The sequence below is a fragment of the Musa acuminata genome, chromosome BXJ1-8 (assembly GCF_036884655.1).
Source record: "Musa acuminata AAA Group cultivar baxijiao chromosome BXJ1-8, Cavendish_Baxijiao_AAA, whole genome shotgun sequence".
NCBI lineage: Eukaryota > Viridiplantae > Streptophyta > Magnoliopsida > Zingiberales > Musaceae > Musa > Musa acuminata.
The window spans coordinates 32272037-32416215 of NC_088334.1; the positions used below are offsets into that span (position 1 = coordinate 32272037).

Below are 144179 nucleotides of genomic sequence, written 5' to 3' on the forward strand. Positions count from 1 at the left end.
AGTTCAACTTAAATTAGACATAATAAGAAAGACATAAATCCAACTTATAAGAACTAAAACAAGTGAAAAAATACTTATTTAAAAGAATATTTCTATTCACATCCCAATTTTACTATTTGGAATCCTACTTCAAAAATTTTAATATTTTCAAAATACTCCTTTACAAATGAACATAAACAGTATCTTCTTCGTTCTCCTTTTCTAGTTCTTCTTATCCTTTCTCGTGAGGCCTACCCACAATAGAGAAAGAAAGTGCGAAATATACAAATAAGGAGATCAAAGAGATGGTTTTGCCCATATCGCTCTCTTCTAGAGATCTCGTCCGACCTCATGACCGCATCATGTCTCTCTCCAAGTGTTGAGCGGAGCAAGAAGCGACTAACGTTAGAGATCGTAGAAACAAAAATAGTAAGATTGATAATTGAGAGATTGTAAATAACATAATTATATATATATTTGTCTTTAGAGATTCCCAATAGCTAAAAAAAGGATTCTAAATACTAAACTTCATTTTAAAAGCGTAAATAATCATTTAAAACTTTAGAAACCATTTTTATTTTAAATTAAAATAAAAAAAACACATAATTCTTATTAATTTATTCAATAATATGATTTTTATTTAGAATATACAAAAATAATGTTATTGCCTTACATGCTACTTTAATTCAATATTTTACTACTATCATAATTTTATAGTTTTTATAGTAATTTATTTCAATATTAAATTTAGTTTATATATTTATCATTATAAATAAATGTATTAATATTATTTGAGCTTATAAATTATTATTTATTTAGGATCCATCTGATGTTGATTTAAAATTATCCAACGAAATAGTTCACTTGAACTGGACTCGAAACGGAGTAAAACGAAGAAAGAAAACAAATGAAAACTAAAAAGGACAATTTTGTCTAAAAAAAAATTTAAAAAACAAATTTTTTCTGAGAAACTTGGTTTTTTTTATTGGTCTCGTCTCTTTCTTTTCAGTTGTCCATAGAATTAACTACGAAGGATGATGATGATAAGGGTCAAGGAAATACAACACATGACTACTAACAGATCATTGACAATCTCATAGGCAATTAATAAAAGCACACGAAGCACGAGTTGACTAACAGAAGAAAAGACAGTATTATGTTCTGGCAACCGGCTCGAGAGCTTCAATCATGACCACACTGTTTCCTCGAATAACCTACAAAAGAACATATTAAATATCTTTCGTAAAGAAATGAAAAATAAATAAATAAAAGGAACATCATACAGGATAAATGATGCAAGAACTCACCACCATGCCAATATCATTCTTCTCATTGCCGTTCACCTCCACGGTGTTGTCAACAACGAGGTTCATAAATTGATCAAACCCACGAAGAGTGCCAACCACAACTCGGTTTGCATTCAACTTTACTGTAAATAATGGATTTAACTCGAATTATATCAGCCTATGCTTCAAAGGCAAAGCAAAAGAGTGGGAATACAGGGAAATAATAATCATACATCACGAGAGTTCACGAGTTCCCTAAGCAGTTTCGGGAAAAAATCATTATTTCATGTTTGGGACCATGGACACGATGAGTTCAAAAAAAAAAATTATTAATGAAGTGTATAAATTAGAGAACATGAGACTTCACCAGTTGGCAACTTTGGTCATGTTACACAATGACATAGGTAGACTTAGAATCTGAACCCGGCGATTGCAAAAACTACTGTATCCACTGTTCCCTAAGCAGTTTCAGGAACAAATCATTATTTCATGTTTGGGACCATGGACACGATGAGTTCAAAAAAGAAATCATTAATGAAGTGTATAAATTAGAGAACATGAGACTTCACCAGTTGGCAACTTTGGTCATGTTACACAATGACATAGGTAGACTTAGAATCTGAACCCGGCGATTGCAAAAACTACTGTATCCACTGTTCCCTAAGCAGTTTCGGGAACAAATCATTATTTCATGTTTGGGACCATGGACACGATGAGTTCAAAAAAGAAATCATTAATGAAGTGTATAAATTAGAGAACATGAGACTTCACCAGTTGGCAACTTTGGTCACAATGACATAGGTAGACTTAGAATCTGAACCCGGCGATTGCAAAAACTACTGTATCCACTGTTCCCTAAGCAGTTTCGGGAACAAATCATTATTTCATGTTTGGGACCATGGACACGATGAGTTCAAAAAAGAAATCATTAATGAAGTGTATAAATTAGAGAACATGAGACTTCACCAGTTGACAACTTTGGTCACAATGACATAGGTAGACTTAGAATCTGAACCCGGCGATTGCAAAAACTACTGTATCCACTGTTCCCTAAGCAGTTTCGGGAACAAATCATTATTTCATGTTTGGGACCATGGACACGATGAGTTCAAAAAAGAAATCATTAATGAAGTGTATAAATTAGAGAAATGAGACTTCACCAGTTGGCAACTTTGGTCACAATGACATAGGTAGACTTAGAATCTGAACCCGGCGATTGCAAAAACTACTGTATCCACTGGACCAACACTAAAAGTACATCATTAATTACTAATTTGCCTATGGAATTCAGTTATATTACTAAACAAATAATGATGCTGTTCTCTGAACTCATCCAACGATATCTAATTAAGAGATTCATCTCCCTAGTAACTGTGTACAGGAATATTGGAAGAGGAGTCTAAACTGGTATTCTCTCTAACCCTTAAAAGATTGACCATCATCTACATTTAGATCCATCAAAAAAAGTTGTTTGGCACTTTCCATCATCTACATGATTATGTAAACCACTAACTTTGAATTCTTAAAATATTGCTATACGAGTCCATATGATTGTTAGAACCCTTGCAGATTCTAAACTTGGGGTTGATCTCTTTAGGGGATCGGCCTCCTTGGAACTCTATAGGGGTTCCTCCCTCCAAGTTGCTACTCAAAGGCTGCAGAAAAGATTCATCTATTGCTTATCAAAAGAAGAGAAATACATGGCTATTTATAGGGCTTCTAAACCCTAACTCCTAATAGGACTCCTACTCAAGACTCCTACTTCTAACCAACTCCTAATAGGACTCCTACTCAAGACTCTTATTCCTTTACAACTCCTAATTTTTCTCTAAGAAACAACCTCCTAATCCTAACCGGCCTCTTCACCTCTTTAATAGGGGTCGGCTTAGGTAGGTTTTACATGAATGTCCTTCTCAATTAGGACTCTCCTAGCTAGAGTCCTAGCAGACCCGCCCTCTTTAAATCAACCTTGTCCTCGAGGCTGACGATTCATGAATTTTGGGAATTTGATCTTCAAGTCGTCATAGTTCTCCCAAGTGGCATCTTCTGTTGGTAGGTTCACCCACTGTATTAGCACTTTAATAGTGGGTCGTCGTCGTCGAGTCACGATCCGTCGATCAATAATGACACTTGGCTGGGTCTGGAGTTCTCCTTGGATAGTCATATTTGGTGGGTGGATTTGGGCTGTCTCCAAGCACTTATTTACAACTTTTGTCTGGCCATTGATTTGTGGGTGATATATCGTATTCCTTTTCAATTTAGTACCCTGCATATGGAATAACTTTGTCCAAAATCTGCTCGTAAAGATGCAAGTAGAATTTATCATAAGCACAATGCGTCCCTTATAGTGTAATTCTTTTGAGTCCCAATTGTAATGAGCCACGGAGCTTGGTGCTTCCTCCAATTTTTTTATAATCTTACTAGTCTCTAAATCTTCCTGTCATTCCATCTTAATATCCTCAAGGAAGTCGCTGGTCGGAAGTGAAATGGCCGAAACTTCAGCTTGCTCGGGTAGCTGCGAAAGCGCATCTGCTAGAACATTCTCTTTCCCCTTTTAGTAAGTTATTTCATAATCAAATCCAAGAAGTTTTGTTATCCATTTTTGCTGCTCAGGGGATGATATCTTTCGCTCTAAAAAGTACTTGAGGCTTTTATGGTCGGTTTTAATTTGAAATCGTCGACCAATCAAGTAGGGTCTCCACCTTGTTGCTGTGCGCACAATGGCGAGCATCTCCTTATCATATGTTGACTTATTTTGATGGGAGGGAGATAATGTCTTGCTAGTGTATGCGAGTGGTCGACCATCTTGCATGAGAACGTCTCTCATTCTGTCTCCAGATGCATCGGCCTCAATGATGAAGGGTCGGTTGAAATCTGGTAGCGCTAGCACCCGCATCGTCGTCATGGCTGCCTTAAGTTTGTCGAAGGCAGCGGAGGCTTTGTCCGACCATTGGAAGGTATCATTTTTCAGTAGAGAAGTGAGTGGTGCACTGATCTTTCCATAGTTTTTCACGAACTTACGGTAGTAGCCTATTAAACCCAGAAAGCCATGTAGCAATTTTATGTTCCTCGAGGTAGGCCAGTTTTGCATTGCTCCAATTTTGAAGGGGTCCACCGTCACACCTTTCTCTGATATGATATGCCCAAGATATTCCACCTTTTGTTGAAGAAAGCAAATTCGTAGTGGCTGTTGTGTGTTCGAAAGGCGGTTTTCGATATGACTTCTTCGTACACTCGTATTTGATGATACCCGGATCAAAGGTCTAACTTTGTGAAGATTTGTGCTCCCTTTCATCTAGCAATTCATCTACTACTGGAATAGGGTATTTATCCTTGATGGTTATGCCATTGAGAGCCCGGTAATCAACGTATATTTGCCATGTTCCGTCCTTCTTGCGTACAAGTAGCACCGGTGAAGAGTAGAGGTTGCAACTTAGCCAAATAACTCCTGTTTCGAGCATCTCTTTTATAATCCTTTCTATTTCATCCTTCTGGAGATGTAGATACTGATATGGCCAAGTATTTGCTGGAGGTTTGCCTGAAAGAATCGTTATATAATGATCATACCGACGGGTAAGAGGTAGATTGTGCGGTTCGTCAAATATATCTGAAAATTCAGCAAGCAAAGGAAGTAGGTTTGGATCTTCAAATTCTATTGGCTCTCCCTTAGTTTGCTGCTCAAGTTGTGCCAAAAAGCCGCTGCATGCTTTATACAAAACCTTCTCCATTTGTTGTGTGCAAATCGTCGTTATGTCGCCCCCATGTTTCCCGTTCAGTATCACTTGTTTCTCCTTACTGTAAAATTTCATAATTAGTTGCATAAAATTCCAAGAAATATCAGCTAATGTCGTCAACCATTTAATTTTGAGCATGGCCTCATTATCATCAAGAGGGAGAAGGAAGAAATATGTAATTATCTCTTGGTAAGGCCTCATGATCAGCAACAGTTTCACTTGCAGGAGCCTACGATCATACTTCAAAATCCATCCGTCGACGACCTTAACGTCAAACCTACTGCAATTCTCGATAGGTAAGGCCATCTGGACAGCAACCTTATTGTTTATAATGTTATTAGTACTGCCCGTGTCGATGAGAACAGTGATCGGTTGTTGTTTGAGAAGGTCTCCAGCTTTCGTCGTTTACGGGTTTGAGTAGCCGGCTAGTGCATGTACCGTAACTTCGGTCGGTTGTGGCTCTTCTTCTGCATCTTCTTCTTCATGTTCAAGGCTCTCTTCTGGATGTCCAATGACCTCTTCTTCTATTGGTTCAATCATAAGAAGTCTCCCTTTACTATAACGACGCTCACGGCTCCACGGCTCATCGCAATGCCAACATAACCCCTTCGCATATTGCTCCTGAAGCTCTTCTCTTGTTAACCACTTTGGTGTAGGGACTTGGTCGACAGTAGGGGGGGCTGACGGCTTCAATATTGCTGGTTGAGGAGCGACTCTAGTCCTCCGAGCTTCATGGTTCAATTGCTCCTCTTAATGTCGTGCGAAAGAGATGGCTGCCATAAGCGTGTACGGTTATCGTGCTTTAACTTCTCCTCGGATTTCCAGCTTTAAGCCCTCGATGAAGGTCCTCAATAGATGTTTTTGAGACCAATCACGAGTTTGATTAGATAACCTTCCAAACCTGGTTTGGTACTCCTGAATGGTAGAGGTTTGTCGGATCTTTGCTAGTTATCCGTCAATATTCTCGTAATCGGTTGGTCTGAAGCGGATCAGCAGTCCTTCTTTGAATTATCGCCATGAAAGGACTCCATAAGTATGTTCAAACCAGTCAAACCACTGTATAGCATCCCCTTCAAGATGTATAGCCGCAATTTTCACCATAGATGCATCCGCGGTTTTATAGTACCGAAAATATCGCTCCGCGCGCGAAATCCAACCAATCGGGTCTCCTTCTTCCCATCTAGGGAAGTCCACTCTCATGCATGGATAGTTGGGTTGGTCATAGAGATTCCCCTCTCTTGAAAGTCATATCTTCGGGCTTGGTGCGATTGGGCAAAGCTCTCTCCTTGATGTGATTTCTTCGGGCTTAGTGGTCGGCCCAATCTGAGTTCGGTAAAGAGCGTCCGAATCTTATCCTCCATTCGCGCCTCGAAGGCTTCGAATTTAGCATTGATTACCTCCTCAGATGTCATAGTATATGCCGCCAAATCTGTGATGTTAAGATCTCTCTTTTGTTGTCGGGTTAAAGGCATGTATTGGTTGAGAGAGGTGATGGTCGAAAGGGATGGTAGATTGGTGGATGTAGGCTACGGTTTAGGCTTATTTTGTGGCTATTTTGGGTGCAGTTTGAGGGTGTGGTTTTGTGGAGTTTTAGGGCTGTGGATGAAAGTTTTGGATCTGTGGTAGATGGTAGCAAAGGTTTGATAGAAATCAGTGGAAGTTGCAGCAAGTATGTGCTGCCTTGTAAGAGTAGAATTGTCGTCGAAGAAACAACGGTTTCTCGACGTAATTTCCACCAAAAACTTAAAGAATTGAGGAGGGAATTGATATCAAAATCACAGTTTATATGACAGCAAGTATATCTAATTTAATCAAGAAAATTTCGACAGTATAACAACAAGGAAATTGGTGCAAGTTGCGATTGCAGAATTCTTGTCGAAAAATTTCAGCGGGTTACGACGAAAAGAAATTTCTTAATAGATCAATCTTAGATGGAAGCCAAGATGATCTATGAAGTGTAAGAAATTTCATTCAAAAAAGATTGCAAATAGATGGGTTAAGGCAACAATATGCGGCTGAAATTTTCTGCAACACAGATTTTTAAGTATAGCAAATTGGACGTAAAAGATCAGTGATTTATATTGAGAATTTTTTGATGAAACCAAAGGGAAATCCACTGTTAGGAAGTGTCAAAGCTATCATAAAAATTTCGTAGAGATTTGGATAGAAACAACGTAGTATCAAGATCAAACAAACAGTGCTATGCGGCTGAAATTTTATAGTGCAGATTTTCAAGTATAGCAGATTAGACGTAAAATATCAATGGTTTATATTGAGAATTTTTTAACAAAACCAAAGGAAATCTACTGTTAGGAAATGTCAAAGATTTCATAAAAATTTTGTAGAGATTTGGATAGAAAAAACACAGTAGCAAGATCAAACAGACGGTGCTATACGGTTGGAATTCTGCAATGTATCTTTCGTCGTAGAGATGAAAACTTTATGACGAAAAGTTTATGCAACAATATAGGAATAATTTTTTTGGGATTTTCAAATAAGGATAACTAAATTGCAGCAGCAGTAAGGTAGAAAACCAGAACCTGTTGCAATTCACGGGGAGATCAAAAGATGATCCGTGGTGGTGGAGATGACGGCGGAATTTGGCGACGATCTTTTAAGCAATTGAGGGAATTGCTTTGGGCGGTTGTGGAGGGTTGATGGATGGCTGTGGAAGGGCAGCAAGACGCCAAGAACGCTGCTCTGATACCAGGTGTTAAAACCCTTGCAGATTCTAAACTTGGGGTTGATCTCTTTAGAGGATCGGCCTCCTTGGAACTTTATAGGGGTTCCTCCCTCCAAGTTGCTGCTCAAAGGCTGCAGAAAAGATTCATCTATTGCTTATCAAAAGAGGAGAAATACATGGCTATTTATAGGGCTTCTAAACCCTAACTCCTAATAGGACTCCTACTCAAGACTCCTACTTCTAACCAACTCCTAATAGGACTCCTACTCAAGACTCCTATTCCTTTATAACTCCTAATTCTTCTCTAAGAAACAACCTCCTAACCCTAGCCAGCCTCTTCACCTTTTTAATAGGGGTCGGCTTAGGTAGGTTTTACATGAATATCCCTCTCAATTAGGACTCTCCTAGCTAGAGTCCTAACAATGATTTACCTCAAAAGTGCCCAAAGTAATTCTAAAGCAAATTTTGCTTTTAGACAGATCTAGCAACGAAATTTTTTGTGATTAAAGACCACAACATCCACTTCACTAACCATGTAGTTCGCATTTTCTTGTCAAGAGATACCCACTCTTGTATACTCCCTCTTACACATGTAATAAGATGGTGAAGGCAAGAGATCAAAATTTGATGTATTAAAAATTCTTTCAGAACTCCTATGTGCTCTTCTCTAAAAATGCCAAACTCAACCTAGTCTCAGAATTTGTACCATTTTGTATCCTGACACAATCAAGTCTTCTGTAAATGCATTTTTTTAATTAATGTAATTTTTAATTAATGAAGTTTCCTCAAATAAATTTATCATGCAATCTGCAAATAGTACAAGGACCTAGCAAAGATTTGGAAACTATGATAACAAGCTGAAAAGATCTATAGGACAGTTTTCCTCCCTCTCCCTCTCTGTATCCCTTCCTTGATTCTCAGATAAATAAATACACCTTAATCGCACTTCATGAACTTGTCCTACACCACATTTGTTTAACAAGATCCATAAAAAGTGACACCCACATGAAAATCTTCTATGCAAAGACTGTAATCAGCATTTTCCTCAAAATGAATTTTTCTAATTTAAAAAAAGGAATTTTGAATTTACTTAGAATCGCCAATGCAGCCTGGTGACAGCAGTTGTCATGGTTATATAGTCCATAATGCACATAAATATTTAAAATTTGCTGAAAATTGATGTGTGATAAGCATCCATTAATTACGGCGAAAACAACAGGCAACTTCAATAAATGGATAAAATGCAGCTTCAGAGTTTTGAATGGAGCTAAAATGTATGTAGCATAAGACTAATAATGTATTATGGCAATTCAGTGAGAATCATGCATGAACATGCAAGTTGAAGCAGAAATTGAAGTTATAAAGTTCATGCAACAAAAGAATTTGAGTCACTCCTACTGAGATGAACTTGATAAGATTGGAACCTTTTGTTGCATAGGGGATCTTTCAACCCCAAAAAAATATGAAACCAAGTACTATCAATGAAAGGTTATTATTGATAAGAAAAGAAAAAAGAGATAGAGAGGAAAGCGAAAATTTGAGGTAAACAAAAACTTTTGTTCTTCTCGATCAATCTCTAGATTTTTTTTTTTGACTCACTCTATCTCTCTTTGATCATAAAATTTCTCATCTATTTATAAAAACATAGATGAGAGTTACAATACTCATACTTTATGACTGAATGCATTCATACACTTTTATCAATTGTAACCTATGAAATTTACTATTGACGCTTTAATTCAATTCTCACAGTGTGTTTTTAGAAAGCTCCCGAGTGCTTGCCTAAGCAAGCACTCAGGTGAAGTGAGGTGAGGCCTAAGGGCCTTGCACAACCTCTGGGCAAGGCATTTAGATGAAGCACCACTCAAGCGCTCACTTGAGCCTATGAGTCGAGCACTTTAGTTGGTTTGATTGAACCAACTTGCTTGTGTAATCGAACTTGGCATGAACTTGACCAATTCTTCACTCGGGCGCTTGTTGGGACAAGATGTTGGCGTGCACTCAATTCCTACATTTTCATTGTGTCACACGACGGACGATTCCATAGATAGTTTTATTTTTGTTATTCTTATACCGGATTCCACTGTCTCCTTCCCCACCTTCCTCTATAGCCGTCAGTTACTCTTTTTCTCCTTCTCCTACTTTCCTCCATATATATTTTTTATTTTAATATTCCGGAGTGTCATGCTTTGCTAGAGCAAGCATCTAGCATCTCGAGCATTTTAAAAACATTGAATTCTCATAAACCATATAATCTCCTTCTTCATGATCATTTTTATCATGGTACATAACCTCTATTATCTCTTTAAATTTTAGAGGTTACAATTCTTTTACCAATGTGTTCATGAAAGCAAGATTTCTAATTTTCTCTCTTAATTAAATTTAATTTTTTCCTAACACAAAGACTTGTCAACGAGAAGAAACAAATTTGTCCTAGCATCAAATTTTCACTACTCTATTTCTCTCTTTTCTTTTCATATGAAAGTGATGTTAAAGCTTAAGCTTAAATGATTAATAACATGTAACTCCAAGTTTCTTGCCTCACAAATGAGAACTATGAGAATTAAAGCATCCAGATAAAGGCCCTGTTTAGACATGGATCTGAAAACATATGGGAGGTGACCTTAAGATAATGATAGATACCTTGAAGGAGTTGAGGAAGGACAAAAGAGGAGTTCTTCTTTGTCTACCAAGGGCATGATGAAGGCAACTTTGAAAAGGTCACAGTCACCAACACCTCCATAGAAGCTAGGAAATTCTTGAAAATCGCCAGTAAAGGAATTAAAAGTTAAAAAAATTCAACTTCAATCACTTAAGAGCCAAATTTGAAACTTTGCATATAAATGAGCCAAAGGCTATTTCAGATTATTTTATGATGATTCTCACCATTGTGAAACAACTAAAAAGAAATTGTGAAAAAAAAATTAAAAGATGTTTTTGTGATTGAAAAATTACTTTGATTGTTTCATGAGAAGTTAGTGGTCTCCATCCAAGAATCAAAAGATTTAGATCATATAACCATATGATTATTGATAAGGTAATTTCTTTGCAAAAATATGAGCATTTAGTCATCAAGAAAAAAGTAAATGTCCAAGAGCAAGTGCTCCAAACAAAATTCATCTTAAAAGAAAGAAATAAAGGCTCAAGTGACCATGATCGTTGTCATGGTGAAGGACATAGGCAACTTGACCAAGGTAGAAAAGGAAGAAAAGAGACTATAGTCCAAAACAAGAATAAGAAAAATGAGATACAAGATGTCAAAGGTGTAATCTTTCCAAAATTTAATGATATTATTGCATAAAAATATGAAATTTATTCTTTTGAATAGTATTACAATTGAAACAACCAAGTTGAAGAAAAAACTATGTTAAAAGGAAAGCAAAAGATTTTCTCTTGTTGCTAATGCGTAAAGAAGATATCATGAAACAAAAGATACCTGGATACCCGAACTAGCAAGAAGTATATGTGTGAACATAAAAGTATGTTCATAGAATTGAATAAGAAGATGAAGGGATAAGTCAGATTTCTAAAAAGCAACATTTGTCGTGCTGTGATATATCGCTCAATATGGACGGTACATACCAGTCAAATAGGAGATTGGTACACCAACCACCATATACCGGGTAGTATATACTAAATGACCCTATATCGCATGATATTGGTTCTGTACCAGTCGGAACGATCGAAATCAAACCATTATCGATAGAAAGCTTAGATCTGACCAATTCCAACGGTCAGATACATTTGAAAGGGTTTTTAAACCCTTCCCTCCCCATCTGTCTCCCCCTTTCACACTCTCAAACTCTCCTACTTTCTCAACCTCTTTCTCGTTCACTTTTTTCTTTTATTCTCACATTTGTACTATCTTAAAACTTAACAAAGCTATGATTTCTGATTTGCATTAAGATTAGAAGGCTAATTAGAGAGGCTTAAGACCTAAGTTAGAGGAATAACTCTCTAATCAAAGGTATGTATTTTTTTTCACGATTTTTGATGATTTATGAGATGATTAAGCCTATTATATGCTCTCAATATCTAATATGTTGTTTGAGGTCTTTATGATGGTAGACTTATGTTAACTAGGGAGTAATTATAACCTTTAATGTTGTGATTAGTGTGCTTAATGTTGATTTTTCGAAATTAGTCATTTATTGGGTCAAATCTTTGTATTATGCATATTAAGATGATTTACATGTTTGTGATGGTATAATAGGTTTAATTAGATTTTAATTAAGTTTTTAATGCTGTGATTAGTGATTTTAATGATAATCTAATCAAAATTTTACCCGGTCAATTTAATATCTTTAATGCTTATTAGAGTGTTTGACATGTTTATAATGATGAAAGATGAATAATTATGGATTAATTAACTATATTAATGGTGTGATTATTGTATTTAATGATGATTTTATCGATTAAAATCAAATATACATATTTAATGCTTCTTAGACTGTTTGGCATATTTATAATGGTAAAATAAGACTAATTATGGTTTAATTAAGTTTTTTAATATTAGTGTATTTACTGATAAATTTATTGTTATTTGAGCATTTATTAGGTCAATTTTATGTATTTAATAATTATTAAAGTATTTTACACATTTATTATGGTAAAAGAGAGCTAATTAGGGAGTAATTAATGCTTTTAATATTGTAATTAGTGTATTTAATTATAAATTCATTATAATTTGACCTATATCGAGTCAATTCTATGTATTAAATGCCTAATCGATTAATTGATATATTTATAGTGGCAGCTTCCGCATTTGACTCAAATTTAATAAGAATATGGCATCAAAGGATTGGTAGCATGAAATGGGGTGAAATCCATAGTTTTATCGAAGGACTGGGCAAGAGGTCAGCACCAGATATTATTGATATTGATCGACAAACCTATCCTTCACAAACAACGAAGCAGATACAGATTGACGATGCATATACAAAAGAAAAGAAGTGGGATATTAGAAAGGCAATAGCTAAATGGTTCAACTTCCATAGGATTCCAGCAAACGCAACCCAATGTCCATATTATCATAACATGATCTCCTCTATCTAAAAGGTTGGCACAGGAATCCAACTTCCAATACCAAAGGAGATCCATGGCATATATTTAGATGAGAAGGTTGTATAACTAAAGGATTGGAAAATCTTTCAAGAGGTAGTGAAACAAAGATGGGGTGACACTAATATATGACAGTCGATTAAGGCCAACAAAAATGAATATCATCAATTTTCTTATGTATTGCAATAGATGGGTGATTTTTCATAAGTTAATTAATGCTTTCGACAAGATTCAAATTTCAAATTATATTGAAAACCTAATAGATATCATAACAAAGAAGATCGAAGCATAGCATATTGTCTAGATAATCATCGACAATGGAGCTAATTTCAAAAATACCAATTTATTTTGAACTCCATGTGTAGCTTATTGCATGGATCTAGTGCTGACGAATATTGACAAGCTACCATCAATCGGCATGTGTATAGCTCGAGTACAATCGATCATAAAGTTTATATATAATCATCATTGGGTCCACTCTTTAATGCAAAAGTATACAAATGGTGAGATACTCCAATCCGGAATCACTCGGTTTGCTACAAATTTCATTGCCTTAAAGTCAATACAGCAAAAGAGACAATGTCTCAAAGCAATGGTCACCTCACAAGAATGGTTTGATTTCAAGTATTCGAGATCGAATGATTAAAAATAGATAGAAGAGACTATTCTTTATTCTAGATTTTAGGATACCATAAATGAAATTATAATAGGAGTGGAACCACTTTACATTATCCTCTGTAAAGTCGATATTCCCTAAATGTCTTACCTTAGACATATGCTAATTTTAAGGCCAAGAAATACTTACATATCATCATATTGATTCACACGAAGGTCTACAACATACTATCGTATAGATGGTTGGAGAAATTAGCATATGTCCACTACAACATGCAGCTAAGGTTGTAATGTGCCGAGTCAGACAAAGAGCCAGAGAAACCAAAGATTGATCCCATCGTCCTCCAATACTACAATGAAAATTCACAGCCAACGTTAAAATGGGTTAAAGCAACAGAAAACTAAGAGGATCCTCTACTTGATAAGATGGGAGATCCTCCACGTCCTTCATGTTTTATCATCGAGGTAATAAAAGAAGCAAAAGCATATCCCTAGCAGAAGGGTGATCGCCCATGATTAGAACGTGGCGAAAGGAGTCGAATAACATCAAGTCAGACTATTCGAGGAACTAAGACATTCAACCGTTAGAGTCGTTCGCTTAGTGTGCAAAGGCAACGGGGAAGACAGTAGCATCAATATCACCATTGGAAAGAATCAAGTTGAATGATAGAACACCTTCTCAATTGCATTCAACAACCCACTCGGTTCGGAGACATAACAACAACGTAGACAGCAGTACCTCGACCGATGATGGCGACGACACCAAGGAGTCAATGGTCCCACCTACATAGTTTGAGAGTAGCACATAAATCAAGGAGCAATGTTTTACATATCTCACCCAAGATTCAAATCATGGAGCTCATGAGGTACTGGTTAAGTTTATACACGGAAGGGAAAAGGAAAAGCAATGAATGATTTTGAGAAGATGTGACAGAGCCTGCATGATGTAGACACAGAGCAAAGCTCGTCGTATTATAGAAAATCTTATGGCCAATAGCAGTACGATAATAGTTGGTCATTCTTCTCCGAGCAGTAATACAGTAATCGATCTTATGATATGGAGCAACAAATTAATGGTGAAAGTAAAGGTTCTGACATTCTCCAACCTCCGCACCAATACATGTCACAATCATACTTGCCTCAGAGTCGCCTCGAAACATGTGTTCACGATGATCAAACTATGATCATCACCATATTGATGCACCAATAGCATATGATGTATCAGTATAATATGTCATGGGATCAGTTTCTAGATTGAGTCCGACAAACATATCAAATTGGTATACATATACATAGGATCGAGGACCCCGATCCATAGCCCGTAGAGTCTCATCATTCTTTTTAGTGGTAGAACTAAGTATATCCATCAATCAATTACTTGATTTATTTAAAACTTTAAATTATTTAACTCATAATCTAACAATTCAAATAATTCCTTTATAGATAATTCAATATCAACAAAACGATGGTTTAGAACGTACCACAAAGCTGCTCCTCAAAATTCAAAAAAGATATATGACACTATTATTTTCTAATTTAAATTATTTTTATTAAATTTATACTAAATTTATATTTATTTCTAACTTAAAACCCTTAATCTATGTTTTACTTTTAAGAACTCTTAGAGCTATTATTACCATTTTCTTGTGCTATCGGTACACCCCGCTATTCTAACACACGGTACATTGATACGAGACGATACATACAATATCATCGATCGGCCAGTACATTAGTTCGAGCTAGAAAGGCGAACCCTACTATTAGAAAACAATATTCTTTGTCTTGAAAAACTATTAGAAAAATATTATGAAATTCACATTAAAAAGAACTAACTCTTTCTAAGATGCAATATAAATCGCTTAATTGCTCAAATGAAGATGTCAAAAAACAGATTATTCATCGTAATCATTAACCATGACAAACTATTGAAAGACTTTGTTGTGGCACTAAAAAAGCATTTGAACTTCATGTATGGTCTATCGTGCATACAACAGACAAGTCAAATATGTGAAGGTGTATTTTTTTCCAAAACAACCAAGAAGCTTTCACATGAGGCAAATCTTAGAGCAAAGAAACCACTTCAACTTATTCATCATGTCATTTGTGAGCCTACTGCTCCAACATCTTTTGTTAAGCATCACTATTTTCTAACTTGCATTGACGATTATACACAAAAATTTTAGGTTTATTTTTAAATAAAAAAGAAAGCCTTTAATATATTCAAGAAGTTCAAAACTTTTATAGAGACTGAAAACGGCTACCACATTAAAACTATCGACTCCAATCAAGATGGTGAATTCACCTCCAATGCATTTAAGCATAGCATTCGACATCAACTAATGACACCATATTCTCCCCTGCAAAATGGTATGACTGAAACAAAGAATCGAACAATTCATAATAGGGTGAGAAGCATGCTCAAAGATCAAATACATGGCATATGAGTTTTGAACTAAGCGATGGCCTGTGTCATCTACAACCTAATCTAGTGCCCTACATCAAACTTGGAGAACAAAGACTCCATAAGAGGCATGGACAAAAAGAAAGCTAGGTGTCTCACACTTCAAGATATTTTAGGTGTGTTACTTATGCACATATTCTCAATCAAAGAACCAAATCATTTGATCATTTGATCCTAACAATTCAAAGCCCGTTATATGTAGGGATATGGAGTTCATTGAAAATGGTGCATGGAATTAGAACATCAATAAGTTGCATGAAGAACAAAAGCAAAAGAAGTTTAAAATTTCTTCACCATCATCATCATCGCCAACATCTTCTCCACAATTATAAGTCTCAAAAGACAAGTCTATAGTTCTATATGAAGTAACAGATGAATTGCATCTCATTTGTCGTTTGTCTTATAGTGAGCTACTTCTTGTTTGTCTCATAGTGAACCACTTCTCACTTGTCTCATAGTGAACCAGTTCTCATTTGTCTAAGTGAAGAGATCAACTCCATTGTGAGAAACAATACATGGAAGTTAGCATCACTATCCCAGAGACAAAATAATATTGGTGTGGAGTGAGTTTACAAAATAAAAAAAATACACAAGGACAAGTTGAGAGGTGGCAAAGAGTTACAAACAAAAATATGATGAAAAGGTAGTGACCCTATTATCCAAATGGAAAATTTTAAATCAATTATACCCATTACCATACAAAATAATTGGTTAATTTATCAAATAGATATAAAATTTATATGTTTGAATGGTTTCTTATATTTATAAGAGTACCATTGACATTTAAAAAAGGTATGAAAAAAGTTCTTAAGTTAAAAAAAGCTTTGTATAGACTAAACAAGCACCTAAAGCATGAACTACTAGAATTGATATCTACTTTAAACAAAATGGATATATCCAATGTCCTTATGAAAGTGTCTAGTACTTTTCAAGAAGCAACCCACTTATTGTTTGGAGAATTCAAAGAAAACTTGGTTCAAGAATTTGAAATTATCGACATTGTCCTTGTGTCTTATTTTTATGGTATTAAAGTGAAGAAAAATAAAGAAGACATCTTAATTTCACAAGAAAGGATATCTAACGGAGGTTTTCAAAAGTTTCAAGATGGGAGATTACAAACCGGTTGGCATGCCAGTTGAATGTGACATCAAACTTTCAAAACAAGATAATGGTGAAACAATCGATGAAACCTACATCAAAAGCTTAGTAACTTGAGATACCTAATTTGCATGAGACCAAATATTTTATATAAAATTGGATTAGTGAGTCGATTTATGGAAGAACCAAAACCGATACATGTAAACACCAAAAAAGTTCTTCGCTACATCAAAGGTATCATAACTCATGATCCATTATATCCATTTTCAAATGATTTTCTACTCATTGATTATTCCGATGATGATTAAGGTGGAGCTCTAAAAGACTAAAAAATACCAGTTTTATTTTCTACATGGGCAACACCACTTTTACTTGGTATTCGAAGAAACAATCTACTAAGACACTATCTCCATGTGAAGTGAAATATGTAATGGAACCACCATGTATGCCACACTATATGACTAACTTGAAAGAATTCAATTATGCACAACATCAATCTACAAAGATATATGTTGATACCAAGTCAGTGATATCATTGATCAATAAACTTATCTTACATTAACAAAGCAAACATCTCAATGTTTGGAACCATTTCATTCGAGAACAAATTAAAGAGAAGAAAGTTTCATTGGACCACATCAAATCTGATGATCAAATTGATATTTTCACCAAGCCCCTTAATATGGAGATATTTCTTAAAATGAAGACATCACTTGATTGTGTGAATAAAATGAATGAAGTTTAAGGGGTGTTGAGTGATAAAACCTGATTAAAAGAGAGAAATGAAATCTCTCTTTCATGAACACATGGACAAAACAATATAACCTTTAGAATTTGAAGAGACAGTAGAGGTTACACACCATGATAAAAATAACAATGTAGAAGGAGGTTACATGGGTTACGATAAGTAAAGAATCAATAGGACATTTCATAGGTTATAAATAATAAAAGTGTATGAATTTCGTCATAGAGCATGAGTATTGTAGCTCTTATGTAAGGTTATATATATAGATAAGAAATTTCATGTTTAAAGAGAGATAATAAAATGAATCAAGAAGAAAGTCTAGAGACTTGTCAAGAAGAAAAAAGTTATTGTTTGTCTCTAGCATCAAATTTTCACTACTCTTTTTCTCTATTCCTCTTTTCTTTTCTTGCATCAAATTTCCATTACGCATGGTTATAGTCCATAATGCACATAAATATTTAAGATTTGCAAAAATTGATGTGAGTTGATAATTATCCATGCAATCAACATGAAGGTACATCCACTAACAATAGAGAAACAAATAGGTAACCTCAATAAATGGTTTAAATGTGGCTTCGTAGTGTTTGAATGGAGCTAAAATGTATGTGCCATAAGACAAATGATGCATTACGGCACCTCACTGAGAATCAAGTATGAGCATGCATGATAAGCAGGAATTGAAGATATAAAGTTTATGCAACAAAAGAATTTGAGAGTCACTCCTACTGAGATGGATGATGAACTTGATAAGATTGGAACCTCCGTAGCACAGGAGATATTTCAACCGCGAAAAAAATATTCAACCAAGTATTATCAGTGAAAGATGATTATGATTACAATCGCACAAATGGGCAGATACTGTAAGCCTAGCGGCCAGCCTCCGCGGAAAAGGTCTCAATCTCCGGAAGACTATATTGCAGCAGTAACATGGCCAAATCTAAATGTCTTTATCCTAACCTTTAATAAGACCAAATAAGACCGATTGCATAAAGCCAGCGGACGCGCAATAAAATCAAAACCAAGGGCACGAATTTTACAAGAAAAATGCAAAACTACAAGCAAAATCAAACCGTGATGGCATAAAGGCACTCACTTTGAAGCTTCTTGTCCATGTACCTGAAGAAACAAGGCATCGAGAGGAAACGAGAATCAAAAGGGGAACCCGAACCGTTCAATTAAACCAGAGAGAGAGAGAGAGAGAGAGAAATCTCACTTCTTGAGATCTGGAGGCTGGCCCGATCGGCTCATGTCGTTAAGAAGCGAGAGGAGTTCGATGGGTCTCCAAGTCCCGGGAGTTTCTTCTCTCTGCACACCATAAACCCTCAACCCTCCGCAACGTCGGCCACCGTCGCAAAAGTCGTATAAATAAGCTGGGGGTGACGTCTGCCCATCGAAGGAATGAGAATTCCTATGCGGATCAATCCATAATCTTTTTATGGGGCGCTCGTCATTCACCAATCAAGACACGCAACTAGTCACCAAACCTGCTGAGACGACATAAGTACCTCTTACAGTTAATTATAATTAATATTTTAATTTTCCAAACCTACTGAGACGACACAAGTACCTCTTATAGGTAATTATAATTAATATTTTAATTTTTATATTTTAAAAATTAATATTATATCTTTATATATGAAAGTGAAATATTTAATTCTAATTCTCGTCGTTAACTTTCTCGACCAAAAAAATATGTGTTGTCACATGCAATACATTTTTATTATTTTTAAATTATTAATTTTATATAAATTTTTCTTATCGATTTTCTCTTCTCCTCCTCATTTCAACCTACTCATTCATTGCCCATCGCACCTGTTGATCCTACTCGCCTATCATACCTGTTCACTTATTGTTGGCCTACTAATCCTATTCACCCGTTGAATCTGCTCGCTCGTTACACCCACTCAATCGCTATTCGCCCATCGCACCCGTTTGCCCATCACACCTGTTCATCTGTCACTCATCCACTGCATCTACTCGCTCGCCACTCGTCGATCATACCCACCTTTTTTTTTATGAAATGATGAGAAATTATTTTCCCTTTTCTCTCATTTTCCTGTATGAAATGGAAGTGTTTGTGTTAGATATAAAATCTTATTTCATTTACTGATTACGAAGGTAGCATGATAAAAAAAAAAAAAAATCTATGGCATCATCAACACAATGCTGGAATTGATGTTGTGTTGTTTCCGATCATCTTTGAAACAAAAAAGTAGATCTATCATTTTGTCTCATTTGTCATGGAGCTCATCGAATACTTTTGTATATTTGCTTTCTCCTTGTAACTTTGTTTGCATGAGACTCAGCAAATCGAGATATCACAACAAGTTAAGCAGAGTTACTGCAAGCCAACAAAAATCACACTTAAGTTTGTTCAGTTGCTTACATGAGCTCATACCGATATGAAAGTGATAATGACGACAGAAACTTATATGCTTATTGGTTTATAAACTTTGTCATGCCTCATTGGAGTTTGACTCAAGTTGCAATTTCCTATCAATCTCTTAGTTCTAATGGAAGTTGTCTACCTTTAGAGATGACACCCTTTATTATAGTAAAAATTACAACTAAATACTGATATGAAACATAATAATCACAGCTGGCAAGTTTTACGTAGTAAAAACTGCTAACAAGTTGGAACATGAACAACAGGCAAGTGAGTACGACGAGCAAGTGATGGGTGAGCAGATGAGGAAGGCGAGCGGCGGGTGACGAGTGCAGCGGGCGAGCAAGATCAACGGGTGCAGTGCGCGATGGGTGAGTGGGTTGGAATAAGGAGAGGAAGAGGAAATCGGTTAGGGAAGTTTATATAAAATTAATAATTTAAAAATAATAAAATTATATTTTTAGTTTTTCATACATGTGGTGTGGTGTCACGTGTATTTTTTTTTTAATAAAAAAATTAACGATGTAAAAAAAATTAAAATTAAATATTTTACTTTCATAAGTGTAAAAGAAAGTTAATGATGTAAAAACAATTAAGGTTAAATATTCGAAGATTCATCATCTTCATCTGCTCGAAACTCCATCACAATCTGCGAGTGCCAAAAGCTCCAGAGCCATCTCTTATTGAGAATGGAGTAGGAAGGAAAATAAAAACAGAATTATAATGGAAAGAGAATATTTTTAAATAAAAAATTAAAATAATATTAAATAATAGATAAAATGAAAAATACTTATAAAATATCTCAAGTATATACTTTTTTTGCTTTATGAACCATATGCTTTTTTTATAGAATATAAGAGTAATCATCTCATATCACTTATGATTAGATTAGGTATATGAACTATCTTCTATAATAATAACTTTTTTAATCATGAGTCACTTAATAGAATTATTTAAAACATAATTAAAACTATCTAAAATATAGTAACTACATAAGATAACTATTTATAAATTAATTTTTAATACTTGATGAAGATCTTCGGCTTTTTAAGTCTGCTTGACAAACTAAATAAAGTTGCAACTGCATGCTCTACTTTCCAATTTGACAAAATAGTTAGTTGCTTACTTTTTTTGAACTCGATGATGTAGCTCACGATTATGATTGAAAATATTACCTAAAGTACTCCTATCATCCAAAGCTTATGTCTAATCATTATTAGTAAAACTAAATAATTGATATTCAAAATTATGAGAACATTAAATATCATAATATATACTTCTTGTAATATAATATAATTTTTTTTTAACAACTTCAAGATGGTATTTACTTAAATACTACATAAATAAAGAAAGTTATTAGGAATGACTCGGCACAAAGTTATTAGGAATGAATCGGCACTAAGAGGGGGAGAGGGGGGGGGAGAATTAGTGCAGTAGTAAAATCACGTCGGTTTCAAAAAAATGTTTCATACATTGAAAACCAATTTCATAAACTTGAAAGCGTATGTGAGTGTAGGGGTAGTAAAAGCATAGTAAAGAGGAGAGGCAGTTTGTTATAAAAGTAAATTGCTCAATTTAAAGGTAAACCAGATTTTTATAGTGGTTCGGTCGTCGTGACCTACATCTACTCCATCGAATCATCTTCCGTCGATGCCACCGGCATCCACTATTGGTCTTCCTTCAATAGGAAAAAACCAACCACCTTTTACAACTCAATTCTCCTTTTATCATGTTTAAAAGATAACCCTTACACCCCCACTTACTCTTCTCTCAAACTATTCTAACACTTAAAAGAAAGAAAGGAGTTCATACAAGATTGTAGCAGTGTTTCTTTCCTTTTTTACTCTAAGTCTTATGTATCTTAACCAAAGATGAGAGGGGTATTTATAGGCTTCAAGTTGATTCAAACTTGGAGCCTAAAAATATCTCATCCTGGGTTTCCTGGGTACGGGCGGTAGCACCACCTGGCACCTTGCCACTGGGTGGTACCACCACCCAGAATTCCTGGGGTGCTGTTCCCCAAGCGGGACCATCGCCGACCAGGCTTTCAACATCCTAGTTGGGCCTTGAATCCAGCCCAAATCAGCCCAACTTTGGGCCTAATTGGCCCCTAATACAGTTGATAGGATTACCTCCCAATCCTAACTTCAATTATGTTCTAACTACGATTCTTAACACATATTCTAAATAAAATAAGTCTGGTTTCTTCGGGCGATCTTCGGACAAACTTTCGACGATCTCTCAACAATATTCCGATGGACTCCCGGCAAGCTCGTGGACTTCATGACAATCTTTTTGGTGAGTTCCAACGAGCTTCTTTGGCAAATTCCAGGACTTCTCGGTCAATTCCAACAGAACTTCTAATGAATGTAAGGACTTCCGACGAACTCTCGAACTCCCAACGAAATCATGTTCTTGACTCCGGGACTTTATTTTACTTTATGCCTTGCTATCATAGTTAATCCTGCACACATAAAAACACACTTCGATCTAGACAATTATTACTAAGCATGAATCATGTCGTCCGGCATGTCATTAGTCCATCGACGCATCGTCCTCTCTTGCAGCCTATTGCCCAATTGGCCAGTTGACCTCCGCAACTCTGATATCCTTGGTGCAATATTTGCTCTTATTGGCCCGATGCCCGAAACCATGGTCCGAAGCCTTCTATCGATAAGTCGATCGATCATTCGGCGCGACGTCCAATCTTCTGATATGTTTCTCCGGCCCAACATGATTTTTACTACTTTAAATGTCTCTCCCTGATCGAAGCATCCTGTGTCACTTAAAACGCAGATCAAATCATAAATACCATCAATTAGTTTCATCATCAAAATCTAAGATTAAACAAAAGTAATATATGATCAGTTAAATAGATTAAACCTCTAATCAAACTTTTCTAATATCTTGCATTTGTCAAACCTATAACATCTTCATGTTTTAATTTCTCATTTATATTCGTGGGTGTTATTATAATTAATAATATTAAAATTTTTTAGATGTACTGAATATTTTATCTATGAAATAAAATTTTATTTGATCCTTACTTCATCTCTAACCTAAGAAAATAGTACAATAGACTTAGATATAACATGTCAAACTTATTTATCATGTGTTTCTTAAATTTAGACATGAGAGTTAGATAAACTCATATATGTAATACCATTAATATAAAGGTAAACCACAAGAAGATCATATTTATTTTCTTTCTTCAAATAAAGAATAGATTCTTTATTACTCATCTTAAATATATTTTATTAATTTTATTGTACCTTGGAGGTTATTTAAGCCCATAAAAAACTGTCTTTACTCTATACACTTTTTTTTTTTTTTATGTCTTTTGACTATCAAATCATTTAGGTTGAGGAATAAAAATCTCTTTTTATAAATCTTTATTTAAAAATATAAATTTTATATTAAATTAATAAATAGACTAACTAGAATAAATAATTAAAGATAAGAAAGTTTTCACGATTTCAAATCAAGCAATGAAAGAAAAAGTATTATTAAGATTAATACCTTATTACTGTGAATACTTTTTTACTACAAGTCATACCTTATACTTTTATATGCATTATATTTTGTCTCAAATAGTCATCTTAATCCAGTAGCTTTCTTTCTAGCCCTCTAAGTTTTATTCATCTCAATTTATTTGATTTTCTCCTTTATTCTCTTTCTTTTATTCATATTTTTTAACTAGTTTCTTAAAGCTAGTAGAATTCATTAGTTTCTATTAGTGACATGAATTTTCTTGGATGGATTTTTTACGAAGAATTATCTAATGAATTTAAATTGCTACTAGTTGAGGTTGACTATAAACTTGTTGGAGCTAGATTTATCACTTGATTTTGTGAAGTATCTAATTTTACTGAAATCTGAATTATTTTCCATCTTCACTATTCTCCCAATTCCAACTTGTCCTTTTATTAAATATAATATTTTTTTAATAATAACTTTGTCCCTAATAGGATTATACAATCGAGGATTATTAAAAATAATCAATTAAGATATATTTTTAAACTTTTTTTATTAAAGCTTATCATAGTTTTATGAATTTACCAAAGCATAGATAATACAACTAAAAATTTTTAAATGGGTTACACCTAGTTTCATATAATATCAAGTTTCAAAAGAAATTTGATTCATAATAATTTTTATAGGTGAAATATTCAACAAAGAAATCACTTTTACAACTGCTTCTACCCAAACTAATTTGGAAAATGTTTTTCTCTAAGCAAATTTTATCATTTCAACAATAGCTTGATTTTTACTTTCATAAATATCATTTTACTGCAATATATGTGATGTTATTAATTTCCTATAAACATCATTTTCTTCACGAAAAGTATTAAACATATTAAGTAAAAATTTATCACCCATATTTATCCAAAGTGTCTTTATGTACCAATCATTTTATATTTTCACAAGTGTCTTAAATTTTAAAAAATTATCAAATATTTTAGATTTTAATTTTAGAAAATATACTTAACTGATACAATTATAATCATTAATAAATAATATAAAATATTAACTTTTATCAAATAATTTTATATTCATAGGTTCATATAAATCAAAATCTCTCTGCTTTTCTAATAGAAAATTGTTTCTTATTTTGATTTCCATAAATGTATCCCTCACATGCATCAAGTGTATTAATTTTAGGTAATCTAAAAATTATTATTTATTTACTTAAAACCCTTAAACGATTAACGAGATGCTCATATCTTAAATAACATAAAGTAGACTTATTCTTTTGAGTTATAATAAGAGCATTTTTTTTAATATTTGATAATTCAAGTGAAAACAACTTATTTTATGTTATACAAATATTTACTATAATCAAATCAAACTTTTTATCTTTAATCATGAACTACCATCAAATATATTCGAATATCCATCGTTCCTCAAGTATCCAATACTCAATAAGTTACGTGATAAACTAAGAAAAAAAAAATATTATTCTAAGTGTTTTACATTCCCTTGATTTATCGTGAACTCAATTGTTTCTTTTCTTTCCACTGTTGAATCTCGGATTTTGATGATGAAGTCAATTGATGGGTTAATTGATCTAATCCATATTATTGAATTAAGTGTGCAGGATTAACTATGATAGCATGAAGACACAAAGCAAGTTTACCGGAGCCAAGTTCGATGGGTGTTCAAGAGTCCCACCGAAAGTCCGAAGAATCATCGGAAGTGCTGCCGGAACCAACCGAGAAAGAATCGAGGATTTGTCGAAGTTTTCGAAAGTCCGCTAGAAAGATCGTCGGAGGTTCACGGAGATCACCGAGAAGGTTTGGATACTTGCCAAAGACTCGTTGAACTCGCCACAAGACCAAGAGCCTACTGGGAGTCCGTCGGAAGAAATTCGAGGGTGTATCGGAAGTCCGCAAGAAGTTTGCCAGAAAACTCGTCGGAAGGAAACTCAACATTGCTGGTTAAAAATTTGCTTAGGGCTATATCTTAATTTCATAGTTTGCATATAATTTAGGTTAGGATTAAGGGTTAATCCTATAACTCGGTTAAGGGTCAATTGGGCCCGAGTTTGGACTAGTTTGGGCCAAGTTTAGAGCCCAACTAGTGAGCTGGAACAGTCCAGGTGGTGGCACGTCGGACTGGCGGTAGCACCGCCAGTACAATGTCAGTGTCAGACACTGACAGGCGGTGGCACTGCCAGCACCGGGAAACCCAAAAGTAATTCAAATTTGGAGCTCAAATTTGAATCCTCTTGGGCTTATAAATACCCCTCAATTCTTAGCAGAGATTATACCTTTTTGACAAGTTAGAAAGTGAGAAAAAGCTCTAGCAAAGTCTTGTTTTCAATAGCTTAAATGTTCACCTCCCTCTTTCTCTTTGAAAAAAATATGTAAGAATGTGAACCACTTATAAAAAGGTTGTAAGAGGGGTATTTGGTCCTTCCCCTTCAAAGTGATTTGCTAGTGGAAGTTGGGAGCCTCATTGAAGAAGGCTTCAAAAGTGGATGTAGGTCATTTGATTGAACCACTATACATCGTGGTATTCCTTGAATGTGTGAGTATTTAATTTTCTGAACCATTTTCCTATTTAGTTGCAAATCGTTCGATTTTCATCTCCCTACTCTTGACTACCTTTACTCGAGCTATGTAGCTAAGTCATCCTTCATCGAATCGAAATCTCTACACATTTACGAAATCGATTTCAAACTTACGAGTTTTAATCCGCTGCACTAATTCACCCCCCCCCCCCCCCCCCCCCCTCTTAGTGCCGCTCCGATCCTAACAATTGGTATCAGAGCAAAGCTCACTCTTATATTTGGTTTAATACCCAAGAGAGATAGCTTACTTCGGCATGCAAGAGGGTCACTCCATTACACGTCCGCCTATGTTTAATAGGTCGGATTACACGTATTAGAAGACTCGTATGAGGATCTTCCTTATTTCTATGGATTTTGAGCTTTGGAATATTGTCGAAAATGGATTTCAAAAATCTTTTCTTCAGATGAGCGAATGGGATGAATCGGAGAAGAAGGTTTTTGCTTTAAACACAAAGGCTATGAATGCCTTGTTTTGTGCACTTGACAAAAATGAATTTAATCATGTTTCAATTTGCGATTCAGCTTTTGATATTTGAAGAACTCTTGAGGTCACTCATGAAGGCATTAGTCGAGTGAAAGAGTCCAAAATCAACATTCTTGTGCATTCTTACGAACATGTTGATTCTTACAAAATCAACATGTACACCCGTTTCACGGTTGTCATCAATGGACTCAAAGCTATTGGTAAAGGTTTTTCTAACTTTGAACTAGTAACTAAAATTTTAAGATCTCATCCAAAGAGTTGGGATCTAAAAGTTACGGCCATTCAAGAGGTCAAGGACCTTAAAACAGTTTCTCTTGAAGAACTTATTGGGTCTCTAATGACCTAGGAAATGACGTGCCATGGTCATGAAGAGCTCGAGAACCCCCTTCCAAAGAACAGAAATGATATAGCACTTAAAACACAAGAAAAATACTTGAAAGGAACATATAGTGATGAGGGCAGTGACAATGACATTGCACTTTTAACTCGAAAATTTAAAAAATTTATAAAAAAGAACAAATTTAAAAATGACACCAAAAACAAACTTGAACATAAAAAGGACAAAGTAATATGCTACGAATGCAAGAAGCCGGGACACTTAAAAAATGAATGACCTCAAGCCAAGAAGAAGCAATCGAAGAAGAAGAAAGCTTTAAAAGTGACTTGGGATGACTCAAGTGATTCCGAGAATGAAGAAGCTAGCAACAAAGAGGAGACAAATTTCGCGCTAATGGTTTTAGGAGGAGAGGTATGTGATTTAATTAATAAAGATTTATCTTTCGATAAACTTTCTATCGCTTTTCACGAATTATTTGATGAGTGTAGAACTATTAGTAAGAAGTTTAATCTATTAAAAAAAGAGCATGTCTTACTACAAAATAAGCTTGATAGTCTTCAAACTCCTCCATGCTCTGAATACTTAGAAGTAATAAAAAATGAGAATTTGCTACTTAAGGAGACCTTAAACAAGTTTAAGGTCGATAGCAAAGGCTTGGATAGGATCCTTGCAAACAAGGGTCATATCGCAAATAGAAGTGAAATTGGTTTTATAAGAGGATCTCACCAAAATCCTACCACTTTTATTAAAAGACTCACATTACATGTTTCACCTCATTTGAAATGTAACTTTTGTTGTAAATCCGGACATGTTGTTTACAAATGTCCATTTAAAAAAATTAGTCCACATAAGTTGATATGGGTTCCTAAAGGAACTACAAATAATTCAATGATGAATGATAAAATTAGTAGATCAATTTTTGAGGCATCCAAAATCAAATGGGTACCTAAAAATAATCCTCTTTTATAGATAAACTCACAAGCTAAGATCAAGAGATGGTATCTTGATAGTGGATGCTCAAGGCATATGACTGGAGATCCATCTCATTTCTCTATGCTCATTAGCAAAGAAGAAGGGTATGCCACCTTCAGAGACAACAACAAAGGTAAAATCATTGGCAAGGGAACCATAGGTAACAAATTAAGTTTTTTAATTGATAATGTATTGCTAGTTGATGAATTAAAACATAATCTCTTAAGCATTAGTCAATTATGCGATAAAGGTTATATCGGTAGATTTGAATCTAATGTGTGTATTATTGAAAAACCAAACAATAACATATCAATGATTACCTTAAAACAAAAGAATGTCTACACCATATGAACTTAGTAATGAAATATACTTTTTTGCTTTAAATGATGATGCTTGGCTTTAGCATAAGAGATTAGGTCATGTAAGTATGAAACTAATATCTAAGATTTCATCTAGAGAGTTAGTATGAGGGAATCCCAATATGAAGTTTGTTAAGGACAAAGTGTGTGATGCTTGTCAACTAGGGAAATAAATAAAAACTAGTTTCAAACTAAAAAATCAAATTAGCACCACTAGACTATTGTAATTGATCCATTTGGACTTATTTGGACTAATTGACATAATGAGTCTAGGAGGAAGCAAATATATTTTCGTAATTGTAGATGACTATAGTAGATACACTTGGACCTATTTCTTAGCCCATAAAAGTTATTGTTTCAAATGTTTCTCTAAATTTTGTAAACTTACTCAAAACAAAAAAAGCTTCATGATTTCATCAATTCGGAGTGATCACGGTGGCGAATTTCAAAACTATGACTTCCAAAGTTTTTGTGAATCTAGTGGATATAACCACAACTTCTCCACTCTGAGAAATCCTCAACAAAATGGGGTAGTTGAAAGAAAAAATAAAAAATTTATAAGAAATGGCAAGAACCATGTTAAATGAACATAGTCTACCTAAGTATTTTTGGGCCGAAACCGTTAATACGGCTTACTATGTCATAAATAGGGTTCTAATAAGACTATCTCTATCAAAAACTCCCTATGAATTATGGAATAACAAAAAACCAAATGTTTCTTATTTTAAAGTTTTCAATTGTAAATGCTTTATTTTGAATAAAAATGATGCATTAGGAAAATTTGATGCTAAATCCGATGAAGACATCTTTCTTGGTTACTCTTTCGTTTCTAAGGCTTTTCATGTTTTTAACAAAAGAACCTTAGTTATAGAAGAGTCTATTCATGTAGTTTGTAATGAAATTTTTGAGTTAAAGAAAAATGATTTAGATGACGATCTTAGTTTTGATAATTTGAATTTAAATGAACCCCCTCCTCAAAATAGCAACTTGGATACATCTTCTTCCGAAATTTCCTTACCCAAGGAATAAAAATATGTAGATGCTCATCCAAAGGAGCTAATTATAAGAGATACATCAAAAGGGGTTCAAACTCATTCTTCCTTTAAGAATTTTTGTGCTAACGCCGTCTTTCTTTCTCAAATTGAACCTAAATACATTGATGAAGCCTTGAAAGATGATTCATGGGTTATTATAATATAAGAGGAATTGAACCAATTTGAGAGGAATGAGGTATAGAAACTTGTTCCTAGACCTAGTGACCATTTAGTCATTGGTACTAAATTGATCTTTAGAAACAAGCAAGATAAATACGGAATCGTGGTTAGAAACAAGGCTAGACTAGTGGCTAAAGGTTTCAACTAAGAAGAAGGTATCGACTACGAAGAGACCTTCGCTCTTGTGGCAAGATTAGAAGTCATTAGGATGCTCCTTGCCTATGTTAGTAGTAATGATTTTAAACTATTTCAAATGGATGTCAAAAGTGCTTTCTTGAATGATTTTATTTCTGAAGAAGTGTATGTTGAACAACTTCTCAGATTTGAAAATTCTCTTCTTCCTAATCATGTATTTAAATTGACTAAGGCTCTCTATCGCTTAAAACAAGCTCCTAGAGCTTAGTATGAAAGGCTTAGTTCCTTTCTTATTTTAAATAATTTTACAAAAGACAAGGTTGATACTATATTATTTATCAAATATTTTGAAAATAATTTTCTTATTGTTCAAATTTATGTTGACGATATTATTTTTGGTTCTTCGGATAAATCACTATGTGAATCATTTACCAAGTGTATGAGTCATGAATTTGAAATGAGTCTAATGAGAGAATTAACCTTCTTTTTAAGATTGCAAATTAAACAACTTAGTAATGGTATATTTCTTAATCAATCTAAATATATATTAGAATTGTTAAAACGATTTAACATGGATGGTTCAAAAGCTATAAACACTCCTATGAGTACTTCTACTAAGTTAGACATGGATGAAAGTGGTGAAAACTTTGATAAAAAACATATAGGGGAATGATTGGTAGTTTACTTTACCTCACCGTAACTAGACCGGATATCATGTTTAGTAGAGAACTTTGTGATAGGTTTCAAGCTAATCCTAAATTGTCTCATCATAAAAGTGTTAAAAAATTTCTTAGATATCTTAAAGGAACTTCTAGTTTAGGATTATGATATCCAAAATCCGATAATTTTGGTTTAATAGCTTATGCAGATGCCGATTTTGGCGGATGTAGGATAGATAGAAAAAACACATCCAGAACATGTCAATTTTTAGGATATGCACTTGTTTTTTGGACTTCCAAGAAATAAAATTCAGTTGCACTATCTACGACGGAAGCTGAATACATAGCTGCAAGTGCATGCTGTGCATAAGTTGTTTGGATGAAAAATACGTTGGAAGACTATGAAATTTACTTAATGAATATTCCCATAAAATGTGATAATATAAGAAAGGAATTAGGCATGTTGAATTGTCCTTATGAATGAGCTTATTGTATATATTTTCTAAAAATTTTTACTCCTCTTTTTGGCTTTTGTGGATTTGACTTCTTTCTTTTCGATTTTGAATGATATCTTAAAGAGTGATATAAGACACTATCCTATCTTAAATCAAACACATTAAAACTTCTAAAAAAAAAAAACTCATTTTTTAGCGTGTTAACGGTGACACCGCCAGAACCGACGGTAGCACCGCTTGGGTGCTCGGTCCCCAGGCGGTGTTACCGCTCGAGAACCCCCTTATAAAGAGGGGGGTTAGGGTTGGTGGTGGAATCGCCCCCCAACCTGAGAGCACCCTCCCTAGCACTCTCACAAAGCCCTCTAAATCTCTCTCAACCTCATTATAAGCCTCTAGAAGCCTAAGAGAGGGGTTCTTCTTGGATCAAACTCTTTACCTCCCAAGAAAACTTATATAAGGTAAGATCTAATTTTTTTTTTCTTCCTCTCATTATTTGGCCTATTCTTTAAAGTTCTCTCATTAGATATGGCTCCTAAGAGATCATCAAGAACCAAAGGGAAAAGGGTGGAAGGAGATTCCTGTGACCAAATCCTCTTTAGATCTAATGAAGTAGCTCTTAGGTATCCTAATTTCGAAACAAGAACAATACATAAGGGCAAACATGTTGATCTAGATGAACTTGGAAACCTGGAATCCATTAGATGGTTTGTAAATTTAGATATCTTATCTATCCTATAAATCAATGAATCAATTTACCCTAGGTTGGTTAGGTTATTTTATGCCAACTTAAGTGTGGATAATGATAGCTTAACTACCTACCTCTTAGGAACACAAATTCGAATCTTTGATAGCATTATATATGAGTTAATTGGAATTGCCGAAAAGGATAAGGGTTGTTATTTTAGAAGTAAATGAGATATCAATGCAATCGGAGCAACTTACTCCGACGCCTTAGAAACTATTTTTGCAAATCCAAACCTAGGCATAATTCCCAAAAGTTGCGAACACTTGTTGTCCTTTAACTCTAAATTTCTTCATCACATCATGATAAGCATCCTACTTCCTAAACAATTTCATCATAATGAGATTAGTCAAATAGAGTTAAGTACTATGTATTGGATTATGACTGGCTAAAATAATTATTTTGGATACTTAATCCGGCAACATATGCAAGATATAATAGCCAAAGACTCAATGTTACCATATAGGGGGTTAGTCACTCGATTAATGCTTGCCTATAATATTTGTGTCGCACCCAATGAAGAAATAATCTAGGTCGATCGATTTAACACTATTAACAGAAACCTACTCAAGAGACTAAGGTGTATTTTTGGCAATGGTATATGGATTAGGCAACCTAGAAGGATTGGTCCAGTTCCCCCACCAGTAGAATACACACTGAAACACCCATTTTCAGGGGAAATGAATCTCCTCCTCTTAGTCCCTTTGGTGCAGCACCTTCAGAACCAGCTCCTACTTTATCTTATGAAGATCTCATCATGGCAGAATTAAATCAAATCAAATCACAACAAAAGTAACTCAAATTACAACAAGAGTAAATCCAATTACAGCAAGTTGAAATTTTGAGGGAATTACGACAGATGAACCAGAAGATAGATGTCATGTATAGGAACTTTAGAATTCCTCCTAAGGAATAATTATTGTGTTAAACCTTTCTTATTATTGTAAACATCTATGCTACCTTAATATGCGTTTGACATTATTCTAGTATATGATGTTGGATGTTTCTTTCCAAAATTTTGTCAATATTTTGATGGCACCTTCATGTTATTTTGGATGATTTGATGTTTTCCTTGAATGATCGATCTTAATGCCAAGTTGAAGCTTTATCAATTTTGACATCTCCTTTTCAAGATTTTTTTTCTTATGAGATGAATTTATGAATGACTTTAATGATCACGAGTTATATGCTTGAAAACTCATCTCCTTTTTGTTGATGACAAAGGGGAAGACAAATATACAAAAGATTGATGACTTGTGCAAATATGAAATTAGCATAATTTATATGTATCGTATTGTAATAGCTTATATGTTGTATAATGCAATGAAAAATATCTTATATGTGTTATATTCCTCAAAAGTATCGTAAAACTTTTTTAGCATATCACATATGAAAGTTTTTAGATGGGTTATCGTGTCATATTTATTATTATTTTATATATATATGATAAGCAATCATTTCATAATCATATGAAACATGTCTTGTATTTATATTATGAGATCCATGTTGAAATTTCAAATTATTATTATTTTTTGTCGAAATGATAATTATCTTTTATCATTTGGCTTGAAAATAATTTTCATGCCTTGAAATGATGAGAAATACGAAGTTTCGTATTTGCTCATGCTTATTAAGAATAACGATAAGTTCGACAGATAGAACTTATTGGTTTAGGCTTGAATTCAAAGAGATTGAATTCAAGTGTTTTTATCTTCTCATTGCATATAGATAGGGGGAGTTATGATTAACTCCGTCATCAATTGATTGTCATCGTAAAAAAGGGGGAGATTGTTGAATCTCGAATTTTGATGATGGAGTCAATTGATGGGTTAATTGATCTAATCCATATTATTGAGTTAAGTGTACATGATTAACTATGATAGCATAAAGACATAAAGCAAGTTTACCGGAGCTAAGTTCGATGGGTGTTCGAGAGTCCGTTGAAAGTCTGAAGAATCGTCGGAAGTGCTGCTGGAACCAACCGAGAAAGAATCGGGGACTTGCCGAAGTTTTCGAAAGTCCACCAGAAAGATCATCGGAGGTTCACGGAGATCACCGAGAAGGTTCGGATACTTGTCAAAGACTCGTTGAACTCGCCACAAGATTGGGAGCCTACTGGGAGTCCGTCGGAAGAAATCCGAGGGTGTATCGGAAGTCCGCCGGAAGTTTACCGGAAAGCTCGTTAGAAGGAAACTCAATGTTGCCGGTTAAAAATTTACTTAGGGCTATGTCTTAATTTCATAGTTTACATATAATTTGGGTTAGGATTAAGGGTTAATCCTATAACCCGATTAAGGGCCAATTGGGCCTGAGTTTGGACTAGTTTGGACCAAGTTTGGAGCCCAACCAGTGAGCTGGAATAGTCCAGGTGGTGGCACGCCGAATTGGGCGGTGGCACCACTGGACTGGGTGGTGGCACCGCCAGTACACTGTTAGTGTCAGACACTGACAAGCGATGACACCACCACTGATAGGCGGTGGCACAGCCAGCACCGGGAAACCCAAAAGTAATTCAAATTTGGAGCCCAAATTTGAATCCTCTTGAGGCCTATAAATATCCCTCAATTCTCAGCAGAGAAGACACCTTTTCGATAAGTTAGAAAGTAAGAAAAAGCTCTAGCAAAATCTTGTTTTCAATAGCTTAAGTGTTCACCTCCCTCTTTCTCTTTGAAAAATATGTAAGTGCGTGGACCACTTGTAAGAATGTTGTAAGAGAGGTATTTGGTCCTTCCCCTTCAAAGTGATTTGCTAGTGAAAGTTGGGAGCTTCATCGAAGAAGGCTTCGAAAGTGGATGTAGGTCATTTGACCGAACCACTATACGTCATGGTGTTCTTTGAATGTGTTAGTGTTTAATTTTCTGAACCATTTCTCTACTTAGCTGCAAATCATTCGATTTTCATCTCCCTACTCTTGACTACCTTTACTCGAGTTATTTTAGCTAAGTTATCCTTCGTCGAATCGAAATCTCTATACATTTACGAAATCGATTTCAAACTTACGAGTTTTAATCCTCTATACTAATTCAGCCCCCCCCCCCCCCCCCCCCCCCTTTTAGTGTCGCTCCGTTCCTAACATCCACTTAGATTTACTTGTTATCTCTTAATTTAAATTTTAACTTGTGAGTTTCAATAAGATATTTAAGCATTGATCTTATAATTGATATATGATTAGAATATTCATTATCAAAAAATCAATTGAGATATCAACTTAGAACGAGTGATGAATAATTTACTACTTTCTTCATTTTCCTAAATATAATTTGCTTGCTTTTCCTTTTTCTAATAATCTGCCTTTCATATGGTTAAACTTTTTATAACATTGGCATTGAATTATACTCTTATAATTTTTCAGATTATAATTTGATAATTTTTTTATCATGTCAATTAAAGTATCATCTTCCTTATTATGAAATCCTACCTTGTAATATTCTCTTTCCATTAATTTTTCTATCTCCTCTTTTGAAGTAAAAGAATTCTCTGAAATATATATATTTTTTTTACTTTTGTTATATGACTTATTCAACTTTGCTTTATATGTTTGTAAGGAACCATTACTTAATCAAATAAAAAAAGTAGATAAATTTTTTAACTCCTCAATTCTAATAATAACATGATTGAATTTTAGAGTTAAACTTCCTAAAATTTTTATAATAATAATATAATTATGAAAATATTTACTATAAGATTTTATTTGACTAACAATTTCAATCACTTAAGGAAAAAAAATGATTTTTATAAATAAAATTTCAAACTCACGATAAAAGGTTTAAAGTTTTACTATAATCACCTTCAACAAGTCTTGAAATTTCTTTTTAAATATCAACCAAGCTTGTCTTAAGGTAGTAGTTGTTGTAATTCTTGAAAAAATTATTTTATGTATAGCTTGTTGAATAAAAAATAATATCTTTGAGTCATTTTTTTCTATTCTCCATCAACCTAGTTTTTTCATATGGATCTGCATATTCTTTCTTCATAGAGTCTCAAAGACCTTGAGTGTTGAATAGAGTTTTTATCTTGAAACTTCAAAATTTATAACATTTGTCCGAGAAGATGATAATAAGAGATTAAGACATGAAATTATCATTGGAAGTTAGAATACTTAGTTTAGATTTAACTTGGCTCTAATATCACAAATGTTAAGTATGAAGAAGGAAAAAAAAAATTAAAATTAGAATACCATGCAAATAAAAAAGAATACTTTCAAATATGAAAATCAAAGTAATATTAAATAAGAGATAAAACCATGAAAACTTATAAAATATTACTAAGTACATGTTATTTACTTCATCAACCATAATCCTATTTATAAAACCTAATGATAAAAATTACTCTAAGAATACTTAGAATTAATCTACTCAAAGTCAAATATAGCCGTCTATCACTTGTCCCTAAAAAGTTCACCTCCACCTCTTTGTCTTGGAAAAACGTCTTAAACTCTTTGAAAGCTTTGCGCCTGGGATTCAGGGTTATTGTGGGTAGTGGTCGGACTATTGCTTTTTGAATGATCCACACACCCTTTGCTTTCTAGCCTACTTTTATTAATCTTGAGGACTCTAGAAATATCAAAACGATTGCTAATTTAAAATTTACTGACCAATGAAATGGTGATATCTTATTTCAAATCTTTCTTCCTAGCTTGGCTAAGAAGGTAGCAGCTATCTATGTTCCCTTGTCCCCTAATAATGATGTTTGGTGCTGGTTCCCTCATCCGAAAGAAGTTATGACAGCTAAAAGCACTTAATAGATTTCTCACTAATGAGAAACCTTCAATACTAGGGTTAGTTGGAAAGCGATATGGTGTGGTTATTAAGATTATAATCTTTCCATGGAAGCTGGCTTAGGGAAGACTTTTTACTTCTAAATGGTTTTCATATTGTTCAATTCTCTTGTATTTTTATGACTTGTATGTTGTTAGGATCCTTTTTCTTTTCTAAGCTTTGAATCATGTTCTATTAAGTTTTTCAAGTTCAACAATAGTTGGATAGGGACTTATTTGATATTTATTTATTTTATTAGGAGTCTAAGTCCTAATGGACTCAATGGTTGAACTTTATAAATATGGATATATCTGTTTCTTTTTATCATATATAAAATATTATTTCAGTCTTTCGTAAACCCTTGGAGATTGATCCCCTCAAAGTGATCATCCTCTTTTTTTTTCTCTTATTCTATGATAAAATCCTAGGGGTCTTATCATCTGGTATATAAACAGTGATCCTTGGTGTTCCTACTATAATTCCTTATCTCACCTTCCGTTGCAATAGCCCAAGCCTCATCCCATCTGTCATAGCCATAACTTGTCACACCTTCTGTCATAGTCATGGTTGATGTGGAGAAGTGTTGGTCATAGATGCCCTACAAACCAATCAAGTGAGTGATGACACGTATGATATGACACACACTCTTTTTGCTGATTATTATTTATTAATATTTTCTTACTTTATATTGCCCGTTATATATATTGTGATGTCAATATATCTATGCAATGAGAATCGGATCATGATGAGATTATGATAATGAGACCGATTTACCTTTAAACATAGACCTTAAACAATCTTCGTCATAAGTTACTCGAGAGGGACATCGAGATAACCGGATAGACTAGTGCGCTGTATACCCGTCCATATAATGGAGACGATTGGTCTCATAGCTGCTCATGTGGGGATACTGGGGATATCGTGCAAGTGCTCATTAGAAAATGAGTTTACTGATTAATCCAATTAACGGAATGCTTGATGATACCTCATTGTCAAACAATGATTCTATCATCCTAGTGATGTATCTGGTCCTTAAACTTGAGGCACCAAAGATATCCTATATGAGTAATACACTCTTTTGATACCTAAATTACAGGTTTGGAAGTTCTAGATCTAGCACAACCGACCATCAAAGTGACAACTAACCTTACGAGGACTATTGAGTGTCGATAGAGGATCATACACTCTCGGTATCATTAGAGAAATATTTAATGTGTTTTTACTCAGACAAATCCTTAGCTAAGGTCATTCGGATTGAGAGAGAAAGAGTTCTTCGGGAGAATCCAATTAGAGCAAGACTCGAGGAGAAACTGTATGGGCCTAACAATATTATGCCCACTATATGGTCTTTGAGATATTAAATGGATAAGGGATTATATGTACACAGTAATTGAGGGCAGATAGATTCAAAAGATTGGATTCTCCTATATCGTTTGGGGACTATAGTATAGTAGCCTAGTACGTCCGTAGTCGATGAGTCAAGTGAATTATTATGAAAATAATAAATTACTAAGTCAGAAAGAGTTCTGACAGGTATGACTCATAGCCAGCTTGATATTGGGCCTAGAGGGTTACACACATATGATAGATGTTACGATAAGTAAATGTTCAAATATGAGATATCTGTTGGAGCCCCTATCTTATTGAATATCCAATAAGTGCATGAATTATTGGATCTTATGGATAATATCCAATTGCTAGTCATAGGTGTCATGCAAGCCAATCACGTGAGTGATGACACGTGTGACTTGACACGTAGTCTTTTTGTTTATTATTATATTTTGGTATTTTATCACTTTATAGTGTATATTGCTTGAATATATTGTGATGTCCATGAATATATGCAATGAGAATCGAATCATGATGAGATCATAATAATGAGACCGATTCGCCTTTAAACACAAATCCTAAATAATCATGATTATAGGTTACTCGAGAGGGACATCGAGATAATCGGATAGACTGGTATGTTGTATACTCGTCCATATAATAGATGTAGTTGGTTTTATAGCTATACATGTGGGGACACTAGAGATACAATACCAGTGCTCATTGAAGAACGAGTTCAATGATTGATCTGCTTACGGAATGCTGGATGTTTAATGATGCCTTATTGTTAGACAGTGATTCGGTAGTCCTAGTGATGTATTTGGTTCTTAGACTTGAGATACTAAGAATGTCCTATATGAGTACTTCATTCCTTGATATCAGACTTATAATAGGTCTGAAGATTCTAGACCTATAAGACTGATTTGAAGGGAGAGGAATTATTAAGATCCTTTTTATTTTTCAAAGCTTTGAACCGTATTCTATTAAGTTTTTCTAATCTAGTAAGAATTGATAAGGGCTTATTTGAGATTTATTTATTTTATTAGGAGTCAAGTCCTAATAAACTCAAGCGTGAAACTATATAAATATAGATGTATCTATTTCTTTTCATAATCTATGAAAATATTATTTCTACCTTTAGCAATCCTCTCAAGTTGATTATTCTTTTTTATTTTTTTATTATTTTATGATAAAACTCTAAATGTCTCGTACCTAGAATATAGTGATTTAACTAATCGATTCTTTTTTTGAGTGCTCCAGCCCTTGAGTTCTAGTTTCTGAGAAACTGATTGCTACGAGCTGCTGTTCTGAGAAACTCAGCTCAGTGGAAGTACAGCAATTTTAGATGCTCTCATCTTTGCTTCTTGCCAGGGCCTCAAAAATATCTGGGTGCGATTAGATTGTCTTTAGATGGTAAAAATCCTAAACAACAACGAGCCTTAGTCATGACACTTGAGAAATATTTTGAGTAATTATATCTTCTTCTTTTTTTTATAAGGTCCCGGTTGTTAATTATGATATTCTATATAGAAAATAAACAAGAAGCTCATTCTTTAGCTGGTTGCACATAACTGAGTTCAAGGCACATACTTATCATTGTGCTATTTTACAAGGCTTCTCGATATGGTTGCACATAACTGAGTTCAAGGCACATACTTATCATTGTGTACCATTTTGTATTTGTATACATGCCTTCAAGGATCAAAATTTTGTTCTTGGGCTTTTATCATGTTAGTGGTTTTTCCATCATGTGTCTAAACACATGTCGTGGCTTTTATCTTAATGCCTATTGTTCTAGTTTAATGCGTATTAAACTGGCATAGACCTGCACAAATTAATAAACATCAGATTGTACCGGAACATACTGTCCTAGCGGATCTTGGAATAAAAATTTTACTGTAGTAAGTAAAACTCTGTTGCTTGGAAGCATAGGGCCTTCATACATCATTCTCCATAGTTGACAACTAAATATCATAAACAGAAGATCAAGTTATGTTAAGGATATATTATATATATTATATATATATAGGAGAATTTGGTTCAGTATAGTCATTGATGATGTAGATGTTACCAATTCCTGAATCCTAATCTCTAGTTATGATTCAATTAAGCATATGAGAATGATGTTGCCTTTAGTCCTTCTAGGCTTCATGCAACAGTTGACTCCTGTTAACATTAGATATTCCACCAAGACAACTTTTCTGTTAAAAGTTAGCCCAAAGCATTAAAAAAAAGTGTTATAACCACTTTCAGCTGGAATTCTTGTATGGAAATTGGGAAGGAATCTATCTGGTCAAAATAATTGAATATTTAATTCACGATATATTTAGTTTGTCATCTAAGGCATCTATGTTTAGGTTCAGCATTCCAGTTCAGCTATTAAGATGAAAAGTTGGGGAACAGGAAGTGTAGAGTGGAGAAAAGAAGAAAACAGTTGAACCATTAAATGAACAAAGCTAGATAATATCACTGACCATGAGGAAACAATGGATAGAATTCTCTTTTGGATCCTTTTGTCTTTTTTATAGCATAGGGAGTCGTGATGATTACTCAAGCCCATTTAAATGATGAAAAAAGGACTGCGAACACTCCATTAAAAATGTACTAATTACAATAAGTTGAAGTAAAAAAATGCAAATTCGTTTTTTTTTTTTTACTAAATGCAGTAGGGAAAAGAAAATCTTGGAGCTTTTTTTTTTTTTTTTTGGAAACTTGTTATTTATGTAGATTCTTATTTGACATATGCTCTGACCAACTATCTTTTCTTGGTCTTCATGGTGTCCTTTTCATTTAAAGGGATGAGGGAAAGTAATTTGCGTTTCCTTAATCCTTGGCACTTGATATATCAATATTTTGATATGTGGCTAAGAATTTTTCTTTGGCACATTTCTTTTTGCTTCTTCAAGTTTTCCATTTAGCATGTCTGTAATGTGAATATCTGGAAAATGTAAATGCAGGTCGATCCGTATTTGTTACCTCAAGCTGCATTTCCATCGGGAGGGTTGTCTTTCAAGAATGAGAGTAGGGTCAGGCAGACCAAAGGAATGCATGTCATTGTTCACAATTCTAATGATGGTGGCTTCGGTAATGACAATACGTTGTTCGATACTTCTATATCCTAGTAATCAGCTTTCTTAAATTTCTATTTACTTAACCATTTCAAGGTGCATAATTTCACGCAAGATAGTCAATTGAACTACGAAAACATTTGTGGCATGATTACTTGTACCCAAGACCATAAAACACATCTTAGAACCATAACCAACATTAAGAGTAATAAACCTAAACCATTTATTTTTTGGTTTATCATTTATTTTTAAATTATTATTATTTACCTATTAGATTTTGTAACCTTTATAATTGGATAAGATATATATATAATATAATTAATTAGATTCTGATGAAATATATTGGTCAATACCACTTAAAGTATGATTCCTTATGAGATAATTTTGATGGGAGAAAATCTCCTAATTACTTATCATAGACCTTATAAACAGAGGATTACAGTATCTCTCTCAACTCTTTTCTCTAAACCATCAATCTAGGTGGTTCTATGAAAAAATAGAAAGAGAGAAGAATGATCTAGTTTCTCTTTGTAGATTGACAGCGATTTAAAATCTAAAGACAGTGTCTTTGCATATCAAATAGAGATCTTTTGATATGATATCAAAACGTATCCATCGTTAAATCATATCTAAGTATTTGATTTCAATCCTGACATAAAAGATTATTTTCGTATTTAATTCAGCATATTATAGTTTTTATGTTTATAGTTACAACACGATATTGTCTTTACTAGTTATTTTTAAATTATTATTTACCTGAAAAAAATGAGACATCATATTTCACTTTATTCATGCCTTTACGTACAGTGTCAACTAACTAGGGTGAAAAAAAAAAAAATCAGTTTTAGCTCTTATTTGATTAATTATTATGTGCAACCCAAATTGATACAATATCAAAAAGATTATAATAGTTTATTTATATCAAAATTAGTTGAGCCATTACATTATTTTCATTTGGTTTATTTGTAGTATTTTTTAATAATATTTATAATATTTTTATTGAGATATAAAAATATCATAAACATCATTGAAAAATACTATAAGTGACATTATATTATGTCTCTTTGATTATTACTATTATTATATGCAGATTATTATGATACTATATTTTTAGGCTTATAGTTGGTTTGGTTGAAACTATTTGGATCAAAATAGATTTTATAATAAAAATATTATAATAAGTTAACTTTTTATTTCTATTTAGATGATATTATTCTTAAACTATTATACATATGTATCTGAATCCAGTAAAATATATCAAATAGCTTCTAATATGTTTTGATACCATTTAACTCATTTACAATATTTTTGTTATGGTGATCAAAATAATATAATAAATCAAAACATTGTAATGGACTAGAAAAGTACTGTGCTTTTTTATGAACAGTTTGGTATTTTTTTGAATCAGAATACTATTTGAAAAAAATCAGAGCATTTCGAAAAAAAAATTAAAATAATAATTTGTTTTTAGAAAAATCGTCCAAACTTAGATGTTTTATATATGAAATGAGTTGGCACTTGGGACAGAGATGCCACATACATAGTTTACGTGTGGAAGCCGCTGCGAGACAGATCAACCAAATCTCTTCCCAAACTTGTTGGCGGCTGCAATTAAAACATTCCTCACGCAAAGCGAGTACGTACCCTGGAAGAGCAACACCATATTAAGGCGTACCTGGTTATAGATAACAGGAGCCCGATTAGTGCGCCGAGCATTCCATCAATTCCTTATTCTTCGCCTGATTCGTTGGTGTAGGAGATTATGTAGGTGTTAAAAGTGCATAGATTGATGAGAACCAGGAGCAGGATTAAGAGGAAGAAGCAAAAGATCTGATCAAGCAATCAAGAGGAGGGAGCTCCATTAATGGCGGGAGAAGGCGTCGTCGTAGAAGCGACTATCAGTAGCACCACCGAGTCGCTGTTATCTAGCAGGGTGTCGTATGCACGTTGCCTCTCCCGCGCTGACGATGAGCTTAGGAGCTTCCGGTTCTGCCTCAAGTGGATGTGCGTTGACCAGTCCGACGCTAAGCACGCAGTGGTCTCCTGGTCCATTTTCCTTCTCCTGAGCATATTCGTCCCCATTGCCTCCCACTTCGTCTTTTCCTGTGCCCCCACCCGTCGCGCTTATGATGTGGTGGTTCAACTCTCTCTCATCTCCGCCTCTAGTCTCTCGTATCTTTGTCTCTCCGCCTTCGTCCGTCGCTATGGCCTTCGTCGTTTCCTCTTTCTCGACAAGTTGGTCGGAGCTAGCGAGCGGGTACGGGAGGGCTACATGGATCAGCTCAATCGCTCGTTCCGCTTGCTCTCCGTATTTGTGATGCCGTGCTTTGCTGGAGAAGTGACTTATAAGATATGGTGGTATTCGTCGGGATCGGAACGGGTGCCGTTCGAGGTAGCAGGTAGCGTCGTGGTGGGCGACGTAATGGCGTGCGCCCTAGAGCTAGCGAGCTGGATTTACAGGATGTCACTGTTCCTCTTCGTGTGCGTTCTTTTCCGGCTGATGTGCCACCTGCAGATCCTGAGGCTGCAGGACTTCGCTTCGGTGTTCAGGGAAGGGGGGCCGGAGTCGGATGTGGCGTCGGTGCTCGGGGAACACCTGAGGATCCGGCGGCAGCTCAGGATCATCAGCCACCGGTACCGGTCGTTCATCTTGTCCTGCCTCCTGCTGGTCACCGCCAGCCAGCTCGCGACGCTGCTTCTCACCACCCGTCCCCGGGCGGTGGTCAACCTCAACAACGCCGGCGAGCTCGCTGTAAGTGCCAAGGCTTGTCCTCCTCATCATTGACCGTCGTCGCGTTACCGTCGCAGCTACAACCGCAGTATGTGCTCATAGCAATTCCTTCTGTAGTTGTGCTCCATCGGTCTTGTGACCGGACTACTGATATGCCTTCGTAGCGCTGCCAAGATCACACACAAGGCGCAGGCAATAACCAGCCAAGCTGCGACATGGCACGCTTGCGCCACCGTCGAGTCCTTTGACGCCGAGCCTGAGACGTCATTTCCGCCAAACTGCAGCTCCGGCGACGAGTCTGATGACGACGATGACAAGGATGGGGACGTCTTGGATGTCAGAAAGATGATGCCTTCCAACATTAACACCATCTCCTTTCAAAAAAGACAGGCATTGGGTAAGAATACTCATCTCGATCATATGTCTATATCTCATTCTGATGGTGTTCTTCTTGCTGGATTCAGTGACATACTTGGAGAACAACAGGGCAGGGATCACGGTGTTCGGCTTCGTCGTCGACAGGGCGTGGCTTCATGCCTTGTTCATGATCGAATTCTCTCTAGTAATGTGGTTGCTGGGGAAAACAGTGGGGATCTCCTAGTTCTACTTGCTTAAGAGAGATGCTGCTGCCGTAACACACACACACACATATATACATACAATATATATATATATATATATATATATATATTCCCACTTCCTTGTGCATAAGGGACGATTCATTCAAACATGTTTCTACTACTAGTTTGGGAGAGCAGTGGAGCTCTGCGTCAGACATATGATGAATGTTCCTTCTTCCTCTAGCTATTTTTTTCCCTTTCTATTTAACTCTATAGTAAGCGGCATATTCCCTTAATGTATGTTATTAAATTTTGCAGATATTTACAGTGCTAGCGTTTTACGATCACAAGCTCTTTCTCAAATGGCGATGGATGGAAGGATCACTTGTTCTTTTTGTCTTCCTTGTAGATTAGAATTTGCGCTTATATTCGGCAGAATCTATTTCTTTTCCATGTGTTGATGAACTACTACTTGTTTCAAGCCCAGGAGTAAATCTCATATTATTATGATTTTAATTTATCTTTGTTATTGTTGTGCTTGTATCTGTTGACCGGTTTGACGGAGACTAGAACAATTAAAAGAAGGCACGAGCTCTGTGGGACCCACCTGGGGTCTACCATCAAGCCATTTACGAGGCGGGTAGATATATGGGTGTAAAATACGCGTAGAAGAATTTCTTGAAATAATTTGGCAACGGTGTCCGGCGACCGGCCATATATGTTTTCCTAGCTTCCTTTGGTCCGTACACCACCGCTTTCCGATCATCGCCTCTACCCTTCCTGCTGCTCCCGTTCCCCTGCGATGGGCGGCTCGTCGGCGGGAGTGCTGGTGCCGTCGGTGTCGAAGGCGGACGAGATGGGGGCTTCGGTCACGCCGCTGGCGGTTTCGTCATCGGAGACCACGGACGTGGCCGGGGCTCCGGCCGCAGAGGGGGAGACGGTACCGGACGGATCTCGGGACGGCGCGGCGGTGGAGGCGGATGCCGAGCGCGACAGGGACCTGCTCTGCCCCATCTGCATGGGGGTTTTCAAGGATGCCTTCTTGACGGCCTGCGGCCACTGCTTCTGTTACATGTGCATCGTCACCCACCTCAATAATAAGAGCGATTGCCCCTGCTGCAGAAATTACCTCACCAAGAGTCACCTCTACCCCAATTTCCTCCTCAATAAGGTTACCGTCCCATCTTAATTATATTTAGTTGTCTAGAATCCCGCTTGAAGCTGCCATTTTGTTTCATTGATTGTCACAATTAGTTAATCTATCCCATTGTTTGAGGAACAATCAATTGTTTCCTAGATTTTTATTTGCTTTACCTTCAATCATTTCTATAATAGGGTCGAATTCGTGTCTAGATTTAGCTACAGGGGTCCCTCCACCTTCGGTTTCAATTTGTGTTATGGTTATATGAGCGTCAAATGAAAACCACATATATAAGGATCAATTGTTGGTTGTTTCAACGGTTCATAGACGTGCTCTACGTAGTTATGTTCTTATTAGGTCAGAGTGGGAAAATGAAATGACTCAACCATTCAGCAGCCTTCAGTGTGTAATTTTATAATTTCTTAAAAGTATCGGAAGATGAGCTTGAATGGCATGATAAAATTATATTTTCCACCATTCTGTAAGTAACTGTGGCAAGGAACCAAGCCAAGATCATCTGCACTTTTGATTGGTTGATTTGTAGTCCTACATATCATAACCCCATTTGTGAAGTTGGGTTTATAATTTTCATTACAACACGAAGCTAGTTCTTTGCAAAAGCAAGACAATATTTAATAAATAGGGGTATTTTCTTTTGAAGATAGTGGATGTCGAAAACCTTTTGCTGAAATGTTGGCTGTAATTTTGATAGTTGGAAAAATGTGAGAAGGCTTTACACAATTTCTAACTGTTCAACTGGTGAAATTTCTTGTTGAATTGGTGACAATTTTACAGAAAACTGACCAACACATCTGGTTTAACCAGGTATTCCATTATCCCATGTGTCCTCTAATTAGAGTAACCATTTATCACGACGTTCTGTCTAAACATGCATCGGGTAGATAATTTAACAAGCATACACCCATCCGCTATTATACCATTTCTTTAGAACAGATTAATTAGGAAGAGGATGGAAGGCATAACACCTGTAATTCTAGGATTTATTCCTCTTTTTCTTTCATGGGAAAACAAACGAGCCTTAAAGGCATACTTTGTGTTTGGCTGCTTTTGGTTCATCAATGTACTAAACAGCTAGCTTGTTCGAGAGGTGTAAGGTTGGAGCTGCATAACTGCTACATGTTATTGTTAGTTAAAGCCATTGCATTTCCTACATAATGACCAAGTGACCACTTAGAACCTTATCCAATAATATAATATTTAGCCAAACCAAGATTCAGATGATCAATTACCATGCATGCAGATAATGTCATAATAATTTGCTCCATCTTTATCCATCTATATACACTGGGACTGATTCACAGAAGAAACCTACTATTTAAACAAAAGAACATGATGGATGAATGTATATGGCTATGTTTCTCAATTATCTCTAAGGCACATGCTTAATTAGATAATTTAATCCTTTTTGAAATTTAATTGCTAGAAGAAGCATGTCATGCATATACCATTTTCTAAAAACTAGTCTATTCATCTGATTAGAAAAAACAAAAGGCTACACACTATGTAACCCACAATAAGGAGTATAGGTAATTTCACAATTAGCTGGTTAAAATACTTGAGGTTCTGCTATCTCCAATTAAAAGACTACTTGTTCTTTAGATTCATTTTCTGTAACTAAGAATGTTGATACCAAGGCTACATTGTTTTTGGGATTTTTCACATCATGATCCTGATGGAGACATAAAAAGTATATGAATGTAGTGGTCAAATAACATAGAAGATCCTAGGCAAGGGATCCAACTGATGTAATGTTCTACCTAGGCTAGAAGCCTAGAACTTTGGCAATTTTGCTAACATGAAATGCCTTGACAATTTTGAGTGAGCTATAGATATAAATCTTGTCAAATTACATTATGCTCGGAAAGTTCTCATTACAAAATGCTTTGACTCTATGCAAGGAACATGAACATGGCGAAAATTTGGGAGATGTGCAATGACACAAATGATCATTATATCTGCTCTTAGCAATATATAACTTTATAAAATCACCCAAAAAAATTATTTACTGTTTATAAATTGATAGTTTAGATTTCGACATGCATGAATTCATGCAATTGTATGTCGGTAAATTTGTTGACACGTGGTCATAACCTATGCTTCTGAAGCTCATTTATCAGCTATGCTGTTGCCCAGATTCTTTGGTAGTTGCCAATAACAACTGTGGCTGAAATGACTAAATGGCATCAAATGATCCTTTGTACTTACTTATTGGTTGGCTTAACCATTGGTAAGCTTGGAATGCTGTTATTATAGTATGTGTTTCACACTTAGTAGTTGCTCTGTCATGTTCCTTAGTTTATCATATGCCAGTGTAGACAGCGAGACATGTTCCTCAGTTTATCATATGATAAATTTCATCCGTATTTTTGAGCCACATACAAATCTAATGAATGCATAGAGCAATTTTATTTTAAAATAAATGTCTTGAGTATCTTCATCCAGTATTTATGCTTGCTTTATATCATGTCGTTCAGCTGCCAATATCATGGTAAAGCTTATTATTATATTTGTTCTTTAAACACACAGCTCTTGAAAAAGCAATGTGTCCGTCAAATTGCAAAATCAGCATCACCTATTGAGCATCTTCGTGTGGCATTGAAACAGGTCAATTTTTTTCTCCACTAAATATTACATGTTATGTCAATGCCTACTAAATAGTAACCATCATGCAGATGTTTCCATGCGTAATTTGGTTAGTTATTGAATAATTGCTGATTTATCTATTTGTATTATTTAATATTTGTTTATGTTCATCATCATATATGAATATTTCTTTGTTTTGTTTTTCAGACCTAAAATTTTCTCAGTTATGCTGTATTATTAAGGTTTCAGCATGATATAATTCGCCAAATTTTCTTATAACCTTTTAGTAGAATGAGGTCACTTTACTCTATTTTGGTGATTATTTGTTTTTAGCTTTATAATAACCTTGTTGTTTAATTTCAGATAAACGATCACACATATGTATCAGTGCATGTCTAGGTATCACAGAAAATTATACGATCCAGCTCATATTTTTATATTATTGAAAGGTATATTGTTCAGCAAAATTGATGGATTAAATGAGATTTGATAAATGTTTATTAGTCTGCAAAATTTTGAAACTATTTCTGATGGAGTTTTTGTATCTCATTCTCTCCTACAGCTGAAGTTGTCTATATGTAATAGGGCTGTCCAATATATTTCCTTCATTAGTCAAATAATTGATCTAATTCTCCACTACTTGAAAGTATCATCAATTTTTGAAGGCCCTATATATTATCACTCCTGTCTTTTTGTTGATCAACTCCTTTTTTTGTTGGTTAAATGGTTTTGTATGGCTTTTGAGCAACTCAAGTATTAGTCCTTCTTCATTTGCTATCTTTTCATTGTCTTCTCAATGATGTGTATTGTGTGTGTGTTTGTGTTAACAGGGAGCATCAATTTGCTTCTTGTTCATTTTTCTTCTAAAATCCAAATTAATCTTCAAAATACCATTATAAATTTGAAAATATCTAACTAAAAATCGATGAAGATGTCTTCAACTTCCAGGACATAAAGATTACATCAATGGCTCCTAATAAAGTCTTTGTTAATTTACTAGGATTATGTACCAACTGGATGCAAATGTTTAAGACAAGGATGGCATAAAATGTAACAAAATTTTGTTGGAAATAATCACTTCTAGAAAACTTTTGCTTTTACTAAATTTCAATTCCTCCGTCTTGGCTTATTGTTCTGAAATAATGAGACCATTCCATTATTAGTTCATGTACCTTTACGTCTGCATTTTCACCACACTTGGAGTCTAAGCTGTTGTACACTTGCCTAGCACTCTGTCTTTTCACTTGGTATGTTTTTTTTGTAATTTTTGTCAAGGTAGATCTTGGATATTTACAGAAATGAGACATCATAGGTTTCTATAATTCATTTAGTTAAATTAAGATGTTGATTGATTTAAAAGTGTAAATTATAAGAGATAAGTAGTAGAAACAAGGGGTAATATTCGAAATCAAGTAGTAAAATTTCATGCATTAAAGGATGTTGTCTAGAAAGTCAGGTGGAACACTTGCTGGTCCTCACTTCCATCTGCCACATGTTTTGGTTGATGAGATCAGGAGTCTAGATTGGATACTTTGATCTTGCTTGACATGAATTGGGTCAAGGAATACTCTTTCTTCACTTCGTCAAGTGAAAATATGTTTGCATTTGGCTGATAGTTTTCCCTCTCTGATGAAAAGAAAGTAGAGAATACAGCAGAAGACAGGCAAGGTAAGAAGTCTGTGTTATTGGTGTGCACTATAACCTGAGCAGATAATTGATTTCTAATGCATAAATAACTTACAGGTTCTGTGCCACTGCTTATATTATGATAAAAGGCATTTAAGCACCTTAATGATCCTAGGCACTGCCCTGTGGAGCACTTCTCGAGACATTAATTCTTAGCTTTTATCATCCATAGAACATTCACAATGATACATTTCTTTTTCTTGGCAAGTAATTGCTTGATTATTAAGCTGTCGGAACATATTCCTAATTAACCATATAACAATTTAATATAAATGTCAACTTATTTGAATTGGAATCTTGAGCAGCTGTGAAAATGCAGTTGATCATCCCATCAGTTTAGTAGCATCAGAAACTGTGACTAAATTACCTTTTTACCTATCAAATCTTTCAACATTTTTTTTCCTTCTTTTTGTTAGGTTTGATAACTTTAGGACTTCATATTCTGGTAAGTGATTGCCGAACAAGGTGTGATTTTTTTTTTTTTTTTTTTTCAGATTGACATTGTGCATTAAGCTTCCATGAGAGGCTTCTGAAACCATATTTACTAACATCACAATTTGGTTGGTACTGGTATGCATCAGAACTCATTGTGTGAATTTTGAATAGATATCATATGTTATACATATGCTCATTTTCTGTAGACTCTTACTAATAAGCAACCTGTTTTTTCTTGGAGGATGTTTTGATCATTTTGCAATCCTGTGATGTAGAATTCATAGGTACATCTTGTTAGTTATTGCAATTGTCCTGTTAATATTACAGGAATTTTGCTGCTCATGAAAGTGATATAACATCCTCATAGGCTGTTGTCTTTCTACTTAGATGGTTCTTCTTCTAAACAGGGATGTGAAATGTCAGTTAAGGAGCTAGATGGTCTGTTGTCTCTTCTCAGTGAGAAAAAGCGGAGAATGGAGCAACAAGAGGCTGAGATGAATATGCAAATTTTGCTTGACTTTTTACACAGTCTTAGGAAAAAAAAGCTGGAAGAGCTGAATGAGGTGGATCATATTAACGTGTTTTGTTCTTGTTATGAAGGCTTTTTGTACTTCCATTAGTATAGTTTTTTCTTATAAAAAACTAGCTCAAACAAATTTATTTTGATTGGATGAATTGTCTTTCATGTTTGTATAACAACTAAATTATCTCAATGTGAACAAATCCTTATAGAAGCATGTCGGCATATTTCAGGTTCAAACTGACATGCAATTCATCAAAGATGATATAAATGCAGTAGAGAAACACAGAACAGAACTGTACAGGGTGAGAGAGAGGTACTCTGTCAAATTGCGCATGCTTTTCGATGATCCAATTCCAACAAAATTGTGGTCTCCCACTGCTGACCAGCATAACAGCACACTTATCTCGAATTCTCGAAATTCTCGAAGCTCTCTTGTCAGGACAGGCTCTGATAATTTACAGATTAGGAGTAATGATGTGACAGCTCAACCAAACCATCAAGAGCACCAAAGAAAAGATGCTTTTAGTGGTTCTGAAACAAGTTCCCTTATTCAATCAGGAAGAGTCATAGCAAGAAAGAGAAAAATTCAAGCACAGGTTAGTGTGCTAAGTTGATAATTTTTATTGGAAATTGTCAACATCTTAGACCAGGTTGCTGGTTTTGAATCTCCTTTGAGGGTTCTCGATGATTCTTCTAGTTGGAACTCTCCTTGTGCACATGAATCTACTTCTATGGTGATAATTTCTCAGTAGTTAGAGACTACTACTTTTATATTTATATTGTATTTCATAACTATTTGATAAATGTACTTGTATTTTATGTAGCTTATTGTTGTACCAGTTTATCACTCACAATTATAATTTATTTGATAAGAAGTGAAAATGTGTCTTCATTTGGCATACTTGATCTTTCACTTTTTACCTCAAATTTTTGTGTTTCTTAATTGTTAATGTGTTCTGATTCTTTTTCACACTTACTAGTAGCAGTCCATAGACAGTCATAATCTTGATAAAAGCATTAGCATGACTCATAATTTGTGTTAATCACTGCCATAATAAGACTTTCTATTGACAATGATCCTTTTCAATCCATCTACAAAGGTGCTAACCTTCTCTTTTGTCTCCAAAAACATATAGAACCATTAAGTATCTTTTATGATGCCTTTTTATGACTAATCTTTTTAGCAAATATTATAACTATTACAATGAATGAGGATCCCAGCATCTCCAATCTATTTGATGTTGCATAGGTGAAATCAAGGTTTCTAATACCATCCGGTACAGTGTGGTATGGGTGGTGCAAACTGAATGGTTTGAGCAAGGTATAAGCTGTACCACACTGTATGGGCTTGAATCCGAAAACATAGTTATTCTTTTTAATCTTTCAGTTTTTCTAGGTTTTTTTGAAACTTGATATGTACTGACATACTTACACACGATACAATAGTATAGGTCTGGTTCCAAAATTAAAAAACAATGGGTGAAACTATGGTTTTTCCCATGAGAATTTAATTCGATTAAGGCTGAAACCGAACAAGGATAATGCTTTAATATGAGCTGATCCCATGGATTGAGATTAGTTGTAAATATAAAAGAGCCAAGCATTTGTTCTGAAAAGTTGAGAAAATCATATAGATGACTAATTTGAAGGTGTTATCTAGCTTAACTGTTAAAGACTTTGACAATATATCGCAAGGTCCTAAGCTCAAATCCCGCCTTTGTCACTTACCCTCTGCAAAAAAAAAGAAAAGAAAAAAGTAATTACTAAGAAGAAATAGGACAATGAAGAATTAAGAGAAAGAAATTCTCCAACATACACATAAAGTTTATATCATTGAGATGAGAATGTTCAGGTGGTTGTGTAGAATTTCTAGGAAGGATAGAAAAGCAATTTGAATAATTAAAATGAGGGAAAATTATTTAATATGATATCGACATGTGTTAAAGAGGCGGTCTTGTTGTTTGAAGGTATGAGATAATTTATATTATTGATATGAGGAGATGTAGAGGGAGACATAAGAAGATCTTACTATAAATTATAAATATATATTTAAATATTCTTAATTTAACTAAGGAGGTTACTTTTTACAAAGCTCAATGATGGCAAGAGATACATACAGTCGACTCCTAATAGCCAATATATTACAAATTGTTATTGTTTTTATTGTTCCATAACATCATCTTTAAAAGTTCAATATATTTCTCAAACCTGTAACCAGTAAAACATGTGTAGCTAGAAACAACATCTACATCTTGCAAAATTTGATTCCTAAGGATTTAACAATGGTCCTAGTCCAACTTTTACCTAAACTAGGACACTTGGAGAACAATAGAACTGAGATTGGACTCTTATTTGTCCATTTAGAGTGGCCCCTAAAAATAAGGATAAGCTATGAAAGTCATCCCAACCTATACCCAAGTCTTTTCAAGCTTTTTGCAATCAAATTCCTCTTAAGACCCTACTTGAATCCATCATTTGTTACATATGCTCTTGCATCATTTGTCACTGTAATGAGCGCTTGCTTCAACAAACTGACTCTAAGAGCTTCATATGAAATAAATGATGCTCTACCATTCAGATAATGAAATTGTGAAGAGTGGATTTTGTTTATGGTCTAAATATAAAAAATTCTCTTTTGTGTCAGTGTTGATTGGGCAGAAATATTTTCCTAATACCGGATAAAAAATAATGCTTTTCCTTTAACATAACATTTGTTTTAGTTCCCTGGTTGCTAGGTTAGCATCAAGTATGAATCAAGTTAATCTGGCTCCTGGATTTATTAGCAAAAGGGATCCCTGAACTTAATTGTAATGAGTTCTCTTTTTTGTATGTTTTGGCCAAGGTTATAAATGCCAGTCGGACTGGGTAAGTACCCATTATTTTCTGGCCCAATCAAATACTGGTATAGGATCAGTAAGCTTGATACTGGTACAATGCTTATTTTCATTATTTTATTCAATGATACCAAGCAGTACAAGTTAGCACACTGCTCTGTCTATCTGTACTGTATTAGTCTGATAAATTTTTGAAACAGGAGTTGGATTGGCATTTAAAAGTTAAAACCTCAGTTTTATTTCCTCAACATGTTAGGTCCATAGTTATAACACCTGCATAATATCATTTGCTTTTTTAATGTCACAAAAAGTTTGAAAAGATTATAGTTATGTAAAACTGTTTGTTTCATCTTTCCTATTTACTAAAATCTCTTTGTGAACATTATAACTAAAGTTTTTTCTTTTAATCTGCAGTTTAAAGAGCTTCAAGAATGTTACTTACAAAAGCGGCGTCTTGGAGCTAGTCAATCACATCATCCAAAAGAAAAAGTAAATGCCAAAGTCAGAGAAGGCTATCATGTGGGTCTTGAGGACTTTCAGTCTATACTAACTACATTTACTAAATACAGGTTATAGAAACAATCCTTGGTAAATGATCAATGTTCTATAAGTTAGTACTCATCGCAATGATGAACTTGTTATCAAAATATAACTCTTTATGTTATTATTTTTCTTTTGTGGGTTTTGTTTCGTTTTTGATGCAAATGTTTGTGTTGACTCAGTCGGTTGCGTGTTATTGCGGAACTTAGACATGGAGATCTATTTCATTCAGCAAATATTGTGTCAAGGTATGTAAGGCATAAATGTTGATCTTATTATCTTTTGTTTATTCCTAACATGACTTGATCCATACCATATGATACATGGATGCTTGAACCCTTTGAATGTAGATTTTAATTTCCAAGAAAGAGCTGAACCTTGTTGTCATTGCCGTCTTTGTCATTGTTGTTGCTCTCCTTTTTTTTGTGCTTTCTGTCTGCCCATCTTCTAAAATTAAGTTAATGCAGATGATCTTTGGCAAGTTGGTGAAAATGCTAAAAAATGAATCTTACAACCTATTTATGTCAGAAGTTTTAATTTTACCATACAAATGTATATAGGAGATTGATGTCCTCTCTTTCTAAAGTGGATTACATGCCACCCTTCTTTAATTAAATCTGAAGCAGCAAATTTGATTGCACATATACATAATCCTTCTCTACTCTCATATTTAAGAGACAAAAGGTTGCTAGAACACCCATGAATTACTTAATATATGAAAATATAAAGATCTAGAACTGAATTAATGTCAACAAAAGTGACCAGTCAGCTCTGCTGAAGATGGACTTTCTCATTCTCCCCTTGTACTCGTATGAGGTTGTACTTCTTATACAGTTATTTGATTCATTCTTGATATATGATCTGAAGCATCCCCTTACAAAATTTTTTTGATACAGCATCGAATTTGATTGTGATGATGAGTATTTTGCCACTGCTGGTGTTTCCAAGCGAATTAAAGTATTTGAATTTTCCACTGTAAGTTATATCAAGTACTTCTGCCTTTAAAATGCATTGACCTTGTAAATGCTTAATTTTGATCAATTATAGTTCATTTTGTTATATGCAGGTTTTGAATCAGCCATCAGAGGTAAATTGCCCTGTTGTAGAATTGGCCACTCGGTCCAAACTTAGTTGCTTGAGTTGGAACAAGTATTCAAAAAACGTTATTGCAAGTAGTGATTACGAAGGGATAGTAACTGTTTGGGATGTAACCACTCGCCAGGTGCTACGTCGATTCACTATAGAAAATTTCTGAACTGTGTTACAGTAATAGTAAATGATTTATACCTTGTGGTGGAGCTAGGAAAAAATCTTATGAGTTCTTTTTCTTTTTCTTTTTTCCCAGAGCATAATGGAATATGAAGAACATGAAAAAAGAGCATGGAGTGTTGATTTTTCACGGACAGAACCAATGATGTTAGTTTCTGGTAGTGATGATTGCAAGGTAACTTCTAACCCAGTAAAACTATTTTACCAACAGAATTGCTTCAAAAGAATTACTAATATAAGATTTTTTAGCACTTAATGATTCTCTTTCATTTTCTTTGTTGGCACTCATTCTCAACTAAGTATAGCCTTTCATATGCTGTTTACCATTTCTTAAGATGATCCCTTTATCTGAACCTCTAGTTTAGAATTTTTGTTTTCAGATATGAAGTTGTAATGAACATTCATTGGAAACTGTTTGTGATGTCGATAGATATGGAAAACCGATAATTTACTTAAAGTTTTTGCAATCTTTAAATTCATCATATTACATTGTTGCTCAGCTGTTCGAATTGTCTGTCAGACATTACATTGTCTGAATCAGTTGTCATTTGATATGCCTGAATCTACAGTTGAAACTGGAAAGAACGATTTATCTCCTGTTGATCAATGTTCACAGGACTGGGATTGATTCTAGAATTGGTCAGATTGTTCTGATGGATCAGATTCAGTGAAAATTTAATTTCAAAGTGAAACTAAAAGTTTAAATACCAAATTTGAAGTAAATAATGAGTTAATTGTTTTAATTTCTGTATATATCACAAAAATAAAAAAAAGGTCCTCACATGCAGTAACATGAGCCTGTGATCTCTCTCGCACACCCCTCCTCGCGCTGATCTCTCTCTCTCATAAGTGTAGGCAATGTAGTAGTGGGGATGGACAAGCGTACCCTCCTATCCTCTTTTCTCGTTCTTCCTCCTCACCGCTTCTCTCTTCCACCATCCTTCGATTGTTTCCAGCAAGTGTAGCAAGACACCAAAATCAACGAGCTTTCTCTGTTCTTTTTGTTCTTGTGTCTACCTTTTCCTGCTTTAGTAGTAATAACATATTTGCGAGTCACCAAAATAGTCTGAACTGGCAGATTTTGTTATGCATTGGTCAGCCTATTTTTTGCAGTAAGGCCAAAAAATTAGTCAACATTAGGTGACCTTGGCACATCTTGACACAGATCAGCCAGATTGGATTGTGATAAGATGAATATTCATGGGGTCATTTATTGCATATGCATGAAATGAACTTCCACAGGAAATTTAGACTTTTGCTTTCAAGTTATTGCATTGGCTGGAAATTTTGATCTTCAGATGCTTGGAATGAGTTTTATGCCCTGTTATAACATTATATCAGATCATCCATGTGCCTGTTTTATATAATTGTATTTTGGTTAACCGAATTTGATGAGAAGAGGCATTAAATAGATGACAATGACAATGGTGATCATGATGATAATGATGGTCGTCAGTTTTCACTTGCATTGTGTCAATTGAGCTATAGAACTTTGCATGCTATCCTGCAATATGTGTTTGGATTTACTTAGTAAGCACATGCTAATTAGTTCAACCTGAGTTTATGAGAGAAAATGAATGGGATAGTGGGGTTGCATCATACACATTATCCTTGTCACAAGTGTGTTCTCTCTTTTCTATTATGTTATGTTTGGTTGTTGTTACATTTTGATGTATTGGCACTATGCATCATATTAAAAGTTGTTTCCTGATTTTGATAAATTTATGTTGAGTTTATGGATGTTTTATCTTCATATGCACACCAGTTAATTTGAGCTCATCATGATGATTAATTAACAGAAAATTAATTGGACATCAGGGTAGGGACTTCATTAGGTACTTTATATCAAGATGGTGTTTTGGGTGTATTCACCATATTGTCTTGATGACATCCTTCATGTGTTCCATTTTTCTTGTGACAACTAGGTCAAGGTGTGGTCCACAAAGCAAGAAGCCAGTGTTATCAATATTGACATGAAAGCAAATATATGTTGTGTCAAATATAATCCTGGATCTAGCGTTCATGTTGCAGTATGTTTTCAATCACCCTTGTTTACCTTTTTCAGCTTGTTGTCATTTCATTTTATGAATACTCTTTTCCAGGTTGGTTCTGCTGATCATAAAATTCACTATTTTGATTTGAGAAACACTAGTTCTCCACTCTGTGTCTTCAAGGGGCATTGGAAAGCAGTATCATATGTGAAGTTCTTGTCCACAAATGAGCTTGCATCTGCATCAACAGACAGTACATTGCGATTATGGGATGTAAATGGCACATGTCCAGTATGTTGATATGTTCTACTGTCATTATCCTTTATCTTGTAGCTTATTTAAATTCATAATATTGTATCCAAGGATTTAAATCTTGATATGATACCTGTTTCAGTAATCTACCATACTTGTATAGTATGTCAGAACTCAGAAGGGTATGCTGACTTGTATTGTCTGGTATCACCCAAAAAGAAGAAAAAGAATACCAAGGAGTACCAGATCATATGGCTCGATACCAGTCCTTTGTCGGACAAGTACATACGTACTGATATTTGAAACCAGACTATTAACTTTGATAGTATACTTCTTCAGTTTTTGGTTCATAATTTATTGTTATCTGATAATCATTGGAGTTGCGAGTAGTCTTTTTGATTCTTACATCTCCAAGCCATAAACATTTATAAGAATATTTCTTTTGTATTTATGAACTCCTAGGTTATACACTGTGATGTACGTTAGATAAGATGTTTCCATTACATCAGTCTTCTATCTTTGATGGACTTGTCCCTTTCAGAATTTCATTCAATAGGAATGACATTTCTAAAGACCAAGGACTGCAATTTTGACCGAAATGGTATAGTACAACCAATATTTACTGGTCTGGCTGCTACTCGGTTCACGGACCAGCTACAAACCAGTAGTACAAGGTGTACCACCCAGTACAGCCTTGGTATGGGTGGTAACAGTCGAAGTTGAAATTTGACTCTTATACTGTTCCTTATGATAACCTTGATCATTATGCATGCAATTTGTTGATAATTATCTTTCATATGTTCTATGATCCATCTCTCAAGTAACCGTCATGATTTTATAGGCCTCCTCTAATATGTGTGTATATATTCTTCCATATAAATCTATGAAGCTGCTTTTATGTTGTTTGCTTGGCTGAATGCTTCCTGGTTTCCTGTAATAATGATTTTGAGAGAACATGGATCAGTACCTGCCTAATGACTTTTGTCCTCTATTTAATGATTCATTCAGGTGCGCACTTTTGTAGGACACACAAATGAGAAAAATTTTGTGGGCTTGACAGTGAACAACGAGTACATTGCTTGTGGCAGTGAGACAAACGAGGTTTGTGTGTACCATAAGGTGAGCCAAACTGGCTATGCTGGTTTTGACTGTCCAAACATAGTCCCAATGTTCCCTACACAATCGTTAGTCTGGGTCCTTTTCACTCTGCTGCATCTATCCTTTGCCATCAGATCTCAAAAACCAACACTTATAATTGCAGGCTATCTTGACGCCAGCCGCACGACACAAATTTGGATCATGGGATCTTGATGATGCGGAAGATGATGCTGGTTTGTATTTTATTAGTGCTGTTTGTTGGAAGAGTGACAGTCCTACAATGTTGGCAGCCAATAGCCAGGGGACCATCAAAGTTCTTGTATTAGCAGCTTAGCCACAGATGATAAAAGATGCCGAAAGTTTCAACAATGCCTTTGGCAGATATCTGTGTATTCACTCCTAGGTTAGGTTCTCTCTTCCCAGTTTTCTCCAGTGATCCTACTTGGTCTTCAAAATGGTTTTACGACCGTTGGTACATGCCTCGGCTTAAGTTTTCTTTATACATTATTTGCAGATTCGTACATAAGTATAATAGGTGGAAATGCAGTAATCACAGTTGATTATTTTTCTTCTTTTTATTTTTATTTTTTATTTTTTTTTATTTTTCCAAAAAATGCTAAAAAATGCTGTGGGAACTTGTAAGGATGACCTTTCATAGATTGGGTCTTACAAATCTAAATCAATGAGTTAAAAGCATCGGTGCTGTGCTTTGCCTTGTGGAGATTAGATGTCTTTGCAATGGAAGGTTTGTTATGTTACATGTTTTATGAGCTTGGGGCTTTAAATTTGTAGGAGGTTTTTACATTTGTAAATTTGTAGGTAGACAGGGAGAATTGCAGTATGTTCACATATGTATTGCTTTAAATATGTAAAAAAAAAGAAGAAAAAAAATCATTTAATTTATGTAGTCTTGGTGACACGAGGAAACAAATGCATTGTGGTGTCTTGGTGAGTAAGATGAATCAATTGGTCCCCTTGTTATAAGAAGACATCCATTCATATATCCATATCATGCATTGTAGTTCATTTGGCCTTTTTTATGTACCTCAGCTACATGTTGGTGACTACATGCCAAATTGCCATGGGATTAATCTTCTTCCACCACTACAATCACAACACGTGAAAGCAAAGATCGAGCAAGTTCAACATATGTGAATTATATTGCCGTGATGTCCACGCATCTATTTTTAACTTTCTCACACGACGAACTACTCGAATAGATCTCCTATAACATGATGCATTGAGAGAAACTTGTGTATCATCGCTCACAATCTTCTTGTGGACTTCCATGTGGAGTTTGTGACGTTGAGCTGCGAGATTGTAGTGTGCAGCGAGGGCAAAGTCCATGCATGATCCGGTGGACGGCGGTGCGCCAAAGCTTCGGAGAACTAAAGCGAGTTCACGCGCTCTTGGTCGTCCAGGCTAACTCCGACGCACCGGCCCTCGGCTTGCTCTTGCTCTCGGCCGCCTTCTCTTTCCATGGCCACGGCATCATGGAGTATGCCTGCAAGTCGTTCGCGCACACAGCGAAGCCTGACCTGTTCATGTGGAACACCATGATCCGCTGCGCCGCTCGCAGGCCGCGTCCCTCTTCCCGTTCAAGGCGTGCGCCAAGCTGTCGTCGGCGACCGCGGGGGCGTTATTCCACGCTGCGCGCGTGAAGCTCGGGTCCGAGTCGGATGCCTTGTTAAGGAACGCTCTGATCAACCTGCACGCCCGCTGCGGGGATTTGGCAATCGCCATGGTTCTCTTTGAAGTGGAACCAACTTATCTCTTGTGATCAGTGTGATTTTTCTTCTAATTTAAAGCCCCTACATCATGTATTCTAAGTGGAACTATAGTCATGTTTGGGGGGTAAGTAAGAGGATAAGGTCACTCTAGTTTCCTCGTAGATTAATGATCTTGAAGCTAAGGAGGGTTAGTTGGGTGGGTCTCTTTGAGGCTGAGGAATCTCAACTCTCCTGTTCTCATAATCATATTCAAGCTTTTGCTTATACGGACGAATTTTAGAAGTTGGGCTTTAGCTAATCAAATGGATCACTGACGATGATCGAAATACCAAGTATTATCAAAATCTGATTTTTATTAGAAGAATTAATTGTATCCCATGTCTTAAACTTAATAATAATGAATTAATGGTTGACCAATGTGAGATCACCGAGGCCTTAGTTGACCAATGCGAGATCACCAAGCTAGTGATTCCCTTGTCAAATTTTTTTTGAAGGCAAGAAGCTTGGGATGCTATTCCTTGGGATATGAAAAAACGTTCGTCCTAGTGCTTTCACAATTGAGTTTCACATGAGTGGCTGGAATACAATTACTGATTAGCTTACTGATTGAGCTAACACCCACTTTGTTGTTATTCCTAAATGATTTTTGTTATAAGATTTTCATTAAGATGATTGCTAATATGCTTAAACCTATCTTATCTTAAATGTGTAATTTGTTTTCATATTTGATAGAGGCATCCGAGATAATATCCTTATTGTCCTCCCGGAGATTGTTCATTCTTTTTATATTATGATTCTAATGGAAAGAATCTTTTTGTTCTGTTAAAAATTAATTTAAATAGGGTTTACGATATATTGTTATGGGAGGCTATTATAAAAAGGCTTACGATATATTGTCATGGGAGGCTATTATGAACATTTTAAAGATCCTAAAGTTTCTTGGATAAATTTATCTCTTGAATTATATCTTACATTTTTTCCCCCGATTTCTCTTGTATCATTAATGGGGAACCTTCCTTGGTCCCCTACCTATATATTTTGGTCTCTTAATTGCTTACCTTCTTACTTAACTAGGTTGATGATTTTTAAAAACCTAAACCTTTTTCATTTTAAACGTAGAGTTTGAATATCCCATTTGATATATGTTGATGCCATTTTACTATGTTTTAGAGTTATTAAAAGATCCTGCCAAGCTATCATTGATATTTTTAAAATTTATAATTTCTAATGAATCAAAGGATTAATTTCTTAAAAATAATAAAAAAAATCTTCTTTCGGTGTCTTATTTATACTAATATTAAGCATGAGATTTGTAATATTCTTGAGGTGAGAGAACAATCATTCAATTTCAATTATTTGGGCTCGTAAATCTCTCCTAAAGGACTTGCGGCCTTCCTTGTTTTCTTTATTTATACTAGAAACTCATTCATGGGAGACTTTAGTTAGGCAAGTTGTTACTAGTCCTTTTGTTTGTTGTTTGTGTGGTGCTGATGATGACTTTATTATGTATATTTTTTTTCATTGTAAGTTTGTACAAAGGGTTTTTTCCAACTTTTTGAGAGAAAATTGGGGGTTTCATTCTAAGTTCATGGATGCTTGACTCAAAGAAGAGAATGATTGATTATAGTCCTCTAACCCTAATAGCACTTATACGTAGATTTTCTGGTTAATATGGAAGGCCAAGAATGATGATATTTTTAGTGCCAATAAAATCACCCTAGTAGTGATTTTTACTTGTGTTCTAGTGCATTTTAGTTTATTATTGCCTCGATACGACAAGACTAGAGGAGATCTCATAGTTGTGATGGTTAAGGGCTAACAAAATTAAATGTAAATGGCTCATACGCCAAGCAAACAAAGGTAGGGGAACTTGGTTTTATTCTTAGAATTCATATTGGCTCTTATATTCTTGTAGGGGGCAGATTTATTAAAGGCAAAGAGGGTCGAGCTTATCGCTTTTATGGAGGGATTAATTATTGCTAAATAGGAATACATCTCAAATCATTATAGAATTGGTCTCTCGTAATATCCATATTTTAGATAAATGAACTATCCGTTTAATCTCATATTTTGATGATGAAATCAATTGATAAGTGTTTATGATTTGAACTGCGTTTTTAGTGATGCAAGATGCTTCGATCAGAATGAGACAATTAAAGCAGGAAGAATCATGTTGGGTCGGTGGAATATGTCAGAAGATTGGACGTCGAGCTGGAGGATCGATCGATGTATCCACAGAAGGTATCGAGTCATGGATTCAGGTATCAGGCCAAGAAGAGCGAATATTACGCCAAGGATATCGGAGTTACGAAGTCAACTGGTCGATTGGACAATAGGCCGCAAGAGAGGATGATCTGTCGAAGAATCGGACGAAGCGTCGATGGACCTATGACATACCGAACAACATGATTCAAGCTTAGTAATAATTGTCTAAATAGAAATGTGTTTTTACATGTGCAGGATTAACTACGATAGTAAGACATGAAGCAAAATGAAGTCTCGAAGTCAAGGATGCGATTTTGTTGGGAGTTCGAGAGTTCGTCGAAAGTTTTGCAGGAACCAGCCGAGAAGTCCAGAAGCTTGCTGAAAGAAGCTCGTCAGAACTCGCCAAGAAGATCATCGTGAAGTCCAGGAGCTTGCCGGAAGTCCGTTGGAACATTGCCGGAAGATCGCTGGAAGCTCGCCGGAAGAAACCAAGACCTAGTGACTTGTTTAGCTTAAGTATGCGTTAGATTTCATAGTTAGCACGTAATTAGGAATGGATTTGGGCCAACCTAATTAGGGGCCAATTGGGATCAAGAGCACTAAGAGGGGGGGTGGGGGTGAATTAGTGCAGCGAAAAACTTACGAGGATTAAAGCTGCATTCGTACAATGAAATCGTTTTCGACGTAAAACCATTTTCAGAAACTTAACTTGAAAGCGAGTTCATAAAGGAGTGCAGCAAAAGTAATAAGGAAGTAAAGCATATGGAGGTTTGAAGTAAAGATAAAAAACAGAAAGTAAATGCAAACCGAGATTTAGAGTGGTTCGGTCAATCTTGACCTACATCCACTTTTGGCTTCCTCCTCCAATGAGATCACCGACGTCCACTAGAGGCCTTCCTTCAATAGGCGAAGGCCAACCACCCTTTTACAGTTTCACTCCTTTTGACGAGCTTAGGAGACAACCCTTATAGAATTTTCTCTCCTCTCTTAAAAGATCAAAACTTGGAAGAAAAGAGGGAGGAGAACTTCTAGCCTTTACAACATTTTAAGCTCTAAAAATCACAGAGTAAGATTTTCGGTGCCCTTTCATGCAAGAAAGGGTGGGGTTTATATAGGCCCCAAACTGGTTTGAATTTGGAGCTAAAAAATGTCATCTCCCGGATTTCCGGGGTCCTGGCGGTACTACCTCCAGACTGGGCAGTACGACCGCTTGACAGAGCTCGGAGACCGAGCTCTAACGGTGCCACCGCCTGATTGGGGCGGTTCCACCACCTGACTAGGGCGGTTCCACCACCCAATCTTGCTCGGAGACTGAGCCCAGGGAGTGCCACCGCCTAACTGGGGCGGTTCCACCGTCTAGTTTTCCTGGGAGACTAAGCTCCTGGGCGATGCCACCGCCGGCCAAGAAATCTGGGTCCGAATGGACTGATCCATTTGGCCTAATTTGGGTCTGTCAAGGGCCCAATTGCCCCCAAATTAAGTTAATGGGATCACCTCCCATTCCTAGCTTAATCTACATGCTAACTACGATATTTCTTAAGACATTTACTGCAACTTGCTCCGATGCATCAATCACTTCTTCCGGTGAGCTTCCGATGAACTTCCGGTGAACATCCGACGAACCCTCGGTGATGCCCGGCGGACTTCCGGCAAACTCCTGGACTTGTGACGATCCACTTAGCGAGTTTCGATGAGCTTCTTTGGCAAGCTCCTGGACTTCTCGGATTTGTTCCTACAGAACCTCCGACGACCGTTCGGACCTCCGTTGAACTCTCGAACCCTCAACGTGATCATGGTCTTGATTCCGGCATAACTCCTACTACATGTCTTACTTCCATCGTAGTTAATCCTGCACATGTAAAATAAACTTCGATCTAGACAATTAATACTAAGCATTAATCAAGTTGTCCGGCATGTCATTGGTCCCTCGACGTTTCGTCCGATTCTTCGGCGCTTCGTCTGATTCTTCGGCGCATCGTCCTCTCCTGTAGCCTATTGCCCAATCGGCCAGTTGACTCTGCAACTCCGATATCCTTGACACAATACCCGCTCTTCTTGGCCCGATGCCCGAGTCCATGGCTTGAAGCCTTCTGTTGATACGTCGACCGATCCATCGGCCCGACGTCCAATCTTCTGATATGTTCCTCCGGCACAACATGATTTTTTCTGCTTTAATTGTCTCATCCTGATCGAAGCATCCTGCATCACTCAAAACGTAGATTAAAACATAAACACATATCGAGTAGTTTCATCATCAAAATATGAGATTCAACAATCTCCCCATTTTTTATGATGACAACCACTTGATGACGGAGTTAACCTTAACTCCCGGAGTTTAAACAAACTCCCCCTATCAATATGTCATATTGATAGAAACTCTTGGATTCAAAAATCCAAGCAACATGTCATCATAAACTTGTGCATAACATGTCATGTCATCAACATACTTCTCCCCCTTTATCATCAACAAAAAGGAGAAGTACCACAATCAAGTGTTTGTTATATAAGTTCAACTCATTACATGAAAAACATAATATCCATTTTTACCATCATGCAAATTTGCTATCATTAAATGGTAAGATATCAACATGTAAAATTACGATGTAAGCTTTTGATATCGTAACGCAAACATTTCAAGTGTTTATCAATTGTAGCATTTCATCGCATGGCAAGATATCAATAAGTAAAATTGCGATACAAGTTCTTGATATCTTAACATGATGCAAGCATTTCAAGTGTTTAGCAATCATAGCATTTCATCACATGGCAAGATATCAGCAAGTAAAATTGCGATGCAAGTTCTTGATATCTTAACATGATACAAACATGGCATAATCATAGCGTCAATTTACCATATATTTCGATGCAAGCTTCTTTTGATATCTTAACATAATATGACACTTATAGCATCAATTCATATATTTCTCCCCCTTTGTCATCAACAAAAAGGAGAACGATATAAGCAAATTTTAGATATAAGTACGGTAATTATTCATGCCATAACTAGGTTTATATCATTTTTCAACAATGAGTGATAGGATACCAACTATACAAACATCTCAAGAAAACATAACATCATCTCAAGAAAATATAACATGGAGATAGCTTTCATTACTTTTTCCTTTTTATTTGTTGTTATCTTTTTGCATGAAGGATGAAAGCCATTTGTGAAGTTCAAATCGACAAGATATTAAAGCAGGCTTCATTTTTGCAAGGATTAAGATATATATGTGAATCAAATTATTGTATGTAAAAATATCTTCCTTTTATAAGAAGGAATCATCAAATCTATTTCTCGAAAAATATTTTTCACATGATAAGTCTATGAGAAATGCATTTGCTAGATGATTCCATATGTCAAAAATCAATGAAATAAATCAAACTCGATATGACATATATTTATTAGGTTCGGAAGAAAATAATGTATCGAGAAAATCCGATTGTTAGGATCAAGAAAATCCAAAAATGAAATTTAACACTTTCATGCATTCAAACAAGGTTTTGCTATAGATTTAATACAATCAACATGCTTATTATCATGGAAATTTTTGTATTCAAAACACATAATTTCCAACATGTAATGTAATTGTGTAAAATCATCATGGCAATTAAGTGATTTGATCATTGAATCAAGAAAGTCCGAAAAATAAGTTCATGTATTCGGACACATTTTTGAAGGATTAAAAGAGTAAGAATTTTCTCAAATTATAATATAACATACTTATTATGAAAACCGAGGCACAAGATTTTCAAAGTAAGCATGTTATAGAAATATTCAATTTCAATGTGAAATCCGACAATGAGTAACGTAAAGAGATTCAAGAAAAATCTATGAACGATGTTCAGTCTACATTAATATTCGTAGCTCTGCATATGTTCAACATATTGCATGAAAAACATAATATCAAGTTTTATCATTATGCAATTTGTAAGCTTGAAAATTTAGCAAATGCTACATCGTGCAAACTAGCAAAAAATTAGCAAGTGCTATATCACATTAGAATATACAAGCTATCAAGTTTTAGATATATAAGGTAGTAAGATAGCATGTTCTACTTCATACAAGCTAGTAACAATATTTTAGAACATGCAAGCTAGCGGTTTTAAGATGTTCAAAAAGCAACTCTTACTTCTTGAAATATGTAAGTTGCAAGCTAGTAAATTTTGCTTCCTTTGTAATTTTTGAGCTCGTAATTTTGCTTCTGTTTCAAAGTGCAAGTTTAACATGTTTAGCATCTTGAGACAAGCAAGATAGCACATTTTGCATTTTCTTGAGATTTCAAGCTAGTAATTATCGGTGATATTCAAGATATCAATTTCTTCTCTTTTGAGAAGTGTAATTTTTGCTTTCTTCTTGAATTGTGCAAGCTAGCTATCTCCCCCGTTGTCATTGTCAAAAAGAAGGGAAAAACTCTTTACATCAATTTCTAAATCATGACAAAGGTTAGTATCAATCTCATTTATGCATCATTATATTTTTAAATTAAAACATACACATTTTCAAAACGTTACATTTCATTTTTCATGTATGATATCGAAAAAATAAATCATTCATTATTATGAGCATATCATACATGATGCTTAAATATCAAAATTTTTAAGCATTTATCAAAATTTTGATTATGATACCAAACATTTATTGTTTAAAGCATTCATGATACACATTATATACAATTCACCACGTATATCATCATAATAAAAAGCATATGTATCATTCTGAATCATAAATATTTCAAATCATCATGGTATTAATTTGTCAAATCAACATTTCTTAGATATGCATGATACCAAAACATGATTTCAAATGTTTAACATATAACATGCATAAAAAGTTGAAAGGAGAAGGGAATAATTCAAAGATACAAAGATTTCAACCATCTTATAAACAAATAAAAGATCAAGTCATGAATCCAAAATTCCATGAATCAAAATAGTCAAAATGATCATCAAAGGTAATCTCATGTTATTCTAAGAAATCAATATCATGATTTTGATAAAACTTATTTCAAATTCAAGTCATTAAAATTATCTTACTTTCAAGAGATTCAAAAAGACAATATAATTTTATTGGTCTCTTAGTGAAAAATCGATAAGATAGAGAAAAATGATATTTTTTAAGAAAAATGCTTTCCTCCTTTTGTTTCAACTCATTGATTGATTTAATACATGCTTGTTCTTTTCTTTTATGCCAAATCCATGCATCATTCATTAACGCTGAAAAAGATCTTTCAAAAGATCATAAAGTTTGATAATCACAAAGATCATCATGCATCATTTCGAAAGAAAACTCATTAAGCAAGATCATTATGCATTATTTCAAATCAAACATGATTTCATTTATTTTCAAAATATTCATCATGATAGGACATACAAGACAAAGAAATTATTAAACATAAAGCATATTCATCAATCATGGCTTCATTAAGCATAAGGTATTTTCAACCAAAATCATTTTGTTATTTGTTGTAGTCATGCATTTTTCTTTTTAGGTGAATCTATCTTTTCATGCTTAGTTTTCCATAAAATAGCCGTGCATCATCATTAAGCATGATATTAAACTTCTTAATATTTTCATTAAGGCATCAAGCATGGTTTCAATCAAAATCGGAAATCATCAAGATACACATTTTTCTTCTAAAAAAAAACATACATGTGATCATTAGATTTAAATCTAATATTTTATTCTATTAACATAAAACATATAATTTTTTTAAAAAATAATTATTCTAAAAAAAAATGTATCACGGAAAACATCAAGTAATTTCGAAATAAATTAAGGGGTTATTGATTACCTCATCGTTGAATGTCGTTAAGGCGTAGTTTGCCACCTTGCCTTTCTTGATTTTCTCATCGTCTTCGGAGGAGCTCGATTTATCCCAGTTTGTGTTCTTCTTCTTGCGTTCAAAGCAAGTAGTTCTGTTCTTTTTGTTCTTAAATTTTTGTTTCTTTAATTTTTTAAATTTCTTAGTGAGTAGTTCTTGTTCACCATCACTTAAGCTTATGCTCGAGTGGTCTTCAAATGTTCTATGTCCCAAATCCTTCCTGTTCTTTGGAAGGTGGTTTTGTTCATCATGTGCATTGTGTACTATTTCATATATCATCAATGAACCGATAAGTTCTTAAAGTGAAAAAATATTTAAATCTTTTGTTTCTTGTATTGCCGTTACTTTTAATTCCCAAGCTTTAGAAAGTGATCGTAAAACTTTACTAACAAGTTCAAAATTCGAGAAACATTTGCTAAGAGCTTTTAAACCATTGACGATATCCGTAAAATGGGTGTACATGTCAACAATGGTTTCGCTCGGCTTCATTAAAAAAAGCTCGAAATTATGTATTAAAAAATTTACTTTAGAATCTTTTATACTACTTGTGCATTCGTGTGTGATTTCAAGAGTGCACCAAATATCGAAAGCCATTTCGCACATAGAAACCCGATTAAACTCGTTTTTGTCTAAGGCACAAAATAGAGCATTCATAGCTCTAGCATTTCAGAAAACGTCTTCTTCTCCAAATCATTCCAATGGTTCATTGGAAGAGAAGACATTTCAAATCCGTTTTCGACTATATGCTATAAATCAAGATTCAATGAAAGCAAGAAAACTCTCATTCGAGTTTTCTAATAAGTGTAGTCTATCCTATTGAAGAAGGGAAGACGAATGAGAGAGTGACCCTCTTGGTTGTCGAAAAGAACCATTTCTCTTAGGTGTTAATCCAAATAAGAAATAACGAGGCTCTGATACTAATTGTTAGAATTAAGAGCACTAAGAGAGGGGGGGGGGGTGAATTAGTGCAGCAAAAAACTTACGAGGATTAAAACTACGTTCGTACGATGAAATCGTTTTCGGAAACTTAACTTGAAAACGAGTTTGTAAAGGAGTGCAGCAAAAGTAATAAGAAAGTAAAGCATATGGAGGTTTGCAGTAAAGATAGAAAACAGAAAGTAAATGCAAATCTAGATTTAGAGTGGTTCGGTCAATCTTGACCTACATCCACTTTTGGCTTCCTCTTCTGATGAGGTCACCGACGTCCACTAGAGGCCTTCCTTCAATAAGCGAAGGCCAACCACCCTTTTACAATTTCACTCCTTTTGACGGGCTTAGGAGACAACCCTTACAGAATTTTCTCTCATCTCTTAAAAGATCAAAACTTGGAAGAAAAGAGAGAGGAGAACTTCTAGACTTTATAACACTTTTGAGCTCTAAAAATCATAGAGTAAGATTAGATTTTCGGTGCCCATTTATGCAGGAAAGGGTGGGGTTTATATAGGCCCCAAACTGGTTTGAATTTGGAGCTCAAAAATATCATCTCCTGGATTTTCGAGGTCTTAGCGGTACTACCTCCAGACTGGGCGGTACGACCGCCTGACAGAGCTCGGAGACCGAGCTCTGGCGGTGCCACCGCTTGACTGGGGCGGTTCCACCGCCCAGTCTTGCTCGGAGATAAAGCCCAGGCAGTGCCACAGCCTGACTGGGGCAGTTCCACCGCCCAATTTTCCTGGGAGATTAAGCTCTTGGGTGGTGCCACCGCCGACCCAAGCGGTGCCACCGCCGGCCAGGAAATATGGGTCCGAATGGGCTGATTCATTCGGCCCAATTTGGGTTTGTTAAGGGCCCAATTACCCCCAGATTAAGTTAATGGGATCACCTCCCATTCCTAGCTTAATCTATATGTTAACTATGATATTTCTTAAGATATTTTTTGTAACTTGCTCCAGTGCGTCAATCGCTTCTTCCGGCGAGTTTCCGGCGAACTTTCGGCGAACATCCGATGAACCCTCGGTGATATTCCGGTAGACTTCTGGCAAACTCCTGGAATTGCGATGATCCACTTAGCGAGTTTCGATGAGCTCTTTGGCAAGCTCTTGGACTTCTCGGATTTGTTCCTACAGAGCCTCCGACGACCGTCCGGAGTTTCGTCGAACTCTCGAACCCCCAACGTGATCATGGTCTTGACTCCGTCGTAACTCCTACTGCATGTCTTACTTCCATCGTAGTTAATCCTATACATGTAAAACAAACTTCGATCTAGACAATTAATACTAAGCATTAATTAAGTTGCCCTGCATGTCATTGGTCCCTCGACGATTCGTTCGATTCTTCGGCGCATCCTCTCCTGCGGCCTATTGCCTAATCGGCCAGTTGACTCCGCAACTTCGATATCCTTGGCGCAATACCCGCTTTTCTTGGCCCGATGCCCGAGTTCACAGCCCAAAGCCTTCTGTCGATACGTCGACCGATCCATCGGCCCGACGTCCAATCTTATAACATGTTCCTCCAGCCCAACATGATTTTCCTGCTTTAATTGTCTCATCCTGATCAAAGTATCCTGCGTCACTCAAAATGCAGATTAAATCATAAACATATATCAAGTGGTTTCATCATCAAGAGGAGTCAGACGTTAGGCCGGAGTGGAACATGTTAGAAGATTAGATGTCGGGCCGACGGATCGATCGACGAATCGGCAGAAGGCTTCATGTCATGAGTTCGGGCATCAGGCCAAAGGATCAAACATTGCACTAAGAGATCAAAAGTTGCGGGAGTCAATATGCCGATTGGATAATACGTCGAAGGATAGGACGATGTTTTGAATGATCGAATGAAGCATTGGATGAACAAATGACATGCTGGACAATATAGGATTCATGCTTGTAATTGTGTGTCTAGGACAAGTTAGTTTCGGACTAATTGAGTTGATTTTGGGATGAAACAATATCAACTCAATTAGAGGCCAATTGGGCTTGAATTAGGGTTGAATTGGGTATGGTGTTTATCCCATTCAGTGACCTATAGTAGGGTCTGGTAATTGTATCGCTTATACATAGTCTCCAAGACTCTATTAGGTGGTGGTACCGCCAGATTGGGTGATGGTGCTACCTAGTGTCAGTATTGTAGGCGGTAGTACTGCCCAACATAGGTGGTGGTACCGCAAGGACACGAGAAACTCAAGATAAGATTTGTTTTTGCTTCTTTTTTGAAGTCATTTGGGGTTTATAAATACCCTAGATATTTCTGCTTGGCTAAGAACAAAATTGAGTTCAAAGGGGGGAAAGAATACTTGAGAAAAATTAGAAACTCTCTTAGGATTTAGAGTCTCTTCCTTCTATAGTTAGAAGTTTTCTAACAGAGGAGTGATGTCTAAAAGAGAGGTATAAATTTTCTCTCCTGAGCTTGTGAAAAGGAGAAACAGTTGTAAGGGTAGTTGATCGTCGTCCATTGAAAGAAAATCGGTCGTGGAAGCCGGTGGCCTTGAGTAAAAAGGAATCATAAGTGGATGTAGGTCACGACGACCGAACCATTATAAATCTAGTTTGCATTTTAAGCTTTTCATTTTCAGTGCAAACTGATTTCTTATTTTCACTACGCTTACGAATGTGTTTTCAAATTTACATCTTTTTGATATCAGTTTTCATCGAAAAAAAATTTCCAAACTGACGAATTTTGATGTAAGCACTAATTCACACCGACCCCACCCCCCACCCCCCCCCCCCCCCCCCCCCCGCCCCCCTCTTAATGCCATTCACGATCCTAACAGTGTGACCTTAATATGAGATCAGTGAATAGAATTATTATGGTTAAAATCTGAGGTACTCAAAATCCCTTATTTTATTTAGGAGTTTCATTTTAGCTTAACTAACCCCATTACATTAGGATATGATTAGGCTTTAGCTATTTGATATGTTAAAAGATTCTATCAGGGTTCTATGAGATTTGGAATTGAGTAAATACCACCTCTATACACCAAGATATGAGATTTATAAGTTCAGATAGTTTTAACCTAGTTTTAGTAGAATATAATATGTATTAGTAGTTGAATTAGAAAGATAGTTTAGCCTCAAAATAATTTTATTTTAAGCTAAAATTTGGTGTGTATTTAGTTTTATATGTCTTCTAGTTTTGTACAAAATTTTATAATAATTCAAGATCATTTGGTTAGCTAGAAAAGTGAAATAATTTTTTTTCTTAGAATTATATGATGGTTTGATTAATGCTAGCTAGTTCATTTTATCATAAATTGACTTATTAGAAAATTTGATAGTGGAATGTAGTTAAATTTTTGGGTTAAGTATAGTTTATTTTTTGAGGGATTTTATTAAATTTTTTATATGGATTATTGCAATGAATTACTATAAATCGATAACTCAATTATGGGATAGAAAGCGGAAATAACTTTTGTATATGAACAAATACTAGCAGGCCATGATATGCAGCAGAATTAAATGAAATCATAATCAAATAGAATACCAAGATATACATGGAAAACCCCTCAAATATGAAGGGTAAAAACCACGAGGTAAACTAGAGATAATCCACTACGAGAATAATGAATATACAAATCTCAATCTCTTGCCCTAAACCCTAGCAACAATCACAAGAGAACAATTGGGATATAAGGATCACATCACTGTCCACAATATCTAAAACCTCCCCAAGTAATCACAGCAAGAGTCTACTGTAGATTTGATCTAACCTGAGATGAGAACACTACTAGATGATTGAGAACAGTCTCTCTGCGTTGTCCTTGTTTTCTTCCCTTTCTTTCTCTTGTTTTTTTGCCTTTTTCTTCTCCTCTTTTCTGCTGCAAAGATCTCTGATCTTGTTGCCCTCATTGCTACCCTATTTATGGAGTTTTTTTTTTTTGCAGCCACCACAGCCCCCCTAATGTTAATTAGGGTTAGGTTAAGAGGGGGTGAGATATGGGCTGATAAAGCCCATATTGGGCTGAATACGAGCTATCAACCCAACAATCTCCCCCTTTAGCCCATAAAGGAGGTTGTTCCATGACTCCTCAATGTGAAGCCATGCCGACCAGCTGTTGGCATATCTCCTGTCTTTCTTTTGGTAAAGTCTTTGTCAACATGTCTGCTCCATTGTCATCTGTGTGAATTTTCTGAAGCTACAACTGCTTCTCTTCAAATACATTTCGAATACAGTGGTATCTGACATCTATATGCTTTGACTTGGAATGAAACATTGGGTTCTTACACAAATGGATGGCACTCTGGCTGTCACAATACACCACATAATTTTTCTGTTTCAGCCTAAATTCTTACAAGAATTCTTTCATCCATAACATTTCTTTACATACCTCTATAGCGGCAATATATTCTGTTTCTGTGGTAGAGAGAGCAATACACCTTTGCAACCTAAATTGCCATGACATAGCTCCCCCTGCAAAAGTAAGTACATAACGTAGAGTAGACTTTCTCGTATCTATATCTCTTGCCATATCTGCATCTGTGTAACCTGTCAACACATATGGTCCACCTCCAAAGCTTAAACAAACCTTAGAGCTCCCTCTAAGATATCTAAAAATCCACTTCATTACTGCCCAGTGCTCTTTGCTTGGATTTGCAAGAAATATGCTAGTAACACCAACTGCATATGCGATGTCTGGCCTCGTACATACCATTGCATATATTAAACTTCCAACGGCTGAAGCATAAGGAACTTTTTGCATTTTCTCTTTCTCCTCATCACTTGATGGACTCTATTCTGAGCACAACTTGAAGTGACTTGCAAGAGGAGAACCAACTGGTTTTGCATTGCTTATACTGAATCTTTCCAATACATTCTCGATGTATTTCTCCCGTGACAACCAAATCTTCTTATTTTTCCTGTCACGGGAAATCTACATACACAATATTTGCTTTGTTGGCCCCATGTCCTTCATTGCAAAAGACTCACTCAGATCCTTCTTCAATATATCAATTTTAGACATATCTTTTCCAAGAATAAGTATATCATCAACATAAAATAAGAGAATAATAAAACCCTCACCAAATTATTTGATGTATACACAATGATCTGAAGCCGTTTTTTTGTATTCATTTTCTTTCATAAATGAATCAAACTTTCTGTACCACTGTCTTGGAGCTTGCTTTAGCCCATACAAGCTCTTCTTCAATTTGCAAACAAAGTTCTCTTTACCTTTGACTTTGAAGCCTTCTGGTTGCTCCATATAAATTTCCTCCTCTAAATCCCCATGAAGGAAATCTGTCTTAATATCTAACTACTCAACCTCTAAGTCTTGGCTAGCAGCAATACCAAAAGCAACACGAATAGAAGACATTTTAACACCAGAAAAAAAATCTCTTCAAAGTCAATATCTTTCTTTTGACCAAAGCCTTTCACAACCAATCTAGCTTTATACTTTGGTTGAAAACAATATTCTTGAGTCTTCAACCTGAAAACTCACTTGTTCTTCAAGGCCTTCATTCCATTTGGCAGTAGCACCAAATCATAAGTGTGGTTCTTCTGAAGAGCATCCATCTCTTCCTGCATAGCAACTGACCACTTCTCTTTCTGCTCACTTTCAACTGCTTCCTAGTAACTCTCTAGTTCACCTGTATTAGTAAGCATCACATACTCATCTGTAGAGTATCTTCTGGAAGGTTGATGTTGTCTAGAATATCTTCTCAACTGAGGTTCTGCGGGAAGTTGCTCTCCAACTTCTTCTTGCTCAACATGTCCTGCAGGTAGATCAACATCAGGCTCTACACTATCTTCCTGCACATCTCCCCTATCACCCTAATATACTGGAGGAGTAATTGGGTCACAATCTGCTAATCCTTTTGCAGAAGTATTGGTTGGTGCCTTCTTCTTCAAATCTTCAAAAGTTTGATCCTCAAAGAAGACTACGAATCTACTTCTAAACACCTTCTGCTTTTCTGGATCCCAAAGCCTGTAACCAAAATGATCATGTAAGTAGCCAAGAAAAATATATTCTTTAGTCTTACCATCCAACTTGGACCTCTCATTGTTTGGAATATGTGCAAATGCACGATAACCAAACACTCTCAAATGCCTGTAGGAAACATCTTTCTCTGACCATACATGCTTTGCAACATCACCATCTAGGGTTGTACATGGTGATAAGTTGATCACATCAATTGCAGTCCTCAAAGCCTCATCCCAAAACCTTTTGAGTAGCTTGGCCTGTGAAAGCATACATCTAATCTTTTCCATGATGGTACGATTCATCCTCTCTGCAATTGCATTATGCTGAGGTGTATCAGGAACTATCATCTCATGTTGGATTCCATGTGACCTACAGTAATTATTAAATAATCCTATATACTTACCACCATTATCCGATCTTATGCATTTCAATTATCTTTTTGTCTCCCTTTCAACCCTGGCATGAAACTCTTTGAAGACATTAATAACCTGATCTTTGGTCTTCAAAGCATAGGCCCAAACTTTCCTGGAAAAATTATCTATAAAAGTGACAAAATAAAGTGCACCACTTATACTAAGAATATCAACAGATCCACCAAGAGTTTTTGTCCTCAAAGGACCACATATATCTGTATAAACACGGTCTAAGACATGCATTTTTCTAGATAAAGCAGGACTAGTAAATGAAACTATATATTGTTTACCAGCCAAACAATCAATACAAGGGTTCAAATGTATACCTCTAAGGTCTGGTAATACCTCTCTCTTGGAAAGAGCTTGCAGCTCCTTCTCGCTAATGTGTCCTAGTTGCCTATGCCACAACTCCATGCTGAAGTCTTTTTCTGTAGCATTTAACTGCTCACTGTAAGCTTTAGCCTACAACCTATACAAAGTAAGACATTTCTTTCCATTAGCTATAACAAGAGAACCCTTACTAAGCTTCCATTGCTCTTTGTGAAATCTGCTATCATAGTCTTCATCATTTAACCTTCCAACTGAAATTAAATTCAGCCTCAAGTCAACCACATGCCTCATATTCTTAAGCACTAACTTGTAGTCAAGGTTGGTCTTTAAATAGATATCACCCATGCCTATGATGTCTGCTGTGCCATAGTTGCCCATCTTGACAACACCAAATTTTCCAAACCTGTATGTAACAAAAAACTCCCTCTATGGTGTAGCATGATAAGAAGCACCTATGTCAATCACTCACTCAAGATCTTGACACACACAAGAAAAAATATCATCAAAAGGAGATAAAATCAAATAATCTCCACCCTGCACTATAGTTGTGATATTATCTTTTGACTCTATAGACTCCACTTCTTTTTCTTTTTTCTTGCTCTTCTTAGGTTGCTTATATTGGTTCTTGTAATATCCTTTCTCACCACAGTTATAGCAAACAATATCTTTTCTTGATCTTGACTTGCTCCTACTCATGTGTGAACTGCTTCTAGACTTTGACCTTCCTCTGTTCTCTGAGATAAGTGCTTGTGAATCATTCTGAGATGTTGTTGAACTCTTTTTCCTCAACTCCGCATTCAACAAACTGCTTGTTACTTGACTTATAGTGATAACACCATCTGGTGCAAAATTACTGAGGGAAACTACCAGTATCTCCCAACTTTCTGGTAATGAACTAAGAAGTAACAATGCCTACAACTCATCATCAAGAGACATTTTCATAGAGGATAACTGGTTAGTAATACTTTGTATTTCATTCAAATGCTCAGTGAAGCACCCTCTCTATATTTTAGATTCACAAGTTTTTTGATCAAAAAAACTTTGTTGCCAACTATTTTTCTTTCATAGAGACTTTCCAACTTTTTCCAAAAAGAATATGCAGAAATTTCAATAGAAACATGGTGAAAGACACTATCATCAAGCCACTGTCGAATAAACCCAATTATTTTTCGATCTAACCTCTTCCACTCATCATCTGTCATAGTTATGGGTTTTGCACTATCCCCCTGCAAAGGTCCATACAAATCTTTGTAATACAAGAGATCTTTCATTCTTGGTTTCCATATCATCCAATTGTTTCCATTTAAACTAATCATGCGAGAAATATTACTGGCCTCCATGTTCAAATACAAAAATTAAATCACCAAAACCCTTGCTCTGATACCAGTTGATGGGATATAAAGCAGAAATAACTTTTGTATATGAACAAATATTAGTAGGCCATGATATGCAGTGGAATTAAATGAAATCAAAATAAAATAGAACACCAAGATATACGTGGAAAACCCCTCTAATATGAAGAGTAAAAACCACGGGGCAAACTAGAGATAATCCACTATGAGAATAATGAATATACAAATCTCAATCTATTGCCCTAAACCCTAGCAACAATCACAAGAGAACAACTGGGATATAAGGATCATATCACTATCCACAATATCTAAAACCTCCCCAAGTAATCACAGCAAGAGTCTCCTGTAGATTTGATCTAACTTGAGATGAGAACATTGCTAGATGATTGAGAACAGTTTCTCTGCGTTGTTATTGTTTTCTTCCCTTTTTTTCTCTTGTTTTTCTGCCTTTTTCTTCTCCTCTTTTCTGCTGCGAAGATCTTAGATCTTGTTGCCTTCGTTGTTGCCCTATTTATGGAGTTTTTTTTTTTTTGCAGCCACCACACCCCCCTAATGTTAATTAGGGTTAGGTTAAGAGGGGATGAGATGTGGGCTGATAAAGCCCACATTGGGCTAAATATGGGCTGTCAACCCAACACTTAAGAGGTATGGTTCTTAATTAATATATATCATAATCTTATGCTCCCAATTTGATAGGTGTATCACTTCCTAGCATACTCAATCATTAAGGAATGTGATCTTTCCTTAGTATCTTTATTTTTGAGTTCAATCTAGTAAGCATAAGTTTAATTCATTATAAAATAGTGATCCTATGAATTATCGTATGTATAATATATTTTAGAAAGTATGTTTCGATTGATATGATTATTATGAGATAAATATAAATGTATATATTTTGTAAGCATAAAAATATATGAATTATGATAAAAATATTTTGTATGTATGCATATATAATGACGTACAGTGTGGGAGTGCACGGATATATTACGACGTGCACTGCATATATGTATTATGATGTACAATGTGGGAATGCACATAGATATATTATGAAGTGCAGTGTGGAATTGAATATACATATTATGAAGTATGGCGTGGGAGTGCACATATATATTATTACGTGTAGTGTGAGAGTACATGTATATATTATAATGACGTGAGATGTGTCAGTACATGTATATGTTATGGTATAGGATAGAGAAGTCCATAAATTTACTATGTTTCCTACATGTACATGTAATTATTTTAAATTATTTTGATAGTATTTTATGTCCTTATTATACATATATTATGTGCAAGATTATGCTTGCTAAAGAAGTCATATCATGAGGTATTTATTGTTAATTGTCCTATGACAATGATTTTAAAATATGATTTACTTGACATGATGTATGCTCACCTTAATAAAGTTATAAATGTTTTATACTCACTGAGTGATTACTCACTATAAAACCTATTTTGCAAGTAAGGATACTAATACCCCACTCAAGTGATTAGGTAGGAAAGTGAGCCCATGCAAACCCATGCTAGTGCAATTATAGACGATGATATATGAGCATTTTGTATGTATAACTTTTGGACATATTATGTTTGAATTTTCTTTTGGTTAGATGTAACAATTATATACAAGTGTCAAAAACATTGTGTACAAGGTAAAACCCTATCAATTTTATTTAGTAAGTTAACATGTTTTAATTTCTAAGATTATATACTTTTCATTACATTCATATTAATAGTAGTAATGAAAATTAAAATTTAGCATCCTACTTAAGCCATGCATGCATGTAGAGTATGGGTCGAGGGGTAGGATATTACACTATGACTTTTGAATCTTTATTTATTTGGACATAGAATTTTCGTCAAATGAAGTCTATGAATTAACTAGTGTAGTTGCCTTTTGAATTAATATATCAGTTATTTTCTTCTTTGAAAAAAATAATATCATGCCTTTATTGTGGATTTGATTTAGGTCAAGATGATATTGATGTTTTCCATCTAAAATTAATATGAATAAATAATAAAAATAAATAGTAGCGTTGACATGTATTTTAATTATATTTATGATATATTGAATTATTTTACATAGGTGTTCCCCTTTTTTATATTTCTCAAAGGATATCCTTGTATTTTATTATAATTTTTTAAATATTTCGATAAGATAATTGAAACAAAAATTATCATGTGCTTTAGTTATATTATTTTAAAATAGATTTATAGTATTTTGATAGAGGTACTAAAAATATTATAAATAGAGGATATTTTGATACCGCCCAATTGGCAGCCATCTCAGATCACACATAGCACCACTCCACCCAATTGGTAGCCACCTCAGATCATACGTGTGTTGAATATCGTATTTTGATAATGAAATCAATTAATAATTATGTTTATATTTTAATTCATGTTTTAAGTGACGTAGGATGCTTCAATCAGGATGAGATAATTAAAGCAGGAAAAATCATGTTAGGCCGGACGAACATGTTAGAAGATTGGACGTCGGGCCAGTGGATCGGTTGACGTATCGACATAAGGCTTTGGGTCGTGGATTCGGGCATCGGACCAAGAAGAGCGGGTATTGCGCTAAGGATATCGGAGTTGCGGAGTCAACTGGCCGATTGGGCAATAGGGTGTAGGAGAGGACGATGCGTCGAAGAATCGGATGAAGCGTCGAGGGACCAATGACATGCCGGACAACTTGATTAATACTTAGTATTAATTGTCTAGATCGAAGTTTGTTTTACATGTGCAGGATTAACTATGATGAAAGTAAGATATACAGTAAGAGTTACGCCAAAGTCAAAACTATGATCATGTTGGGGGTTCGAGAGTTCGACGGAAGTCCGGACGATTGTTAGAGGTTATGCAAGAACAAATCCGAGAAGTCCAGGAGCTTGCCAAAAAAGCTCGTCGGAACTTGCCAAGTGGATCGTTGCAAGTCCAGGAGTTTGCTGGAAGTCCGCATGAGCATCATAGAAGGTTTATCGGATGTTCGTTGGAAGCTCACCAGAAGAAGCGATTGACGCACCGGAGCAAGTTGCAGTAAATGTCTTAAGAAATATCGTAGTTAGCATGTAGATTATGTTAGGAATGGAAGGTGATCCCATTAACTTAATCTGGGGAAAATTGAGCCCTTGACATACCCAAATTGAGCTGAATGGATCAGCCCATTCGGACCCAGATTTCCTAGCCGGTAGTGGCACCGCTTGGGTCGGTGGTGGCATCACCCAGGAGCTCAGTCTCCTAGGAAAGCTGGGTGGTGCAACCGCCTAGGTCAAGCGGTGGTACCGCTTGGGCTCAGTCTCCGAGCGAGATTAGGCGGTGGTACCGCCTGAGCTCGATCTCCGAGCGAAGCCAGGCGGTGGTACCACCCCTGTCAAGCGGTGGTACTGCCTGAGCTCAGTCTCCGAGTGGTAGTACTACCCAGTTATGGCAGTAGTACAGCCAGGACCCCGGAAATCAGGGAGATGACACATTTGAGCTCCAAATTCAAACCAGTTGGGGCCTATATAAACCCGACCCTTTCCTGCATGAAAGGGCACCGAAAGCTTGATCTTACTCTGTGATTTTAGAGCTCAAAAGTGTTGTAAAGGCCAAAAATTCTCCTCCCTCTTTTCTTCCAAGTTTTGATCATTAAAGAGAGGAGTGAAAATTCTGTAAGGGTTGTCTCCTAAGCCCGTCAAAAGGAGTGAAATTGTAAAAGGGCGGTTGGCCTTCGTCTATTGAAGGAAGGCCTCTAGTAGATGCCGGTGACCTTATCGAAGGAGGAAGTCAAAAGTGGATGTAGGTCACATTTGACTGAACCACTCTAAATTCTAGTTTACATTTCCTTTGTGCTATTTATCTTAACTACAAACTGCCTTCCTTACTTTACTTCAAATACGTTTCTGTAAGCTTTCAAAGTTATTATCTGCACGAAACAACTTTTACGTCGGAATCAGATTTCAACGTACGAATGCAGTTTTAATCGTCGAAAGTTTTCCGCTGCACTAATTCACACCCCCCCCCACTTAGTGCTCTTGATCCTAACAATTAGTATCAGAGCCTCGTTATTTCTCACTTGGATTAACACCCAAGAGAAATGACTCTTTTCGGCAACCAAGAGGGTTACTCTCTCATTTATCCTCCCTTCTTCAATGGGACGGACTACATTTATTAGAAAACTCAAATGAGAGTTTTCTTACTTTCATTGAATCTTGATTTATGGCATATAGTCAAAAACGGATTTGAAATGTCTTCTCTTCCAATGAACCATTGGAATGATTTGGAGAAGAAGACGTTTTCTCTAAATGCAAAGGCTATAAATGTCTTGTTTTGTGCCTTAGATAAAAATGAATTCAATCGGGTTTCTTTATGCGAAATGACTTTCAACATATGGCACACTCTTGAAATCACACACGAAGGCACCTCTAGATTTAAAGATTCAAAAATCAACTTTTTAATGCATGATTTTGAGCTTTTTCGAATGAAGCCGAGTGAAACCATTGTTGACATGTACACCCATTTTACGGATGTCGCCAATGGTTTAAAAGCTCTTGGTAAATATTTCTCGAATTTTGAACTTGTTAGTAAAGATTTACGATTACTTTCTAAAGCTTGGGAATCAAATGTAATGGCAATACAAGAAACAAAAGATTTAAATATTTTTTCACTTGAAGAAATTATCGGTTCATTGATGACATATGAAATGGTGCACAATACACATGATGAATATGATGAACAAAATCACCTTCCAAAGAACAGGAAGGATTTGAGACAGAACCTTTGAAGATCACTCGAGCATAAGCTCAAGTGATGGTGAACAAGAACTACTCACTAAGAAATTTAAAAAATTAATGAAACAAAAATTTAAGAACAAAAAGAACGGAACTACTTGCTTTGAACACAAGAAGAAGAACACAAAGTAGGATGAATCGAGCTCCTCCGAAGATGAGGAGAAAATCAAGAAAGGCGAGGTGGCAAACTACACCTTAATCACCTTCAATGATACGGTAATCGAAATCCCTCTAATTTACTTCGAAATTACATGATGCTTTTCATGATCAATTTTTTTTGGTAATTTAGTTTTGAATTAATTTTCTTAAAAATTAAATATTTAAAAAATAAAAATGTAGAAATCATGATCATGCTCGTAATTTTGAAAATAACAAATTATATGTTTTATGTTAATACAATAAAATATTAGATATAAATCTAATGATTGTACACCTAGTAAGATTAATCTTATGTATGTGCTTGAGATGCAAGAATGTGTATTTTGATGATTTCGATATTGTTTTTCAATGATAATGTATGGCTTTTATATGGAAGGCTTGATGATTTTTTTCTTAAACCTTGTCTTTGGTTTTGACATAAGAACAAAATTTGAGCATGCTAATATAAAGTAAATCATATAAATTAAAACTAAATAAGTTTTAGATATCTATAAGAATCATTCAAAATTATGTTCAATGAAACCTTGCTTGATGTTGTAATGAAAATATTGAAGTTTTTGATACCATGATTTGATGATTTTATGCATGAGATTTTAAAGTTATACATGATAATTTTTGTGACTTATTGGTCTTGATGGTTCTTATGACAAAATTTTTTTTTTTTATCTTAAACGTTGATGCATATTTTTGTTTGGCATAAATGAAATAAGTCACATGAATTGAAACAACTAAAAGGAGGAGAACATTTTTCTTGAAAATTATTTTTCTCTATCTTATTGATTTTGATGAATCTATTTGTATTATTTTTATGAATCTCATGGATTATGAAAATGGTTTGAATTTAATGGGTTTTATCAAAATCATGATCTTGATTTCTCGCAATTATAATTTGAATTTTCTATTGAATGAATCAAGATTGTTTTCTATGTTAAAGGAGATTTGTCGAAATGTTTCATGGTCTTTTAGTATTCATGATTTTGATAATTATGTTTTTGAAACTTTATCAAGATTGTTAATCATGATTCTCTCGTTTTGTCAAAAAGAATATTTTTCAAAATGAATCGTAAGATGTTTTCTCTTGATTTTACGATACCTACAATTTGAGAAAATGTACCTTGATGCTTGGAACAATTTTATGATTTTCTTTATGATTCAATACTCCTTTGTAATTATGATTGGTTTATCGAATGATATGATTGAATCACTATTATAAAAGAAAAAGGAAATTGCTAGCTTGCTAATTGCAAAAGAGAATGAAAAAATATGATAGCTTGCATGATAAACCATGAGATTGTCTATAGTGCAAATTTATTGTTCTCATGATGTGTAGATTAGAATACTGATTGAAATATTGATGATGATTTGGTATTATGCATGAAACACTCATGATATTATTTTGATGCATACAATGATGAAATATTAATGATTTGAAATTCTATGATTTGTTGCTAAAATGATTTATTATGAATGTCTTAGAATCATGTATGATGTGCTCATAATAATGATGAATATTTTGAAAATAAATATTTGTATATGATTTTATATTTTAATAATATGCATGATGAGTAGTAGTGATGATTGATTTCTTTTTAATATCATGCATGAAAAAAAGAAATGTAAGGTTTTAAAATTATGCATATTTTAATTTGAAAATATTATGATGCACAAATAAGAATGATACTTACCCTTGTCATGATCTGAAGATTATAGTAAAGGGGAATGAATTATACTATTGTATTGTTATTCTCTTCTATTTGATAATGACATAGGGGGAGCAAACTTGCTAGCTTGAAATTTCAAGAAGAAGCAAAACATGCTAACGTGCACTTCTAGCAAACTTGCATATTTCAAGAAGCAAGAGTTGCTTTCTTGAACATCTCTGAATTGCTAGCTTGCATGTTCTAAAATGTTATAACATTGCTAGCTTGTAAGATGTAGAGCTTGCTATCTTGAACATCTTAAGAAACAAAAATTACAAAAGTGCTATCTTGCCTCTCTCAAGAAGCAAAACATGCTAACTTGCGCATCTAGCAAAATTGACAAAATTTACATATTTCAAGAAGCAAGAGTTGCCTTCTTAAACATCTCTAATTTGCTAGCTTGCATGATGTAGAAGTTGCTATCTCAAAAGAAGCAAAAGTTGTTGAATCTCGTATTTTGATGATGAAACCACTTGATATATGTTTATGATTTAATTTATGTTTTGAGTGACGCAGGATGCTTCGATCAGGATGAGACAATTAAAACAGGAAAAATCATGTTATACTGGAGGAACATGTCAGAAGATTGGACGTTGGGTCGGTGGATCGGTCGACGTATCGATAGAAGGCTTCGGGCCATGGACTCGGGCATCGGGCCAAGAAGAGCATGTATTATGCCAAGGATATCGGAGTTGCGGAGTCAACTAGCCGATTGGGCAATAGTCTGTAGGAGAGGACGATGTGCCGAAGAATCGGATGAAGCGTCGAGGGCCCAATAACATGCCGAACAACTTGGTTAATTGCTTAGGATTACTTGTCTCGATCGAAGTTTTGTTTTACATGTGTAGGATTAACTATGATGGAAGTAAGATATGCAGCAGGAGTTGCACCGGAGTCAAGACTATGATCACGTTGGGAGTTCGAGAGTTCGATGGAAGTCCGAACGGTCGTCGGAGGTTCTACGGAAACAAATCCGAGAAGTCAAGGAGCTTGCCAAAGAAGCTCATCAGAACTCACCAAGTGGATCGTCGCAAGTCCAGGAGTTTGCCGGAAGTCCGCCGAAGCATCGCCGAAGGTTCGTTGGATGTTCGTCAGAAGTTCGCCGGAAGCTCGTCAAAAGAAGCGATTGACGCACCAGAGCAAGTTGCAGTAAATGTCTTAAGAAATATCGTAGTTAGCATGTAGATTAAGTTAGGAATAGTAGGTGATCCCATTAACTTAATCTGGGGGCAATTGGGCCATTGATAGACCCAAATTGGGCCGAATGGATCAACAAATTCGGACCAGAATTCTTGCTAGGCGGTGGCACCACTAGGGTTGGCAATGGCACCGCTTGGGCCCAGTCTGAGCGAGACTGGGCGGTGCAACCGCCCCTGACAGGCGGTAGAACCGCCTGAGCTCGGTCTCCGAGCTTTGCTAAGTGGTGCAACCGCCCCTAACAGGAGGTGGCACCGCCTAGAGGCTCAGTCTCCGATTTCTGCCAAGCAGTGCAACCGCCCTTGACAAGAGGTGGCACCATCTAGAGGCTCAGTCTTTGAGCCCTGCCAGGCGGTGCAACCGCTAGACCCCAGAATTTCGAGAGATGACAGTTTTGAGCTCGGAATTCAAACTAGTTTAGGGCTTATAAATACCTCACCCTTTCAGCAATGAAAGGGTGCCCCAAAAGCACCAAAAATCCAATCTTACTCTGTGGTTTTTAGAGCTCAAAAGTGTTGTAAAGGCTAGAAGTTTTCCTCCATTTTTTCTTCCAAGTTTTGATCTTTCAATAAAGGAGAGAAAAGTTTATAAGGGTTGTCTCATAAGCCCGTCAAAAGGAGTGAAACTGTAAAAGGGTGATTGGCCTTCGCTTATTGAATAAAGGCCTCTAGTGGACGTCGGTGACCTCGTCGGAGGAGGAAGCCAAAAGTGGATGTAGGTCAAGATTGATCGAACCACTCTAAAATTACGGTGCTCTCTGGTTTGCATTTCTTCATACTGCTTACCTTACTACAAACCTCCATATATGCTTTACTTCCTTATTACTTTAACTGCACTTCACCTAATCTAAGTTAAAGCAACTTCCGAATCGGCTTTCATACCGAAATCGCTTTTATTGTACAAACGTCATATTTTGGTTTGCAATTACTTTTTGTTCTCTATCTTAACTACAAACTGCCTCCATAGCTTTACTTTAATTACACTTCGCCTAGTCTAAGTTAAAGCAATTTCCAAATCGGTTTTCATATCGAAATCGCTTTTATCGTACGAACGTTGTTTTAAATAGTCGAAAGTTTTCCGTTGCACTAATTCACCCCCCCCTCTTAGTGCTCTTGATCCTAACAATTGGTATCAGAGCCTCGTTGTTTCTCACTTGGATTAACACCCAAGAGAAATGACTCTTTTTGGCAACCAAGAGGGTCACTCTCTCATTCGTCCTCCCTTTTTCAATGGGACGGACTACACTTATTGGAAAACTCGAATGAGAGTTTTCTTGCTTTCGTTGGATTTGAATTTAGGACACATTGTCGAATCTGGTTTTAAAAGGTCTTCTCTTCCAATGAAAGATTGGAATGATTTGGAGAAGAGGACTTTTTCTTTAAATGCTAGAGCTATGAATGCTCTATTTTGCGCCTTAGATAAAATGGAGTTTAATCGGGTTTCTTTGTGCGAAACGACTTTCGATATTTGGCACACTCTTGAAATCACACATGAAGGCACAAGTAGTGTAAAAGAATCTAAAGTAAATTTTTTGAAGCATGATTTTGAGCTTTTTCGAATGAAGCCGAGCAAAACCATTATTGACATGTACACCCGTTTTACGGATGTCGTCAATGGTTTAAAAGCTCTTGGCAAATGTTTCTCGAATTTTAAACTTGTTAGTAAAGTTTTACGATCACTTTCTAAAGCTTGGGAATCAATAGTAACAGCAATACAAGAAATAAAAGATTTAAATATTTTTCCACTTGAAGAACTAATTGATTCGTTGATGACACATGATGAACAAAACAACCTTCCAAAGAATAGGAAGGATTTGGGCCATAGAATATTTGAAGACCACTCGAGCATAAGCTCAAGTGATGATAAACTTAAAACTACAAATGAAACAAAAATTAAAAAGCAAAAAGAACGGAACTACTTGCTTTGAATGCAAGAAGAAGAACAAAAATTGGGATGAATCGAGCTCCTCCGAAGACGAGGAGAAAATCAACAAAGGCGAGGTAGCAAACTACGCCTTAACGACATTCAACGATGAGGTAATCAAAACCCCCTTAATTTATTTCGAAATTACATGATACTTTCCATAATGCATTTTCTTTTTTTTAGTATAAAATTAATTTTCTTAAAAATTACATGTTTAAATAATAAAATAAAAATGCAAAAATTATGATCATGCTAGTAGTTTTAAAAATAATCATGAAAAATATATATTTTATGATAAACGAACAAAATGATTTTGATTGAAAATATGAAATCATGCTATATGTGGTTAAGAAGTAATAATGTGTATCATGTTGATTTCCATTGTTATTTCTCGATTTTGATTAAATAAAATCATGTTTGATTTGAAGAAATGCATAATGATGTAATATTAAATATTTTGATTGATAATTTTATGCATGAGATTTTAATTTATACATGATGATAAGCATGTGTTATTTTCATGAGTGTATTTGAAAAACTATAGCAAAAATGTGCTTGAATGCATAAACTTGTTAAGATTATTTTTCAGACTTTTTTGATTCAATGATCAAATCACTTAATTGCCATGATGATTTTACACAATTACATGCCTTAATAACATGTTGGAAATTATGTATTTTGGATACAAAAATTTTCATGATGATAATCATGTTTTATCTTCATGATTGAATTTGAAAATCTATAGCAAAACCTTGTCCGAATGCGTGAAAGTGTTAAATTTCATTTTCGGATCTTCTTGATCCTAACAATCGGATTTTCTCAATACATTATTCTCTTCCGGACTTAATAAACATATATCATATCGAGTTTGATTCATATCATTGATTTTTGACATATGGAATCAACTAGCAAATGCATCTCTCATAGACTTATCATGTGAAAAATATCTTTCGAGAAATAGATTTGATGATTCCTTCTTATGTCTTTAGAGAAATAGTTTTACGTGCAAGGATTTGATTCACACACATATCTTGATCCTTGTAAAAATGAAGTGTGCTTTAATATCTTATCAATTTTAACTTCATTCGAGTAAGCTCACAAGTGACTTTCCTCCTCCATGCAAAAAGATAATAACAAATAAAGAGAAAGAAGTAATGAAAGCTATCTCCATGTCATATTTTCCTTGAGATGTTTGTATAATTGATATCCTATCACTCATTGTTGAAAAATGACATAAACCTAGTTATGGCATGAATCATTACCGCACTTACGTTTAAAATTTGCTTATATCATTCTCCTTTTTGTTGATGACAAAGGGGAAGAAATATATGAATTGATACTATTAGTGTCATATTTGAATTTGAATTATGTTAAGATATCAAAAGAAGCTTCCATCGAAATATATAGTAAATTGATGATAAAAATGCAATGATTGCCATATGCCATGTTTGCATCATGTTAAGATATCAAGAACTTGCATCATAATTTTACTTGCTAATATCTTGCCATGTGATGAAATGCTATGATTTGTTGCTAAAATGATGCATGCAATACTTATGCCTTTTATTATAATGTATGTGATGTATTGCATATAATGTGTATCATGAATGCTTTAAATGATGAATGTTTGGTATCATGATCAACATGTTGATAAATATAAAAAATTTTAATGTTTGAGTATCATGTATGATATGCTCATTAATGATAATTGATTTATTTTTCGGTATCGTGCATGAAAAATAAGGTTTTTAAAATTATGTATGTTTTAATTTGAATATATAATGATGCACAAATAAGATTGATACATACCTTTGTCATAATCTGAAAATTGATATAAGGGTCTTCCCTTCTTTTTGACAATGATAAAGGGGGAGCAAGAATTTCTAGCGTAGACATCATGAAAAGAGGCAAACTAGCTAGCTTACACAATTCAAGAAGAAAGCAAAAATTGTAGAAGAAATTGCTATCTTGAACATCACCGAGAATTGCTTGCTTGAAATCTCAAGAAAATGCAAAAATGTGCTATCTTGCCTATCTCAAGATGCAAAACATGCTAGCTCAAACTTTGCAACGGAAGCAAAATTGCTAGCTCAAACTTTGCAAAGGAAGCAAAAAATTGCTCATCTCAAAAGAGAAGCAAAGATTGCTAACTTGCATATTTCTAAAAGCAAAAGTACTATCTTACGTATCGCAAAGAAAAGCAAATATGCCAACTTGTATATCTTTGAATTTGCTAGCTTGTATATTGTAAAACTTGCATATTTCAAGAAGCAAGAGTTGCTTTCTTGAATATCTCTAAATTGCTAGCTTGCATGTTCCAAAATGTTGTAACATTGCTATCTTGCATGATGTAGAACTTGCTATCTTGAACATTACCAAAAGTGCTATCTTGTATGCCATAAAACTTACACATCTTTAATTGCTTGATTGCATGATGATAAAATTTGATACTATGTTTTTCATGCAATGAGTAGAACTTATAACGCAAACACAAGAATAGTTGTACTTCTCCTTTTTGTTAATGACAAAGGGGGAGAAGTATGTTGATGACATGACATGTTATGCATAAGTTTATGATGACATGTTGCTTAGATTTTTTAATCCAAGAGTTTCTATCAATATGACATATTGATAGGGAGAGTTTGTTTAAACTCCGGGAGTTAAGGTAAACTCCGTCATCAAGTGGTTGTCATCATCAAAAAGGGGGGGATTGTTGAATCTCGTATTTTGATGATGAAACCACTTGATATATGTTTATGATTTAATCTGCGTTTTAAGTGACGCAGGATGCTTCGATCAGGATGAGACAATTAAAGCAGGAAAAATCATGTTGTGCTAGAGGAACATGTCAGAAGATTGGACGTCGGGCCGGTGGATCGGTCGACGTATCGACAGAAGACTTCGGGTCGTAGACTCGGGCATTGGGCCAAGAAGAGCGAGTATTGTGCCAAGGATATCGAAGTTGCAGAGTCAACTGGCCGATTGGGCAATAGGCCGCAGGAGAGGACGATGCGCCGAAGAATTGGACGAAGCGTCGAGGGACCAATGACATGCCGGACAACTTGGTTAATTGCTTAGTATTAATTGTCTCGATTGAAGTTTTGTTTTACATGTACAGGATTAACTACGATAGAAGTAAGACATGCAGCAGGAGTTGCACTAGAGTCAAAACTATGATCATGTTGGGAGTTCGAGAGTTCGATGGAAGTCCAGACGGTCATCAGAGGTTCTGCAGGAACAAATCCGAGAAGTCCAGGAGCTTGCCAAACAAGCTCGTCAGAACTCGCCAAGTGGATCGTCGCAAGTCCAAGAGTTTGCCGGAAGTCCGCCGAAGCATCGCCGAAGGTTCGTCGGATGTTTGTCGGAAGTTCGCCGGAAGCTCGTCGGAAGAAGCGATTGACGCACCGGAGCAAGTTGCAGTAAATGTCTTAAGAAATATCATAGTTAGCATGTAGATTAAGTTAGGTATGGGAGGTGATCCCATTAACTTAATCTAGGGGCAATTAGGCCCTTGATAGACCCAAATTGGGCCGAATGGATCAACCCGTTTGGACTAGAATTCCTGCTAGGCAGTGGCACCACCCAGGAGATGGTCTCCCAGGAAAGCTGTGCTGTGCAACCGCCCAGGTCAGGCAGTGGCACCGCCTGGGCTCAGTCTCCGAGCGAGACTAGGCGGTGCAACCGCCCCAGTCAGGCGGTGGCACCGCCTCGGCTTAGTCTTCGAGCGAGACTAGGCGATGCAACTGCCCTTGACAAGCGGTGGAACCGCTTGAGCTCGGTCTCTGAGCTCTACCAAGCAATGCAACCGCCCCTGACAGGAGGTGGCACCGCTTAGAGGCTCAGTCTCTGAGCTTTGCCAAGTGGTGCAACCACCCCTGACAGGAGGTGGCACCGCCTAAAGGCTCAATCTCTGAGCTCTACCAGGCGGTGCAATTGCCATATCCCGAAATTTCGGGAGATGACAGTTTTGAGCTCGGAATTCAAACTAGTTTGGGGCCTATAAATACCCCACCCTTTCAGCAATGAAAGGGTACCCCAAAAGCACCAAAAATCCAATCTTACTCTGTGATTTTTAGAGCTCAAAAGTGTTGTAAATGCTAAAATTTTTTCTCCCTCTTTTCTTCCAAGTTTTGATCTTTCAAGAGAGGAGAGAAAAGTTTGTAAGGGTTGTCTCCTAAGCCCGTCAAAAGGAGTGAAACTGTAAAAGAGTGATTGGCCTTCGCCTATTGAAGGAAGGCCTCTAGTGGACGTCGGTGACCTCGTCGGAGGAGGAAGCCAAAAGTGGATGTAGGTCAAGATTGACCGAACCACCCTAAAATTGCGGTGCTCTCTGGTTTGCATTTCTTCATGCTGCTTACCTTACTGCAAATCTCTATATGTGCTTTACTTCCTTATTACTTTAACTGCACTTTGCCAAATCTAAGTTAAAGCAACTTCTGAATCGACTTTCATACCGAAATTACTTTTATCGTACGAACATCGTATTTTGGTTTGCAATTACTTTTTGTTCTCTATCTTAACTGCAAACTGCCTCCATAGCTTTACTTTAACTGCACTTCGCTTAATCTAAGTTAAAGCAATTTCTGAATCGGCTTTCATATCAAAATCGCTTTTATCGTACGAACGTTGTTTTAAATCGTCGAAAGTTTTCTGCTGCACTAATTCACCCCCCCCCCCCCCCCCCCCCCCTCTTAGTGCTCTTGATCCTAACAAAAGTGCTATCTTGTATGTTGTAAAACTTGCATATCTAAAACTTGTTAGCTTGAATATTCTAAGCATGATGTAACACTTGTTAGATTTTCTAGTTTCAAAACCGCATGATGATAAAACTATATATTTTGTTTTTCATGCAATGAGTTGAACTTATATTCCAAACACAAGAATAGTTGGACTTCTCATTTTTGTTGATGACAAAGGGAGAGAAGTATGATGTTATGCATAAGTTCATGATGACGTGTTGCAAGTATTCATGATGAATATTGCAATGACTTGAATTCGGTTTGAATTCAAGGTTCTATCAATAACATCAGTATGATGTTATGCAATGACTTGAGTTTGTTTAAACTTCGGGAGTTAAGTTTAACTCTGTCATCAATTGGTTATCATCATAAAAAAGGGGAAGATTATTGAATCTCGTATTTTGATGATGAAACCAATTGATAATTATGTTTATGTTTTAATCTACGTTTTGAGTGATGCAGGATGCTTCGATCAGGATGAGGCAATTAAAGCAGGAAAAATCATATTGGGTCGGAGGAACATGTCAGAAGATTGGACGTCGAGCTGATGGATCGGTCGATGTATCGACAGAAGGCTTCGGGCCGTGGATTCGGGCATCGGGCCAAGAAGAGTAGGTATTGCGCCAAGGATATCAGAGTTGTGGAGTCAACTGGCCGATTGAGCAATAGGTAGGAGAGGACGATGTACCGAAGAATCGGACGAAGCGTCGAGGGACCAATGAGATGCCGAACAACTTGATTAATGCTTAGTATTAATTATCTAAATCGAAGTTTTTTTTACATATGCAGGATTAACTACGATGAAAGTAAGACATGCAGTAGGAGTTATGCCGGAGTCAAGACTATAATCACATTGGGGGTTCGAGAGTTCGATGTAACTTTGGACGGTCGTCGAAGGTTCTGCGGGAACAAATCCGAGAAGTCCAGGAGCTTGCCAAAGAAGCTTGTCGGAACTTGCCAAGTGGATCATTGCAAGTCCAGGAGTTTGCCGGAAGTCCGTAGGAGCATCGCCGAAGGTTCGTCGGATGTTCGCCGGAAGAAGCGATTGACACACCAGAGTAAGTTGTAGTAAATATCTTAAGAAATATCATAGTTAGCATGTAGATTAAGGTAGGAATGGGAGTTGATCCCATTAACTTAATCTGGGGGCAATTGGGCCCTTGATAGACCCAAATTGGGCGGAATGGATCAGCCCATTCGGACCCAGATTTCCTGGCCAACGGTGGCACCGCCCAAGTGCTCAGTCTCCTAGGAAAGCTAGGCGGTGCAACTGCCCAGGTCAAGCGATGGTACCGCTTGGGCTAAGTCTCCAAGCGAGACTGGGCAGTGGTACCGCCCTTGTTAGGTGGTGGTACCCGACAAGGGTGGTACTGCTTGAGCTCAGTCTCCGAGTGGTAGTACGACCCAGTTATGGCGGTAGTACCGTCAAGACCCCGGAAATCTAGGAGATGACACATTTGAGCTCCAAATTCAAACCAGTTGGGGCCTATATAAACCCCACCCTTTCCTGCATGAAAGGGCACCGAAAGCTTGATCTTACTATGTGATTTTAGAGCTTAAAAGTGTTGTAAAGGCCAAAAGTTCTCCTCCCTCTTTTCTTCCAAGTTTTGATCATTCAAGAGAGGAGTGAAAATTCTATAAGGGTTGTCTCCTAAGCCCGTCAAAAGGAGTGAAACTGTAAAAGGGTGGTTGACCTTCGCCTATTGAAAGAAGGCCTCTAATAGATGCCAATGACCTCGTCGGAGGAGGAAGCCGAAAGTGGATGTAGGTCATGTTTGACCGAACCACTCTAAAATCTGATTTGCATTTCCTTTGTGCTATTTATCTTAACTGCAAACTGCCTTTCTTACTTTACTTCAAATATGTTTCCGTAAGCTTTCAAAGTTATTATTTGTATGAAACGACTTTTACGTTGGAATCGGATTTCAACGTACGAATGCAGTTTTAATCATCGAAAGTTTTTCGCTGCACTAATTCACCCCCCCCCCCCCCCCCCCCTCTTAGTGCTCTTGATCCTAACAACATGGTGTCACTCTAGTTAAAATAGTGCACATATCTCAAAGCAGTGCGAAACAACACAAATAGACCTAGAAATAGTTGCGTCTTGAAGCGACGTAGTCTGACTCAAAAGCGATGCCACACTACAAGTTCGAAGCAACATACTACAAATCCGTGTCATCCGAAATCAAGTGATGCTTGCTAGTGAGGATATAACCCCGCAAGGCACGGGCTCGAAAGGATGGCCCCAGAATGACAAACTGCTCGTTGAAAATATTGGCAAATACCAACAAGCATAGGGGGAGTCAACTCCCTACGAAATGTATAAAACCCACCTCCGGGTAGATGCTAAGGGACATAATTCATGATCCACAAAATCTGATCTAAGCTTCAGAGGGGTCAAGCTGGAACTCCCCTCTCCAACATTGACCTATTGTATAGAGATTCAAGACTAGAAGCCTCTTGCAGATTCGTTGGAGAATACCCTAGGAGACGACGATCACAACCCCTCGTCCCTTCTCCATAAAGCTTTCCTCCTGAGTAACCCTATGGATGACCTTATATAATCGGGATCAAACCTAGTTGTGCCCCTTCCCAAGCCACATAAGGAATCACAACCATAACCCTATTTAAATAAATAAATAAATAAAAATATATATATAAGTTTTTTTATTTAAATTATTCTTATTTTTAAATCATAAAATTTATTTAAAATCTTATATTTGTAGATGAGCTAGTATCTACTAGATTTTGAGTTATTTATCTTAGTTATCGTATTTTTTAATAGACTTATATAGTATTTTAGTGTCTTCATCAAAATATGAATTATTAAAAAAATATTATAACTGAAATAAACAAACTTAAAATATAAGAGAAACCAATTAATATAAAAATTATTATTTAGAAATAAAAATAAATATATAAGGGGACTATCATGATAGTTATAATGTTCTTGAATAGACTTATTGTAAAACATATTCAAGAACACTATAATTTAAGAATTGAATCCGCTTCACTCTATATACTAATCCAAAATCGATCGATCAGCTTAGTTTAAGAATCAGTCCATCGAAAGGGAAGCTACAGTTATATTATATCACGAGTATTCAGAATATAATGAAAAGATGACAACGCCCGTTGCAAAACGAGGTATCTTCCGAAAACACCAAAAATATGAGATTTTTCGATGATTATTCCCATTACAATCTTTTATCCAATACCCGACGAAAGCATCGTTGCTTCCGACGACTGGACTTCCCGCCGTCAACGCCGGCCCTCCTCCTCTGGTGTAGGTGGGTCAGAGCCGTTCCTCGGTCTAGAAGGCATCATTAGGAATCTTGAGCGCCACGTATTCACCGTTAAAAGTCCACCGTCACGTCCCTCTCATCAACAAATAAAAAGTCCCGCCCTATGTTGTTGGAGAATTGCTTATATATCCCTCTAAATTGTTAGTTTTCTATTTATCCTTTTAAATTTAACTTTGGCACATGCATAAATAATATCCATCTAGAATACTAAAACCCACAACAACTAGTTAATCTTTGTTAAATGATCTTTTTTTTTTTTAGCTGTCACTTGAAACTTTAATTCATACTAGTCATTTAAAAATTAATTGTGGAAATAACATTAAAAGAATATTATTAATGTATTATTTTAGATATCACAACTAGAGGTGTTCGAGATTTAATTTCCGAATGCAGATTAACGACATGGTTAGCGAAATTCTAATATTTAAAGGGTTATATGTGTCATAGCAAAATTTTAAAGGGCATAAAAAACTACTTTTATGCCAAACCCCAGTCTATATATATCCAAACACAAATAACTATCTATATATGTAAAACCCCCATTCTATATATCGACTTGACCAAACACGAATCACTCACTCGGTCGTCTCCATACAACCGAGACCGAGGTCGAGGCGTTCTTCCTTCGTCTCCTTCCACTCCCGCGGTATGGCCATCTATCCCTTCTTTTCTTTCGTTATTTTGTTGTTCTGTTTCGATTTCCTTGGTGGAAGTTCTGGATTCTGGCGAAAGAGCGGCGCAATTTGGTGTAGCTTTTGTGGGGTCTGAAATTTGTGTTTCTGGATTTGTATTCCTGAAGACTTGAACTTCTCTTTTTTCGCAATTTAATCGTTTCTTCTTTCTTTTTCTTCGCGTTAAGGAATTTATTTGATTTGATCAGTTTTTGGTATAAGGTTTCCATGTTTTTTTATGTTGATTAGGGTTTCGATGTCATACTGGCCTTCGGCCGATCAGAAGCCGTTGAAGGGGAGTGCAGATTTGAGGTGTTTACTATTGGTTTGCAGGAGGATTCAAGTAGGAAATCTTTTGTGGTTAAGACGAAGGAAGAAGATGGGGGATCATGTGGTGTTGCACGTCAACCAGTTGTTAACACCCCAAACCATTGGCACGACAACAGGGGTAGATGGTTCGATGTCCTTTGCGGAAACTGCCTATTGTTTTGCACATACGCATCCGTCTACTTCGATTGCCAGCTCTTGCAACGACCAGAAAGGGAAGGAGGAAAGCACGGTTGGAGAGGAAGATGAGCCGTTAATTCAGATGGTAGATTGTCGCATATGCCAAGAGGAGGACAACATAAAAAACTTGGAGGCCCCTTGTGCTTGCAGCGGCAGCCTGAAGGTCTCTGCACATTTCGACAACTTTGCCTTGTTAGCATAAGTTCCTGGCTGTTCTGGAGACGCGAGCTGGCATCTTAATGCTCAATCATACAATTTAATGCTCAATCATACAATTTAATGCTCAATCATACTGGTTCTTCAGAAACCAACTTTATGCATTTGAATTACGTGGGACTCTATGTCCTTCGAATTTTTTACATGTTCGTTAAGATGCCTGATATAATTGGATAAATCTTGGGTAATGAGTCAAAGATTTCACTACTCTGGGAATTTATGTCTTTGAACTCTATTTCAAAGTTCTGTTAGCTGACTTGCTTTGTGTTTATTCTAAGATGGCTGATATAATTGGATAAATCATGGTAATGAGGCAAAGTTTTTCTGTTGTGGGAATTTGCTTCTTTAAAGTCTTCTCCATGTTCTGTTAGCTGACTTCCTTTGCGTTTATCCTAGATGTGTTATATGCTTTGGCATGACGGCTAATTCTGATATGTTGCTTGAGGAGGGTGGAATTACTTCTAGTTTTGTAATTGTTTCATGTTGTGAATAGGTTATGAACTTCTCCTTTATTGAATATAGAAATGTGCAGGCAAATTTATTTAATTCACCTGTAATCAAGTCATTTAAGTCTATTTGATACCTTATGGTAATTAGTTGGTTTATTTTGTATGTTAGTTTTTATGGCTATTGTTTTACGAGTTGCTTTCTACTTCATTCATAGTAAATATGATTGTTTATAATGTAGACTTGTTTGATTTGTTTGAGTAGAGTTTCTTTTCCTAACATGTTTTAGAAGTCCATTATTATAGTCCACAGTACACAGCGGTGATGTTGATCTTTCTCGACTTCTGTTTTGTACTAGTAGCCTTGCTGGTTCTTCTTCAGTTTAAAACACAAGGCTTGTTATGTCTGACGTTTTGTTCTGTTCTAAATCAGGGTTTTTTTTTTTTTAGTGGAGGGCCTCTGAACAAAGTACTTTAACTAGCAGAACACAGATAATGATGATTTCCTGAGGATAGATATAGAATTGTTGTACTTAAGGAGAAAGATAAAAGTAAGGACAACTGTGGGGTGACTTCTGGCGTTACTGCAGATGGCTTGCTTTTAATTCGTCCCAGTCTGCTGGAATCTCAGAGACTCTGTACAAGTGTCTTTCTTTTTTTCTTTTTCATGTTTGTGCATTGTTTTTCATCAAAGAAGCTTCGAATTTGTATTGCTTCAGACTGAGTCAGGAAAGTCTGGCTATCCTAATTTGATATGATAGATTAAAGAAACTCCATAATTTTTTTGGATATATGTTCTTTCCTATATTATAATTTTGACATCTGATTGTTAATATTGTGAGATAATTTGAGATTTAATAGTTGACTGCATCCTTGTTTTACATCATGGGAACTGTTTGATTTTTGGAAGAATCTGATGCAAATATCAAAGGATTGACTCAATTAGCTATGGACAAATCTAGCTCTTTATTTAGATTACTTCTGTAGATAATATAGCTAATGATTATACTTGCTTTCTTGGAGTATTATTTTCTTTTCTTAAGTTTTTTGCTGTTTTGTTTATTTCTAAGTTTGTTCTCACTTGGAATTTTGCTATGTGCAGTATGCTCATAGGGCATGTGTTCAGCGTTGGTGCAGCGAGAAGGGTGATATAACCTGTGAGATCTGCCATGAGGTATGTCACATTTCTGGTTGTAGTTTATGGATGTCATTTTGTGTCTCTTGGACCAAAAGTACAAAATGTTTTTCTTTTCTTTCTTTAACATGCTTAGGTATTCATTAGAAAGGGGCCTTTATATGTTTCATGTTTGTGATAGAATTCTACAAGCAACATAAGCTGTGTTTCTGCGGGCTTAATAATTTTATGAAACAAACTGATGAAAACTTGTATAAAGTCATCAAAGAGAACAACAGGATTTACAAAGTGATTGAGTTATTTACATGCTATTTCCAAACATTATAAAGACAACTTGCTCTGTCCTGTTCTTTTTTCCTGGCCTTCAGCTGGCATAGGCTGAGTTGAAATGGGATGTGTTCTAATATAAGGAAGGGCCAAAGCCAAAGGGAAAACTGAGAAAGGCTTAAGCTGAAAAGAAAGTCAAGTCACCTGGATTTGGATTGTGAAATGTGGTGAATCGGTTCACCTTTAGTTGTTTCCAGTACAAAGACCAACTTAAACCTACATCCTGCCCCCAGACATTTTTTGTATTTTGAACTAGAGGTTGTTTTGTATATAACATTTATTCAGGTCCTTATTTCATTTTGGGCATGCAGATATATCTCAAGTTTCTGATGTTAAGTGATGATCTGATTTGACTAGAATGATATACTCCCATATCTGGTGTCACATTAAGGTTCTTCTAGGTGATCTGAGATTTGACTCTTAAAATAACCTCTTCTTGCTTGTGAGGGTAAGGCCGTAAGGCTATGTACATTGACCACCCCTAGAACGCGTACTGATGAGATCCTTGTATGCTTTCATTCTTTTGTCTTTTGTATACCTGATATGTATGTTGATGCTTGGTCCTTCCTGTGATTGCAGCAATATAAGCCTGGGTACATTGCTCCACCACGAGTCCATTCTGATGAGACCATGATCAATGTCAAGTATGTCATGCTTGTAATTTGATCCATTGGCCAAGACGTAAATTCTGGCAAGGAATTGTTTATTATGTCCAAATTCCTTATTCGGATTGTTTTTTTCCTTTCTGTTTGAACTGCAGCAGCAGTTGGGTCATTACAGGTTCGCAATTGAGTTTGCATGACCCTCGAGTACTGGCAGCGACAACATCACGGGGCCACTTAGTTGAAGCTGAATATGCTGAGTTGGCTACAGATTCTAGCGGTGCTGCTTGTTTCCGCTCTGCTGCTCTTATAGTATGCCCTTATCATGTATAACATATTGAGCATCTGTTGCTTTACTTGTTTAATGACTACATTGTAAAATTTAGGCTTTCAATTGAAAATAAATTTATGGCTATCTTATATAACCTTTTTGTCAATTATTCTGTAAATGTAAACTATATTTGTTCCATAGGTAACTTTCACAAAATTATATATGTTCTGCCAAAAATATATAGTGTAGGATGGGACCTGTTTTGATTAATTTCTAATAATGATCTGTTATTATAGTCCATTAAATTTTCAAGTTTTTAATCTCAATAGCCACTTAAATGCCATACGTTTTTTCCTGCTTTCTTTTTTTCTTTTTTTTTTATTGGGAAGAAAGGGTCATTATATTGTGTAGTCAACATTAAATCTTGAGATGCACCTGAGTTATATATGTAATAGCTTATTCTTTTTTGTTTTCGAAAAGGAACATATGTAGAGCATTGTTCAGAAACTCATGAGTTGGTCACTAGCATTGAAATTTCATTCTCTAGAGAGGACTTAAATCTTCATTGTTGATCAGAAATTAACTTTTGGTCAAACCATGCTTTTGTCGTATTGATCTTTGCATTAGTTTTTTTAAATTTCATTTTACATTATTGTTTACTTCTTTTGAGATTACTTCCATCAGTCATCTGATGCCTGTGCAGATCTTTTATGAGCTCATACTAACATCTAATCTCTCAGTTGGCTTGAATTACAAATTATTGGTGTTCAAAACTATCCATAAGCGTGAGTGTTCTGCTTGTCTGCTTGTGAACCTAATGTTCTTCTTCTGAAATTTTGTAGTTGATGACTATTTTGTTGTTGAGGCATGCATTAATCATTACTAATTCTGATGGAGATGATGATTATGATGATGATGCTTCGACGTACTTTTCAGTAAGTGAAAAATAAAAACAGTACCTTTTTTAAGCTCTAGCATGTTCCAAGACTCAAATGTTTAATTGGTTATTTTCAGCTTTTTTTGCTACGGGTTGTTGGAATTCTTTTGCCATGTTACATCATGGTATGGATCATAAGTATCTTGCAACAATGGAGGCAAAGACAGGTAAGCATCCTTTTAGAATTTTAAAATGCAGTCACATTTATAAACATATATGGTATATGATTTGATTTTCTTCTCAGTTGCCATTATTAGAGTTATAGAATTTAAAAGACCATAAAAGGTGAATTCTGGAGTCCTTTTCATTTTCTATGATTATTCTTTTGTAAGCAATAAGAAATATGGTGGTCACTGTGTCCCTGAAGTTCCTGCTTATCATTTCATTGCCACACTAGATGAAGCTGGCACTTGCTAATCGAACCAAATTGGTGAGATACACATGGACAAGATTTGAATCAAGACAATCTAGATCAACCGGATCCCTGATGGTTTAAGACTTGGATCTGTTAGCAGTAACTGAATTTGTATCCATAAATTTGGTTTTGCTCCAAAATAAGTTGATAATGGACTTTACATGTGACCCAGAGGAATCTGTCAGGGTTTCTCAAAGAAGTCAATCTTAATGGTCTTAGAATCAGGTGGTCAAGCAACACAGAATCAACACCCTGAAACCAAACTACACTTGGAAGACTGCATTGATATACTGCTTATTTCTTTGGGTGCTACATGCTTGTTTCACTGTGCTGTGCTGTTAACTGTGACAAGGATTTGTTATTGATTTAAATCAACAATTGTTACACATATAGGAAGTTTGTAAATTGTCTATAGTATATTTTCCTCGGTAAAACTAGTGAAATATGGGATTATGTGTTATATGTCATCTGTTATCATTCTTTTGTTATTATCTATATATGCATCTGACGTGTTATTTTCTATTCATATTCTCAGGAGGCAGCTGCCTTAGCAGCAACTCAAGTATCATTCAATCTGCAGTCTGGCCAATAAAGGAGCTTGCACTTGACATTAGCACCAGATTCACCTGCTACTCCCCCACAAGAGCCACAACAGTGGCATTTAATTTGGTTAATGTAGGCTTTAAGCTTGTTCCGAGATTTATTTTTGTTAGAACCAAGTAATTAAGTCATAGGTTACGGCATCAGCGGCAGAATATTGCTGCGCCAACGCACGGAAATGAATGCTGGCTTTTTCTGCTAGCTTTTTCTTGTACCTTCGCATCGATTTCTTCAGTTGTATGTAATTTCACCTTGGCTTATTAGAGGACTTACCTTATAAGACGACCTTGGCTTACTAGAGGACTTACCTTATAAGACGTAATATTAGTGCCACTACATCGATAAAATATGTAACGACATGTGCACGCACCGTATAAATCTTACAGGTATACACAGATCACTGATTTGAACGACAGGATATTATACACATCGGCTTCGATATCATGTAGTTGCCACTTTTAAGTGCTGCCTCCCAACCAAAGATAAAATTTAGTCGTTACAAGGAGCTTTAAGAAATCTGCTTAAAAGATTGCCATAATTTTGCAGTAGTAACAATCCTACAAAAGCACAATAGTAACTTCACAAAGATATTGCCAGCTGAAAATACAAGCATGAAAAAGATAGTTCGAGCATAACAAACAATGAACGACTTGAAGGGGGGATTCGTGACTGGGAATTTGTGTTAAATAAATCCAGAGCCTGCCTCTAAGATTCAACTGTTATATTGAAGCTCTCAGCATTAATCTTCATCGTGTGGAGATTTCCTCCTCGGTAATAGAAACTCGAAGCATTAATTGGCTCATTTAATCAGTGTCTAGCTCTTTGAGGCTTGTTTTTCTTTAGCCTTCTGGATCTTCAGAACTTTCTTGACAATCTTCTGCTCTTCAACCAGAAAAGCTCGGATAATCCTACAAAACCAGAAGAAGTAATGTCAAGATAAGAGCAATTTTGACAAAAATGGGGAGATAAAAACCAGGAATCATGATATTCAAAAGCATTTATTGCTAACCTTTCTCTTACAGCACTTCCAGATAAGACTCCACCATAAGCACGGTTCACTGTCCTCCTGTTTCTGGACAACCTAGACCTCTTGTACTGAGCAGGTCTTAGATGTGGTATCTGAGAGCACGAAACAAACATCAAATAAAGAAAAGCAACATTATGTAAGTTACTAGCTTTTTCCTTTTTGCCACAGATTCACACTAACTCAACAGATCGCAATCAAGCAAAGTCACAACATTTGTTCACATTATAGTCAAAACAAAGTTCATTGAGATTGCAGGAAAGCACAGATTACAACAAAATAAAAGTGGTCACAAGGGAATCAGAAACAAAACTAAAAAATTAATGTCACTTAATTACAATAAACAGGCTTAAGCCGCTGTTTGCTAACTGTTGCAACTACATACGCTAAAAAGACCTTTGTCAATGATGGGCTAAAATAACTGATTAATTGTGCAGCTAACATATACCATGGTACGGAAATATCTTATTTATTTGAAACAAATATCCTATTGATTTTACAAAATTTAACTCGATAAATGAGTAAATGATAAGAACTCTGCTGCTAATTAGTGATGCATCTTCACAGCTTCCAATTAGTTAAATATTAGCAGCATACATGAGGTAACATATCAGTCGAAAGCCAGAGCACCCGGCATTTCACATTTTCCGCTCCACAAAAAATCCTACTCACCTTGTGTCATCCTACTACAAGGGCATTCATTATTGATACTTCGCACATTCCAAGTGTTGATTTGTCTAAAAGATTCTGATTGACTCGTTCAATATTTTAAATAGACATGTTAAGTTTAGATTGACTTTTTGTCCCATTTTCCTATTTTCAGAGTAATATTCTGTAATATTAAATAGGTATATGAATTCATCAAGCCTGGCCTGTTTTAGCTTGGTCCGAAGTCATTACTAATCTGAGTTGTAAACAGTTCTATTTCTGTAGAAGTCCAAGCTCAGTCACCTTTTACTTGAGATTAAACAGGTCTAGGTGTCCTTTTTGGTCGGGGTTTAAACTTAGGTCACATCTGTTTGAGATCCAGGTTTAATATAAATCTCCAGGTGATTAAAGTTTGTCATAGCGCAATGGACATCCATCAAGAGTCCTACAAAGGGTGGCCTCGCACATAATTTTCCCACCAGTGCACATGCACCATACAGACTGTAAATTCAAGTCAATTAATAGCTCGACATATACAACAAATAACGTTGATACAGATTTTGAGACCAGGTATGAAGGGAAAGAACAGAATGGAAGATACTTGCAGGATAACAAAAAGAAACTGGAAGTCTGAAAGCTAGAAGTTTATCAAAATCATCAAAAACAGGCTACAATTCAAATCAAATAGCTAGTAAAAGATAATAATAGTATATTTGTACTGTTTGTTCTTACTTCTTTTCTCTAAAGTGAAAGGGCTCAAAACCTATAAATAAAAATTTTCTCTAGGGCTTTCAGTCATTTTTTTGGATGATTAAATGAAAACTTGCGGCATACATGACTTGGTTATCCCTTTTCATTCCTGGTCAAAAGAAAGATAAAGGAGAGTTGCATTAGATAGCTTTGTCAAATCTTTACGAACATGGATCACTACCATTATCACTAAATCATAGGAAAAGACCAATGTAGCCAACCCCAAATAGTTGGGTCGCGTGGCCTTGTTGCTGTTAGGATCAGCGTCTACAATAAGCAGTCAACCCTATCAAATGAATTGATATCAAAGATAAATGCCTTCAATAGCAGGGATAGCTTTGGGGTATGCTAAAACAACTTGAAAGCTTTCATGATGTCATAATTATAGAAAAAAGCTCGACAAAATTTGGACCAAAAGACAAGATAGATTAGCAATGAAGTGAAACATGTCTCTTTTAATCGTAAAAGAATTTTGCAACAAAAGGAAACAAGAATACTATAAGCAAGCACAAACAGTAACATTCTTTTCAAGGTATTGGGAAAAAGATATGGCTAACTTCTGAATTGTAAGCCACATCTAAGAACATCAACAACATCATGTGTAAAGAAGATACCAAATTATAATGAACATTGGCATTTCCATTTAAACAGGAGTCCAGAATATCTTCCTGTTGTAAATTAGAATGCCTACAAGTGGTGCTGTACTGAATACAAAACAAACAAAATGAATTGCATTCGTCCATTTAACTCGTTTGAACAGCGAGAAATCATCCAATGCTACAACAAGTAACAATTGCGAAACAGAAGTAAAAGGACAAATATGCCACTCCTGAGAGATAAATTTCGTCAGAGTTCAAAGCAAGGAAAAACAGACTCCCTGGATTCTCTTGCCAGTCACAGGACATTTCGGCCCACTCGCCCTCTTGTTCGTGTACTGATACACAAGCTTCCCGCCTGCGCTTCCAGATCAACACCATTAGCAAGATCAGACAAAACGAATGGAACGGCAGAGAATCGGAAGCCGGAAAAGATCAGGCAAACCATAAAGCAGATGAGGGAGGCGAAGATGAGATATTTACCTGGGGTTTTGACAACCCTAGTCTGGTTCGATTTGGTGGCATAGCTATGCCTCTTCCGATACGTTAATCGCTGCACCATCTCGCCTGGTCCGCTTCTCCCTCCCTCTCCCCCTCCACCCTCTTCCAAACCGATAGGAGGGTTGATGGAGGTGGCTATTTAAGGAGCCGTCCGCCGCCGAATATAGCAGAAAGATGACCTACATCCAACGCACTTAGTTTATTTGATCCGACGGTCGTCCTTTCTTTCTTCGTTACAAGCTAACGAAGAGTGAGGGTGAGTTGACTTTGACCGATTTGCCTTCTACTTGTTTAGAATAGATTATTAGAAGTAATTATAATTTGCTACGAATAGCAAGATTTGATTCTCATTTTGTTTTGACAGATTGAAACCGAGATCTTCATCCATTTATAAGACGAACTCATGGAAATAGCTATCTTTTTTTTTTCTTTTTTCTTGGAAAAGGATTCTTTTTTTATCTAAGATTTAGATTGCCCTTAATTTGATAACGAATCATATATCCATTTTCCATTGATAACCAATTGATTTAGTTGCAATATTTTTACATTATATTATTATATTTTTCAGTAATAGTATAAAAATATAATACAGAAGAAAAATATTTTTTATCACATTACAGTATTTTTAGTAATACAAGAAAAATATTATAACGCAATAAAAAATACTATGTTATGATCTTTATATATTTTATTGTTTTTCAGTGTTTTTACTACATTCTAATATTTTTCAAGTATTGCCGAAAATAAAAATATTATAACTAGACTGATCACCTTACAAATCGATCCACAGGAAAATAAATAAATAAATAAATAATGAGAGGTATTCTAGATATTTGATAATAAAAAAATATATATATTATTATGAAATTCTATAAATGATCCGGAGAAAAGCCTAAAAAGGAAGGTTTTTCTCGAAAATTGGCCCAACAAGTGAGGAGTTGATTAATTAATTTCTAAAATGACAAATGGAATTCAAGATTTAACTATTAACTATTAAGGGATAATTAACCCATTTTTTCCTCTAATAAAATTCTGAATTCTAGCATCATCTAGAACACACGCATTACACAAAGGGCCAACATGCGGAGGTCGTCGACCTTGGTGTGTCGATCCTTAGTGATGGAGCTCCGCTTAGGCCATGGTGGTGGTAGCTTCATCGTGAGCGAAGGACAGCTGGAGCTGAAGCAGGACGAGTCCTTTTCCTTCTTCTCGAGGATCTGATGAGTCCTATTCCTTGTTCCTTGTTTGGGTCAAACCACTAATATTAGCTTTAAGGACTTTTTGAGTTATGAACTCATCTAGAAAACAAAGAAATACGAATGCACCGACTATTGTAAGGATGATAGATGAAGGATCAACTCATGTATGGTGGTCATCGAGAGATGGAGCATGAGAGATTAGTGTTTGGAGTTTGGCGGGACACCCAACACGAACTTCAATGCACGTGTTGGAGCTTATGGAGGTCGTAGGCATCAATGACTACATATGCAAATGAGAGATGAAGAAACACTCTGATACTACGAGACACTCTTTAAGTTCAAGTTGGTTTGAAGAAGGAAGCAAGGACTAGCCAGTAGAGAGAAATAAAGATTTAAAAGTTCATAATAGACCCACCAAAGAGAGAGAGAAAGGGTTACGACGAGGATGGCATTGGAAGATGAGAAAATAACTTGAAGAAACAAATATAAATTTTTATTTTTATTTTTTTTTCTTTTCCTTTGGGGACTTCTCCTTTCCCTATGGGTCAGCGATTTGACTGAAACTCTATATTTATTATTCTTTTATCATATAATCCATAGAGATAATAGTGTCCGTAGGTAGATTTCCTCCCCCAATCAAAACCCCAAGGATACTTTCTCTTCTTAAAAAAATTAATTCCTTCTTCTCTCATCGTATCCTTTCTTAATCCTTATAAAAAAAGAAGAAGAAAGGATTATGTATGAAGAACAACTCTAAGAGCTCCACTAACCTTAAGATCTTAAACCATAAATGAATACAAAACTACGATAAAAAAATTTATGGAATTTTTTAAAATACTTATAAGATCTTAAATTCTGACTTGACTCTAAGAGTAAATTACTCTCATTTTGGGACTATACCTCCTCTATTTATAGCCGTAAGATGCTTATTTAAACTATGATAGAGTTATTTTATCTTATAATGTTTAGATCTATCTATTATTATTTAAACAATAGTATCTTACACAACCAAAAGCCGACAACTCTATCTTATCTACTTGGCACAAGATATTTGGGGGATGGGTTTTTCATGTCCTAACATAAAGGGTTGACATTTCCTAGCCCTTTCGCATCTATGATCCTAACATAAAGGCCAACAAAAATTCCTCCTCTCTTCACGGAATTGAATCCATGAGGCTCTTGCCGAAACCTTGATCATGAGAACATGGTTTTGTTTTCCTCTACTCCTTTTGAGCCAAGTCTTCCACTCTGACCTTTAGGAGATACGGTTTAGACACAAAGCTTCAACGTTTCTAGAGAGGGGGGTGAGGTACATTCGATGATTAATGCATCTGCTCATGGCCATGGTTGCATCTTTCTTGAGCCAGACAACTACAGGTTGTAGAGAGCAATGCTTGGCCCTTAAACAAGAAATGGACATCAATAATGCTACCAATCTAGTGTTGGTGCATGAATAAGACCTACATGTATATGCCAGCATCACATATTATTCATATGGTAAAGCGATTGGTTGTGGTGGTAGGAAAAAAATAATCGAACTTGCCCGATGAAACATAAACTTGTAGACCCTAATGGTGCTCTCTTTTAAGTTGATAAATCTCAAAATTAAAAAAAAAACAAAAAACAAAAGAAGTGTCATTTTTATTGGAATGGAGAGAAGACTTTGAAATCAATAGAAAAATTATTAAAATTAGTAAATAAATAATATAAAAAGAAGTTTATAAAATACTTTTCGACATTCTTGACTATAATCTATGAAGAAATCAAAAAATTTATTATATAAAAAATCAAATACAATGAGTACCTTGTAAGTATAAAATCATAATATGGTATATGTTATGTGAAAATATTTAATATCAAAATTGAAATTAAATAACAATAAATCATGATGCATATCTTTTGATGTCATTTAGAAAGAACTTAATCAGATCTGTAGGGGCACTATCTTCGAATATGAAAAATCGTAGTGATGTTGATTTGCAAGGAGAACTAGACTCCCATTCTCTCTTCCTATCCTTTAAAAAAAAAATCATGATCAAGTCGGCACTAAGAGGGGGGGCGATGAATTAGTGTAGTGGATAAAAGTGTCAGTTTAAAAAAACTTCATACGATAAAAATCAATTTTGATGAAAATTATTTCGGAGAGATGTTAACTTGAAAGCGTTTTCATAAGGTAGTGAAAGTAATAGGTAAGTTAAGTAGTTTGCAGTAAAGATAAATTGCTCAAATATAAATACAAACCGTTTTATAGTAGTTTGATCGTCGTGACCTATATCGACTCCACTGATTCCTCATCCGCCGAGGCTACCGACATCTACTAATGATCTTCTTTCAATGAGCGAAGATTAACTACATTTTTACAACTCGATTCTCCTTTTGAGAGAGAACCTTTACAACCCCCACTTACTCATCTCTTAAACTACACTAACACTTAGAGTTTTTAGAGGAGATCTCATAAGATTACTACATAAGATTACTACGACGTTTTCCTTCTTTTTTGCTCTTAAATCTTGTATATATTAACCAGTGATGAGAGGGGTATTTATAGACCTCAAGTGGATTTAAACTTGGAGCATAAAAATGTCTCATCCTTGATTTTCGCGGTACTGGCGGTACTACTGCCTGCAACACTGACACTGGGCGGTATCACTGCCTAGTCTAGTAGTACCACCACCTGACACCCTACCATTGGGTGGTACCACCACCCAGTCTAGTGATACCATCGCTTGATAGTTTCTCGGAGACTATTTTTGGGCGGTACCACCGCCTAACATAGTCTCAGAGACTATGTAATGACGGTTTCACCTGTTGGGTCATTGTTTGGGCCTTTTCTCTTGGGCCAACACAGCCCAAACATGGGTCTAATTGGTCCCTAATTGGGTTGACCTAATTCCAACATAATTATGTGCTAACTATGAATTTTAAGGCATACACTAAGCTAAATAAGTCTGGTAAGTCTAGGTTTCTTTCGGCGAGCTTCCGGCGAACTTCCGATGATCTCTCGGCAATGTTCTAATGGACTCTCGATAAGCTCCTAAACTTCACAATGATCTTCTTGGCGAGTTCCGATGAGCTTTTTTGGCAAGCTCCTGGACTTCTCGATCAATTCTGGCAGAACTTCCGACGAATATCCAAACTTCCGATGAACTCTTGAACTCCCAACGAAATCTCATTTTTGACTCTAGGACTTCATTTTGCTTTATGCCTTGATCACTATCATAGTTAATCCTGCACAATTAAAACCTACTTTGATTTAGACAATTATTATAAAGCTAATCAAATATTGTCTAGCATGTCATTGGTTCATCGACGCTTTATCCGAATCTTCGGCGCATCATCCTCTCTAGTGGCCTATTGCCCAATCAGCCAGTTGACCTCCGCAACTCTGATATCCTTAAGGTAATTTCCGCTCTTCTTGACCTGCTGCCCAAATTCATGGACCGAAGCCTTCTACCGATACGTCGACCGATCCTTCGGCTCGACATCCAATCTTCTAACATGTTTCTGTTTGGCCTAATATGATTCTTCTTGCTTTAATTATCTCTTCCTAATCGAAGCTTCCTACATCACTCAAAATGTAGATCAAATCATAAACACTATCAATTGGTTTCATCATCAAAATTTGAGATTCAACAATCTCCCCCTCTTTGATGATGACAACCAATTAATGACGGAGTTAACCTTAACTCCCCCTATCAATATGTCATATTGATAGAACTATTGGATTCAAAAATCCAAGCAACATGTTATGATAAAATTATGCATAACATCATCATACAATTAAAATAAGAAGAATTATGTTGGGCCGGAGAGAAACATGTCAGAAGATTAGACGTTGAGTTGAAGGATTGGTCGACGTGTGGGCAGAAGGCTTCGGTTCGAATCTGTTGAATCTTAGATTTTGATGATCAAACCAATTGATAGTATTTATGATTTGATCTATGTTTTAAGTGACATAGGATGCTTCGATCACGGAGAGACATTTAAAGCATGAAGAATCATGTTAGGTTGGAGAAACATATTGGAAGATTGGATATCGTGCCGAAGGATCGGTCGACGTATCGACAGAAGACTTCGGGCCATGGTTTCAGGCATCGGACCAATAAGAGCGGATATTGCGCTAAGGATATCTGAGTTGCAGAGGTCAATTGGCAGATTGGGCAATAGGTCGCAAGAGAGGATGATGCGCCGAAGAATCGGACGAAGCATCGATGGACAATGACATGCCGGACGACATGATTCATGCTTAGTAATAATTATCTAGATCAAAGTATGTTTTTGATATGTGCAGGATTAACTATGATAGCAAAGCATAAAGCAAAATGAAGTCTTGGAGTCAAGAACGCGATTTCGTTGGGAGTTCGAGAGTTCGTCGGATGTTCGGACGTTCGTCAAAAGTTTTGCCGGAATTGACCGAGAAGTCCTAGAGCTTGCCAAAGAAGCTCGTCGAAACTCGCCAAGAAGATCATCGTGAAGTCCAGGAGCTTGCCGAGAGTCCGCCGGAACATTGCCGAGAGATCGTCGGAAGTTCGCCGGAAGATCATCGGAAGAAACCAGACTTATTTTGCTTAGAATATGTCTTAGAAATCGTAGTTAGCACATAATTAGAGTTGAGATTGGGAGGTAATCCCATCAACTCTGTTAGGGGCCAACTGGGCCTGAAGTTGGGCTGGTTTGAGCCGAAATCAAGGCTCAACCAGGATGCTGAAAGCCTGGCCGGTGGTGGCACCGCCAGGGCCGGCGGTGACACTATAATATCCTTCATTTGTGAAATTTATGTAAGGACCTATTTGTAAATCATAGGACCTATTTGTCAATATAGAAATTTCAAAGACTAAACTGTTAGGTTACAGAAAAAAAAAAAAAGGAAAGGGTGGCAGTTTTATCCAATCGCCTCCCATGCTCAAAACAGAGAGAAGCTATGGGGCATTGGGGAGAAAGAGGAAAAGTAGAGAAGAAGGGAAGAAGAAGAGAAGAAGGGAGAAGAGAAGAGAAGAAGAAGAGGGAGAAGAAAGGGAAGAAGAAGAAACGAGGAGAGAGGCTACGGCAAGGGCTACAGCTGGGAGGTGTGGGGTGTCGGGAAGGAGAAGGGAAGAAGAGAAGAAGAAGAAGAGAAGAAAAGAATAAGAAGAAGGAGAAGAGAGGGAAGAGGGTGAGGGGAGAGAGGTGGCAGCAACTAGGGCTGCAACACCTCTGTTTCCCGTAGGAGGAAACAGAGGAGAGGATGTGTGTGGCGTCAGGGAGGAGAAGGGAAGAAGAGGAGAAGAAGAGAAGAAGAAGAGGAGGGAAGAGGTGGCTGTGGCACCTCTGTTTCCCGCAGGAGGAAACAGAGGAGAGGAGGCGCTGTGCATCGGGGAGGACAGGGGAAGAAGAGAAGAAGAGAAGGGAAAGAAGAAGAGGCTACGGCTATGATGGTGGCAGCTGCAGTTGGAAGAGAAGAAGGAGAGGAAGAAAAGAAGGTGAGGTAGAAGAGAGGAAGGAGAGCTGCGGTTGCAGTTATGGCAGCTGCAGCTATGGCAGGGAAAGAGGAAGAGGAAGGAAGAAGGTGATAAGGCATATTTTGGGTCCTAGACACGTCACAGTCGATGTCACACGTCAGGTCAGAATCCGTACCAAGGCGTTGCTCGGCACGTCTCGTCCCGGGAATCCCGGGACAACGCCGCCCCCAAGACACGACAAGTCAGAATCCGTACTAAGGCACTGTTTGGCATGTCCACCATGCCAACCTGTGTACGACCGATCCTTGGACAATGGTATAAAGACCTTTGATTAGCGTCCGGCCTAGAGAGAGAAAAATAATTCCACCCACAACTGACTTGCTTGTCGGAGGGGCCAAAGTTGGGAATCACTCGACGAAGGCCTTTTTTGTAGGGAAGCGGTCACCCTCGAGCCACGAGCGCCTCGATCCGAAAATCGCCATCCAATGAACGAGGGTGAGCTGTCACCTATCTTGGGAACGGAGAGACGTAGCTTAACATAGATGGCGCTCAGACCAAGAAACGCTAACCAACACGTCATCTTGAAGGCCTGACCTACCTTGGCATCTAGCTCAGCCAACATAGAACTCCCGACATCGACCCGTGGACCTAGCCGTGTTGACTCACCAACCATGGTACATTTGTTCACTAACAAATTGGCGCTAGAAGGAGGGCATGTCACAGGAGCATCTCGTAGGAGCTCTCCCTGAAGGAGAACCGTCGATCGGTCACCCCTCTGCTGGGGCCGGAGATCAGTCCCTCCCCGTCCCTAGAGACGGGGGGATCCTGGCCTCGACGCCAGATTGCTACTAGCGCCTGTTCAACGACCCGGAGTTATCGCCCCCCGAACTTACCATAGGACCCTCGGTTGTATCGCCCGAGGCATTCCTCGGCCTGACCAAGCAAGTGTAGGCAATGGCAGGGATGATGCAGACACTCATTCCACTCATTCCCCAAATCGTGTGGCTAGCAGCTCGGTCCCCTGACCCGACCCGACAAAGATCGAGCAGGGAGCAGGTCGGGACGGGAGAAGCCCGAGATCAAACGACGGACCCAAGAGGTCCGCCCGAGTAGAGCATACTCGCACCCTTCCGAATCACACCGCCCCACTCTGAGCCTGACACCATATCATCTAACTCGGTGGACTACTCATTCAGGATCCAGTTATCCTGGGTCAACTAATGCCTGGATAAGTTCCAGCGCAAGTTCCAGAAGTCGCGGAGCGAGTGGAACGAAGGCAACTCGGGCGATTCCCCTTTTACTTAGGAAATATAGGATAAGCCTGTTCCCCTCAACTTCAGCCTGCCGGCATTGGGGACGTACGACAGCAGCTCTAACCCCGTGGAGCATGTCGTGGCATTTCAGGCTCAGATGGCCCTTTACGGCACCTCTGACGCCCTGATGTGTCGGGCGTTCCAACCACCTTCAGAGGATCGGCACGAACGTGGTTCAGTCGGCTACATCCGCTCCCAGTCTCTGTTGAATCTCGGATTTTGATGATGAAGTCAATTGTCATTTGTTGTCTAATCTATGTGTTGAGATAAGTGTGCAGGATTAACTACGATGAAAGTTAGACAAGCAGCAGGAGTTGCGCCGGAGTCAAGTTCATGATCACGTTGGGAGTTCGAGAGTTCGACGGAAGTTCGGACGGTCGTTGGAGGTTCTGCTAGAACAAATCCGAGAAGTCCAGAAGCTTGCCAAGCGAAGCTCGTCGGAACTCGCCAAGTGGATCGTCGCAAAGTCCAGGAGTTTGCCGGAAGTCCGCAGGAGCATCACCGAGGGTTCATCGGATGATCGACGGAAGTTCGCCAGAAACTCGCCGAAAGAAGCGATTGACGCACCGAAGCAAAGCTGCAGAAATTGTCTTAGATCTAATCGTAGTTAGCACGTTGATTAAGTTGGAAAATGGGAGGTGATCCCATTAGCATAATCTTGGGGCAATTGGGCCCCTGAAAGACTGAAATTGGGCCGAATAGAGCTAACCATTCGGACCCTGATTGCACTAGGAGGTGCAACCGCCTAGGCCAGGAGGTGGCACCGCCTGGGCTAAGCCTCCCAGCGAGACTGGGCGGTGCAACCTCCCCAGCCAGGAGGTGGCACCGCCTGAGCTCAGTCTTCGAGCTAGACTGGGCGGTGCAACCTCCCTGACAGAGAGGTGGCACCGCCTGAGCTCAGTCTTCGAGCAAGACTGGGCGGTGCAACCTCCCTGACAGAGAGGTGGCACCGCCTGAGCTCGGTCTTCGAGCTCTGGCAGAGAGGTGCAACCGCCTCAGTCAAGAGGTGGCACCGCCTGGGCTCAGTCTTCGAGCTCTGCCAGGCGGTGCAACCTCTCCAGTCAGGAGGTGCAACCGCCTGATCCCGGAATTCCGGGATTTGATCGTTTTGAGCTCCAAATTTGAATTGGGTTGGGGCCTATAAATACCCCACCCATTCAGCACTGAAAAGATACAGACCTACACCGAATTCTTGATCTTTTCTGTGATTCTAAGAGCTCAAATTTGTGTAAAGTCCTAAAGTTCTCCTCTTTCTGTTCTTCAAGTCTTGAGTTGTAAAGAGAGGAGAGAAAGGTCCTGTAAGGGTTGTCTCCTGAGCCCATCAAAAGGAGTGAATCTGTAAAAGGGCAGTTGGCCTTCGCCTATTGAAGGAAGGCCTCTAGTTGACGTCGGTGACCTCGTCGGTGGAGGAAGCCAAAAGTGGAGTAGGTCAAGACTGACCGAACCACTCTAAATCTCTGGTTTGCGTTTACTTTGAGCACTTTATCATTACTGCAAACCTCCTACATAGCTACTGCTCTCTGCGCCTTTACGAACAAGTTTCTAAGTGCTGATCTTTCCGAATCTGCATTCAGACGTAAATCAGTGTTTTCATACATTACAGTTTACGATTACGTTTTGTAACTGCAAACTATCTTCTGCGCTTTTACGAACGAGTTTCTTTGCAGTTTACATTTACGTTTTGATTCTATTTATAACTGCAAACTGTCTTCTGCAATTTTACGAACGAGTTTCAAAGTTTAGACGAAAATCTGCATTCAGACGTAAAACTGCATTTAGACGTAAATCGGCTTTCCTCGTACAATCATCAGATTTCAGTTTACGTTTACGTCTTGATTTCAACTGCATATTGCCTTCTGCGAGTCTACAAACGAGTTTCAAAGTTCAGACGTAAATCTGCGTTTAGACGTAAATCTACTTTTTGCAGATTACTTTTTAAGCTGTACAATAGCAGCACACTGTCTTTATACTTCTGCTTAAACTGCTTTTGATCTAAACAAGTGATTTACGCAATTTGAGCTTAGACGTAAACTGCACTTAGACGCAAACTGTGTTTAGATGCAAACTGCGCTTAGACGCAATCTGCATTTAGACGCAAACTGCGTTTAGACGCAAACTGTGTTTAGACGTAAACTGCACTTAATCATAAGTAAATCTTAGAATCGGCTTTTGCATCAAAATAGTTTTTATCGAACGAACGTAGCTTTCGTTCTTAATCGCTGAAAGATTTTCGCTGCACTAATTCACCCCCCCCCCCTCTTAGTGCTCTCGATCCTAACAATTGGTATCAGAGCCCGGTTAACTCTCACACGGATTAAAATCCAAGAGAGATGGCTTACGCCGGAAACCAAGAGGGCCATTCCATTACACGTCCACCCATGTTTAATAGGACGGACTACACCTATTGGAAGACCCGAATGAGGATCTTCCTTATTTCTATGGACGTAGAACTCTGGAATCTTGTTGAGAATGGTTTTTCAAAGTCTTCTCTTCCAATGATCGATTGGAACGATTCGGAAAAGAAGGCTTTCGCTCTTAATGCAAAGGCTATGAATGCCTTATTTTGTGCACTTGATAAAAACGAGTTTAACCGTGTTTCAACTTGTGAAACTGCATTTGATATTTGGCACACACTCGAAGTGACCCATGAAGGCACAAGTAGAGTAAAAGAGTCAAAAATCAATTTGCTGTTACATTCTTTCGAACTTTTCCGGATGAAACCGAGTGAAACCATTGGCGACATGTTTACCCGTTTCACGGATGTCGTCAATGGTCTAAAAGGACTCGGAAAGAGCTTTTCGGATTTTGAGCTTGTTAATAAGATACTGAGATCCCTTCCTAAGAGTTGGGATCCTAAAGTCACGGCTATTCAAGAGGCAAAAGATCTGCGAAATTTCCCTCTTGAAGAACTAATCGGGTCATTAATGACTTACGAAATGACTTGTAAAGCTCATGAAGAGCAAGAAGACATCCTTCCAAAGAACAGGAAGGATATGGCACTCAAAACTTCTGAAGATCACTTGAGAGAAACTCAAGTGATGAGGACTGTGACGATGACTTGGCACTTCTAACTAGAAAATTTAAAAAATTCATTAAAAGAAACAAGTTTAAGAATGATACTAAAAATAAACTTGAACCCAAGAAGGATCAAGTTATTTGCTATGAGTGCAAAAAGCCGGGACACTACAACAGTGATTGTCCCCAAGCCAAAAAGAGAACAACAAAGAAGAAGGCGCTCAAAGCAACATGGGATGATTCGAGCGCATCTGAGGAAGAGGAGTCTAACACCGAGCAAGTTGCTCATTACGCCTTAATAGCCATCGGAGAGGAGGTAACGAATTTATTAAATGCTGATTTATCTTTCGATGAATTATTAAATGCTTTCAATGACTTATTTGATGAATGCAAGAGTATCAGTAGAAAATACAAATTGCTGAAAAAGGTGCATGATAGTCTTACCTGTGATTTTGACAAGTTAAAAATTGAACATCATGATAGTTTAAATTCATGTATCAAATGTCATGATTTAGAAACTTTCCAAAAAAAAAACCTGCTACTCAAGGACACCTTGAAGAAATTCGAGGTTGGTAGCAAGTCATTGAACATGATCCTTGCAAACAAGGGTCACGTTCCAAAAAGAAGTGGAATTGGATTTGTGAGAAGTCCTCACCTAAATCCAACCACTTTTATAAAAGGCTCCATCTTACATATTCAACACCAAGCAAAATGCAACTTTTATTACAAAATTGGGCACAGGACACATTATTGTCCATTCAAGAAAATTAGTCCAAACAAATTGATTTGGGTTCCTAAAGGAACCATGATAAACTCTATGGAACATGATAAACAATGTAGATCTATCTTTGAGGCACCCAAAAGCAAATGGGTACCTAAAAATTATCCTTTCTTGTAGAAACCCATACCATCCCAAGCTAGGAGCAAGAGATGGTACCTTGATAGTGGATGCTCAGGGCATATGACCGGAGATCCATCTCAATTCTCTAAGCTCACTAGCATAGATGAAGGCTATGTTACCTTCGGAGACAACAACAAGGGTAAAATCATTGGCAAAGGAACCATAGGTAACAAATCCAACTTCTTTATTGAAGATGTTTTGTTAGTTGATGGTTTAAAACATAACCTTTTGAGCATTAGTCAATTATGTGATAAAGGATACATTGTCAAATTCGAATCTAATGCTTGTATCATTGAAAAACCCCATAAAAACATGTCTATGATTGCATTAAAACAAAATAACGTATACACTATTGACATCAATGATTTGTGTAATGAAATGTGTTTTTCAGTTTTAAATGAGGATGCTTGGCTATGGCATAGAAGATTAGGTCATGCTAGCATGAAACTAATCACTCAAATATCATCTAAAGAACTTGTAAGAGGAATTCCTCATATCAAGTTCATCAAAGATAATGTATGTGATGCTTGCCAATTAGGTAAACAGATTAAGGGTAGTTTCAAGACTAAAAATCAAATAAGCACCTCTAGGCCCTTACAATTGATCCATATGGACTTGTTTGGACCAATCTCTTCATCAAGTCTAGGAGGTAGCAAATATGCCTTTGTCATTGTTGATGACTATAGCAGATATACATGGACCTACTTTTAAAACAAAAAAATGAATGCTTTAGATATTTTACCAAGTTCTGTAAACTTGTTCAAAATGAGAAGGGTTCTATGATTTCGTCAATAAGAAGTGATCATGGTGGAGAATTTCAAAACCACGATTTCCAAGAATTCTGTGAACTCAATGGATATAACCATAATTTCTCTACTCCAAGAAATCCTCAACAAAATGGGGTAGTAGAAAGAAAAAATCGAAATCTACAAGAAATGGCCAGAACCATGTTAAATGAACATAGCCTACCCAAATACTTTTGGGCCGAAGCTGTAAACACTATATGCTATATTTTGAATAGAGTACTAGTAAGACCCTTACTCACCAAAACTCCTTATGAGTTATGGAATAACAAAAAACCTAATGTTTCATATTTTAAAGTCTTTGGGGGTAAGTGTTTTATCTTAAATGAAAAGGATAACTTAGGAAAATTTGATGCTAAATCCGATGAAGGAATCTTTCTTGGTTATTCTTCGGTTTCTAAAGCTTTTCGTATCTTCAATAAAAGAACTTTAATTATTGAAGAATCCATTCATGTTGTTTTCAATGAGATTTTCGAAATTAAGAAAAATGATCTTGATGACGATGTTAATTTTGATTCCTTAAATTTAAATGAAACCCCTTCTCCAACTAGCAACTTGGATGCATCCACTTCCGAAACATCCTTACCCAAGGATTGGAAGTATGTAGATGCTCATCCTAAGGAGCTAATATTAGGAGACACATCAAAGGGGGTCCAAACACGATCTTCTTTTAAAAATTTTTGTGCCAACGCCGCCTTTCTCTCCCAAATTGAACCCAAATGCGTTGACGAAGCCATGAAAGATGATTCATGGATTATCGCAATGCAAGATGAATTGAATCAATTTGAGAGAAATGAGGTATGGAAGCTTGTTCCTAGGCCAAATGACCATTTAGTTATTGGTACTAAATGGGTTTTCAGAAACAAGCAAGATGAAAATGGTATCGTGGTTAGAAACAAGGCTAGATTAGTGGCCAAAGGTTTCAACCAAGAAGAAGGTATCGATTACGAAGAAACCTTCGCACCTGTGGCTCGATTGGAAGCCATAAGGATGCTCCTTGCCTACGCTAGTAGTAATAATTTTAAGTTATTTCAAATGGATGTTAAAAGCGCTTTTCTAAATGGCTTTATTTCCGAAGAAGTTTATGTTGAACAACCTCCTGGATTTGAAAATAATGGCCTCCCTAATCATGTGTTTAGATTAACTAAAGCTCTCTATGGTTTAAAACAGGCCCCAAGGGCTTGGTATGAGAGACTTAGTTCTTTTCTTATCAAAAATAACTTTACAAAAGGCAAGGTTGATACTACATTGTTTATCAAGAATTTTGAAAATAATTTTCTCATTGTTCAGATTTATGTTGATGATATCATCTTTGGCTCTACAAATGAATCTCTTTGTGAATCTTTTGCTAAAACTATGAGTCTTGAATTCGAAATGAGCTTAATGGGAGAATTAACATTCTTCTTAGGTTTACAAATCAAACAACTAAGCAATGGCATCTTTATTAGTCAAACTAAATATGCCATGAATTTATTAAAAAGGTTTAATATGAACAACTCAAAGGCTAGTAACACTCCTATGAGCACCTCCACTAAGTTAGAAATTGATGAAAGTGGAGAAAGCTTTGATCAAAAAACTTATAGGGGCATGATAGGAAGTTTACTTTACCTCACTGCCACCAGACCAGACATCATGTTCAGTGTAGGACTTTGTGCTAGATTTCAATCTAACCCTAAGATATCTCATCTCAAAGCAGTTAAAAGAATACTTAGATATCTTAATGGAACCACAAATTTAGGATTATGGTACTCAAAATCAGAAAATTTTGAGCTAACAGCTTATGCTGATGCGGACTTCGCTGGCTGTAGACTAGATAGAAAAAGCACATCAGGATCATGTCAATTTTTAGGACATGCCCTTGTTTCCTGGTCATCTAAGAAACAAAGCTCGGTTGCTCTATCAACAACCGAAGCTGAATATATTGCAGCAAGTGCATGCTGTGCATAAGTTGTATGGATGAAAAACACTTTAGAAGATTACAAAGTTAATCTTAAAGATATTCCCATTAAATGTGATAACACGAGTGCAATATGCTTAACTAAGAATCCTATACAACACTCAAGAACAAAACATATTGATATTAGACATCACTTTATACGAGATCATGTCACTAATCATGACGTAACCATAGAGTTCATTGATACTAAACATCAACTAGCTGACATTTTTACAAAACCTCTAAGTGAAGAACAATTTGATTTCATTCGAAGAGAATTAGGAATGTTGATGTGTCCGAATAGATAAATTTGTTAAAATCATTTTTCGGACTATATTGAATGATCAAATCACTTGATTGCCATGTTTCTATGATTATATGTGAAAATCTGCAACAAAATCTTGTCCGAATGCATCTTATTTATTCGAATGCTATAAAACAGATTTTCTCGTACACTTTCATGAAAAATAAGTTTCTGAAATAGATTTGATGAAGTGATTCATGTGTATGTATTCCATTCTACAAAATCTTTATATAGACAATGGATTATAACAAAAAGGGGAAGAAGTATTTAAAGCAATCTGTGTAAAATTCCTCTATAAGCTTGCTATTATTATTTTCCTGGCATTATAATTACTATGCTTTTTGTTGATGACAAAGGGGGAGATATATGAATTGATAAACACTTCCATGATTAGAAATACTATGAGTGATGCTATAAACACACTGCTATGATTATGCCATCCTTGCATCACTAAGAGATATATGAACATGTGCTAAAGTTTGCATTATGTTTGCATTATGCCCTGAGTTGATATCTTATCATGTGAAGAAAATGCAAAACTTGCTAGAATATTTCAAATGTGTGCATCATGTAATAGTGCTTCACAGCTTTAAATGATAATGTTCAAAATACATGATGAATAGTTACAATCATAATCATACAAACTTGATGATGTATGTCAAGCCTTGACATCATCTTTGAAGAGATACCTCATGATGAGTATCATGATGGGAGTATTGATAAGTTTAACTGATCTAACTTATCAATACGTCACTTGAATTCTTAGGTATTGAATTCAAGGTTGACTTATCTCAACTATGGCATATAGACAGGGGGAGTTAAGGATAACTCCATTATCAATTGATTGTCATCATAAAAAAGGGGGAGATTGTTGAATCTCGGATTTTGATGATGAAGTCAATTGTCATTTGTTGTCTAATCTATGTGTTGAGATAAGTGTGCAGGATTAACTACAATGAAAGTTAGACAAGCAGCAGGAGTTGCGCCGGAGTCAAGTTCATGATCACGTTGGGAGTTCGAGAGTTCGACGGAAGTTCGGACGGTCGTCGGAGGTTCTGCGAGAACAGATCCGAGAAGTCCAGAAGCTTGCCAAGCGAAGCTCGTTGGAACTCGCCAAGTGGATCGTTGCAAAGTCCAGGAGTTTGCCGGAAGTCCGCAGGAGCATCACCGAGGGTTCATCGGATGATCGACGGAAGTTCGCCAGAAACTCGCCGGAAGAAGCGATTGACGCACCGAAGCAAAGCTGCAGAAATTGTCTTAGATCTAATCGTAGTTAGCACATTGATTAAGTTGGAAAATGGGAGGTGATCCCATTAGCTTAATCTTGGGGCAATTGGGCCCCTGAAAGATTGAAATTGGGCTGAATGGAGCTAACCATTCGGACCCTGATTGCACCAGGAGGTGCAACCGCCTAGGCCAGGAGGTGGCACCGCCTGGGCTAAGCCTCCCAGCGAGACTGGGCAGTGCAACCTCCCCAGCCAGGAGGTGGCACCGCCTGAGCTCAGTCTTCAAGCTAGACTGGGCGGTGCAACCTCCCTGACAGAGAGGTGGCACCGCCTGAGCTCAGTCTTCGAGCAAGACTAGGCGGTGCAACCTCCCTGACAGAGAGGTGGCACCGCCTGAGCTCGGTCTTCGAGCTCTGGCAGAGAGGTGCAACCGCCTCAGTCAAGAGGTGGCACCGCCTGGGCTCAGTCTTCGAGCTCTGCCAGGCGGTGCAACCTCTCCAGTCAGGAGGTGCAACCGCCTGATCCCCGAATTCCGGGATTTGATCGTTTTGAGCTCCAAATTTGAATTGGGTTGGGGCCTATAAATACCCCACCCATTCAGCACTGAAAAGATACAGACCTACACCGAATTTTTGATCTTTTCTGTGATTCTAAGAGCTCAAATTTGTGTAAAGTCCTAAAGTTCTCCTCTTTCTGTTCTTCAAGTCTTGAGTTGTAAAGAGAGGAGAGAAAGGTCCTGTAAGGGTTGTCTCCTGAGCCCATCAAAAGGAGTGAATCTGTAAAAGGGCAGTTGGCCTTCGCCTATTGAAGGAAGGCCTCTAGTTGACGTCGGTGACCTCGTCGGTGGAGGAAGCCAAAAGTGGAGTAGGTCAAGACTGACCGAACCACTCTAAATCTCTGGTTTGCGTTTACTTTGAGCACTTTATCATTACTGCAAACCTCCTACATAGCTACTGCTCTCTGCGCCTTTACGAACAAGTTTCTAAGTGCTGATCTTTCCGAATCTGCATTCAGACGTAAATCGGTGTTTTCATACATTACAGTTTACGATTACGTTTTGTAACTGCAAACTATCTTCTGCGCTTTTACGAACGAGTTTCTTTGCAGTTTACATTTACGTTTTGATTCTATTTATAACTGCAAACTGTCTTCTGCAATTTTACGAACGAGTTTCAAAGTTTAGACGAAAATCTGCATTCAGACGTAAAACTGCATTTAGACGTAAATCGGCTTTCCTCGTACAATCATCAGATTTCAGTTTACGTTTACGTCTTGATTTCAACTGCATATTGCCTTCTGCGAGTCTACAAACGAGTTTCAAAGTTCAGACGTAAATATGTGTTTAGACGTAAATCTGCGTTTAGACGTAAATCTACTTTTTGCATATTACTTTTTGAGCTGTACAATAGCAGCACACTGTCTTTATACTTCTGCTTAAACTGCTTTTGATCTAAACAAGTGATTTACACAATCTGAGCTTAGACGTAAACTGCGCTTAGACGCAAACTGTGTTTAGATGCAAACTGCGCTTAGACGCAATCTACATTTAGACGCAAACTGCGTTTAGACGCAAACTGTGTTTAGACGTAAACTGCACTTAATCATAAGTAATCTTAGAATCGGCTTTTGCATCAAAATAGTTTTTATCGAACGAACGCAGCTTTCGTTCTTAATCACTGAAAGATTTTCGCTGCACTAATTCACCCCCCCCCCCCTCTTAGTGCTCTCGATCCTAACAGTCTCATCCTTCGACCCACTCACAAGGGAGTTCGAGCAAAACTTCTTCACTAGGGGGCAACCCAAACCTTCCATCGCCACCCTGCTGGCGTTATCTCAACATGAGGGCGAATCACTCTCCCAATTTGTGGCGCGCTTTGCCACAGAAATCCGAGGATTCCTGGATGCTCACCCTTCTATAACCATGCAGGCATTCCTGAGGGGCTTGAGACTCTCGAGACTCTTTTGGTCACTCATCGAGAAGCCACCCGCGACCATCCCCGAGATGTTCCAGTGCGCCAATCAGTACATCGTCGCTGAAGCCCTAATGGCAGGGAGGCGTGAGGATAACAAGAGGCTGAGGATGGAGCAAGTCCACGGAGCAGCTCCGGCACCCCCATCGTAAGCTCGCAAGGGGCCCGATCGGCCCAAGTTAGAACCTACGTCGCCCCAGTCAGCATGCCACATGGCACGATGGCACCGCTCGTGACAAAGGGTCTCTCACCGGCCCAACTCTTGCTCGGGTCGCTCCAGATCACTCACGACTTACGACCTGCCGGCCCCAAAACCTAAGCCCGAGCATAGTCACTCGGCCAACAGGTTCAGCTCTTGCTTGAGCCGCTCTAGATCGGTTCCTGACTTGTAGCTTTCCGGCCCAGCTCTTGCCCGAGCCGCTCCAGATCGTTCCCGACTTGCGACTCGCCGGCCCAACTCCTGCCCGGGTCACTCCAGATCGCTCTCGACTTACGATCTGCTGGCCCCAAAACCTGAGCCCAAGCATAGTCACTCGGCCAATAGGTTCAGCTATTGCCTGAACCGCTCTAGATTGGTTCCCGACTTATGGCTCGCCGGCCCAACTCCTGCCCGGGTCGTTCCAGATTGCTCCCGACTTGTGACCCGTCGGCCCCAAAACTTGAGCCCGAGCATAGTCACTGGGCCAACAGGTTCAGCTCTTGCCCGAGCCACTCCAGATCGGTTCCCGACTTGCAGCTCGCCGGCCCAGCTCTTGCCCGAGCCGCTCCAGATCGATTCCTGACTTGCGGCTTGTCGGCCCAACTCCTGCCCGAGTCACTCCAGATCGCTCCCGACTTGTGACCCATCGGCCCCAAAACCTGAGCCCAAGCATAGTCACTCGGCCAACAGGTTCAGCTCTTGCTCAAGCCGCTCCAGATCGATTCCCGACTTATGGCTCGTCAGCCTAGCCCTTGCCCGAGCCACTCCAGATCGGTTCCCGACTTGCGGCTCACCAGCCCAACTCTTGCTCGGGTCACTCCAAATCACTCCCGACTTGCGACCCGCCGGTCCCAAAACCTGAGCCCGAGCATAGTCACTCGACCAACAGGTTCAGCTCTTGCCCGAGCCACTTCAGATCGATTCCCGACTTGCGGCTTGTCAGCCCAGCTCTTGCCCGAGCCACTCCAGAATGGTTCCCGACTTGCGGCTCGCCGGCCCAACTCCTGCCCGGGTCGCTCTAGATCGCTCCCGACTTATGACCCGCCGACCCTAAAACCTTAGCTCGAGCATAGTCACTCGGCCAACAGGTTTAGCTCTTGCCTGAGCCACCCTAGATCGGTTCCCGAATTGTGGCTCGCCGACCTAGCTCTTGCCCGAGTCGCTCCAGATCGGTTCCCGACTTGCGGCTCGTTGGCCCAACTCTTGCCCGGGTCGCTCTAGATCGCTCCCGACTTGTGACCCGCTGGCCCCAAAACCTGATCCCGAGTATAGTCACTCAGCCAACAGGTTTAGCTCCTACCCAGGTTGCTCCACATCGCTCCTGACTTACGACCCGTCAGCCCCAAAACCTCAGCCTGAGTACAGTCACTCGGCCCGCAGGTCCAGCTCTTGCCCGGGTCGTTCCATATCACTCCCGACTTGTGACCCACCGGCATCGAAACCTTAGCCCAGACTTAGCCACTCGGCCCGCAGGCCCAACCTTCAGACCGAGCCATGCCTCGCAACTAATCTAATGCTCAAGTCGCATCTCGACCGATCCAATGTTCGAGCCACACCTCGCCGGCCTAGTCCATTGTCCGAGTCGCTCCATGCCGATCCCTGACTTGTGACTCGCTCCATCGCGATCCATGACTTACGACTCACCGATCCCCGACTTGCGACTTACGACTTGCTCCATCGCGATCCACGACTTGCGAGTCGCTCCATCATGATCCATGACTTGCGACTCGTCGATTGAAACTCTGATCTGTGCCAAACCAGTTATCCGACCTATGACACATTGGTCTCGCCTCGTCTAGCCCCAACTTCCCGATCAGCAAAGCCAATCCTTCTTGAGGCCCGGGGCGCTGCCTCTCTAAACCGCCCCTTAACGAGTTGACCCAGATCCCATTCACAAGCAATCGATGTGGTCACACCACTCCGACCCTAGCATGCCTCTCGGCCCTTCTAGGACCCCACGGTGCACCATGTCGAGGGGAGGGGGGGAGGGGGGAGTGATAAGGCATATTTTGGGTCCAAGACACATCATAGTTGATGTTACACGTTAGGTCAGAATCTGTGCCAAGGTGCTGCTCGGCATGTCTTGTCCCGGGAATCCCAAGACGACGTCGTTCTCAAGACACGATAAGTCATAATCCGTACCAAGGCACTGTTTGGCACATCCACCATGTCAACCCGTGTACGACCGACCCTCGAATAGTAGTATAAAGACCTCTGGCCGGCATCCGGCCTAGAGAGAGAAAAATAATTCCACCCACAACTGACTTGCTCGTCGGAGGGGCCAAAGTCGGGAATCACCCGACGAAGGCCTTTTTTGTAGGGAAGCGGTCACCCTCAAGCCACGAGCGCCTCGACCTAGAAATCGCCATCCAGTGAACGAGGGCGAGCTATCACCTATCCCAGGAATAGAGAGACGTAGCTCAACACAGACTGCGCTCGGACCAAGAAATGTTGACCAACACCTCATCGCGAAGGCTCGACCTACCTCGGCGTCCAGCTCAACTAATAGAAAACTCCCGACATCGACCTATGGACCTATCCATACTGACTCACTAGCCACGGCACATTTATTCACCAACAGAAGGGAAGGAGAGGAAGAAGAGAAGGGGAAGAAGGGGTTGTGGCTGCGGCATTGGCAACTACAGTTGGAAGAGAAGAAGGAGAGGAAGAAGAGCAGGGGAGGAAGAAGAGGCGATTGTGGTTTGGCTGCGACCGTGGCTGTGGCTGCGACTGCAGCAGTTGCAGTTGGGAAAGAAGAGAAGGAAAGGAAGAAGTATTAGGATCGGAGCGGCACTAAGAGGGGAGGGGTGAATTAGTGCAACGGATTAAAACTTGTAAGTTTAAAAACGAATTCGTAAATACGAGGAGATTTCATTTCGATAGTAACTTGAGTAGATGAAAACCGAAAGCTTGCAGTAGTGTAAAGAATAATTTCAGGAAAGTAAGAACTCACACATTCAAGGAACACACCAATTTAAAGTGGTTTGGTCAAAATGACCTGCATCCACTTGCGAAGCCTTCTTCGAAGAGGCTCCCAACTTCCACTAGCAAATCACTTTGAAGGGGAAGGACAAATACCCCTCTTACAACCTTTTATAAGTGGTTCACACTCTTACAAGTTTTCAACGAGAAAGAAGGAGGTAAACACTCAAGCAATTGAAAACAAGACTTGCTAAAGACTTTGCTAAGGCTTTATCTCAATCTCTTACTCATCAAAAGATTGTATTCTCTGCTGAGAATTGAGGGGTATTTATAGGCCCCAAGAGGATTCAAATTTGGGCTCTAAATTTTGAATTCTCTTGGGTTTCCGAGGCTGGTGGTGCTACCACCTGTGAATTTCAACATTGACAGAGTTCTGGCGGTGCCATCGCCGCAACTCTTGGGTTCTGGGTGGTGCCACCGCCCGAACTCTCGGGTGCTGGGTGGTGCCACCACCCGAACTCTCGGGTGCTGGGCGGTGCCACCGCCCAGTCCGGTGGTACCACCGCCTAATACTTCAAGCTCTGGGCGGTGCCATCGTCTAGTCTGGCGGTGCCACTGCCTACACTAGTTTAGCTCACTGGTTGGGCTCCAAACTTGGCCCAAACCAGTCCGAACTCGAGCCCAATTGGCCCCTAATCAGGTTATAGGATTAACCCTTAATCGTAACCCTAATTATATGCAAATTATGAGCTTAAGAGATAGTCCTAAGCAAGTTTTTAACCGGCAACATCGAGTTTCCTTCCGGCGAGCTTTTCGGTGAACTTCCGACGGACTTCCGATACACCCTCGGATTTCTTCCAGCGGACTCCCAGTAGGCTCCCGATCTTGTGGCAAGTTTAGCCAGTAGCCGAGCCTTCTCAGTGATCTCCACGAACCTCCGACGATCTCTTCGACGGACTTTAGAAAACTCCGACAAGTCCCTGATTTCTTCTCAGTTGGTTCCGACAGCATCTTCGACGAATCTTCAGACTCTCGAACACCCATCGAACTTGACTCCGGTAGACTTGCTTTATGTCTTCAAGCTATCGTAGTTAATCCTGCATACTTAAAATAAAACTTCGATCGAGACAATTAATACAAAGCAATAATCAAGTTGTCTAGCATATCATTGGTCCTACGACGCTTCGTCCGACTCTTCGGTGCATCGTCCTCTCTTTTGGCCTATTGTCCAATCGACCAGTTGACTCTGCAACTCCGATATCCTTGGCGCATTACCTACTCTTCTTGGCCCGATGCCCGAATCCATAGCCCAAAGTCTTCTGTCGATATGTCGACCGATCCACTGGCCCGACGTCCAATCTTCTGACGTGTTCCTCTGGCACAACATGATTTTTCTACTTTAATTATCTCATCTTGATCGAAGATCCAGCATCACTCAAAATGCAGATTAAATTATAAACATATATCAAGTGGTTTCATCATCAAAATACGAGATTCAACAATCTCCCCCTTTTTGATGATGACAACCACTTGATGACGGAGTTAACCTTAACTCCTGGAGTTTAAACAAACTCCCCCATCAATATGCCATATTGATAGAACCTTGAATTCAAGTAGAATTCAAGTCATTGCAAATATTCATCGTGAATATTTGCAACATATCATCATGCTTAACATGATCATACTTCTCCCCCTTTGTCATCAACAAAAAGGAGAAGTGTCATTTTCTATGTGTTTGAGATATCTAAGTTCAATACATTGCATGAAAAATATAGTATCAAATTTTATCATCATACAATCTAGCAATTAAAGATGTGTAAGTTTAGCATGTTTGCTTTTCTTGAGATAGCAACTGATTGCTTTCTCTTTAGACTACTAGCTAGCAATTTTCATGATATGCAAGTTGCAAGCTAGCAAATTTTTACTTCCTTTGCAATGTTTTAGCTAGCAATTTTGCTTCCGTAGCAAGTTAGCATATTTTACATTTTGAGATAGGCAAGATAGCACATTTGCTTCTTTTGAGATAGTAACTCTTTTGAGATAGATACATCATGCAAGGTAGCAAATTTTTGTGATGTTCAAGATAGTAAGTTCTTTCTTCTCTTTTGAGAAGTGCTATTTTCACTTCTTTTACAAAGTGCAAGCTAGCAAAGTGTTTGAAAAAGTAAGCAAGTTTTGCAATATACAAGCTAGCAAAAATTTCAAAAGCAAATACAAGATAGCTTTCTTGTTGAAGTGTGTAAGCTATCGATTCTTGCTTTATATTGTAATGTGCAAGTTGCAAGTCTTGCTTCTTGAGATAGGCAAGATAGTGATGTTCAAGAAGACAACTTTTGCTTCTTGAAATAAGCAAGTTAGCAATCTTTGCTACTTAAGATAGGCAAGCTAACAATCAAGTTTTTACATCTTCTTGACTTGTGCAAGTTAGTTATCTCCCTCTTTGTCATTGTCAAAAAGAAGGGAAGACCCTTTACATTAATTATGAAAAAGGTAAGCATCAATCTTATTTGTGCATCATTATATTTTCAAATTAAAATATGCACATTTTCAAAAACCTTATATTTCATTAATGCACGATATTGAATAAATCAATCAACATTATGAGGATATCATACATGATACTAAAATTTTTAACTATTTATCAACATTTTGATCATGATATCAAACATTCATCATTTAGAGCATTCATGATACAAAACATTAAATCAACATTTATAATACATTATTTTAGCAACAACTCATAGTATTTTAAATCATGATTTACATCATATGCAATACATCATATCATAATTAGAAAGCACAAGTATTGCATGCATAATTTCAAATTATAAATGTTTCAAATCATGATGGTATTAACTTGTCAAATTACATCCTACCATTCATGATCATAACTTTTCATCAAGACAAATTAATGAATATTTCATGTATTCATATCATCACATAAGGAATATCAAGGAGAAAATAATTGGGTGATGAGATACACATTTCATGAATACAAGGAATTACATAAAAATCATATCATAAAATATTAGAATATGTGAATACCAAAAGGCATGATTTCTTTTTGAAAAGCCTCCTCATAAATAATCAAAGGAAAATCTTAGGAGATCAAATAATAAGAGATTTTTAAATAAAATTTTAAGTCAAGAATTTTCAAAAAGGATATTCTCTTTAGTAAATCATAAAAGGAAACGTAGGAGAAAAAGATTTCAATTCATGCATAAGAACACTTATGATTCATATTGAAAATTTTCTCAAAATGTAAGAATAAAGAGTAAGAAATCTTGATTCATAAAGGATTTCATGTTATAAATTTCAAGAGATCAAGATCGTGATTTCGATAAAAAATTATTCAAATTTAAATCATCAAATCATTATCAAAATCCAAGATATTCACAAAGATGATACAAATGGATTCATCAAAATCAATAAGATTGATCAAAATAATTTTCAAAATATTTTCCTCTTTTCGATTGTTTCAAAACATATGATTTTGTTTCATTTATTGCCAAATAAAAATGTGCACCAACTTTTAGGATTGAAAAATAAATTGTCATAAAAACCATCAAGACCAATAAATCATAAAAATCATCATGTATAACTTTTAAAATCTCATACATAAAATCGTCAAATCATAGTATCAAAATTTTAATATTTTCATTACAACTTTATTGCATTGGTTTCATTGAACATAATTTTGAATGATTCTTATAGATAACTAAAACTTCTTTAATTTTAATTTATATGATTGACTTTATATTAGAATGCTCAAATTTTATTCTTATGTCAAAACCATACATCATGTTTGAAAACCAAAGACAAGGTTCATAAAAAATCATCAAGCCTTCCATTCAAAAGTCATACATCATCATTGAAAATCAATATGGAAATCATCGAAATACACATTCTTGCTTCTCAAACACATACATAAGATTAATCTTACTAGGTGTACAAGCATTATATTTATATCTAACATTTTATTGTATTAACATAGAACATGCAATTTTCATTGTCATTTTCAAGATTACGAGCATGATCATATTTTTGTATTTTCATTTTTGAACATTTAAGTTTTAAAAAAATTGATTCAAAACTAAATTACAAAAAGAAGTGTATTATTAAAAGCATTATGTAATTTCAAAGTAAATTAGGGGGATTTCGATTACCTCATCATTGAAAGTGGTTAAGGCGTAGTTTGCCACCTCACCTTTTTTGATTTTCTCCTCATCTTCGGAGGAGCTCGAGTCATCCCAATTCTTATTCCTTTTCTTGCATTCAAAGCAAGTAGTTCCGTTCTTTTTGCTTTTTAATTTTTATTTCATTTGTAGTTTAAGTTCACTATCACTTGAGCTTATGCTCGAGTGGTCTTCAAATGTTCTATGTCCAAAATCCTTCTTGTCCTTTGGAAGGTGGTTCTCAAGTTCTTCACATGCATTGTACGTTATTTCGTAGGTAATGACCTATGAAATAAGTTCTTCGAAAGGAAATGTTTTAAGGTCCTTGGCCTCTTGAATGGCTGTTACTTTTGGATCCTAACTTTTAGGAAGGGATCTTAAGATTTTAGTTACAAGTTCAAAGTTAGAAAAATCTTTACCAAGAGCTTTGAGTCCATTGATGACATCCGTGAAACGGGTGTACATGTCTTCGATGGACTCACTTGATTTCATTCGGAAAAGTTCGTAAGAATGTATGAGAATATTGATTTTGGACTCTTTCACTCGGCTAGTGCCTTCATGAGTGACCTCAAGAGTTCTCCAAATATCAAAAGCCGAATCGCAATTCGAAACACGATTAAATTTATTTTTGTCAAGTGTATAATATAAAGCATTCATAGCCTTTGCATTTAGAGAAAACATCTTCTTCTCCAAATAATTCCAATGGTTGATTGGAAGAGAAGACATTTTAAATCTATTTTCGACTATGTGCCATAAATTCAAATCCAAAGAAATTAAGAAAACTCTCATTCGAGTTTTCCAATAAGTGTAGTCCATCCCATTGAAAAAGGGAGGATGAATGAGAGAGTGACCCTCTTGAAGGCCGAAAAGAGCCATTTCTCTTTGAGTGTTAAACCAAAGTAGAAAATCATGGCTCTGATACCAATTGTTAGGATCGGAGCTGTTGGGAAATCATGGGGGCAAAATCACATGCGCAGCGGAAGAACAAGAAAACAAAATCCCCGATTCCCAAAAAGATGTTCGTCGTCGTGCGAAGATTGGTGCGCAAAAATCCGCAAAACATGAAACTGCGTATAGAGTAGATTGTGTTACCTAGGGAGATCGTATATCCTTGTTTCCTTGCAGATCCTTAGGAGAGGGTAAAGGAGGTCAAGCGTCCTCCTCTCTAGCGGTGATCCACACAGCAGGGTTACGACGACGCTCCTCAAAAACTCCAGGCCTGATCTGAGGTGGAGAGGAAGAGGAGAATAGGAAAGGCAAGCAAAGGCTCTAGCCTATGAGGCTCTGAATCCCTCCTATTTATAGAGGTCCTCTGTCAAACCCTAATGGGTCCTCCCCTAGTAGGTATTGGATCTGCATCCAATAAGACAAGGGCTCCGTCGGATATCTCATATCCGAACCTCTACTCATCGTAATGCCTACCATATGTGTGTGACCCTCTAGACCCAATATCGAGCTGGCCGTGAGTCATACCTGTCAGAACTCCTTCTAACTCAGTGAATTATTATCTCTGTAATAATTCACTTGACTCATCGACTACGGAAGTACTAGGCCACTACGCCGTAGTCCCCAAACGATACAGGAGAATCCAATCCATTGGACCTGTCTGTCCTCAGTTACCGTGTACGTTTAATCCCTCATCCATCTAATATCCCAGAGACCGTATATCGAGCATGGTGTTGTCAGACCCATACGGTTTCTACTCGAGTCTCGCTCTAATCGGATTCTCCCGGAGAACTCTTTCTCTCTCAACCCGAATGACCCTGGCCAGGGATTTGTCTGAGCAAGAACACATGGGATATTCCTCTCATGACGCCGAGAATGGATGATCCTCTATCGACACTCAATAGCCCTCGTAAGGTCGACTACCACTCCCAATGACTAGCTGTACTAGATCTAGGACAGCCAAACCTATAAGTCTGGTATCAAAGAGTGGAGCACTCATACAGGACATCCTTGGTGTCTCAAGTCTAAGGACCAGATACACCACTAGGACTACGGAATCGCTGTCTGACAATAAGGCATCATCAACCATCCAGCATTCCGTAAGCGGATCAATCAGTGAACTCATTCTCCAATGAGCACCTGTACTGTATCCCTAGTGTCCCTACACGAGCAGCTATGAGACTAGCTGCATCCATCATATGGACGGGTATACAGCACACCAGTCTATCCGGTTATCACGATGTCCCTCTCGAGTAACCTATGACCGGGATCATTTAGGATATGTGTTTAAAGGTGAATCGATCTCATTATCGTGATCTCATCACGATCCGATTCCCATTGCACAAATCCAAGGACATCACAATATATGTATGCATTTATGCAATAGTTATAAAGTGATATACGCCAAAATATAATAAGCAAAAAGATTCTGTATCAAGTCACACGTGCCATCACTCACGTGATTGGCTTGCTGGGCACTTATGACTAGCAATCTCCCACTTGACCTAAAGCCAATCACCTATGTGTCTGATCCCCATCAGACCCCTGTGACGCTCAAAGACAATCTGAGACAACGGCTTTGTCAGTGGATCTGCAATGTTATCTTCGGATGGAACTCTTTCCACTGCTACATCTCCTCGGGCTACGATCTCTCTGATAAGGTGGAACCTCCTCAGAACATGTTTAGATTTCTGATGAGACCTAGGTTCCTTTGCTTGAGCAATCGCCCCGTTGTTGTCACAATATAGGGAGATCGGCTCCTCGCTACCCGGCACGACTCCCAAATCTGTAATGAACTTCTTCAACTAGACTCCCTCCTTTGCTGCATCTGATGCAGCAATGTACTCCGGCTTTGTGGTCGAGTCAGCAGTGGTATCTTGCTTAGAACTCTTCCAGCACACTACTCCTCCATTCAAGGTGTACACATACCCTGAATTCGACTTGCTATCATCGACATCAGACTGAAAACTTGAGTCAGTGTAGCCTTCAATCTTAAGGCTATTACCTCCATATATTAGTAAAAGATCCTTAGTCCTTCTCAAGTACTTAAGGATACACTTTATTGCTTTCCAGTGCTCCAAGCCTGGATCAGCCTGATACCTGCTCGTGACACTCAGAGCATGCGCTATATCAGGCCTAGTACATAGCATGGCATACATGATAGACCCTATTGCTGAGGCATAAGGTATCATATTCATGTTTGCCCTTTCTTCTGGAGTCTTTGGGGACATACTCGTAGAAAGCGATATCCCATGTCTCATCGGTATGAGACCTCTCTTGGAATTTTCCATGCCAAACCTTTTGACAATGGTTTCTATGTACCTGGACTGGGACAAGCCAAGCATCCTTTTGAATCTATCTCTATAGATTCTAATCCCCAAGATATAGGATGCTTCCCCTAAGTCCTTCATGGAGAAGTGTCCAGATAACCAAGCCTTTACTGTGGATAGCATTCCTACGTCATTCCCAATGATGAGGATGTCATCCACATATAACACCAAAAAGGTGATAGCACTCCCACTTACCTTTCTGTATACACAAGGCTCATCTTCATTCTTAACGAAGTCATAAGATCTGATTGCCTCATCAAATCTTATGTTCCAACTTCGAGAAGCTTACTTTAGTCCATAAATGGATCTAAGCAACCTACACACCTTATCTGGGCAGTTCTTGGACACGAATCCCTCAGGTTGCATCATATACACCTCCTCCTCGAGGTTCCCATTGAGGAATGCAGTTTTCACATCCATCTGCCAGATCTCATAATCATAGTGTGCTGCAATAGCCAATAGAATTCTGATGGATTTTAGCATTGCTACGGGTGAGAAGGTTTCGTCGTAATCAACACCTTGCCTTTGACGATACCCCTTAGCCACTAGCCTTGCTTTATAAGTCTCTACCTTTCCATCTACTCCGATCTTTTTCTTAAAGATTCACTTGCAACCGATGGGTACAATACCTTCGGGCGCATCAACTAGGTTCCAAACCTTGTTGGAGTACATAGAATCCATCTCAGAATTCATGGCTTCTTGCCACTTCCCGGAGTCTATACTTATAATAGCCTCCTTGTAGGTCTGAGGATCAATATCCTCAACATCCTCTCCTCTAATATGTCCCACATATCTCTCAGGAGGATGAGATACTCTATCAGACCTGCATAAAGTTGAAAATTGTGTATTAGGTACTTGAACAGACTCGGGCTGTAGAGTGGTGCTTAAGCTTGGTTCTCCAACCTCGCTCAACTCTATCATTCTCCCACTGTCTCCGCCAAGAATGTGTTCCTTCTCAAGGAACACTGCTCTCTTACCTACAAAGACCTTTTGGTCCTCGAGATGATAGAAATAATACCCACAAGTTTCCTTGGGGTATCCCACAAATTTGCATCGCTCTGTCTTTGATTCTAACTTATCAGGGTTGTGTCTTTTAACATGGGTAGGGCAGCCCCAAATCTTAACAACCTTAAGATCAGGCTTCTTCCCTTTCCATATCTCATATGGTGTAGACACTACCGACTTAGTTGGAATTCTGTTCAGAAGGTAAGCTGCGGTTTCTAGGGCATATCCCCAGAATGAGATGGGTAGGTCAGCGAAACTCATCATGGACCGTACCATATCTAATAACGTACAATTTCTCCTTTCAGAGACACCATTGAGCTGAGGTGTGTAAGGAGGTGTCCATTGGGATAATATCCCATGGTCTTTGAGGAACTGAGTAAACTCTGTACTTAAGTACTCACCTCCTCGATCTGATTGAAGAGTTTTGATACTCTTTCCAGTCTGGTTCTCCACCTCATTCTTATACTCTCTGAATTTCTCAAAGGCCTCGGACTTGTACTTCATTAAGTACACATATCCATACCTTAAGAAATCATCAGTAAATGTAATGAAGTAGGAGTAACCTCCAATGACATGAGTTGACATGGGTCCACATACATCACTATGTATGAGTTCCAACAACTCAGTGGCTCTCTCTCCAATTCCACTAAATGGAGAGTTGGTCAATTTTCCACGAATGCAAGGTTCACAAGTTGCATATGACACGTAGTCGAATGGATCTAGATATCCATCATTTAGTAACTTTTGAATCCTTCTTTCATGGATGTGACCTAGCCTACAATGCCACAGGTATGCACTGTTCACTTCATCTCGTTTCCTCTTAGACACATTTACATTCATGATATGTTGAGTAGTGTCTAACATAAATAAACCATTATGCAATGTTCCTTTCATGATGATCTTATCATCTAATAATATCGAACAACCATTATTCTCAAAAACAAATTTATATCCACTAACGATTAAACATGAAATGGAGATAATATTTTTGATAATAGAAGGAACAAAATAACATGCATCTAATGCAATAAAAGCTCCACTAGGCAGATGTAGGGAGATCTCGCCAACAGCTAATACAGCAACTTTTGCTCCATTACCCATCTTGAGGTCCATCTCGCCTCTCTCTAGTATCCTAAGCCTTGCCAGAACCTACAACGAATTACATATATGATAAGCACTACCGGTATCCAATACCCATGTGTTATCATAAGAGTCTGACAAATGGAGACTAATCATGAATGTACCTGAAGCTTCATCAAGTTTTTGTTTCGCCCTTTCTACAAGGTACTCTTTGCAGTTCCTCTTCTAGTGCCCATCTTTACCACAGTGGAAGAATTGGCCTTTGTCCTTTATTGGGTCTTTCTTAGCAACTTTTGCTTTACCTGGTCTGCCCTTGCCCTTTCCCTTCTTAAGGGACCTTTCTGCTTTCCTTTTCTTTCTGGTCTCACCAGTGTAGAGAACTGACTTCTCTTTCTTAATAGTACTCTCTGCCTCCCTCAACATATTGAGGAGCTCTGGGAGAGTCACCTCAAGCTTGTTCATATTAAAATTCATTATGAACTGTAAAAAGGAATCTGGTAGGGACTGAAGCACAATGTCCACACACAAGTTATCCTCTAGGACCATTCCTAGACCTGTGAGTTTCTCTATCCACTCAATCATCTTTAGGACATGGTTCTGAACCGGTGTCCCCTCAGTCATCCTAGTGCGAAAAAGGCTCTTGGATATCTCATATCGTTGAGTCCTTCCTTGTTCCTCAAACAATTTGCGAACATGTAGGAGAATGGATCTGGCATCCATCTTTTCATGTTGTCTCTGTAACTCAGGAGTCATAGAGCCCAACATATAGCACTGAGCAAGAGTGGAGTCATCAATGTACTTCACGTAGCGAGCGATCTCATCCTCGTTTGCCCCTTCTTCGGGCGTAGGCATCACTGAATCAAGGACGTACACGATTTTCTCCGCTGTGAGAATAATTCTCAAGTTACGGAGCCAATCCGTATAATTTGGACCAGTGAGGCGATTGACATCAAGTATGCCACGTAAGGGATTTGAAAGTGACATTTTCTAAAAATAAAGATGCAGCAGAAATGAATAATATGCAGATTTTGCAAGAAATAAACTATCAAGATATGGACTTCTATCTTAATATGCTCCCACTATTTTACTAACGAGTCACGCGACAACCTCAGCACGTGAAACGGAAGTCTCCGGCAGACTTCTAGTGGGGATCAGGATCCAATCAGCGTCTTAGTGTAACCTCGAGGGACTTGACCAATCACACTAAGCCTAAAAGGTAGGCAACTCTTGCCGATCACAACTCCTTGTGATTCCTGTCCTGTTCGGCCTCCGAATCACCATAGCCTCGAGGGACTCGACCAACCATGATGCTCGGTTAAGTCAACACCTTCGTTATAAGATGAGTCTGATTTGATGATATACCCTCGAGGGACTCGACCAAGTATACCATGCCCTCAGGTCACCGGTGACATCTCTATGTCGTAAGCAAGATAGCGAATCGCGATATAAGTGAGTCTCGAGGGACTCGACCAACTCAACCTACACCGGGAATCGGTTCCTACTTATAACGATGGAAGGCCACGTGGGTCAATCTAATTGCCTCACGTTTACCGACTTAATATTATCGAGAGATGTTTCTAAGATTTGGTCTCCTAATGTGACATGTCACACATATACATATTTAATATATATATACATCGCATGCAAATATATATACTTATCTAGTATGTGTATAATCAATTACACCAGATGATCATGGACCACAACCTAATGTGATTAGGCCCGAGCCAGTAGGCCTAATCACTCACATCAAGATCTATGTGTGCAACGGTGCATCTCCATGCCCTGTGATCGTCTATCTCGTCCTCATCGGTTCCGTCGACATCTTGATGCATCTTCATGCATCGCGATCGTCCGTCTCGTGGGTCCCGTTACCGTATCCACGCTCCCGCTGCGCCTCCTCATGTGATTACAACTTAATCATAGGCACGCAGGCCCGACAATAAACGAGAAATATAATGAAGGCTCGCAGACCTCAATAATAATAATCACAAGTACACACATCACACGGTCCATGATCATCCGTCCATACATCATACATCACATGTATAAATAATCATTATCATGTAGGACTACTAGATAATAATAAAAATAATAATCAACTAAACCTTTTAATTAATTAATATTTTTTGAAATCAGGGACATGTAGGGAATTTCTGAATTTATAGGGGTATTTTCGTAATTTGGACAAAAGACAGAAACTGGAATTTCTCAAATTCCGAGGGGTAAAACTATCTTTTTCCCAGAAAACCCTAATGCCCTACTATCCTTTGCTGCTGCCGCCGCCGCCGCCACCCTGCTGGCGGCGGCCTGTGCGGCGGGGCGAGGGCGCTGCCCTCGCCTGCAGGTGGCACGCCCGCAGGCGGTGCTGCCGCTGCAGGTGGGCTCCCCCGCGGGCGCCGCCGCCTCCGCGGCGGTTCTGCCGGCGGGGCAACGCCCGCAGGCGGTGTTGTCCCGCCGGGCGGCCGCCCCTGTGGGGGGGAGGGTTTCGCCCGCGGGAGCAGTGGCGGCAAGCGCCGCTGCCCTGCGGCGCCTCACCCCGCGGGAGAAGCGGCCGCAGGCGCCTCTGCCCGCGGGCTGCCAGCCCCGCCGGACACAAGCCTGCTGCAAGCAGGCCGCCGGCCGGCTGCTGCAGGCACAGCGCTTGCGCATGCGCCGGCGCTGTGCTGCCTGCCTTCGGCTGCGCTGCACGCACGCAGATCGAGGGCAGCAACTGTTGCTGCCCTTCCTTATTTTTGCTTCAACGATTTTGACGTCAAAATTCTTCCTAAACACAACACACACAGTTCAAAACCAATCATTCGCACGAATAACCTGGCTCTGATACCACTGTTGGGAAATCATGGGGGCAACATCACATGCGCAGCGGAAGAACAAAAAAACAAAATCCCCGATTCCCAAAAAGATGTTCGTCGTCGTGCGAAGATTGGTGCGCAAAAATCCGTGAAACATGAAACTGCGTATAGAGTATATTGTGTTACCTAGGGAGATCGTATATCCCTGTTTCCTTGCAGATCCTTAGGAGAGGGTAAAGGAGGTCAAGCGTCCTCCTCTCTAGCGGTGATCCACACAGCAGGGTTACGACGACGCTCCTCAAAAACTCCAGGCCTGATCTGAGGTGGAGAGGAAGAGGAGAATAGGAAAGGCAAGCAAAGGCTCTAGCCTATGAGGCTCTGAATCCCTCCTATTTATAGAGGTCCCCTGTCAAACCCTAATGGGTCCTCCCCTAGTGGGTATTGGATCTGCATCCAATAAGACAAGGGCTCCGTCGGATATCTCATATCCGAACCTCTACTCATCGTAATGCCTATCATATGTGTGTGACCCTCTAGGCCCAATATCGAGCTGGCCGTGAGTCATACCTGTCAGAACTCCTTCTAACTCAGTGAATTATTATCTCTGTAATAATTCACTTGACTCATCGACTATGGAAGTACTAGGCCACTACGTCGTAGTCCCCAAACGATACAGGGGAATCCAATCTATTGGACCTGTCTGTCCTCAGTTACCATGTACCTTTAATCCCTCATCCATCTAATATCCCAGAGACCGTATATCGAGCATAGTGTTGTCAGACCCATACGGTTTCTACTCGAGTCTCGCTCTAATCGGATTCTCCTAGAGAACTCTTTCTCTCTCAACCCGAATGACCCTGGCCAGGGATTTGTCTGAGCAAGAACACATGGGATATTCCTCTCATGACGCCGAGAGTGGATTATCCTCTATCGACACTCAATAGCCCTCGTAAGGTCGACTACCACTCCCAATGACCAGCTGTACTAGATCTGGGACAGCCAAACCTATAAGTCTGGTATCAAAGAGTGGAGCACTTATACAGGACATCCTTGGTGTCTCAAGTCTAAGGACCAGATACACCACTAGGACTACGGAATCGTTGTCTGATAATAAGGCATCATCAACCATCCAGCATTCCGTAAGCGGATCAATCAGTGAACTCATTCTCCAATGAGCACCTGTACTGTATCCCTAGTGTCCCTACACGAGCAGCTTTGAGACCAGCTGCATCCATCATATGGACGGGTATACAGCATACCAGTCTATCCGGTTATCACGATGTCCCTCTCGAGTAACCTATGACCGGGATCATTTAGGATATGTGTTTAAAGGTGAATCGATCTCATTATCGTGATCTCATCACGATCCGATTCCCATTGCACAAATCCAAGGACATCACAATATATGTATGCATTTATGCAATAGTTATAAAGTGATATACGCCAAAATATAATAAGCAAAAAGATTCTGTATCAAGTCACACGTGCCATCACTCATGTGATTGGCTTGCTGGGCACCTATGACTAGCAGGAGCGACACTAAGAGGGGGGGGGGGGGTGAATTAATGCAACGGATTAAAACTCGTAAGTTTAAAAACGATTTCGTAAATACATAGAGATTTCGATTCGATAGTAACTTGAGTAGATGAAAACCGAAAGCTTGCAGTAGTGTAAAGAACAATTTTAGGAAAGTAAGAGCTCACACATTCAAGGAACACGCCAATTTAAAGTGGTTCGGTCAAAATGACCTACATCCACTTGCGAAGCCTTCTTCGAAGAGGCTCCTAACTTCCACTAGTAAATCACTTTGAAGGGGAATGACAAATACCCCTCTTACAACCTTTTACAAGTGGTTCACACTCTTACAAGTTTACAACGAGAAAGAAGGAGGTGAACACTCAAGCAATTGAAAACAAGACTTGCTAAAGACTTTGCTAAGACTTTATCTCAATCTCTTACTCATTAAAAGGTTGTATTCTCTGCCGAGAATTGAGGGGTATTTATAGGCCCCAAGATGATTCAAATTTGGGCTCCAAATTTTGAATTCTCTTGGGTTTCCGAGGCTGGCGGTGCCAACGCCTGTCGGTGGCGGTGCCACCGCCTGTCAATTTCAACATTGACAGAGTTCTGGCAGTGCCACCACCGGAACTCTGGGGTTCTGGGCGGTGCCACCGCCCGAACTCTCGGGTGCTGGGCGGTGCCATCGTCCAATCTGGCGATACCACCGCCTGATACTTCAGGCTCTAGGCGGTGGCATCACCCAGTCTGGCGGTGCCATCGCCTACACTATTTCAACTCACTGGTTGGGCTCTAAACTTGGCCCAAACCAATCCAAACTCGGGCCCAATTGGCCCCTAACCGGGTTATAGGATTAACCCTTAATCTTAACCCTAATTACATACAAAATATGAGCTTAAGAGATAGTCCTAAGCAAGTTTTTAACTGGTAATGTCGAGTTTCCTTTCGTGAGCTTTTCGGCGAACTTCTGGTGGACTTCCGATACACCCTCGGATTTCTTCTAGCAGACTCCTAGTAGGCTCCCGATCTTGTGGCAAGTTCAGCGAGTAGCGGAGCCTTCTCGGTGATCTCCGCGAACCTCCGACGATCTCTTCGATGGACTTTCGAAAACTCCGACAAGTCCCCGATTTCTTCTCGGTTGGTTCCGGCAACATCTCCGACGAATCTTCGGACTCTTGAACACCCGTCGAACTTGACTCCGGTAGACTTGCTTTATGTCTTCAAGCTATTGTAGTTAATCCTGTATACTTAAAACAAAACTTCGATCGAGACAATTAATACAAAGCAATAATCAAGTTGTCCGGCATGTCATTGGTCCTACGACACTTCGTCCGACTCTTCGGCGCATTGTCATCTCTTACGGCTTATTGTCCAATCGGCCAGTTGACTCCGCAACTCCGATATCCTTGGTGCATTACCCGCTCTTCTTAGCCCGATGCTCGAATCCACGACCCAAAGTCTTCTATCGATACGTCGACCGATCCACCGGCCCGATGTCCAATCTTCTGACATGTTCCTCTGGCACAACATAATTTTCCTGTTTTAATTGTCTCATCCTAATCGAAGATCCTTTGTCACTCAAAACGTAAATTAAATCATAAACACATATCAAGTGGTTTCATCATCAAAATACGAGATTCAACAAGAAGGAGAGGGAGAAAAGTGGGAAGAAGAGGAAGAGGGGAAGGTGGCTGTGGTTGCGGCAGTGACAACGGGAGTGACTGTGGTAGCGATACGGTTATGGCTGTGGTAGCAGTGTGGCTATGGCAGCAGCAGCGACAGTGGCTGTGGCAACTATGTTTGGGAAAGAAGAAGAAGGAATGAGAGAAGGGAGGAAGGAAGTAGCACAGTCAAAGGGGCTGCGGTCGTGGCTGCGGCTGTGACTGCAGTTGTGGTTGCAGCTGCAACTGTGGCAGTGGCAGCAGTAGCTGGAAAAAAAAGAAGACAGATGTAGAAAATGAAACAGGGAGAGGACACGGAGGAAAAATAGAAGAAGGATTCAGGTGTACACCTTCTTCGGATCTTTGGATCAAAACTTTCGAAAGGCAAGTGTCATGATCTTTTCTCCTGCAAGTGTTTTAATCCTTTCTATTACAAGTGTTTTGATCTTTCCTATTGCAAGTGTTTTAATCTTTCCTATTGCAAGTATTCTATTGTTTTCTATTGCAAGTATTATGTTCTTCCTATTGCAAGTGTTCTGTTCTTTCCTATTGTAAGTGTTTTGATCCTTCCTATTACATGTGTTTTAATCTTTTCTACTGCAATTCCATCTCTGCTTTTGCCTTGAATATGAAAACTTTGAATTGTTCTAGCCTTGCATTTGATATATCTACTATTTAGACGTAACGATTTTAAATCTGTGAAACTTCCGAGATTCTAACCTTTCTACCTTCTTATGGTTATAACTTCATGCATTGACCTTTGATTTGGACAAAACTTGTTTGATCAGAATATAGACTCATAAACCTTTCTTTTGATAGCTTATTTTAAGAATTTGGAGTAAGTTTGCTAGCCCAAACTTCTAGGTCAAATGAGCCTACAGATTCTATAAAATAGGGATCATAATTTCTGACCTTTTGATATTAAACTACCTATAAGTCCCTGTTGGAAATCTCGATTTATTCAAAGCTTATTTCATTAGAAACTAGACTCATAGATCTTTCTTTTAATTATATATTGAAAGATTTAGAGTCCAAATGCCTACCTGGTTATCTTTTGAAGCTGACCCTATGAATTCTACAAAATAATGATTTTGTTTTCTGACCTTTGATTACTAAATCAATTCTAACTCATTGTTGGAAACTCTGATTTGTTCAAAACTAATTTCATTGGAAATAGACTCATAGATATTTCTTTTGATATATAGATTGAAAGATTTAAAGTTCAAACACCTACCTAGTTATCTGTTGAATCTGACCTTATGAATTCTACCAAACAGAGGTTTTGTTCTCCGACCTTTGTTTACTAAATTATTTGTAACTCTCTGTTGGATAGTTCAATTCATATGAAGCTTATTTAATCTGAAAGTAGGTTAAAATATCTTTTCAATGATATATTTCCTGAGTAAATTGGAGTATAACTGATAGTTTGCATCATTTATCCAATGTGCCTCTCGAATTCTGCCAGAAATCGAGCTTTGGCCGATTTCGCATGTTCTTGTTCCATTCCCTTTGGAAATTGATTTCATTTAGCATTCTTTCTTCAAATGAGCTTTATATTACTGCTTTGAATTTTTTTATGCTCTTGTCTTTAAATTATTTACATTTTTGAAACCTATTATGTAAAGTTTATATTGTATCGTATTTTTCGTATGGGCATATGTATGTTTTGTTGTTCCGCATTTGCGTATGATATATGCTAAAATCCTTATATGCTCTTGCCTTGGTTTCCTTTCAAGTTTGAATGCATTTGTAAAAGATTATATTTGCATCATATTGACTCATAAAGGCACATGTACGTTTCGTTGTTCTAAGTGCTTTCAATATGTGCTAATTTTATTTTTCACACTATCCTTTTGTACTCTGATATTTATAGGATACTATGAACCTTTGCCAGAAATAGTAAAGGAAGTTATGTATAGAGCCTGTGATGCTCTGCCGGCCCCCTCTGACTTCACCTAAACGTGGGTGGATTGAGCTCCCAAACGTGGGAGACTTCTGTCTGGTGGTCATTCAGAAATGGATGAATCACATTATGTATGTGGTCCCATTGCACCTTTTGTATGTTTGATATGATATCCAGAGCTTTGGTTATATGTTTCTATACATGCTTTGGATAAGAATGATATGAATGCAATGTCAAATATGACGTTTGAGCTTCTGTTTCGTATTTGTTCTTTTATATACTCCGAAATGATTCACATGCCGTTGATATGCTTAGAAATATGTTATATGCTATTGATATGTTCCGAAATGCTCCCTATGCCTTTGAAATGTTCATACACCATTGATACGCTTTGAAATATTTCATATACCATTGATATGTTTCGAAATGTTTCATTTGTCATTGATATGCTTCGAAACATTTCGTACACCATTGATAAGCTCCGAAATGTTTCATTCATTACTGATATGCTCCAAAACATTTCATACGCCATTGATATGCTCCGAAATGTTTCATCTGCCATTGTTATGCTCTGAAGTGTTCCATATGTTGAATCTCGGATTTTGATGATGAAACCAATTGATAAGTGTTTATGTTTTAATCTACATTTTAAGTGATGCAGGATGCTTTGATCAGGATGAGATAATTAAAGTAGGAAGAATCATGTTGTGCCAGGGGAAAACATGTCAGAAGATTGGACGTTAGGCCGGAGGATCGGTCGACGTATCGACAAAAGGCTTTGGGCCATGGATTCGGGCATCGGGCCAAGAAGAGCGGATATTGCACCAAGGATATCGGAGTTACGAAGTCAACTGGCCAATTTGGCAATAGGCCGCAAGAGAGGACGATGCGCCGAAGAATCGAACGAAGCATCGAGGGACCAATGACAAGCCGGACAACATGATTAATGCTTAGTATTAATTGTCTAGATCGAAGTATATTTTTACATGTGCAAGATTAACTATGATAGCAAGGCATAAAGAAAAATGAAGTCCCAGAGTCAAGGACATGATTTCGTTGGGAGTTCGAGAGTTCGTCGGAAGTCCGGACGTTCGTCGGA

At 37.5% G+C, this 144179-nt stretch overlaps 5 protein-coding genes across 14 annotated transcripts; 3 read left to right on the forward strand and 2 right to left on the reverse strand.

The window, feature by feature from the left end:
• Nucleotides 1-1047: 1047 nt before the first annotated feature.
• Nucleotides 1048-19018, reverse strand: LOC103974727 (probable small nuclear ribonucleoprotein G). 4 transcript variants are annotated; one of them, XM_065079432.1, is made up of 5 exons: nt 18876-19003; nt 18756-18778; nt 15661-15715; nt 1287-1408; nt 1048-1193 (listed from the first exon to the last, which is right to left on the reverse strand). In XM_065079432.1, exons 3-5 carry the CDS (start codon nt 15689-15691, stop codon nt 1134-1136), a joined length of 213 nt encoding a protein of 70 aa, XP_064935504.1. In that variant the 5' UTR covers nt 15692-15715; nt 18756-18778; nt 18876-19003; the 3' UTR covers nt 1048-1133. The 4 variants fall into 4 exon arrangements, with proteins under 4 accessions (XP_064935504.1, XP_064935503.1, XP_018677453.1 ...); XM_065079431.1 differs by having other exon boundaries at nt 15661-15731; XM_018821908.2 differs by lacking the exon at nt 15661-15715 and adding an exon at nt 16940-17009 and having other exon boundaries at nt 18876-18988.
• Nucleotides 19019-42496: 23478 nt separating this feature from the next.
• On the forward strand, nt 42497-43964 carry LOC135680319 (uncharacterized). Its single transcript, XM_065194198.1, has 3 exons — nt 42497-43384; nt 43481-43760; nt 43828-43964. The coding sequence occupies exons 1-3, from the start codon at nt 42497-42499 to the stop codon at nt 43962-43964; spliced, it is 1305 nt and encodes a 434-aa protein (XP_065050270.1).
• Nucleotides 43965-44629: 665 nt separating this feature from the next.
• LOC135582515 (E3 ubiquitin-protein ligase COP1-like) lies at nt 44630-60290 on the forward strand. Of its 4 annotated transcripts, none has more exons than XR_010475960.1 (13): nt 44630-45094; nt 47612-47689; nt 50197-50352; nt 50543-50908; nt 53561-53715; nt 53869-53934; nt 54583-54661; nt 54753-54908; nt 55032-55130; nt 56881-56985; nt 57058-57237; nt 58223-58317; nt 58460-58598. XR_010475960.1 is itself a non-coding variant. In XM_065079433.1 (13 exons), exons 1-13 carry the CDS (start codon nt 44726-44728, stop codon nt 58628-58630), a joined length of 2091 nt encoding a protein of 696 aa, XP_064935505.1. In that variant the 5' UTR covers nt 44632-44725; the 3' UTR covers nt 58631-60290. The 4 variants fall into 4 exon arrangements, 3 of the variants coding, with proteins under 3 accessions (XP_064935506.1, XP_064935505.1, XP_064935507.1); XM_065079433.1 differs by having other exon boundaries at nt 44632-45094; nt 58207-58317; nt 58460-60290; XM_065079434.1 differs by lacking the exon at nt 56881-56985 and having other exon boundaries at nt 44631-45094; nt 58207-58317; nt 58460-60290.
• A 35036-nt stretch (nt 60291-95326) lies between these two features.
• LOC103972878 (uncharacterized) lies at nt 95327-101205 on the forward strand. Of its 4 annotated transcripts, none has more exons than XM_065079438.1 (8): nt 95327-95442; nt 95801-96137; nt 97739-97810; nt 98678-98742; nt 98859-99012; nt 99814-99906; nt 99986-100075; nt 100859-101205. In XM_065079438.1, the coding sequence occupies exons 2-8, from the start codon at nt 95847-95849 to the stop codon at nt 100913-100915; spliced, it is 822 nt and encodes a 273-aa protein (XP_064935510.1). In that variant the 5' UTR covers nt 95327-95442; nt 95801-95846; the 3' UTR covers nt 100916-101205. The 4 variants fall into 4 exon arrangements, with proteins under 4 accessions (XP_064935510.1, XP_018676715.2, XP_064935509.1 ...); XM_018821170.2 differs by having other exon boundaries at nt 95334-95442; nt 95717-96137; nt 98859-99027; XM_065079437.1 differs by having other exon boundaries at nt 95334-95442; nt 95717-96137.
• A 225-nt stretch (nt 101206-101430) lies between these two features.
• On the reverse strand, nt 101431-104583 carry LOC135587723 (large ribosomal subunit protein eL34-like). Its single transcript, XM_065079439.1, has 4 exons — nt 104425-104583; nt 104220-104299; nt 101933-102042; nt 101431-101831 (listed from the first exon to the last, which is right to left on the reverse strand). Exons 1-4 carry the CDS (start codon nt 104501-104503, stop codon nt 101738-101740), a joined length of 363 nt encoding a protein of 120 aa, XP_064935511.1. The 5' UTR covers nt 104504-104583; the 3' UTR covers nt 101431-101737.
• Nucleotides 104584-144179: the final 39596 nt, after the last annotated feature.

Excerpts from the sequence above, each read along its gene's own strand:
- LOC135680319 (XM_065194198.1), top strand. The coding sequence starts at position 42,497 with ATGGCGGGAGAAGGCGTCGTCGTAGAAGCGACTATCAGTAGCACCACC. Across the intron at positions 43,385-43,480 it reads ACAACGCCGGCGAGCTCGCT|TTGTGCTCCATCGGTCTTGT; the intron begins GTAAGTGCCAAG and ends TTCCTTCTGTAG. Across the intron at positions 43,761-43,827 it reads TCAAAAAAGACAGGCATTGG|TGACATACTTGGAGAACAAC; the intron begins GTAAGAATACTC and ends TGCTGGATTCAG.
- LOC135587723 (XM_065079439.1), bottom strand. The coding sequence starts at position 104,503 with ATGGTGCAGCGATTAACGTATCGGAAGAGGCATAGCTATGCCACCAAA. Across the intron at positions 104,300-104,424 it reads TAGGGTTGTCAAAACCCCAG|GCGGGAAGCTTGTGTATCAG; the intron begins GTAAATATCTCA and ends CTGGAAGCGCAG. Across the intron at positions 101,832-101,932 it reads GGAAGTGCTGTAAGAGAAAG|GATTATCCGAGCTTTTCTGG; the intron begins GTTAGCAATAAA and ends CTGGTTTTGTAG.
- LOC103974727 (XM_009389601.3), bottom strand. The coding sequence starts at position 18,910 with ATGAGCCGATCGGGCCAGCCTCCAGATCTCAAGAA. Across the intron at positions 18,779-18,875 it reads CAGCCTCCAGATCTCAAGAA|GTACATGGACAAGAAGCTTC; the intron begins GTGAGATTTCTC and ends TTGTTTCTTCAG. Across the intron at positions 1,194-1,286 it reads AGAATGATATTGGCATGGTG|GTTATTCGAGGAAACAGTGT; the intron begins GTGAGTTCTTGC and ends GTTCTTTTGTAG.
- LOC103972878 (XM_018821170.2), top strand. The coding sequence starts at position 95,724 with ATGTCATACTGGCCTTCGGCCGATCAGAAGCCGTTGAAGGGGAGTGCA. Across the intron at positions 96,138-97,738 it reads CTTGCAGCGGCAGCCTGAAG|TATGCTCATAGGGCATGTGT; the intron begins GTCTCTGCACAT and ends TGCTATGTGCAG. Across the intron at positions 100,076-100,858 it reads AACAATGGAGGCAAAGACAG|GAGGCAGCTGCCTTAGCAGC; the intron begins GTAAGCATCCTT and ends TCATATTCTCAG.
- LOC135582515 (XM_065079433.1), top strand. The coding sequence starts at position 44,726 with ATGGGCGGCTCGTCGGCGGGAGTGCTGGTGCCGTCGGTGTCGAAGGCG. Across the intron at positions 57,238-58,206 it reads ATGTAAATGGCACATGTCCA|GTGCGCACTTTTGTAGGACA; the intron begins GTATGTTGATAT and ends TGATTCATTCAG. Across the intron at positions 58,318-58,459 it reads AGGTTTGTGTGTACCATAAG|GCTATCTTGACGCCAGCCGC; the intron begins GTGAGCCAAACT and ends TTATAATTGCAG.